Source organism: Euleptes europaea, chromosome 15, assembly GCF_029931775.1.
Source record: "Euleptes europaea isolate rEulEur1 chromosome 15, rEulEur1.hap1, whole genome shotgun sequence".
Taxonomy (NCBI): Eukaryota; Metazoa; Chordata; class Lepidosauria; order Squamata; family Sphaerodactylidae; genus Euleptes; species Euleptes europaea.
This window is the reverse complement of record NC_079326.1, coordinates 4631107-4775285: the sequence shown is the minus strand read 5'-3', so window position 1 is coordinate 4775285 and position 144179 is coordinate 4631107. Positions and strand designations below refer to the sequence as shown.

Genomic DNA, 144179 nt, shown 5'->3' with positions numbered 1-144179 from the left:
ACTGTACTGTCTAGCCTCAAGGTCGAACACACATACCAAGGCCTGGGAATGCTGCTCCTGGGAAAGTGTACTCTGTTTATGTGTGCTGATGCTGTATAATCTCCCGCCATTTACTGCCTTATATTATCGTTCAGCTAGTGAGACTCTCATAGCTGCCATAGTCCCCTGTATGCACTGTATTGCCTTTTTGACCAGTAAAAGCCATCTGCTTGGACTCTATATGACTCTGTGGTGATTTCTGGTTCGAAGGGTCAGGAGCTTACATTATGGCAGCTATCTCTCACCTTCTTCATTGTACTACTTGTCAGGCTGGAGCCCAGGGGGGTTCGCCTGCCACTTGGATGGGAGCTGCAAGGCTCTCCGAGTGACCTACTACCCTGGATTCCTATCGGAAGGATCCCACCCTGGTACAGGACATAGTCGCTGAACTCTTCAGGACTACCCTAGAGGTGTGCCGCTTGAGGGACCTGGTACAGGAACAGTGGCAATCTATAAAAGGGATTCTCTGGATGTTAACGTCGGAGGATACTGATACTCGTTTAGATCTTCAAGACTTGGATCAATTGCTGGACGATGCCCGGTTGGCAACTGAGGATTTACAAGTACTAACTGGACTTTTGGATAATCTTATTTCTCGAGAGACTCTTTCCTCTAGTTCTGCCATGGCAGGAGCCCCGCCAGAGGGTTTTTCCCTCATACCGGATGCGGCCAGCTGTCAGGCTGAAGCCAAGCGGGTCGCTATTCGCACCGCTCTTCTCCTTGTGGAATGTACAAAGGACACCCCGGTAACCACCTTGGCTCAAGCTTTGACCTCGACTTTTGGAGCCGATGCACCCGCACTGGCGGTTCGAATACAACCCTTGCTGGGCGGGGAACCCGACCCCATACTCTCACTCCTGGAAACAGAACTTTTACCGCGCATTACGGCGGAGGCTGCCCTAAGACTTGAGAACGCCAAAGTTCTTGCGGATAAGGAAGCCGCCGAAGCGGTTAAGGTCGCAAGAGAGAGAGAAGCTGCTGAAGCAGCCAAGGTGGCAACAGCAAGGGTTAGGGATCGGGCGAAAATGGATACGCGTCCCAAGGACACTGTACAAGGGCTATCAGGTCTGTCATTTTCCCCGGCGTTTGTCCCGTCGCGCGCGACCCAACGCGCACGCCGTCTGGCTGACCGACGTCGAGACTCAGGAGAGTCTGAAGACGAGGATCTATATGGAGACAGCTCTCAATGGGCCACGAGCTTCCGGACCAGTAAACCTCATCTTACTGGTGGCCCAAGTGAGGAGGTTCACCTCTTACGAGCCCAGAACCGGGAGCTCTCCGACCGTGTCGATCAACTCCAAGAGCTAATGGAACGTATGCTTCAGGATAACAGGCAATTACAACAAACCCTGATAGCCCAGGCACAGCCCGTTCCGATACCGGGTCAGGGGGTGCCCATCCAGCCACCCCAGCCACCCGCTAATGTGCCTGCTCCACCCCTGCCTCCCGGAGCTCCCGTTGTTCCTCCTCCCGGACCACCCGTGCATCCGGGACAGCCTGCGCCCGGCCCCTGGAAGCAACTCAAATTGAAGACTACGTACGATGGATCTCTCGAGACTCTGCCTTGTTTCTTGCATCAAGTGGACAGTTATATGCGAGAACAAGGACAGCTTTTCCCCACGGAGGATAGCCGGGTGCGTTATGTAGCTTCCCTTCTGACAGGTAAAGCAGCTGACTGGATGGTCCTCCAGTTCGACACCCGCTCTCGTGCTATCCGTTCCCTCAACAACTTCATGACTGCTCTGAGAAGGAGGTTTGAGGACCCCTTCCTGGGGGAAAGAGCCAAAACGGAACTCTTACAACTAAAACAAGGCTCTGCTACAGTTCGAGAATTTGCCGATGAATTTCAACGGCTAGCAAGTAAAATTGTAGGTTGGCCCGAAACCACCCTAATTCACCATTTCAGGGAAGCCTTGCACCCTGACGTTCTGAACTGGTCATATATGCGGGGTGATCCCGATACCCTTGAAGACTGGATTCTATTGGCCGAGGAAGTGGAAAGCCGCCGACGCTTTATTTCTCTAGTCCGTCAAAAGCACAAGGAAAAAGGCACCCAAAAGCCCCAATCCAAGGCACCACCAGGTTGGCCCGAAACCACCCTAATTCACCATTTCAGGGAAGCCTTGCACCCTGACGTTCTGAACTGGTCATATATGCGGGGTGATCCCGATACCCCTGAAGACTGGATTCTATTGGCCGAGGAAGTGGAAAGCCGCCGACGCTTTATTTCTCTAGTCCGTCAAAAGCACAAGGAAAAAGGCACCCAAAAGCCCCAATCCAAGGCACCACCGCCCGTTCCACGAAATCCTCCACGTCCACCCCAGGAACGTGAAGCCCGATTTCAGAGAGGTGCCTGTCTTAATTGCGGAGAAATGGGCCACTTTGCAGCTGTTTGCCCACACCGCCATGGATTATTTCGTCCCAGCACGATAACCCGAGCCAGAGGTCGTCCACCACGCAGAGGCACCGCGGCCACCCGCAGCGCAGCTCCGGGAAGACCCACACCCTCTGCACTCCATGCTGGAGACCCAGCCTCCCTGCCTACTACAAACGACCCCGCCGGGTCTCGGATTACAAGTGCCCCATTGGGGGACAACTTTCCCTCTTCGGATGAGGAAAATCCATGGAATTCTCCAGCCTTAAACCTGGAATCTCCCCTCGACTTGTCAAAAAACGGCTCCGGTCTGTGGTGAATGGAGCGTCTCCACAGACCTCTCCAGATCCTCCTGTTAAACCAAATGCTCCTACCAAAATCAAAGAAGTGGACTCCACCGTCTACGTGGATGCAGTTTTACAACACCTTAACGGTGGCCCCCAACTACCCGTCAAAGCACTCATCGACTCCGGTTGCTGTCGCACTCTCATAAGCGAAGCCACTTTTGCTGCACTCAGAGCCGAATCTGAGGCTTTACCCGCCCCTGTCCAATTTGCCCAAATGGACGGGAGCCATTTCCAGGGGGGTCCAGTTGATCACCGCACCATAGGGGTGGCAATGGGAATTGGCTCCCACTGGGAACAAATAGACTTCACTATAGCCCCTATCCGTTTTGAAGTGGTCTTGGGTATTAACTGGATTAAAGGACACAGTCCCAGTATTAACTGGGAAACAAACACTATCTCCTTCGCTAGTCCCATGTGCGACCAACACCGGCAAAACTTTGCGCTGTTATATCCGCCCGTCCCAGCTTTAACTTCCGAGGTCCCAGCACCTCCAATCCTACCTAACGTCTATCAGGACTTTGCGGATGTTTTCGACCTTAAAGAATGTGATGCCTTGCCCCCCCACCGGGTCTCGGACTGTGCAATTGAGGTGGTCAAGGACTGCACATTAACCAAAAGCAAGATTTACCCCATGAGCGCCTCCGAGCGTACTGTCCTCCGAGACTTCCTAGACAAAAACCTCGCCAGAGGGTTCATTCGTCCATCGAATGCCCCGAACTCGGCCCCTGCGTTTTTCGTCCGAAAGAAGGAGGGCGACCTTCGTCTGTGCATTGACTTCAGAAAGCTCAATGCAGTCACCCAAACCAACGCCTATCCTATCCCATTAATTTCTGATATTTTGGGACAATTACAGGAGGGCCGGATATTCTCCAAGTTAGACTTGGTGGAAGCTTACTACCGAGTCCGCATCCGAGAAGGAGATGAACACCTCACTGCCTTCTCTAGCTGTTTTGGGATGTATGAATTCCTCGTAATGCCGTTCGGATTAAAAGGGGCCCCGGGGGTCTTCATGCAACTTATCAACGAAATCCTTCATGATTTACTGTATCGCGGGGTAGTGGTTTATTTGGACGACATTCTTATTTATTCAAAAACCATAGAAGAGCATGTAATTCTGGTCCGAGAAGTTCTGCAGCGCCTGCGCAATCACCAACTCTTCGCAAAACTGGCTAAATGCGAGTTCCATCAAAACCAGCTCACATTTTTAGGATACATTATCTCCCACCAAGGTCTTCGCATGGACCCTGTCAAAGTCCAAGCCGTTCTCGATTGGACTCCCCCCACCAACCGCAAGCAAGTACAACAGTTTCTGGGGTTTGCGAACTTTTATCGAGGGTTCATCCCTAACTTCGCCCAAGTGGCTCTACCCATCACTGATCTCCTAAAAACCAAAGGAAAAGCAAGCGCGTCTACCTTGCCCTCTGCAAAAATCCTGTGGACTGATCAATGTCAAGCCGCGTTTGTAGCACTCAAACATCTCTTCACATCCGAACCCGTACTACAGCACCCAGACCCAAACCAAATGTTTATTGTGCAAGTCGATGCCTCCGATGTAGCTATGGGAGGGGCCCTCCTCCAGAAAGGTCCGGATGGTCTCCTTCACCCTTGCGCTTACTTTTCGAGAAAATTTGCGCACGCACAATTGAACTGGCCCATTTTGGAGAAAGAGGCAGCGGCCGTTCACCATGCACTGACTCTATGGAGACAATTCTTGGAGGGTTCCAAAATTCCCTTCGAGGTTTGGACCGATCACAAAAATCTAGCTGCCCTCACAGGGTCCCATAAACTGTCGGCGAAACAACAACGTTGGGCAGAATTCTTCGCTCAGTTTCGTTTCGTCCTAAAACATGTTCCTGGAAAACAAAACTGTGAGGGTCTCTGTCTTTGTGTCTCTGCTTTCCATCACCTGCGGTGTTATCAGTGAACTCGTAAAAGCAGTTCACACCTTCTGGTCTCAGGCGCCAGGCCTGATGGCCCATGTATCTTCCCCCCCCGCTGTTCTTCCTGCCAGTACTCCCTCAGGCCGGTGCGGCCTTGGAAGTGTGATAGCCGCACCAGACTTCCTGGGATCCGTCTGATGTTTTGTATTATGCCAAGCTTGTAACTTCCCATAACAATAAGTGTGAACCCCAGTGCCCCAGTGCCCTGGAGTCAATATATTCTGTAAACCCGTATAGCCCCTCACTTGCAACTTTCTACCTGTGCCTGTCTCATCTCCTGAAGGCTTCAATAAATCTATTGTTTCTGTATCAACGTCTGAGCAACTGATTTGGAGAAGCAAACTCAGAGAGGGGGATCTCTCACATTAAGTTGCAAGTCCTTGCCTCTCGGACTGCAGCTGTACCGCTTTGGACAGAATGTCAGCCGACGAGGACACCACCCCTAACCCCGATGCCCCCAAGGAACCGGACGAGCCGGAGAAGCCGGACCCGAAGGAGGAGGGAGCCAAGCCAAAGAAACCGAAGGGTCGCGCCCCCGACCAAGATCGGGACGGACGTCCCCGGGGGCTTACTTATTGGCTGGACTCTCCCAAGGGCTGGTCGCTCTCGCGGACTGCGGCGAAGGATCGCCGGTTGGCCTTCCCCAGCACGGGACTCGAAGGGGACCCGGCCCGCAAAGAGGCCCTCATGGAGGAAGAACGAAAGCAGTGGCAGGAAGACCGCCGGGCTATGCAGGAGCAGATGGAGATCATGCAACGCGTAATGGGTGAGATGGCCACGACCCTAGATGCGCTGAAGTTGCAACCTCCAGCCGGTGCTCCCCCAGACGGGGCGCCGGTAGTTCCGCCCGCAACCCCTGCCCCCCCGGCCCGTCGGGACCTGAAAGTCACGTATGACGGGTCGGGAGACCAGTTGACCTTTTTTATGGTCCAAGTAGACATTTTTATGCGGGAACAAGGCCGAACCTTCGTTTCTGAGGAGTCCCGGGTGCAGTACGTGGCTTCCTTACTGCAAGGGGAGGCGGCTGCCTGGATGGTGTTGCAGTATGAACTCCGCTCGCCGGTGCTGCGAACCCTGGACGAGTTCATGGTAGCACTCCGAAACCGTTTTGAGGACCCGACTCTGGGTGAGCGGGCTAAAGCCTCCCTGATGCAACTGCGCCAAGGGACTAAGTCGGTGGCGCAGTATGCAAGTGAGTTCCAGTCACTGGCTAGCCGAATTCTGGACTGGAGTGAAGCTACCTTGGTACAATGTTTCAGGGAGGGTCTCAACCCAGACCTCCAACATTGGGCCTTCATGCAAGGGAACCCCCCGGATGTGGAAGGTTGGGTTCGCCATGCTGCTGACATCGAGAATCGCAAACAACTCCTGAACTTGTCCAAGCAACGGCTTGGGCGAGACCCCAGGCCCCGAGGTGACCGTGGCCGGGAACTCCGGCAAGGGGGTGGCGGGGGTCTCTCGGCCGCGGAACGCCGCAAGCGGTTCGAGGCCGGCGTCTGCCTGATCTGCGGGGGAAAGGGTCACTTTGCATCGCAATGCCCCTCTCGCTCAGGCCGTCCGACCCCCCCCCGCCAAACCCAGGCCGAGCCGACGAAACCGGCCGCCGACAGCCAGCCTCGCCGCAGAAGTGGACCACTGAGCCGGCGCTCCGGCGCACCCTCCGCTCTCCACGCGCGCCCCCAGGATGGGACATCCGACTCTACGGTCCCATCGGGGTCCCGGATTACAAATACCGTCTTTGATTCGGACGGCTCCCCGGAAGCCACCACCCCGTCCCCCTCTTCCAGCGAGGAGGAAGAGTGGGAACAGCCGGCAAAAAACGCCGTCGGTCTGCTGTAGAGGGGGCTCCGCAGCAGACCGTCCCTATCGTTGTGCAAGGAGCTCCACCGATGGTAAGCGCCCAAGAGGACAATGTATTTGTGCGTGTTCATCTGTCCCTACCCAAAGGGGGTCCCCCGTTAGAGGTCCCCGCGTTGGTCGACTCGGGGTGTGCCCGCACCATGATAAATGAGGAAACTGCCAAGAAGTTGGGTGTCCGGCGCAAGCGGCTTCCGGGACCCCTCCGTTTTTCCCAAATGGACGGGAGTGACTTTAAACGGGGCCCTGTGACCCACAGAACTGCAGCCGTGATTATGTCCGTGGGGGAACATTGGGAACGGTTGTATTTCACCATCGCCCCTATTGTAACCCCTGTGGTGTTAGGGATGAACTGGTTAAGGGGACACAATCCCTCCATTGATTGGGTTAAACGGGTGCTTTCCTTCCCCGAAAACCCCTGTGGGTTGCATGACAAGGAACGGGTACTCAGAACTCCAGCCGCCGCACTGGTAGGGTCCCCCGCCCCAGTCTCTCCTCAATTACCCTCTGAGTACTCGCAGTTTACTGATGTTTTCGATGTTAGAGAGTGCGACGAACTGCCTCCCCACAGAGAAACGGACTGTGCCATCGAGATTGTAGGGGAAGGCAAACTGTCTAAGGGAAAGGTTTACCCCATGAGCCCTAGTGAAAAGACTGTATTGCGAGACTATCTGGATGTCAATCTGGCGAGGGGTTTCATACGCCCCTCCAAGGCTCCTTATTCAGCCCCAGCTTTCTTTGTAAAGAAAAAGACGGGAGATTTAAGACTGTGTATTGACTTTCGCAGACTGAACGCAGTCACCCAGTCTAATGCTTACCCCCTCCCTCTTATTCCTGACCTTCTAGCACAATTAAAGGAGGGCCGAATCTTCACCAAACTGGACTTGGTAGAAGCCTACCACCGCATTCGCATCAAAGAAGGAGACGAACCCAAAACGGCCTTTTCCAGTTGTTTTGGGATGTTTGAGTACCTGGTCATGCCGTTCGGACTTTCGGGGGCTCCGAGTGTCTTTATGCAATTAATTAATGAAGTTTTGCATGATTTACTGTTTCGGGGGGTGGTGGTATTTCTCGATGACATTCTTATTTACTCTGAGACCATGGAAGAACATGTGCGCCTAGTGCGAGAAGTGCTCCAGCGGCTGCGGGAGCACAAACTGTATGCTAAGGTGTCCAAGTGTGAATTCCACCAACCTTCTATTACATTTCTGGGGTATGTGATTTCCCACCAAGGGTTGGAAATGGACCCCGCCAAGGTCCAGGCGGTGCGGGACTGGGAAACCCCCACTACCCGCCGCCAACTTCAACAGTTTTTGGGGTTTGCCAACTTTTACCGGAATTTCATTCCCAACTTTGCCCAAGTTGCGCTTCCCCTCACTGCCCTGTTGCGTACCAAGGACAGGGGGGCTAGCGCCGCACTCCCCTCAGCCCGTCTGCAATGGTCTCCCCAGTGCCAGCAAGCTTTTGAACGTTTAAAGCTACTTTTTTCATCCGAACCCGTTTTGGCTCACCCGGATTGCACCAAGCCCTTCGTGGTGCAGGTGGATGCCTCGGATGTAGCCATGGGCGGGGCCCTATTGCAGAGGGATGAGGGGGGACGGTTGAGGCCATGCGCCTACTTCTCCAAGAAGTTTTCCCAGTCCGAAATCAACTGGGCCATTTGGGAGAAGGAGGCAGCAGCGGTCAAACATGCCCTTACCATATGGAGACACTTCTTAGAGGGGGCCGAGCTGCCGTTCGAAGTGTGCACAGATCACAAGAATCTTGAGGCTCTCAAGGGAGCTAGAAAACTCAATGCCAAACAAATTCGGTGGGCCCAATTTTTTGCAAAATTCCGGTTCACCCTCAAACATGTCCCTGGCAAAGAAAATGCCCTAGCTGATGCTTTGTCACGACTTCCCCAGTATCGCAACGATTTCGATCGCCCCGTCGACTCCCTGTTCACTCCCGAACAGCGAGGGGAAGTCCCTGGCTTGGCCGTCACCACCCGATCCCAAGCCCGCCAACCGGAGACCCCCCCTACGCTCAAAGGTATCCCGGAAGCATTCCAACAGCGACTCCGGGACGCCTCCTTACAGGAGGAGGAGCACCATCTCCTCCCCACTGGCTTGGAACGAACCAACACTTGGTGGGTGCAAGGGGGGAAACTATATGTCCCATCTTCCCTTCGCAAAGAAGTATTGGGACTTGTACATGGGGCCAGGCTAGCGGGTCATTTTGGTTTCATAAAAACGCTTCACCTGGTTCGAAGGCAATTCTGGTGGCCCGGTATGAGATCTGATGTAGAGTTGTATGTGCGCAGCTGCCCCACCTGCGCCACAGCCAAGAAACGGATGGGAAAACCCCCGGGGCTTCTCAAACCGCTTGAGAACCCCTCCCGTCCCTGGGAAGTCATCGCCATGGATTTTATCACCGACCTACCTCCAAGTCGGGGGAAAACGGTTCTCTGGGTTATCACAGACCTCTTTTCCAAACAGGTTCATTTCGTTCCATGTGCAGGTCTTCCTTCAGCCCAGGGCTTAGCTAAACTGTTCATCACGCACGTCCTCAGGCTACACTCGATCCCGAGGAAGGTCCTCTCCGACCGGGGGGTCCAGTTTGTTGCCAAATTCTGGCGGGCTTTCCTAAAGTTAATGGGAGTGGAGGAACAGGGCCTTTCTTCCGCCTATCACCCCCAAACGGATGGTCAAACGGAACGAGTAAATGCGGTAGTAGAATGTTATTTGCGTTGCTATGTAAATTTCCACCAGGACGACTGGGTCGACCTGCTGCCATTTGCCGAATATGCGTACAACAATGCGCCTCATTCCTCTACCGGCTTTAGTCCCTTCCAAGTTATATACGGGACGGATTTTGGCCCTTTCGGTTCTGCCCCCGTCTCGCCAGAGCTCCAGTCTACCCCTGATCTTCAGGAGTGGATTCAGGTGGTTAAATCCACCTGGCCATGGTTGCTCAAAAATCTGGAAAGGGCAAAAAGCAAGTACAAGGAACAAGCAGACAAACACCGGTCTCCGGGATGGGAACTCAAGGTGGGGGAGCAAGTCTATCTGTCCACCAAAAACCTCCGCTCTCTTCGCCCCTGCAAAAAACTGAGCGACCGTTATGTAGGACCTTTCCCCATTACCAGAGTAATCAACGAGGTTACCGTGGAACTGAGTCTCCCTAAGACTCTCAAGGGAGTTCATCCAGTCTTCCATATAAGCCTCCTCAAACCTTATGTAGCAGCTCCCCAGTTCCACCCCCCTCCCGCTCATGAGATTCCTACCGTAGTAGGAGGGGATACCCATTTGGAAATATCCAAGGTTTTAGATTCCAAATGGAAGAAAGGGAAACTGTTTTACTTTGTTCGCTGGAAAAACCTTGGCTCCGCTCATGACGAATGGGTGGCCGCACCCCACATGGCAGCTCCTCGCTTGGTCCGAGAATTCCACCTCGCTTATCCCGATAAGCCTCGTCCTCTCGGAGGGGGGCCTTAAGGGGGGCAGAATGTGAGGGTCTCTGTCTTTGTGTCTCTGCTTTCCATCACCTGCGGTGTTATCAGTGAACTCGTAAAAGCAGTTCACACCTTCTGGTCTCAGGCGCCAGGCCTGATGGCCCATGTATCTTCCCCCCCCGCTGTTCTTCCTGCCAGTACTCCCTCAGGCCGGTGCGGCCTTGGAAGTGTGATAGCCGCACCAGACTTCCTGGGATCCGTCTGATGTTTTGTATTATGCCAAGCTTGTAACTTCCCATAACAATAAGTGTGAACCCCAGTGCCCCAGTGCCCTGGAGTCAATATATTCTGTAAACCCGTATAGCCCCTCACTTGCAACTTTCTACCTGTGCCTGTCTCATCTCCTGAAGGCTTCAATAAATCTATTGTTTCTGTATCAACGTCTGAGCAACTGATTTGGAGAAGCAAACTCAGAGAGGGGGATCTCTCACAAAAACGTTCTCGCAGATGCCCTCTCCCGCTTGCCGCAGTACCCGGTAAAACTCGAGAGACCAACCGACTCTCTGTTCACCCCTACGCAAAGAGGAGCCCTGCCTGTACTAGCCGTGCAAACTCGATCTCAGCAACAACATCCCAGACCCAGCTCTCCAACTCCTCCAACCCAATCGACTACCCAACCGCCTCCGCAACAACAACGAACCGGCGATTCCACCCCTCCAACCCCACCGGCTGCCCTGCCGCCTGCAATCTCCGCACCACCGCAGGTAAGCACTACCCCCATCGCAAGTCCTAAAACCACTGTAGCGGGGGGGGGGTACCCGCCAAGGTTCCCATCTCCGAATCTTTTTTAAATACCCTTCGGGACCACTGCCTTTCAGAACGCTCTAATCACACCCTACCCCCTGGAGTAATAGAACAGGGGGGCTCTTGGTACAAGGACTCAAAATTATATGTACCCAAAGCACTCCGAAAAGACGTTTTACACTTAGCTCATGGAGCAAAAACAGCTGGACACTTTGGATTTCTAAAGACTCTCCACTTGTTGCGCAGACAGTTTTGGTGGGGGGGAATGCGTTCCGATGTTGACTCTTTTATTTGCAGCTGTCCTGTTTGCGCCACAGTGAAACGATCACAGGGTAAACCCCCGGGCTTACTGCAACCCCTGGAAACACCCAACAAACCCTGGGAAGTGATTGCTATGGACTTTATGACTGATCTCCCTCTCAGCGGGGGGAAAACTGTATTATGGGTTGTTACTGATTTGTTTTCCAAGCAAATCCATTTAGTTCCATGCGCAGGGATCCCCTCTGCTCAGAAACTGGCCCGCCTCTTCGTATCACATATCTTCAAATTACATTCGTTTCCGCGCAAAATAATCTGTGACCGCGGCAGTGGCTTTGTTTCCAAGTTTTGGAAAGCATTTCTCAAGTTGGTGGGGGTAGAACAAGGGTTGTCTACTGCATACCATCCCCAAACCGATGGACAAACTGAACGTGTCAATGCTGTACTTGAATGTTATTTACGCTGTTATGTTAACTACCACCAAGATAACTGGGTAGAACTATTACCTTTTGCTGAATATGCCTACAATAATGCTGTGCATCAATCTACAGGTTTTAGCCCATTCTTTGCAGTGTATGGACAGGATTTCGGTCCTGTTACTCCCAGAAATGATGTGGAGGGGGAGGGAGATCCTGATGTTGCTTCCTGGGCACACACCCTCCGTACCACCTGGCCTTGGCTCGTTAGCAATCTCGACCGAGCCAAGCGCAAATACAAAGCACAAGCTGATAAACATCGTTCCCCCGGGGGCGAGCTGCGAGTGGGTAAATTGGTCTATCTTTCCACCAAAAATCTACGTTCCACCCGTCCGTGCCTTAAGCTCAATGCTAAGTTCATTGGCCCATTCCCCATCACACGAGTCATAAATCCTGTCACAGTGGAACTAGCTCTCCCCAAAACCCTGAGGCGTGTACATCCCGCTTTCCACATTAGCCTCCTGAAGCCCCATATTGCCTCTCCGCAATGGCATCCCGATCCGCCTCCCGAACAGCCCATTATGGTGGGGGGGGAGGAGCACTTCGAGGTCTCCAAAATCCTTGACTCTCGTGTTCACCATGGAAACCTACAGTATTTAGTCCGTTGGAAACACTTCCCCCCTGCCTACGACGAATGGGTTCGCGCACGAGATGTCTCCGCCCCCAAACTCGTCGATACCTTTCATGCTGCCTACCCGGAAAGACCGTCCCCCTTACAGACTGGGAGGGGGCCTTAAGGGGAGCAGGATGTCAGGCTGCTATCTCGGTTTCAGTATTGTTTCTGTGTCTGTACTGTACTGTCTAGCCTCAAGGTCGACCACACATACCAAGGCCTGGGAATGCTGCTCCTGGGAAAGTGTACTCTGTTTATGTGTGCTGATGCTGTATAATCTCCCGCCATTTACTGCCTTATATTATCGTTCAGCTAGTGAGACTCTCATAGCTGCCATAGTCCCCTGTATGCACTGTATTGCCTTTTTGACCAGTAAAAGCCATCTGCTTGGACTCTATATGACTCTGTGGTGATTTCTGGTTCGAAGGGTCAGGAGCTTACAGTGCCACTGACTGTGCAATCGAAGTGGTGGGCGATGGCAAACTCTCGAAAGGGAAAATCTACCCCATGAGCCCTAAGGAAAAGGCGGTGTTGAGGGACTATTTGGACACGAATTTGGCAAGGGGGTTCATACATCCGTCCTCAGCGCCTCACTCGGCACCCGCCTTCTTTGTGAAGAAAAAGACGGGTGATTTGCGACTCTGTATAGATTTCCGCAGACTCAATGCGGTCACGCAGACTAATGCCTACCCCCTTCCTCTCATTCCAGATCTGCTCGCTCAATTGAAGAAAGGTTGGATTTTTACTAAGCTTGATTTAGTGGAAGCATATCATCGCATTAGGATCAGGGAAGGAGATGAACATAAGACTGCCTTCTCTAGTTGCTTTGGAATGTTTGAATATTTAATAATGCCGTTTGGATTGACGGGGGCTCCGAGTGTTTTCATGCAAATGATTAATGAGGTGTTACATGATTTATTATTCAAGGGAGTGATTGTTTATTTGGATGACATTTTAATATACACCAAAACCATGGTTGAGCATGTGGCTCTAGTGAAAGAAGTGTTACGTCGGTTGCGGGCCCACAAATTGTACGCCAAGGTTTCCAAATGTGACTTTCATCAGTCTTCCATAACGTTTCTGGGTTATATTGTGTCACAACAGGGACTTGCCATGGACCCAGAAAAGGTTCGAGCTGTGGTGGAGTGGGAAATCCCCACTACTCGCAAGCAATTGCAACAATTTCTCGGTTTTGCCAATTTCTGCCACAATTTTATTAGTGACTTTGCGCAAGTAGCCTTACCTCTCACCTCTCTGCTGCGAACGAAAGGAAAGGGGTCCGCAGCTACGCTGCCGTCCGCCAAGTTACTTTGGTCTCCTGAATGTCAACAAGCGTTTGAGATGCTAAAACGGTTGTTCACATCCGAACCAGTGTTGAAACACCCTGATTGCGAAAAACCTTTCATTGTTCAAGTAGACGCTTCAGATGTTGCCATGGGAGGGGCACTCTTACAAATGGGCACTCTTGCAACTGTGTGCATATTTTTCAAAGAAGTTCTCCCAAGCCAAACTAAATTGGGCTATTTGGGAAAAGGAGGCAGCGGCCGTGAAACATGCTCTCACTGTCTGGAGACACATTTTGGAAGGGGTTGACGTCCCGTTTGAGGTGTGGACCGATCACAAAAATTTGGAGGCGCTAAAGGGGTCTAGAAAATTGTCAGCCAAACAAATTTGTTGGGCAGAGTTCTTTGCCAAGTTTCGGTTCGTTTTAAAACATGTTCCAGGGAAAGACAATTGTCTGGCTGATGCATTGTCCCGACTCCCCCAATACAGCAGTCAAATCGACTGCCCCATAGATTCCTTGTTCACACTGGAACAACGGGGGGAGGTGCCGGGATTGGCCGTGATCACTTGATCTCAAAGCCTAGCAGTGGATTCAGACCTGGGAAGTGGACTCCCAGAGGCTTTCTGTGCGAGGGTGGCTGAAGCCACGCGCCAGGAAGAAGGGGACCAAAAGCTTCCTCAAGCTCTCACTCGCCGGGGGGAGTTGTGGTTTCATGGGGTGAAACTGTATGTTCCGGAAACTGTTCGGAGGGTGGTGTTGGAAATGGTTCATGGGGCAAAGACTGCAGGACATTTTGGGTTTGTCAAATCTTTACATTTGTTAAGGCGTCAATTTTGGTGGCCGGGCATGCGAGCTGATGTGGACCTTTTCATGCGCAGTTGCCCCACCTGCGCAACCTCTAAAAGACTTATGGGGAAGCCCCTGGGACTCCTCAAGCCCTTGGAAGTCCCGTCCATTCCCTGGGAAGTCGTTGCCATGGACTTTATTATGGATCTTCCCCCCAGCTGGGGGAAAACGGTGTTGTGGGTGGTGACAGATTTATTTTCTAAGCAAGTGCATTTTGTTCCTTGTATGGACTTACCGACGGCCCAAAAGCTGGCATGCATGTTCATTACACACGTGATGAAACATCACTCGTTCCCACGCAACATAATCTCCGACAGGGCCCCCCAGTTCGTGGCTAAGTTCTGGAAAGCTTTTTTAAAATTAATGGGGGTGGAGCAAGGTTTGTCTTCAGCTCACCATCCTCAGACGGATGGACAGACGGAACGTGTAAATTCTGTGTTGGAATGTTATTTGCACTGTTACATGAACTATCACCAGGATGATTGGGTGGATTTACTGCCTTTTGTGAATATGCTTACAATAATGCTCCTCATTCGTCTACGGGGTACCTTTCAGGTGGTGTATGGCAAGGATTTTGGACCTTTTGGGAACGTAGAACTATTCCAGGAGGAGGGAATAAAAAGCAAAGTGGGAGATTGGGTGCAAGTAGTCCAAAACACATGGCCTTGGCTCCAGGAGAATCTGGAGCGAGCCAAACGCAAATACAAAGAGCATGCAGATAAACATCGTTCCCTGGGGTGGGACCTTAAGGTGGGGGATCAAGTCTACCTGTCCACCAAGAATCTTCAGACTCTACGACCATGTAAAAAGCTCAGTGATAAGTATGGAGGTCCCTATCCCATTGCAAGGGTGATCAACAAAGTAACTGTAGAGCTGGCGCTTCCCAAAACCCTCAGGGGAATCCACCCGGTGTTTCATATCAGTCTTCTCAAGCCCTACGTGGCGGCTCCCCAATTCCACCCAGAACCTAAACCCGAGATACCAACAGTGGTGGGAGGGGAAGTGTATCTGGAAGTCTCTAAGATCCTTGATTCTAAACTGAAGAAGGGGAAATTGTTCTATTTGGTACGTTGGAAACATCTGGGACCAGAACATGATGAATGGGTAGCAGCCCCACATGTAGCAGCCCCCCGTCTGGTATGACAATTCCATGATGCTTACCCCCAAAAGCCTCAACCAGTCCCAGACTTGGGAGGGGGACTTAAGGGGGGCAGATTTCAGAGTCATAGTTCTTTCTGGTCCAGTTCCAGTGTCGTGTTTTCAAGAGTTGTGCATATTTCTGTACAAGGGTTTCTATTGGTTTTGCTGTTCAGCCTGCCAGGAGTCCAAGCAGGCTCTTGACATGAGTTAGGCCCATATCTGTGCAAGTCCTTCCTCCCCCCTCTGCTCTGGCCTTGAACTTCTAGTAGGCAACTTCTGTATTATGGCCTGCTCACTCCCTACTTCCTACCAGGCACTGTTATCTCATAATTCCCAGGCCTCGTGGACTTGCACCTGGGATGACTCAATGCTTAAAGTTATGCTTTGTAGTTTGGTTCGCAATTAGCAGCTTTGAACTTGTGGATTGCTTATGCTGTATCCTGCGGGTCCTGAATAAACATTTACCTGCTTTAGACCTGCCTGTCTGAGCGAGTGACTTTTTGGGATTGCCGAGGTTAGCTGGAGAACCTCACAGGTTGATTAGGAGCTGAGTTGAGGAAACAGAGAATTTGGTACTGGAAAAAGGAATTTATAGGGCCATCCTAAGCAGAGTGTCACCCTTCTGTATTGGCTAATGGTTTACAGAAAGCTGCCTTATTGTTAGGGTTGCCAGGTCCCTCTTCACCACCAGTGGGAGGTTTTTGAGGGTGGAGCCTGAGGAGGGCAGGGTTTGGGGAGGGGAGGGACTTCAATACCATAGAGTACAATTGCCAAAGCAGCCATTTTCTCCAGGTGAACTGATCTCAATCAGTTGGAGATCAGTTGTAATAGCAGGAGATCTCCATCTAGTACCTGGAGGTTACAATCCAAAAAAACACAGAGTCTGGTTTAAATATAAACCCCAATATACAAGGTAACAACTATATTGCTACAATCTCACATGTAGAAAAAACATGTAGAAAAAACACCAACAATAGTGAGACACTACTATTTCCTATAACAGGTAAGTATTGTGTAACATACAATATTTCAACAAAGTATTGATCTTAAATGTGTCTTAATTATGTCTTTTTGTTTTCTTTCAGATGTCAGGCAGAAGAGGAAGACATCTGACACCTTCAAAATTCCGTTGGTATTATTTCTTAATAGTCTAATTTTCATGAACTCCCTATGGGTAGTAACAGTTACATCTTATCTGCCTTTCACCGGCTAGTCAGATTTCATGAGGATTTAGGGGTCCCCTTCAGGATACCTGAAGGTGTCAGAGGAGGAACTGAAGAAGAACTGAAATGATCGTCTTCCTCTTCTGCCTGACATCTGAAAGAAAACAAAAGACATAATTAAGACATATTTAAGATTAATACTTTGTTGAAATATTGTATGTTACACAATACTTACCTAGAATCATAGAATCATACAGTTGGAAGGGACCACTAGGGTTATCAAGTCCAACCCCCTGCACTATCAGGAAATTCACAACTACCTCCCCCCTCCACACCCCTAGTGACCAGAAGATGCCCAAGATGCCCTCCCTCTCATCATCTGCCTAAGGTCACAGAATCAGCAATCCCGACAGATGGGCATCTAACCTCTTCTTAAAAGCCTCCAGGGAAGGAGAGCTCACCACCTCCCGAGGAATCCTGTTCCACTGAGGAACCGCTCTAACTGTTAGAAAATTCTTCCTAATGTCTGGACGGAAACTCTTTTGATTTAATTTCAACCCGTTGGTTCTGGTCCAATCTTCTTGAGCAACAGAAAACAACTCAGCACCATCCTCAATATGACAGCCCCTCAAGTACTTGAACATGGTTATCATATCCCCTCTCAGTCTTATATAGGAAATATATTTCCTGTTATAGGAAATAGTAGTCTGTCACTATTGTTGGTGTTTTTTCTACATGTTTTTTCTACATGTGAGGAGATTGTAGCAATATAGTTGTTACCTTGTATATTGGGGTTTATATTTAAACCAGGCTCTGTGTGTTTTTTTGGATTGTAACTTCATTGTACACAGAAGTGTCTATATTTGCTTAGTACCTGGAGGTTGGCAACTCTACTTACTGTCTAGGGTCAGGGGGTCCCACCCCCAGTGCAGGCCCTGCTGACAGCCACAGTGATCTCAGTGCCAAAATACCGCCTAGGAGCAGGCAAGGGAGAACTGGATGGACTGTAACACAGAGAGGCCTGTCCAGGATGCTCCACACAGTGCAACAGGAAGGTGTGCCTCTGGTGCTGAGCCACACCTGCCAGTGACCCCCGCCGATGGGGCAGGCAACATCCCCACCCCTTCTAGGCCCACAGGGGCCCAGGAAATATTATTTATCGGGGAAGCCAGGGCACAGATGGAGACCCAGCCCCTCCTGTTTCCCATACCCTACAGGGCTACATCCCCTCTCAGGGGCATTAAATGAGCCTGGGCCTGCCCTACCCCCAGGAACCTTTTTAGAAGGATTGGAGAGAGCAGCCAAGGAGAATGTACCAGGCAAGCCTCTCCCTCATGGTGAGAGGAGAGGTGTGAGGGGAGAGAGGGACCAGGGTGAGACAGAACCTCCACCCTCCTGCAATGACTGAGGCACCTCCTGAGGCCCACTGCAAAAGGATGCTGGAGGGTGTGGCAGCTCCAGGCTCCAACCCATGAGAGTCAAAGCCTGACACTTATATTGAGTCAGATCATTAGACCTTTATTGCCTCTTTACCTGGCAGTAGCTTTCCTACATCTTTCCCATCACCTCCTACCTAATCCTGTTTTTAAACTGGAGATGCTGAGTAGGGCTGTGCATATCGATAAACCTGAACTTAAAATAACCCCCCCCCCCAAAAAAAATGCCTCTTCGGCTTCTTTTGGGTTTAATTTATTCCTGAATATTAAAACTGAGAATAAAGCCGAAGCTGGATAGCTGATCGCCGAATCAGCCAAATAGATATTCGGCTTTTTTGGCTTTCCCCAAGCTTTTCCCTATGGGAATTTTTTGATGAGCTCTGGGAGAGGCATTTTTGGAGGCAGAGTTCCCACATTTTTAGAGTAGCTTCAAAGGACTCTCCTTACATAAACCCCAAAGTTTTGTGAAGATTGGGTCAGGGGGTCCAATTTTATGGGGTCCCAAAGTGGTTGCTTCCTCCTCCATAGAGAAGCATTGTAAACTTTACAATGCTTCTCTATGAGGAGGGGCCAGCCCCTTCAGGACCCCATAAAATTAGACCCCCTGTCCTAAACGTTACTAAACTTTGGGGCTCATGCAAAGAGAGTCCCTTGCAGCTACGCTGAGAATTTGGTGACTCTACCTTGAAAAATGCCCCTCCCCCAGGAGAATTTTAAAAGTACTTACTTTTCTCTGTCTGTAATGGCTCTTGGGTACAGATTCCATGCTGGCCACAATTAGACAGGGAATAGAGAATAAAACTGCTGCTATCATACTGCCCTTGTACAGATCTATGGTGAGACCACACTTGGAATACTGTGTACAGTTCTGATCACCACACCTAAAAACAGATATTGCAGAGCTTGAGAAGGTGCAGAAAAGAGCAACCAAAATGATCAGGGGGCTAGAGCAACTGCCCTATGAAGAGCAGTTAAAATGCTTAGGGCTGTTTAGCTTGGAAAGAAAGCAGTTAAGGGGAGACATGATAGAGGTCTATAAAATTATGTATGGTATGGAGAGAGTGGACAGGGAGAAGCTTTTCTCCCTCTCTCATAATACTAGAACACTGGGTCATCTGCTGAAACTGGAGGGTGAGAGATTCAAAACAGATAAAAGGAAGTATTTCTTCAGACAACACCTAGATAAAATTGTGGAACTCCCTACCCTAGGATGTGGCGATAGCTGCCAACTTGGAAGGCTTTAAGAGGGGAGTGGACATGTTCATGGAGGAGAGGGGTATTCATGGCTGCTAGTAAAAATGAATATTAGTCATGATGCATACCTATTCTCTCCAGGATCAGAGGAGCAGGCCTATTATATGAGGTGCTTTGGAACACAGGCAGGATAATGCTGCTGCAGTTGTCTTGTTTATGGGCTTCCTAGAGGCACCTGGTTGGCCAGTGTGTGAATAGACTGCTGGACTTGGTGGACCTTGGTTTGATCCAGCAAGGCCTTTCTTATGTTCTTACGTTTTTATGGATGCAGCCATTACAGACTGTGAAAAGTAAGTACTTTAAAAATTATTCCGGGGGTGGGGGGTTTGGAGGTAGCCAAATTTTAGGGTCGCTTCAAGGGATTCCCCTTGCATGAACCCCGAAGTTTTGTAAATTTTGGGACAGGAGGTCCAATTTTATAGGGTCTCAAAGGGGTCGACACCCTCTCCATAGAGAAGGAGTAGGGGCAACTTCTTTGGGACCCCATAAAATTGGACCCCCTGACCTAATCTTCACTAAACTTTGGGGTTCATGCAAGGAGAGTCCCTTGAAGCTTTCCCTTAAAATTTAGGAAGTCTACCTCAAAAAATTCCCATAGACTGAAATGGGCCTGAATTTTTTTGGTAAACCCGGAAATAAATCTAAATACCCCTTTACCGGCATGGGTATTCAGCTTATTTTGAGTTTACCAACAAAAACTGGGCCCAATAAACCCAAACCCAAAATTTACCCCCCCTTTTTTTTTGCACAACCCTAATGCTGAGGATTGAATTTGGGGTGCCTGCAAGGTAGATGCTGTGACATGGAGCCATGCTCCCTCCCTCCCTTGAAAGGGCTTAAAGGATAGTCAGGATTAGGAGCAGAGGCAGACCATTGCTCACAATTGCATTCATAAACTCTTGCTTAAATCCCCGGTATCTATAAAGGAACTTGGTATAGAACTGAGCAAGATTGTAATTGAAGAAGAAAATACTGGGCTAGACGGATCAATGGTTTGACTCATAAAGCAGTTTCATGTGATCATAAGGTGCATGTTGGAGAAATGTCCAGTGCATGCCTGCCATATGTTTTCTGCCCCTTTGCCCAATGTGTTTGTGATTCATGATGTCTCTTCTGGACCACTGAAGATGGTCACCACCCCTCCCTGTATATTTCCTTCACTAAAAAATTGATAAGTAAGTCAGCTATGGTCCTTTGTGAATCACTGAAAGCAACATGGCTTTAAAATAAATAAGCACAAAATAAATTTCACAATGTTGTGTTACAGGATAACAGACAGTAAAATCCCCCCTTTTATTATTTTAGAAAAAAACTTAATAATACCAAAGAATAATTTGTCTGCCCATCAAGAGCACTTGTTATGTCATTCTTGGCTTGGGAGCATGACAGGAAAGAGAAACAGTTTCATGGTAAATTAAGTTTTTACCTATTTGGTCAACTTTTCTCATTTTCCAGTGCAGCTTTTGCAGTGTTCTCCATCAACCCTCCCCACCCCAATGCCACCAGCAATCCAGAAAGTCAACCCAAGGTCTCGGTCTGGGATCTTTTCCTTTAACACATTGTAGTTTATCCTCAGCAGTCAACTAGGTGATTTCCACAAATCAACCTCCCCCAACATAAATTTGTACTAACCTTTTGGGCAGTTATCCATAGCAAAACCGTTGTGAATGCCATTATCTGGTGGGTAATGAGTGTAAAATCAGCACATATATGTAAAATCCCCAGAGTGGCAGATAGGTGAACAGGGTGTTTTATGCACTTATGGAAATTATGGGTTGGATCCTGCAGACTGTCAGTGGAAGCCATTGATGATCAACAGTCCTCCTTTTCTCTCAGCATCAGTTTCCAACCCTGGGAAACGTTATTCCCCAGGTTGAGGGATGTGTGTAGAGTAATATCTGCATGGGTCAGAAGGCTGCAGTGAGGAGGGGGAAAGGTGTGAAATTGTCTGCTGCTTTTTCTTTGAGCTGGTGGAAGAGGAAAGGAGTGATTTTGCCCTCTCCTCACTGCAACCCCCAAACTAAGCTTGCCAACTCTGGGTTGGGAAAAGCCTAGAGGTTTGGGGGTGAAGCCTGGGGAGGGTTTGGAGAGGGACCTCAGCAGGGTATAATGCCATAGAGTCCACCCTCTAAAGCAGCCATTTTCTCCAGGGGAACTGATCTATGTCATCTATGGAGATCAGTTTTTAATTCAGAGAGATCTCCAGGCCCCATCTGGAAGGTTGCAATCCTACCCCAAACCCACCTGGCTATTAGTCCTCACAGGCCCCACAACCCCATGAATAAATGTTCTTGAGGTTGGAAATTGCTGCTATGGGGAGAAAGGCTCCTCATAATTTCCTTGTGCTGCTTCCAATCCTGTATAACTCGACTGCTTTCCTCCTGCTCTTTTTCCTGAAAATTGTCTCCTCTGTCGGTACAACCATGACTCTGCGAATCTAACACTGTCAGCTTTGGTCAGCTGTAGGGAAATATGCCACAAGGAAGACAAATGAGAGCTCCAAGTGAGTTCAGTGCATTGCAGAAGTATCCAGTGAAGATATGGCATCAGAATGAAGTTAGCAAGTCAGGTACACCACATACTAGAAAAAGGACAATTTAGTCCAAGTTATCTTAATATGGTGACTGTCCATCATTGTTTTGGATAAGGCATAGAGAGGACCAATGTGAGGAGGAATACTGAACAAAAGACTGGAAGAGGGGAAAAAGAAAAAGAAAAAAGCAGCCAGTGCTCGAGCCTATCCAAGGCTTGTTTAAAGAAAAAACAATATTTCCCTCAGAGCTCTGAGAAATCTGCAAGAGGCTGTCTTCTGTTCATAACAGGCAGAAACAATGAATCCAACAGAAATGGACTGGGGATGATGGTGAATGGAGATGTTGAACCTATTAAGACAGATGCCTGGAGGAAAATAAGATGGAAGTTGAGGTATTTAAGGAGGTCAATACCGTTGCAATACCGTCAGCCTTTGTCATGTATGATTTAGGAACGTAAAAAGTTGACTGAGATCAAGCTCTGACACATTTCTATCAGCAACCATTTCAAACATCTTTCTTTGCCACCACTTCTTGTTTAGAGGTAACATTTCTTTTATGAGCAAGCTGTTGCCTGCAGTAAGAAAATATACCAATTAATTTGGTTTGATGGCACACAGAATTGGGCTGCAATACCGATGTCATAATATAGTGCAACTCTTCTGACATTTTGTCCCATACACTGAGTGCATGGAAAAAACCACTCCGGCTACACAATGGACCACTCAGGCCACCATGTTGCTACTTAGGCAGCTGTAATTTGCATTCAACAAGCCTAGACCAATTTTCAGTCATGTGGAAGGTACAAAATCCATAATCAACAGCCAAAGCAGGCAAATATACTGACTTTTCTTCTAATTTAAACCCCATTTTGAAGACCAGCGCTCTAGAAACACTGTTGGCTATCTGAGCTTCAAAAAAATATCTGTAATAATTGGCAAATACAATATTTTTGTGTTCTTGCAGGATGTCATGTGTTTTGGTAATAAAAAGTTTGCCTCCCATCATCAGTCTGCCTCCCTTTATGGCTTTAAATCCTTTTTAAATTGTGGTTAACAATCTTAAAATTGGAAAGCATTTATTTAGGATTTTGTCATAAGGCTGGAAAATATGCTGGTGATTCAATATAGGAAGGAATACCAAATTAGGAGGCAGCTGTACCAACAATACTGAGACTTTTTGCAGTGTTAGGGATTGTGCTTTCATTAGCTTTGTGCTTAGTTGAATATATATGGCTCAGTCAGTGACATGCTGTGCTTCAGGAATCAACAATGTTCCTTTCACCACTGATGGAATGCGAATGTGGTAGAAAAGATAGCTATGAATAAATGAGATGATGACAGACTTATTCACCACCCACGTGAACCAGAGCTGGCCTTAGCATGAAGCAACCACTGCATAGGACATAATTTTCCTGTCTCAATTATTCATCTTGATGTCAATAAAAATAATGTGCTCCAGTCCAGGGATGGTAGTGGGAGACTTTCAAATAAATTGATCACCTGCAGTGCTCATTTCCATCAAATTAGATAAGGCAAGAGAAGGAAGTCTCAAGAGAGCTCCTTGGAGCAGAAGGCCTTCAGAATGTTCCTTGGCTCCATCTTATTGGATGATCCTAAAGGTAAAGGTCCCCTGTGCAAGCACCGGGTCATTCCTGACCCATGGGGTGACATCACATCCTGATGTTTACTAGGCAGCCTTTGTTTACTGGGTGATTTGCCAGTGCCTTCCCCAGTCATCTTCCCTTTACCCCCAGCAAGCTGGGTACTCATTTCACCAACCTCGGAAGGATGGAAGGCTGAGTCATCCTTGAGCCAGCTACCTGAAACCAACTTCCATCGGGATCGAACTCAGATCATGAGCAGAGCTTGGACTGCAGTAATGCAGCTTACCACTCTGCGCCACAGGGCTCTTTGGATGATCCTATCCCTACCTTTTGGGTAGTTCCATCAAATGTGGGAAATGTACAGGACAAATAAACTATTTTCTCCCTTTCATAGACATGGCTCCATGGCAAATTAAAACCAGGAGAATTAAACAATGGTTGAGTGCATTCTAAATAGTTGTGATAGTTAAAAATGAAAAAAGCCTTTATTTTTAAAACAACACAGGAGAAAAATATTGAGGGCAAACATGAGGGACAGGAGACAGATCTTCAGTAAGGAACTTTTGGTATGGCTAAATCATATGTCTATTGTATTGATACACAATATGCTTCTCATGCTACAATAAAAAGGCAAAAATACACCATCTTTGTCACTTATTAAAATCCTGTATATTGGCTGAAAGAAGGGGGACATAAAGAGAGCCCTTCTGTGAGCCAAGAGAGGCCATAATAGTGCCATCATTGAACATGCTGAAAAGAAATTTGTACCCCCTCTCAGCCAGCAGCTTAAGTATCCATAAATTCAAAAGCATTTTGAGGAGGAACAGATCTGAAAACAAGAGCTTCCAGTGGCCCCAAGCATCCCAAAGCTCACATAGTTAGAGGCAGAGAGAAGGATTAACATACAGAATAGACTGTGAGGACTCAAATGCTCAGGAAACCTATGAGGTACAAATTTATGGTCTTGTTAAAATATTTCAAGGAAAGGCTTTTGGTTTCCTGACCATCCTTAACAAAGACTCACAGTTTGTTCAGGTTCTCTGCAAATACACTCCAGTGAATCATCTCAGTAAGACAAAAGGATTTTAAGTTTATGCAAGAGGGATCCTGTTAAATGGTCTCACTGGCACAAAAAAGGTGAGCACCAATGATGGAGACATGTTTATGTTGTAAGGAAAACATGCCCACAATTTTATAACAAAGCTTGTTTGTGTAGCCAAGAAAGACACTATGGTAGCCGCTACGTAGCATGCCTAGCTGCCCCGGGGGACAACATTTCAATGGACTGATGACAAAGTTCCTCCCTTCCTTCTGTTCATCATTAGCCATATCAAAGCAGGTCAGTATTTTGCTGAGGAACTAAAATTGTATTCTTGGGGGAGTGGGTATTAAGTGTTCATTGCCAGGAAGTAGTGTGTTTCACAACTGATTCTCACAATGCCCCATGAGGTAGTTAAGGATCACCATTCCTAAGGATAGGGAATTTGCTCAAGGCTACAAAGAGAGTGCATGTCCCAATGAGGACAATATTCATAGTCCATTCCTGCCTCTCCCTCCACTGCAAAGTGCTCTTCAGGCTTTAAGCTTTCAGTCTGTGAAAAGATTTTTTTTAAATTCATATTACATTGACACCTTGCTGAATCGTGTATATGATGATCTGCCAAAACTATGAATGCCTTTCCCTTCTTACTAAAAACCCCCCTCCTACATGGAAGGAGGAAACTGAAGGACTGCATAATGAATAGTTTTAAATGCTTATGGAAGGATAAAATCTTGTGACCAAGTGATAGCCACCCTCCAAGGGCTGCCTGTCTGAACCCTCCCCAGCATGATCTCCAATCCCAAGATTCTTTTCTTCTACTCCTGTATCATTTCCTCTGATAAGGACAAAGGCAGTTAGGAGAGCAAGTTAAAAGGAGGAACACTCAAGAGGAAAGGGTTAAAAAGCCCCCTCCCACAGCTGCATCTAATGTGTAGTTTGGCCCGTAGCCAGAGCAATATGGGATCCAGGTAGGCAGAAACATTTTTGAATCAGCCCTCTATGAGTAATTGTAGGCCTCATCATCTGCACCCTTTCACATACTTAGGAAAATGTTATTTGGTAGGTTGTAAGGCAATCAGCCATATACACAAGTGTTGGCCCAATTGACTGTATCTAGAGTAGGCCTTTCAGAAACGTAAGGGTGTAACTAAGTTGAATCTACCAAGTACAAATGTTTTGGGCTATGTACCACAAAGTGCCTTTTTGTGAGTTTAGATATCAAAAGGGATATTGCCAAGCACAAGAAATCCTAAATATGGGCTGTGTCCCATTTCCTTTGCTCAGTGATCCTCACTTTGAATAATAGCTCATCAAGATGGAAAATGAGTTTCCTCTGATCAAAAGCAAAACAGTAATGTAGGCAGCTCAGCTGCTGCTGTTGAACCATTTTCAACTTACAGACCAAACTAGTTGTGATGGTGGCTGATATCTGCGTTTAAACGCTGGAAACCTACAGCAATTGCATAGAACGGGAACCCATTTTTAACAGCAAAAGGGGCAGGTGGGCAAGGCAGGCTCCAACACTAGAAGTCAGGCTGTCTGAGAGACAAGAAGCCAGTGTAAAGTGCTACAGGTGGATGATTCTGCACCCCTCACTGGCATGTCCTTTCTACTATTAAAATTAGAACCCCACTCCTGTTTCTATGTAATTCTAACAGATCCATGCTTAAAGACATGAAGCTGTCACGGTTACATCTAGTTTGGCTCTAAGGGTTAGGCAAAAGACAACGTGGACCACAAAGCAGGCCAAAGCTGACCTGTTATGGTGCTGTTTTGTCCCACCATCTGGGAATTACTTCTTGATGGATTTAAACACGTAATCGTTTCCACTGACTTTGGGCTAAAAGTGTACTGCAAGATTTTCTACAGTTTTTTTTTGTTATTATGCATTGAGTATCGCAGATATAAAACTCAATTTTTCATCTTATGAATTCAGAGTTCATAATGTTCACACTCTTCACCTAATTTGAGACCTAATTTGAGACCAAGTGAAAGAAAATCACATGGTAAGGAAATGAGGACATGGGGTTACCGACTTCAAGGCGGGATCTGGAATTCTCCAGGAATTACAACCGAAAATCCTCAAGTGAAAACAGATCCCTATTTAGCTCTCTCCCCCCAACTCTGCTCACCCAGTCTTCAAATCTCCAAGAATTTCCCTAACCATAGCTAACAACTCTAAATGGAAGCATCATGCTGAAAATGAAGAATAGAGCAAAACATGTCTTGAAGAAGAAAAAAATGAAAAAGTAGTTACTTAGATTTCACATTTGGATAAAATTAATTTACAGAGCCCAGAGTTTTAGCATATTACACACCAAAACTCTTCCCTATTTAGTCTGCTACCATCTATTGTGAAAAAATCAACTGAGATAATGTTTCTGTAACAAAATATTAGGCACCCATCCTTCACTTGCCACCACCGGTACTTCCAATTCATTGCAGACATATGTGTATACATTTGATTTCCATGCAAAGTAGATGGGAAGCAAACACATGATTATTTATAGTGCCTGTGGGCAGTTTAGAGTTTTGAGAATGGAGAGTGGGCATCTCACAAATGGCCCATCACAGGGGTCAGTCACAAAATGTTGGGAGATTACAAGCAAAGAATCCTTGTACGATGGAGGCAGCTGTTTCTGAATGGGTATTCCTTGCAGACTTAAAGGAGCTAACTCTGGGGATCTTCTGAAGCATTCTCTGCTCCAGTGAGAAAAGCCAGTACTGGCTTTGAGGAAAAGATGTCCTGTTGAAGAACAAATGGGTGCTAGGAAACCCATTGACAGGTGGATCACCAATTTATTATCTACTGAACAGAAAGATGGGGTTCCTAAAATAACTGGCAATTTCTGCTAGGCAGATTTCCCCCCTCTACCATCAAGAAACAAAAACCAACATACCATGATCAAATCAAAACAAAACAGATATTTTCTGCAAACCTACTCTTTTGCACTTAGACAAGAAACTCTTGGCAAGGTTTTCTAGTAGTAGGCCACAATAGAACTTATTTGAGGGGAATCTTGTCTTTCTCTTTGGGAGCCATTTCATACCTTCTGGATGGTGTCCTATGGCAAATCCCAGTGAATCAGTTCTAATGTTTATATCCTATGATGTCATTCCCCTTGTGCTTCTCTCCAGCTGCTGTAAGAGGCTTTCCACTGTGGCACTCAATTATTCTGCTGCCAGCACTCCCACATATGAAAGTTCTCCTGAAAAAGCACGGATCTTGCAGCACAGCAGCAGAGGAAACCTTCTGTAATGGCTGGAGAGAAGCATCAGGGACATGATGATGTCACAGGATCCAAGTTTAAACATATTAGTAGGATGAAACTTCCTACTCATGTATAGAGTTGCCAACCTCCAGGTGGTGGCAAAAGACAGACACTTCTGTGTACTCAGTAGTTCAACCCAAATTCACACAGAAATTTTACTGCTGAGGATATAGAATCCTATTGAATATAATAAGGTTTCTGTGTGAATTTGGGTTAAACCTCCAGGTGGTGGCTGGAGATCTCCTGCATTACAACTGATTACAACCGATTTCCGGGTGACAGAGATAAGTTCTTCTGGAGAAAATGGCTGCTTTTACAATTGGACTCTATGGCATTGAAGTCCCTCTCCTCTCCAAACCCCACCCTCCTCAGGCTCTACCCCCAAAATCTCCAGGTATTTCCCAACCCAGACCTAGCAGCCCTACTCATGTAGGCCATGGCTGGCATTTAGTATAAAATATACCTGCCATCCCTGGGATGACTAGATATCTAGCACCTGATAGTATCCTGAAACAGCGCACTAAAGGAGCAAACAGTACGAAGGTGTTCCTGTATTGCTGTTGGCTGTGGGCAGACACATGGAACCGGCAGTGAGAAAAACAGCCTGCCCCCATGGTCCTTTTCTGCTAGCAAAAATGCACATGGTGGGAGAGAATGATGAAGCTTCTCCTTCCTCTGTACATACTTGGGAACTGATTCCCCTTCCACACGCTATTCTTAAGGTGAGTGCTCAGTCATACATTAAATGAGAGTTGGGTTGGGGTTAGGGTTGCCAACCTCCAAGTGGCATCTGGAGATCTCCCACTATTACAACTGATCTCCAGATGACCAAGATCAGTTCCCCTGGAGAAAATGGCTGCTTTGGAGGGTGGGCTCTGAGGCCCCTCCCTTCCCTAAACCCCGCCCTCCCCAGGCTCCATCCCCAAAATCTTCAGGTATTTCCCAACCCAGAGCTGGCAACCCTAGTTGGAGTTCCCCTACCCTATTCACATTTAACTTATAATGAGACACTGAGACAGTTTTGATGATATTGACTTTGAATAGGAGCCCCAAATATAGCCCCAAACTCTTAAATCAGCAAGGTAAAAAACAAACCAACAACAGGTTTATGTTTAAAAGCATCCTGACCCACCACAACCTCTCCCCCAAACTGCAGGAAATGTTGCAGCGAATGTTTAGCCTAAAGCCTGTGGGCCTATTAGCTATTGAGATAAAGACGGTGGAACAAAAAAATCGCCCCCTGAGCACGTTTTTCTTGTTTACCAGATGGCTACATCAACTTCCTTGGGAAGACCAGGCTCACATTAGAGAACCATGGCTTGTATTTTGAGACAGCTTCTTCTACATTCAGTTTTTTGGGCCACAAGCTCAGTAGCCATGGAACACCAATGATAATAATGAACTTTAACTTTAACTTATGCACATAAAAGTGTGCTGCTCATGTTTTTTTTTTTAATTCTCCTGTGCAACAGGGGCTGCCTGCCATAGCAAGATGAGCAGCGCTATGTTTTTCGAAGGCTAATGCTGAAGAGAGACTGAAGAGGGTCTAAAAGCCCTGACTAGAACTTGCACTGTGAAAGATTGTGAGAATCTCCCACTGCTACTTTGTGGTGGCCAGCAAGTTCACAACCCCTGGTGCTGTCTGTGTGCATTCTCACCCAGGCTGTGACTGCAGTTTACCAGGGCTGTCATTAATGTTAAGCATTAATATTAGCACATCTTCTGTGCAAGGCCATGGGCTGTAGTTAATCTCTCTAATTAGCCAATGGCCATGAGAGTCAGTTTCTTTTTTTCTGGGAGCAACTGCAAATCTAGGAGTTGAAATGGGAGAGACTTATCCTGGCATGATGAACAGGGAGAGGAGTTTGGTCAAGTGGAAAAGGCAGCAGGTAAATACATTTTGACTTTCTTGTATGGCAAGGTTTAAAATGTCCTCAGATAGCATTTAAAAAGCCCTTGCCAACATTGTTCCTAAGTCAACAAGTAAGCTGTGCTTTGAAAAACAAAGTATCTGAACAGCAGCTAGTACATCCTGGAAACATCCTTTTCGTGTACTTTTGAAAAGCCACAACAGTCCATGCTAGATTGAACATGTCTATCGGTTGATGTTTGGCTGGGATATTACTACACTTACATGAACACTGCCAAACAGTTCTTCCCCATGGGTGAGCTCTTGTGGAACTGATATGCATGGAGTCTATGAAAGCCAATGCCACAAAGAATATGTCAATAGTAGCATTCATAGGCTCCATATGAAATGTCACTGATTGGGGCGAAATGTAAGAATGCCTATTCCATATCACAGCAAGGCTCCATCTGGTCTAGTATTCTGTCTCAACCCCCATGGCCAACTTGAACTTTCTGACAATGTTCGTATCACTGCAAAACCCACTAAACTGGACCGGGACACTGAGCAATGAGGGAACCTGTCATGCTGAACTTTCCAGAAAAAAAAATTCTGTAATTCTCTTGAGATATTCTCACAAGCACTCATGGATATTTTCACAAGTTTTGCCTGATGAATTGTATGTAGATTGTTCTCCCAGTACCTGAAATGGGACTACATTTATGACCATTTTTTAACAAGTTAAAATCAAGTCAATTATTCAGTGAATTTGGGACTGAATTAGCCTTGTGAATGAGTTAGAATATGTCCAAATTGTGATTTATCATGTCCTGATTCAACCCAGTTTTCATAGTTGTACAAGATGTGGCGAGTCACAATCTTGGCACATGTCAAATCATTCATGAGTTTGCTTCAACAGACAAATATCTGTGAAAATGACAATTTGTGAGTTCGTAAAAAAACCCTGAAACTAATGCGAACTCACTGCACATTAGATTCTGAACGTGGCCAGGGATACTGCAGCTTTTCAGTGGCAACTATGGACATATGAGCACAGAAAGAAGGTACAGTGTAACTATCATAGTTACCCCTACAGAATCCTGGGAAGTGCATTTTGGTGAGGGTGCTAAAAATAGTTGGAGTTCTCAGAATTCCTTGTAGAACAGGAATGATGATTAAACTAAGTTAAGTCTGTGGCATGACTTGGGACTCCGTTCTCACTTAAAATTAAGCAAATACCTTGGCTTAATTATTGAATGCAAAAGACATTTTGGTATAACAACATGCCTTCCTGCAAAGCAAGGAGCTGTTAGACAGATATACAAATAAATAAATAAATATCATATGGATCACTGATACAGAGGGAAATGAACTGGCTTTGGAGAATAAGTTGGAGAGACCAAACAGGAAATTAAATCAGGCAGTTACATTTCCAAACCTCCACAAATAAAATACAGTGTTTATGAATGAGATAATTCAAGTCGCTGAAACCTGCAGTGAGGAAAGGCATAGAGATCACCAGCTAGTGGCTTGTGCTTTTAACGCTTGTACAGCTTCAATAAAGGTCACACACCGCTCCCAGTGGCACATATCCTGAAAACCTCTACATGGAAGTAAATCAGGAGCTTTTTGTGTGTTGTATGGTAGAAACTGGGCAGCGCCTTTACTTGTATAAAATAACTATAGCAATACGACTGCCATTTCAGCTTGAACACCCTGTGGCATATGGACACAGAATACTTTATGCATTCAAATACTTGAATCCCTGGTTAATACAGTTTGAAAAATACTCCCATCTTCCTTCCTTCCTTCCTTCCTTCCTTCCTTCCTTCCTTCCTTCCTTCCTTCCTTCCTTCCTTCCTTCCTTCCTTACCTACCTACCTACCTACCTACCTACCTTTTTTCAATGTGCGTGTGTTTGTTTAAAGTGTTACCCTTTTCTTGTCATAAGACCAGCTGAATGCCCCAATGCCCCCCTCAAGCCTCCGCCCCACTTCAGTTTGTTTAGTCTGTATTGCACTTGTTTGTTGTAATTTTTAGTGACCGTAAAACCTTCTCCTTTTGTCAGCATGTGTGTGTGGCTCTGCCTCCACCATCCTCGGCTGGCCAACGGCCTCTTGTGCCCCTTGTGCAGCTGCAGAGGGCCAGGGAGTGGGGAAGGCATACCATGCCCCCCAACTCTTGCATTCCTCTGCCAGTCTGTGTTGTGTTAAGGCCTCCTGAATTCCTTATCTCAGACTGTGGTGACTCTCATCACAAGCTCTCTGTTTGAGTTTGAGTGACTTCTCTGTTCATGAGGCCTCAGATGGCTGAGTATATGCAAGATGGTATAAGCACAGTGGTGGTCAGACAAGGTGCCCGTGGGGTGACTAGCTGCCCGGGCCGCGCTGTCGGCTGCAGCAGAGTTGCTAGCTGCACTATCAGTGGAGGATGAATGGTTATTCTGAGAGGAAGTTCGTTGGTTGGTCCTGGTCCCCATTTTTTGATCCTCCAGGTCCTTTGTTTTGTCATAATTCAGCACTTTCCACTGTTGATTGACTGCTTGCCATCGTTTAAAAATCCGGTAAACTGAGGGCCCTTCATGGATGATCAGACCTATAGGGTAAGGGAATGGTTGGGTAGGAAAGCGAGAGAGAAAGAAAGTTATAGCAAGCTACGCACCTATCACTCAACTTCATAGCATGCATACCTTTCTCATTTGTTTCACACTGAGATGTGGAAAGGACAGAGAGCTTTATATTTTATACCTGCCTTTATACCAAATAAGATCGCAAAGTGGAGCCTTCACAGCATGGGAATCACCTCACTGGAACAGACCTGAGTTCAGCATTCTACAGTAGTCAGCAAGGCACACTAGGAGCTCTCCAGTAAAGCAAAAAGATTTCCCCCATCATTTCTCCTGCTCGTCTGATATTCACAGGTATATTGGCTCATATTTGGGGTTGTGCTGTAATACAGGCTTCATTACTGTGGTCTCACTTTTAAGGTCTTCCTTCCTCCACAAAGCCTGCTGCCGGTGCCTGCTGCTGGCAATATGGGGTGTGTGTGTTAGATTTTCTGCTTTGGACTTGTGAGTTTACTGCTATAGTTGATCTATATTGCTGGCCTCCCTAACCCCCACTGCTGTATCCATATATCAATCTGGGATTTATTCCATCTGCTCGCCTAGTTGTAGTTTTATGTTTTACACTCTAGAGGCATCTTAGGTAAACTAGAATATGGTTATAGATTATTTTTATAGGGCTATTTTAAATGTTGTTTTAATGGTTTTATTGATTTAATGGAATATTTATATTCTTGTAAGTTGCTCTGAGCTCGGTCTTGGCAGGGGAGTACGGGGTACTAAGTTGAATAAATAAATAATGGTTTTAAAATGGGATCTGAAGCTTAGAATAAAGGCTTACATATATTTCAGTTTTATTCAGTGATCAATAAGCGAGTATGGTGCAGCAAGATGAACAAAACAATTTCACTTGACACATGTGTTGAACCCTCTGCAGGTCTAGTCTTTTCTGGCGATACAACCTCAGGGTAGGAAGATCAAAGGTCTCCTAGTCTTATACCAGGATCAGTGTTACTGAAAATAAGGCTGGTGGATTCTCCAAATGCAACTAATGCTCAGATCATTTCACAGTTATAACTGTCAGTGAACCTCATGTTACGGCATTTGATATTTGCTTATCTGACAAAAACAATCAAGATAGGCACTGAAACTCAGTCAAATTTCAAATTCTGAATCAACATTTTAAATAAAAATTGAGCTTTGCATAATTTAATTTTTTTTTTTAAAAAAGCAGTTACTTAATATCTATACTTAACTTCTTTCTCTTTAGGACAGCAACTATATACAATTTTATTATCTATCCAATACACAAAGTTGTTTGAAATACAGTTTCTTAGATACATATGGGAGCCATGAATGAGCTAAAACAAGCAATGGTATGTCCCCCAAATATATGGGAATTCCTTGATTTGTAGATGGGCTTTGTTGGTCTGACATTATGTTGATTTATTATTTTTACTATTCTGTGTCAAGAGCAGCCTTGAGCAGTTTCTCTGAAGAGGTGGCACATGGATACTCCAAACAAACAAACAAACAAACAAACAAACAAACAAACAAACAAACAAACAAACAAATGCAAATACTAGATTAAAGAACTGATCTGGTCATCAACTAACATGAACCAAGCTTAATAATACTTATAGCCCAATCCTAATGGGTGGGGGTGAGGGGAGGGGTTTGGAGCATGACCCCAGTGCTGATGTGACCCCAGTGCTGGCATTAGAGCCACTTGCGCCAGCTAAAATGGCACCACCAGCAGCACTGGGCACTTATGACAGCTTTGGGGAGCTGTGTGGCAGTGCGAGCCTTGGGCACTGGTTCAGCCTCATCAGCAGCATTTTCCTGGTGCAGAGGCTCATCAAAGGGGGCGGTCCCAGGGGCAGAACTGATGTTAGTCAGTTCCCAAAGCCCTTTTGGCCTGGGAACACCCCTTTTTGCAGAAGCCGAGTTACGCCTGCAAAAAGGCAGGTATAGCCCCATGGAACTCTATGCAGAGTTCTATGGTTTTCTTGGAAGAGGCGCTCAAGCTGTGCTGTCCCCAGGGTAAGACCCCCCCCCCATTAGGATTGCACTCTTAATGTCTGTATAATGCTTTCCAGCACTGATGCTGCAATACTCACAAATAAGGATCCTGAAATCAAATATATTTTGCTCATAATGACCCATTTTCTTTGGAGTTGAGGGTAGGGTTGCCAGCTCCCACTTCACCACCAGCAGGAGTTTTTTGGGGTGGGGTTTGGAGAGGGACTTCAATGCCATAGAGTCCAACTGCTAAAGCGGCCATTTTCTCCAGGTAAACTGATCTCTATTGGCTGGAGATCTGTTGTAATAGCAGGAGATCTCCAGCCATCACCTGGAGGCTTTCAAAACTACAAACAATAGTGCTGTATAACTAAGAGCATACAAGCTAAGAAAAACAGCACAGGCTCTGTATAAAGAAATACAATGATGTATTCAAAAGGTATGTAAACACACAGAAATTTTTTTCCCTACTAAACTGTACACACGGCACAATAAGAGTGAAACAAGTAGTTCGTAGAACTAAATATAAACATGAAAACTATCTATTAATGGCTGTACACAAAAAGAACGGGAGACCGCAATGAAAAGTCAACTCCGACAATCAGGTAAGTTGGTCATGAGCAGTAGAGATATGAAGATGAATCCAATTAATGGAGTAACAGTAGACATGCGCAGTAAAGATGTAGAAGGTAATTCCAATGTCTGGCAAAAAATGGTCATGCGCAATACAAAAAAGGACGTATAAGCTGGAATCAGCCTATCATTCATCCAAAAAAATAGCCATATTGATGTTATGATAGAGATCATGATTACCACTTGAACCTGTCGGTCATTCAGAAGACAGCACTGTCTGTATGATATTGAATGATTAGTGGCTGAAGAAGCACTCAAGCAAAACGTGATATTATCTAGAAATCGCGTTCTTGTGATCCTTACTACGGCATATACTATCATAACATCAATACAGCTATTTTTTTGGATGAATTTTCCAGACCTTGGAATTACCTTCTACATCTTTACTGTGCATGCCTACTGTTACTCCATTCATTGGATTCATCTTCATATCTCTACTGCGCATGACCAACTTACCTGATTGTTGGAGTTGACTTTTTCATTGTGGTCTCCCGTTCTTTTTGTGTACAGACGTTAATAGATGGTTTTTATGTTTATATTTAGTTCTATGACCTGCTTATTTCACTGTTATTGTGCCGTGTGTACAGTTTAATAGGAAAAAAAAATTCGGTGTGTTTACATACCTTTTGAATACATCATTGTATTTCTCTATACAGAGCCTGTGCTGTTTTTTTTAGCTTGTATCACCTGGAGACTGGCAACCCTAGTTGAGACTTTGTATGTTCACTTTGTTTATAATTTAAAATAAGTAGTATTTGGTGTGTGTTTTTGTGCTACTGGTAGTTTTCAGGTTAGTCAGGGTTGGTTAGCGTAGTTAGGCCTTAGGCACTCCCCAAGTAAAAGAACAACTCATCTCTTCTCCTGTGACCCTATCCTCCCATATCTGGGCTTTCCTGCCATACCTGGACTAATGCATAGAGCTAAGGGACTATGCAGGGAGCCTACACCACAGCCTGACCAAGCATGGAAGCAAACCAGGCACTACCCCGGACCAAGCTGTATGGAGCCAGCAGGACTTTGCATACATGGCAAGCAGCAATATGGACCCTGACAAGGAAGTAAACTGGAATCCATCTTGGATGTGGTTGCACAGCAAGAGGACAACACTGACCTCTGGACTCACCTGCTACCCCACCCTGAGCTCACCCTCCGAAGAACTGCTCATCCAGACAATGGACAGCACATTGGGACGTTTTGCATAACCATCAATGCGGCTGTCCTATCAAGTTCTACTTGACAACCCAAGCATGAGGACAATCGCATTCCCCTGTCACTCCCTGCATTCCTTCCCTGGGATAGCCTGGGGCCAGGCTAATCCCATGACCCAGATCCTCCTCCTTCTCCCTCACCCCCTCTAGTTACTGATAGCTGCTCAATATCACAATCACCCAATACCTGACAGCTATCAATCTCATCAACTCAGCACCCTGTCTTTCTCCCTGGAATTCCCCTCCACTTGAGGAGCAATCTCTGAGGAGGGAGTTCTATAAGCAGGGCACCATCAAATACAAGGCCTCATCTCTGGTTGCACCCCTCTTTAGCTCTGACAGCAAGAAGCTACTCCAGCAGATCAAGAGTCAGATGTGGACAGTTCAATTTATTTTCAGCCCTCAAGCTCATCACAGATATTAATGAGCAAGCTAATTCCAAAGGATGGCTTTTAAAAATCTGTTTATTTTTCTTCTAAATCATAAGTGTGTATGATCCCATGCAATTAATAATGTGATGCAGATGGATGGCCCAGTGCATCAACTAAGTACCTGTTTTCCTAGTTAAATCGAGCTTCAAAATATTTACTAGAAATTTACTAGAAACTTTGTTTTCCTTTGCGGTAGCCGGGATCTAAATTACTTATTGATTTCTCAGTACTGAGCTCAGGAAGCTGTAAAATTAAAAAGGAACCAAAGCAGAGGAGTGGGTGTGGAGAGGCAAATAATGCCGATGCATTTCTGATTGTAAAATATGAAGAGTGAGCCAAGGAGCCTACCAGTTTAACAGCAATTTGCAAGAAGCTCTAGGATTTCATCAAAATAAATCTGAGCTTGTTGGTATTAAGCAGACACGGGTATTCCTACGGTAGCCGCAGAAGCTCTTTTTAGGAAATCAAGTACTTACATTAATACTCAGGGCCCGTTCTCATTTTCAGTTTTGTTCTCAAGTATGTCTAACCTAAGTATATATGAAGCTATCTTGTGACAGAGAGACCCATTTAACCCAAAAATACTTATTCTGCTAGGCAGCATCATATTTGTTTTGCCCTCAAGTCACAGCTGACTTATGGCAACCCCATAGGGTTTTCAAAGCAAGAAATGTTCAGAGGTGGCTTGCCAATGCCTGTCTCTGCATAGTGACCCTGGTATTCTTTGGTGGTCTCCCATACAAATACTAAACAGGATTGACTCTGCTTAGCTTCTAAGATCTGATGAGATCGGGCCAACCTGGGCTATCCAGGTCTGATCTCATCAGATCTTGCAAGCTAAGCAGGGTTGGTATTTGGATGGGTCACCACCAAGGAAGACCTTCTGCAGAGGAAGACAATGGCAAACCACCTCTGCTTCTCACTTGCCTTGAAAAGATCCTTGCTGGGGTAGTCATAGGTCAGTTGCGACTTGAGGGCACACACTCAGGTATAATTCACAGAAAAATACATAGGAGGAACCATTGGGAAAGGACAGGGCAACACTTTCTGTGCATTTTACTAAGCAAGCAAATGATTCAAAAATAAAGAACTAACATGAGATTTTTGGTTATTGTATTCAGATGTCTGGACCCAAATACAATTTTTCACTATGGCTAGTAGCCACTGATGGACCTATCCTCTATGAATCTGTCCAATCCCCATTTACCCATTTTCAATGTTTTGATATCCAGATACCCCTCATTTATTATATTAACTATTTCTAATTTGGGCACAATCAGTGGCCTGTTGCCACTTATTACAGCTATTAACCTGTAACAACATATATTTGAAGAACAGGACCCCTGGGACAGTTGGCTAACATGCCCAGTCCAAAAGCTTAGTGATCCTACGCACATATGCTCAGATTGGTTAAAGTGGCTCTGGAGAGCTGATGTTCTTTCCTTACCTTTGGGAGAAAATATCCAATGCTTCTTATTTGCATATGAGGCCCAGGAAACAACAGGAAGATATAATTGCTCTTTAATTCCAGACTCTAAAAACTAGAGTTTGGGGAGAATGGATGAAGGTTTTCTCCCTTCAATGATTTTCCTGATTTCAGGCATTTCTTTTATGTTTACATAACAGTTTTATGAGTGCTGATTATATGAGTGAACCCATATCATACAATTAATTGTACAGTTTCTCTACTTAAAAGGTATATTGATCAGATGTTATCTAAGTTAATTGGGAATATTTTATTTTCACCAAACCTAACAAAATATTCCACTATAAATATAATTGTGATCATTTAATAAAGAGCAACCAGTTGCTCAGAATTGTATAAATACTTTAACATAAAATACAATTACACATTAAAGGATACACCTACACATAAAGTACAATCACACATTTAATGATATACCTACACAAAGGTAATATTCCACATCTAGCTGTTCTTTGTGGATCAACATAAAAGACGATCAATGTAAGAGGTGTTTCCATTTCCAGTCTCTAAAACAGTTACTTTCTCTTCCTTAGATGTATCAGGAATTCAAGGGACAGGAATATGTCCAGCCTTGACAATCAGTGACAATTACAATCCTCAGTGATAAATCTCGGGTGGTAACGATTAATAACGATTAACCCCATTCATCTATTAGCCATAAAAAACTCAAGATTCTTAGAAGTCTCTTTGCTATCTCTTTCTTTCTGTCTCTGTTGACCCTTCCTTGATAGTTATTCACCTATCAGCTTCTCGCTTTCCATTCTCCAGTTGACTCAAAAGGTAGAATGATTCAATCATCTGTAAACCATGACCCTATGGGAGTCTTCAGGAACTGTAACAAGTTGATACTGCTTTTCACCAAGTCTTTGGACTCCTTTCCCCTCATTATTTCCCCAGAGAGTCATCCCTTGACACCATGAAACTTTAAATAATCACATTTGGCTAGCAACTACCTCTATTCAGAATGCTGGGGTACAAATATTAGCCACTGCACATGCCCTCTGAACTCAACAGAGCAATTCCACTCAGAACAAAGGGGCTATAAAATCACGGTGACCTGCATGATTATTTTCTTCTTGTCCCCTTTTTGTTTTTGCATATCCAGTGGTGAGCCTCAGAACCTTAGTGTGAATCTTTAAACCTGTTTTGCGATCCAAACTGGACCTTCAGATTTCAGAATACACACAGAGGTGCTGGGATTAGGTTATTTCCTCCCCACACCAAACTTGTGCAGAAGTGAAATGCTGCTCTTGTGTGTGTGAGTCATTTTTCTCCTTCTCTGCCTATCCCCCCATCAAATATGTAAAGTATTATATACACGTGGGCGATGCATGAGACCGGAGACGGAGTTCCAACACAACTGCTTTATTAACAACTAGAAGTGATTTCAATGTTAACTGTGGAACTCTGACTGAAACCTCACAACACCCTGGCTTATATGCTCACCCAACCACCCAGAGCCACGCCCCTCAAGTCCGCAATTGGCTGGTAGTAGTCCATTGTCCAATGGGAGTTCAGGAGTAAAGCCAAGTCTGTGACTGGGTGGCTTTAGACCACTTTCCAATAGGAACACACAGGCGAGGAGCCTGGAGCAGACTTCAAGCTCAACATAACCCTTGCTCTCTGCTAAAGGATGAGATTAATTATGCCAAAGCTTATTCCGGGCCTGTATATTTTAAATAATGCACATAAGAGTCAGCAAGTAGTGCTAAAATAAAGCCAGCAATAGGCCTGACAGAAGAATATGAATTGTGAGTGTTGAAAGGCAGCTCCTCCATTAATGACCCTTCTCATCAAGCCAGAAAGATCAAGTACCGCATATCAGTTTTAATTGGCTATTGATTTCTTCTCCCATTACCTGTGGTTGTGCAAAGATGCTGTCAAATTCACTTCATGACTCAGGTTTCTCCTGATTACCAGCAGCTGGAGTTAAATGGAAATATCTGAGGGCCAGCGGTTCCTGGCTTGCAAGTGATGCCTATAAAAATTGTCAGCTGGTGGTAACGGAGGTGGCGAGGGGGGGGAGGAGCTGAATGGCCTTGCATCTTCCCAGCTTTTTGAATGGAAAATGGTTATTCTTCAAACAGCTAAATCCAGTCTGGGTCTCACAAAACAGGGTGTGTATTGTGGCAGGGGACAGTATGGAAACTGCCAAAATGCAAAGGATTGGTAAACCAAAGTTAGCCTGCTGTATGATGTTATGGAACAAGACCAGCAGTTATAACCCAAGCAAATCACAACAATTGTTCTATGCAAAATCAATGCTTATAATTCAAATCAAGTTGAAGGTTGTCATGATATTCATAGTCATATCATATAATAATGAAACAACAATTTCCAACAAAGGCTACAAATTCAGTTACAACTGTAACATAGACACTTGAGTAAAGTTCCTGTTTTTTTGGAAGGTATCACGTGATCGTGATGCTCTTTGGCGTCTGTAGCTTTGTGGTTCCGATGATGCCCCTTGTAGATTGGGTGTGTGGCTTTACAGGGGTCCGGTTATCGCCCTGTTTCGACCCTTTAGGTCTTCCTCAGCATGAACCACTACAATATATATCGCAATATTAAAATCTTACAATATTGCTATGTATTATAACATAGTCATTCAAAGTCTTATAGGCAAATTGGCATTAATTAAAGGAAAAACATTCTATTCATTAATCCTTATCTTAGTCTTTTTTAAAGAAGGATACACATATTACTGATAAATTAACACAAATCCATAATAGTCTATGAATTATAAATTGTCAAAGAGATCTACTTACACGCTAGCTGTTAATAACCTGCTCTCATGTTGGCCGGGGGACAAAGTCCTCCCTGAACCATTAGCACTTCCCGTGGATAAAGCTTACTTACTGATTGCATGCATCTGTGGAAATTTCCCTTAAAGCTATGGTGTGTCAATTGATAGTGCCAAGTCAAACATAACTGCTGAAATTATCTCTATTAAAGGTAACAGGTCATATCAGGTGCTGTATTATGCCCATGAGGATATAACGTGTTAAAGAGGTGGATGTATTTAGTCTCTTGGCGTCTTAGTAGCAGATCGACATCTGTCTGTCCCTTTCCATGGTTTGCAAACTCCCAGGTGTCAGGTGTTGCTTTGCACAGTTGCAAAGGTGTTGCTTACAAGGTTGTGTTGTTTTGCAGTCCTGTTGCAATGCTATGCAAACTTCTCAGCTGGGAGCTTTGTGTGTGGGCAGCAAGCTCTGCTCAGACATGCATATTAAGGGTGGGGGGACCCCTTTCGGGGCCCATATCTCAGCCCCCCCGACCCAATCTTTACAAAACTTGGGGGGTCTTTCAAGAAACGTCCTTTGAAGCTCCGCTGAAAGTTTGGGACCTCTACCCCCAAAAATGCCCCCCCAGAGCCGCGGAAAGGCGCGGTTGTGTTTTTAATGGCTTTATTCGGCCGAATTTTTCCCCCGAACTTTGAATTCCTGCCGAATTGCACGGACTCGAAGCAGGGGACTTCGGACTTCGGCATATCCTGAATCTAAATGGGCCGAATTCAGCCAAATCCGAACGATACCGAATTTTTAAAAATTCAACAGCCCTAGCTGCGCATCTCTTTTGACAGCTGTGGGGATAGACTTCCCTACTTTTTGCTCCAAGTGGACGGTTTCATGAGGGAGCAAGGGGCTACTTTCACTACCGAAGCAAGTTGGGTGCGGTATGTGGCCTCGCTACTGGAAGGAGAAGCGACGGCTTGGGTGGTGCAACAGTTTGATCTCCGCTCCCGTGCCCTCCGGACCCTGGATGACTTTATGGTCGTGCTGAGACGGCGCTTTGAGGATCCTTTCCAGAGTGAGCGGGCCAAGATGGCTATTCTGCAGTTGCGCCAGGGGACTAAACCAGTCATGCAATATGCAAATGATTTCCAGCTGCTAGCCAGCAAAATCATAGACTGGAGTGAAGCCACGCGAGTGCAATACTTGGGTGAAGGATTAAACTCTGAGATATTGTTCTGGGCCTTCATGCAAGGAGACCCTCCCGATTTGGAGGGATGGATTTTACTGGCAGTTGAAGTGGAGAACCGCCGGCAGTTGCTCAACTTGGCCAGACAGCGCAAGGCGCGAGACTCAGCCCATGGCCGGAGCAAGCAGCCCAGAGAGGGGGCTACTGGCCGTCAGGGAAGCCCGCCGCTCCGACTGCGGGAGAGGGGAGCCTGCCTCGTTTGTAGCAGACTGGGACATTTCGCGGCCACTTGTCCGTCCCGATCGGAGCGGCCGCCAGCCTTGCCTCGCCCGGTGACCGAGGAGGCGGTACGGGCTGGAGGCAAGGATCGTCGGAAGAGTGCAATGGGTGGTAAGCAGGGACCCACTGCCCTCAACCTTGCTCCGACTGCCCAAAAGGGTCAGCTTACAACATCACTCGATCCTACGGGATCGCAGATTACAAATGAGACTGGGTCGAGCCCGGACAACTAGTCAGCTTCTGAAGAGGAGGGAGCTTGGAGTCAACAAGCAAAAAACGAACCGGGTCTGCTGTAATCAGAGCTCCGCAGCAGACTGTTTCAGCCGAGAAGCCGAGAGCTCCACAGATGGTGAGCGAAATGGGGGAGACTGTATTTCTGGACGTTGTATTACAGAGTTATAAAGGGGGCCCCCAAATGAAAGTGGAGGCTTTAATAGACTCGGGGTGCTCACGAACCTTGATCAGTGAAGAGACTTTCAAGGCTTTAAAAGTGAAAGCCGTGCGCTTGCCCCAAGCCATCCACTTTGCACAGATGGATGGCAGTGAGTTTCGGGGAGGACACGTTGACCGCCATACGGGCCGAGTGGCCATGGGGGTGGGGTCGCACTGGGAACAAATTCATTTTACCATTGCTCCAGGTATCAGGTATCCAGTTGTACTAGGAGCAAATTGGCTGCAAGGGCACAACCCCACCATCGATTGGGCAGCCAGAACTATTACCTTCGCCCAGCCACAGTGCGACCGTCACCTTAAGGAGGTAGCTATCAAAACTAATGCCATGTGAGTAGGGATTAGGAGTCCCAGTACTCCCCAATTGCCAAAGGAATACGCCGCCTTCGCCGATGTTTCCGATGAAAGGGAGTGTGATGTACTACCCCCCCATCGTAAGACAGACTGTGCTATTGAACTGGTGGGGGAAGGCAAACTACCGAAGGGGAAGATTTACCCCATGAGTCCAAAAGAGAAGGCGGTACTGCGGGAATTTCTAGACAAGAATTTAGCCCGTGGGTTTATTCGACCCTCCACTACTCCATGTTCGGCTCCCGCCTTTTTCATGTGAAAGAAGATGGGGGACCTGCAGTTGTGCATAGACTTCCTCAGACTCAACGCGGTCACCCAGACTAATGCCTACCCCATTCCATTGATTCCAGATCTACTCAGCCAGCTGAAGGAAGGACACATATTTACAAAACTGGATTTGGTCGAAGCTTATTACCATGTTCGAATCCAAGAAGGAGATGAGGGGCTGACGCTGACATCCCAGTTGCTTTGGGATGTTTGAGTCTCTGGTGATGCCCTTTGGGCTCTCTGGTGCCCCTAGTGTCTTCATGCAAATGATTATTGAGGTGTTACATGACTTATTGTTTAAAGGGGTGATGGTGTATCTTGATGACATTTTGATTTACTCCAAGACGTATGAAGAGCATGTAAAACTGGTTAAGGAGGTCTTGCAGTGCCTCCATGACAATCAACTATTTGCTAAAGTATCCAAGTGTGAGTTTCACCAAAATAAACTGACTTTCTTGGGATATGTGATCTCCCATAAAGGTTTAGCAATGGACCCTGAGAAAGTGTGAGTTGTGGAATGGGAGCCACCCACTACTCGCAAACAACTACAACAGTTCATCGATTTTGCAAATTTTTACCGGGGTTTTCTCAACAATTTTGCACAGATTGCATTGCCCATAACCGACCTATTAGAAATGAAAGGGAAGGGGAGTTTGGCGACCCTGCCTTCTTCTTGATTGGCCTGGATGCCAGACTGCCAATGAACCTTTGAGACTCTGAAAAAATTGTTGACCTCTGAGCCTGTGCTCAAGCATCCTGATAGCAAAAAACCTTTTGTTGTTCAGGTTGACGCTTCAGATGTAGCAATGGGAGGGGCTGTGCTACAAATGGGAGATGCAGGGCAACTTCAACCTTGTGTGTATTTCTCTAAAAGGTTTTCTCAGTCGGAACTGAATTGGCCCGTTTGGGAAAAGGAAGCGGCTGCAGTCAAGCATGCCTTAACAGTGTGGAGACATTTCCTAGAGGGGCAGAAATTCCTTTCAAGGTGTGGACAGATCACAAAAACTTGGAGGCTTTGAAAGGGACACATAAGCTTACAGCCAAACAAGTGCATTGGGCTGAATTCTTCTCGAAGTTCCGTTTTGTGTTAAAACATGTTCCTGGCAAGCAGACTCTCCTGGCTGATGCTCTATCCTGACTCCCCCAATACCAGTGTAAGGTGGAGCGCCCAACTGACTCTCTCTTTACCCCAGAACAGAGGGGGATTGTGCCTAGTTTGGCCGTGCAGACTCGCTTGCAAGTGCAGCAGTCCCTTAACGTGAATGGGGCACCGGACTTGGCTAAAGAGCCTCCTCCCATGGATCAGCCAACTGGCCTCAACCGTGAGGGATTGCCGGTTTTCCCCAAAGTTGCACAAGCAGTGTTGCCCCTGGAGGGGCTGCCGGATCCTTTCAAAGCAGCCAGAGCCTGGCCTTGACAGGAAGCCAGCCTCTGGCCTGTAGATGCCAAACTCCCAACTTCAAAGGAAGCAAAGGCCTGACAGTGGCCTTAATCCAAGCCTATCAAGCAGAGGGCACCGCAAATACTCTCCCAGATAAGTTAACTCTAAAGGGGGGGGCTCTGTTTAAAGACAATAAACTGTATGTTCCTGCAACTCTGCCGAGGGAGGTGATGGATCGGGGCCATGGTTCCAAAGTAGCGGGGCACTTTGGTTTTGTCAAAACTCTGCATTTGCTTCGCCGGCAGTTTTGGTGGCTGGGGATAAGAACGGACCTGGACTCTTTTATTCGCAGCTGTCCCACATGCGCCACAGCGAAATGGGTGATGGGAAGACCACCTGGACTTTTAAAGCCTTTATTAACGCCTTCGGGGCCTTGGGAGGTTATTGCCATGGACTTCATTACCGATCTTCCCCCCAGCCGGGGGAAGTCAGTACTTTGGGTGGTCACGGATCTGTTTTCCAAACAAGTACACTTAGTTCCTTGTACGGGTCTGCCTTCAGCGCAGAAATTGGCTAAACTTTTTGTGTCACATGTCTTCAAATATCACTCGTTTCTGCACAAGGTGATTTCGGACCGCGGTAGTCAATTTGTGGCTATGTTTTGGAAAGAGTTCCTTAAGCTGGTGGGGGTGGAACAAGGACTATCTAGTGCGTACCACCCCCAAACCGATGGACAAACTGAACATGTCAATTCTGTGTTAGAATGCTATTTACGTTGCTATGTAAATTACCACCAAGACGATTGGGTAGATTACCTGCCTTTTGCAGAATATGCCTACAATAATGCAGTTCATCAGTCCACAGGTTTCACCCTGTTCCAAGTGGTCTATGGCAAGGACTTTGGGCCTTTTGGTAACATGGATTTCTCCGGGGAGGGGGGCTTCCCTGAGGTGGCGGACTAGGTAGATGTGATATGAAACACCTGGCCCTGGTTGCAAAAGGATCTTGAACGGGCCAAAAGCCAATATAAAACACAAGCAGACAAACACTGTTCCCCAGAATGGAACATTCAGGTGGGGGACCAAGTATACCTGTCCACAAAGAATCTGCGCTCCTTACGCCGTGTAAGAAGCTGAGTGAAAAATTTGTAGGACCTTTCCCAGTCTCTCGACGTATAAATGAAGTCACAGTAGAACTCAGTCTGCCAAAGTCCCTGAGAGGGATCCATCCAGTGTTTCATGTCAGTCTCTTAAAGAAACATGTCCCTGCTCCAGAATGGCATCCCGAATCGCCACTGGAGGACCCGGTGTTGGTGGAGGGGGAACAACATTTCGATGTGTCAAAAATATTAGATGCTCGCATTCGCAGGGGAGTGCTCTACTACTTGGTGCGCTGAAACATTTGAGCCCAAGTCATGATGAGTGGGTAGCCGAGTTGATTCGGTTGATTCCCCAATTGAGTTGATTCAGTTGAGCCCCCAGGTTGATTTGCCAATTCCACGAGGCCTATCGTGATAAACCTCAACTGACTACGAGTAACGGGGGGGGGGGCTTAGGAGGGCAGAATGTCAGGTCCTTTGCTACCTACTGGAATACAGGCTCAAGACATATGCAGGCCAGGGGCTGGCTTCCGTTCAAGGCCAGAGTCGGGCTGCTTCTCAAGGTCTGATTCTCATGCTCATTATTCCTGTGTACAGTTTCAGTTCCTCAGATTATCTCAAATGTATGATGTTATGGCTTCTCTCCCTGGGATTGACTATAATTTCACTGTTATGCTTTCCCTGCCTAGAACACTTTTAACCTGTACCTTGCATACCGAAAGTCATTAGCAGCCTTACCTGCCAACGGCCAACGCGAGAGCAGGTTATTAACAGCTAGCGTGTAAGTAGATCTCTTTGACAATTTATAATTCATAGACTATTATGGATTTGTGTTAATTTATAACAGTAATATGTGTATCCTTCTTTAAAAAAGACTAAGATAAGGATTAATGAATAGAATGTTTTTCCTTTAATTAATGCCAATTTGCCTATAAGACTTTGAATGACTATGTTATAATACATAGCAATATTGTAAGATTTTAATATTGCGATATATATTGTAGTGGTTCATGCTGAGGAAGACCTAAAGGGTCGAAACAGGGCGATAACCGGACCCCTGTAAAGCCACACCCCCAATCTACAAGGGGCATCATCAGAATCACAAAGCTACAGACACCAAAGAGCATCACAATCACGTTCCAAAAAAACAGGAACTTTACTCAAGCGTCTATGTTACAGTTGTAAGTGGACAGCTTTATGAGAGAACAGAGGGCTACTTTCATTTCGGAGGAGAGTCGGGTGTGATATGTAGCTTCGCTTCTAGGAGAAGCGGCGAGCTGGATAGTCCAGCAGTTTGATCTTTGTTCCCGTGCACTGTGCTCCCTTGATGACTTTATGGTGGCGCTTAGGCGGCGTTTTGAGGACCCATTCCAGAGTGAGCGAGCCAAGACGACTCTTCTTCAACTCCGCCAGGAAGCCAGGTCAGTGATGCAGTATGCGGGAGAATTTCAGATGCTTGCTAGCAAAGTGGTGGATTGGAGCGAGGCTACCCGGGTGCAGTATTTCCGGGAAGGGCTGAATTTGGAAATACTCCACTGGGCATTCATGCAAGGTGACCCTCCTGATTTGGAGGGATGGATTTTGTTAGCGGTAGAGGTTGAGAACCGCCAGCAGTTGCTGAACTTGTCTAAACAACGCAAAGCCCGAGATACGGGGCCACGGCTGCAGCGCCTAGACTCAAGTACGGGCTCCCGACCACCGGGGAAGGCGACAGCACCCCCGAAAGCACCGGAGAGGGCGAGACGTTTTCAGAGCGGGGCATGCCTGGTTTGTGGCGGGATGGGGCATTTCCTTTCCTTTCCTTTCCTTTTTCCTTTCCTTTCCTTTTATCCCTTAGAAGCTCCTTGATCAATTGATCTTGAGCAGCATATATCTAGTGTTGGAGGGATATAAGGACTGAAACAAATCTTGCCGCTGACAATGTAGCCTTGGGGTCCCTGTCGCTTAGTAAAAAAGGCATTATGTCAGTCACAAAGGCATTGGATTTGTATATTAAAAGGGGGGAAATATAGTGCGATCGAAGTTCCTCATAAAAGCGGCATTCCAAAAGGGCATGGGCTAATGTGTCAATAGAGCCAGAGGAGCAAGGGCAGATCCTGTCTGAGTATGGTATATTCAGAATTCTGCCCTGCATTACCATAGAAGGGTTAGCATTCAATCTAGCCAAGCAAAAAGCTCTACAGAGACGAGGAGTTGTCAGATAATATGTATAGGCAGGCAGACCATGTGGAGGGGGTATTCCGAAGAACTGGGATGAACAGACGCGACGAGCACGAAAAGTAGTGCTGTTATAATCGAGCTCTTTAATGCGCTTTTTAATTTTGGCAAAAGCTTCAGTTTTCCCAAGATCTGATAACATATCCTGCGAGAAGCCCAGCAACACCAGTTTCTCATCTAAGATTTTTTGCCATGAGGTCATGCTTCAGAGAAGCTAGGAACCCCTCAGTGCTAAAGCACAGTTTAAGGTGGAGTTTAAAGGCGGCCAACCACGCCCTAGCTTTAAGTGACATTTGGCCAAACTCGGAACGAAGAGTAACACCAGCAACACATCGAGGGGCATTTAGGAGTTTTCGTAAGAACTGAAGCAGTGGACGATCTATAGATTCATTGATGACTGTTATCCAGATGGCAACACCAAAGAGTATAATTGGGGTAATTTTCAGGTTAAAAACCTGAATAGCCCCTGGAATATATTTGCCACCTTTGGTGTGAAAAAAATTAACAATAGCACCAACCCCAGGTTTAATTTTGTTGGACACTGCTTTTTGATGGGCATTCCAATTTAGGTTATGGGAAAACAGAATGCCAAGGTAAACAAACTCCTTGACTTGGTCAACCTCAAAGCCATCTAATACCCAGCGAAAAAGAGGCATTTTTCTCCTCTTAGTGAAGATCATGATCTTAGATTTATGATGGTTTATTTTAAGACCTTCCCTAGAGCAGTACTCAGAAAAAGTTTGCAAAGATCTTTTCAAACCAATTCTTGTGCGGGACAGGAGAACTGCATCGTCAGCATAGAGTAGAATCAGGGTGGAATGGCTTGCAAGCTTTGGGGGGTGGCAAGACTCTGAGAAATTGGTTGCCATATCATTCAGGTATAGATTAAACAAGAGAGGAGCAAGGAGGCAACCTTGTCTAACTCCCTTGGCCAGTTCAAAAGGCTCGGTTAGTTCTCCTTGGTTGCCACAGCGAACCTGAGCTGTGAGGTCAGTATGAAATTGCTGAATAAGCCATAGTAACCTCCTATCCATAGTAGAATGTGATAGTTTCAACCATAGCCTCTCCCTCAGGATGGTATCAAAAGCTCCCTTAAGATCCATAAAACCTGCATAAAGGGTGCCATTTCGGGATGGGGCATTTCGCTGCTTTGTGCCCCTCTCATCCTGAGAGTTCCCCAGCCGCTCCACACCTGGCAAGAGGAGATGCAGCGCATTCTGGAGGCAAAGAGCGTCGGAAGAGCACGGCTCCCGAGAAACGAGGTACCACCGCTCTCAACCTTGCACCGACTGCTCAAGAGGGACAACGCACCCCTCCACTTGACCCACCGGGGTCACGGATTACAAATGTGCAGGGTCCAAGCCCAGACAGCTCGTCTGCCTCAGAGGGAGAGGAAGCTTGGAGTCGGCCGCTAAAAAATGTACCAGGTCTGCTGTAGTGGGGGCTCCACAGCAGACCTCTTCGTGTAATGAGCAGGAAGCTCTGCCAGTGATGGTAAGCGATCTGGGAGAGACTATATTTGTGGATGTGATATTACAAAACCTCAAGGGGGGACCTCAGTTGTCGGTGCAGGCTTTGATTGACTCTGGGTGTGCATGAACTTTGATTAGTGAAGAGACTTTCAAGGCTTTAAAAGTGAAAGCAGTGGACTTGCCACAAGCCATCCACTTTGAGCAAATTGATGGCAGTTACTTTGGGGGGGGGTGTTACCCAGTGTACGAGCCGAGTTATGTTAGGAGTTGGGAGACATTGGGAGCAGCTTCACCTTACTATAGTTCCGGGCATCAGGTACCAGGTGGTTCTAGGGGCAAATTGGTTGGAAGGACATAGTCCCACCATAGACTGGGCAGCCCGGACTATTGCTTTCGACTAGCCACAATGCAACAAACACCAGAGGGAGGTGGCCGATCGGAAATTTGCTGCTCTGGCAACACGGGAATGGGATCCCTTGCCCCCCCCCCAACTACCTGCAGAGTATGCCCAGCTCGCAGATGTGTTTGATATAAAAGAGTGTGATGTCTTGCCTCCCCACCAAAAGACAGACTGTGCTATTGAACTGGTGGGGGAGGGCAATCTGCCAAAGGGCAAAACTTACCACATGAGTCCCAAGGAGAAGTTGGTGTTGCGGGACTTTTTGGACCAAAATTTGGCCCGTGAGTTTATCCACCCCTCATCGGTGCCTTGCTCGGCTCCCTCCTTCTTCGTGCGAAAGAAAACAGGGGACCTGCGTCTGTGTATTGATTTCCGCCGGCTGAATGCTGTCACCCAAACTAATGCCTACCCCCTTCCGTTGATTCCAGATCTGCTCAGCCAGCTGAAAGAAGGGCACATCTTTACCAAACTGGATTTGGTTGAAGCTTATTACCGTGTACGCATAAGGGAGGGAGACGAATGGAAAACCTCCTTCTCCAGCTGCTTTGAAATGTTTGTATATCTGGTTATGCCGTTCGGATTAAGTGGGGCTCCTAGTGTCTTCATGCAAATGATTAATGAGGTATTACATGACCTATTGTTCAAAGGGGTCGTAGTGTACCTGGATGACATTTTGATTTACTCTAAAACATATGAAGAGCACGTAGAGCTAGTCAAAGAAGTGTTAAAATGCCTCCAGGACAATCAACGGTTTGCTAAGGTTTCCAAATGTGAGTTCCATCAGAAATCATTGACTTTTCTGGGATATGTCATCTCCCACAAGGGGCTAGCCATGGATCCGGGAAAGGTCAAGGCAGTGCTGGACTGGGAACCGCCAGCCATATGCAAACAGTTACAACAGTTCATCAGTTTCACTAATTTTTATAGGGGTTTTCTCCCCAACTTCGAGCAGATGGCACTGTCTATAACGGACCTTTTGAAAATGAAGGGGAAGGGACCTTCAGCAACTCTACTTTCCTCCCGGTTGGATTGGACGCCAGAGTGTCAAAGAGCTTTTGACACTCTGAAAAAACTGTTTACGTCAGAACCCATCCTTAAACACCCAGACTGTGAAAAACCTTTTGTGGTTCAGGTGGATGCCTCCGATGTAGCCATGGGGGGGGGGGCTACTCCAGATGGGGGAAACAGGACAACTCCAACCCTGTGCTTACTTCTCTAAGACGTTTTCACAATCAGAACTGAACTGGCCCATTTGGGAAAAGGAGGCAGCCGCTGTCAAAAATGCTCTCACTGCCTGGAGGCATTTTCTTGAAGGGGTTGAAGTCCCTTTTGAGGTTTGGACTGACCATAAAAACTTGGAGGCATTAAAAGGGACATATAAACTTACAGCCAAACAGGTGTATTGGGCTGAATTCTTCTCCATGTTCCATTTTGTGTTGAAACATGTACCTGGCAAGCAGAATCAGTTGGCAGATGTGCTTTCTAGATTTCCCCAATATCAAAGTAAGATAGACCGTCCCACGGTTTAGCTGTTCTCACCCATTCTCAAGCTCGGGAAGCTCCCCCCTTGGAAGGATTCCCAGGCACTTTCAAGATGGCTTTAATTCAATCCTGCCAAGCAGAGGACGCTGCCAAAAGCCTCCCTGACAGGATGATTCAGCGGGGGGGGGGGGGGGTTGGTTGGTTCAGAGATAATAAACTTTACGTTCCTGCGTAACTTAGGCGGGAGGTAATGGAGCGGGGCCATGGGTCCAAGGTAGCAGGGCATTTTGGTTTTGTAAAAACCCTGCACCTTTTACACAGACAGTTTTGGTGGCCAGGAATGAGAATGGATTTGGACTCCTACATTCGCAGTTGCCCTAACTGTGCCACAGCCAAAAGGGTGATGGGGAAGCCACCTGGCCTTTTGAAGCTGTTAGAAACACCTTTGGCTCCCTGGGAAGTCATTGCCATGGATTTCATTACGGATCTTCCTCCCAGCCGAGGAAAAACAGTATTTTGGGTGGTCACAGACCTGTTTTCTAAACAAGTGCACTTAGTCCCTTGCACTTAGTCCCAAGTGCACTTAGTCCTGTGACTTCCCTCAGCTCAGAAGCTGGCCCGTTTGTGTGAGAGATCCCCCTCTCTGAGTTTGCTTCTCCAAATCAGTTGCTCAGACGTTGATACAGAAACAATAGATTTATTGAAGCCTTCAGGAGATGAGACAGGCACAGGTAGAAAGTTGCAAGTGAGGGGCTATACGGGTTTACAGAATATATTGACTCCAGGGCACTGGGGCACTGGGGTTCACACTTATTGTTATGGGAAGTTACAAGCTTGGCATAATACAAAACATCAGACGGATCCCAGGAAGTCTGGTGCGGCTATCACACTTCCAAGGCCGCACCGGCCTGAGGGAGTACTGGCAGGAAGAACAGCGGGGGGGAAGATACATGGGCCATCAGGCCTGGCGCCTGAGACCAGAAGGTGTGAACTGCTTTTACGAGTTCACTGATAACACCGCAGGTGATGGAAAGCAGAGACACAAAGACAGAGACCCTCACATTCTGCCCCCCTTAAGGCCCCCCTCCGAGAGGACGAGGCTTATCGGGATAAGCGAGGTGGAATTCTCGGACCAAGCGAGGAGCTGCCATGTGGGGTGCGGCCACCCATTCGTCATGAGCGGAGCCAAGGTTTTTCCAGCGAACAAAGTAAAACAGTTTCCCTTTCTTCCATTTGGAATCTAAAACCTTGGATATTTCCAAATGGGTATCCCCTCCTACTACGGTAGGAATCTCATGAGCGGGAGGGGGGTGGAACTGGGGAGCTGCTACATAAGGTTTGAGGAGGCTTATATGGAAGACTGGATGAACTCCCTTGAGAGTCTTAGGGAGACTCAGTTCCACGGTAACCTCGTTGATTACTCTGGTAATGGGGAAAGGTCCTACATAACGGTCGCTCAGTTTTTTGCAGGGGCGAAGAGAGCGGAGGTTTTTGGTGGACAGATAGACTTGCTCCCCCACCTTGAGTTCCCATCCCGGAGACCGGTGTTTGTCTGCTTGTTCCTTGTACTTGCTTTTTGCCCTTTCCAGATTTTTGAGCAACCATGGCCAGGTGGATTTAACCACCTGAATCCACTCCTGAAGATCAGGGGTAGACTGGAGCTCTGGCGAGACGGGGGCAGAACCGAAAGGGCCAAAATCCGTCCCGTATATAACTTGGAAGGGACTAAAGCCGGTAGAGGAATGAGGCGCATTGTTGTACGCATATTCGGCAAATGGCAGCAGGTCGACCCAGTCGTCCTGGTGGAAATTTACATAGCAACGCAAATAACATTCTACTACCGCATTTACTCGTTCCGTTTGACCATCCGTTTGGGGGTGATAGGCGGAAGAAAGGCCCTGTTCCTCCACTCCCATTAACTTTAGGAAAGCCCGCCAGAATTTGGCAACAAACTGGACCCCCCGGTCGGAGAGGACCTTCCTCGGGATCGAGTGTAGCCTGAGGACGTGCGTGATGAACAGTTTAGCTAAACCCTGGGCTGAAGGAAGACCTGCACATGGAACGAAATGAACCTGTTTGGAAAAGAGGTCTGTGATAACCCAGAGAACCGTTTTCCCCCGACTTGGAGGTAGGTCGGTGATAAAATCCATGGCGATGACTTCCCAGGGACGGGAGGGGTTCTCAAGCGGTTTGAGAAGCCCCGGGGGTTTTCCCATCCGTTTCTTGGCTGTGGCGCAGGTGGGGCAGCTGCGCACATACAACTCTACATCAGATCTCATACCGGGCCACCAGAATTGCCTTCGAACCAGGTGAAGCGTTTTTATGAAACCAAAATGACCCGCTAGCCTGGCCCCATGTACAAGTCCCAATACTTCTTTGCGAAGGGAAGATGGGACATATAGTTTCCCCCCTTGCACCCACCAAGTGTTGGTTCGTTCCAAGCCAGTGGGGAGGAGATGGTGCTCCTCCTCCTGTAAGGAGGCGTCCCGGAGTCGCTGTTGGAACGCTTCCGGGATACCTTTGAGCGTAGGGGGGGTCTCCGGTTGGCGGGCTTGGGATCGGGTGGTGACGGCCAAGCCAGGGACTTCCCCTCGCTGTTCGGGAGTGAACAGGGAGTCGACGGGGCGATCGAAATCGTTGCGATACTGGGGAAGTCGTGACAAAGCATCAGCTAGGGCATTTTCTTTGCCAGGGACATGTTTGAGGGTGAACCGGAATTTTGCAAAAAATTGGGCCCACCGAATTTGTTTGGCATTGAGTTTTCTAGCTCCCTTGAGAGCCTCAAGATTCTTGTGATCAGTGCACACTTCGAACGGCAGCTCGGCCCCCTCCAAGAAGTGTCTCCATATGGTAAGGGCATGTTTGACCGCTGCTGCCTCCTTCTCCCAAATGGCCCAGTTGATTTCGGACTGGGAAAACTTCTTGGAGAAGTAGGCGCATGGCCTCAACCGTCCCCCCTCATCCCTCTGCAATAGGGCCCCGCCCATGGCTACATCCGAGGCATCCACCTGCACCACGAAGGGCTTGGTGCAATCCGGGTGAGCCAAAACGGGTTCGGATGAAAAAAGTAGCTTGAAACGTTCAAAAGCTTGCTGGCACTGGGGAGACCATTGCAGACGGGCTGAGGGGAGTGCGGCGCTAGCCCCCCTGTCCTTGGTACGCAACAGGGCAGTGAGGGGAAGCGCAACTTGGGCAAAGTTGGGAATGAAATTCCGGTAAAAGTTGGCAAACCCCAAAAACTGTTGAAGTTGGCGGCGGGTAGTGGGGGTTTCCCAGTCCCGCACCGCCTGGACCTTGGCGGGGTCCATTTCCAACCCTTGGTGGGAAATCACATACCCCAGAAATGTAATAGAAGGTTGGTGGAATTCACACTTGGACACCTTAGCATACAGTTTGTGCTCCCGCAGCCGCTGGAGCACTTCTCGCACTAGGCGCACATGTTCTTCCATGGTCTCAGAGTAAATAAGAATGTCATCGAGAAATACCACCACCCCCCGAAACAGTAAATCATGCAAAACTTCATTAATTAATTGCATAAAGACACTCGGAGCCCCCGAAAGTCCGAACGGCATGACCAGGTACTCAAACATCCCAAAACAACTGGAAAAGGCCGTTTTGGGTTCGTCTCCTTCTTTGATGCGAATGCGGTGGTAGGCTTCTACCAAGTCCAGTTTGGTGAAGATTCGGCCCTCCTTTAATTGTGCTAGAAGGTCAGGAATAAGAGGGAGGGGGTAAGCATTAGACTGGGTGACTGCGTTCAGTCTGCGAAAGTCAATACACAGTCTTAAATCTCCCGTCTTTTTCTTTACAAAGAAAGCTGGGGCTGAATAAGGAGCCTTGGAGGGGCGTATGAAACCCCTCGCCAGATTGACATCCAGATAGTCTCGCAATACAGTCTTTTCACTAGGGCTCATGGGGTAAACCTTTCCCTTAGACAGTTTGCCTTCCCCTACAATCTCGATGGCACAGTCCGTTTCTCTGTGGGGAGGCAGTTCGTCGCACTCTCTAACATCGAAAACATCAGTAAACTGCGAGTACTCAGAGGGTAATTGAGGAGAGACTGGGGCGGGGGACCCTACCAGTGCGGCGGCTGGAGTTCTGAGTACCCGTTCCTTGTCATGCAACCCACAGGGGTTTTCGGGGAAGGAAAGCACCCGTTTAACCCAATCAATGGAGGGATTGTGTCCCCTTAACCAGTTCATCCCTAACACCACAGGGGTTACAATAGGGGCGATGGTGAAATACAACCGTTCCCAATGTTCCCCCACGGACATAATCACGGCTGCAGTTCTGTGGGTCACAGGGCCCCGTTTAAAGTCACTCCCGTCCATTTGGGAAAAACGGAGGGGTCCCGGAAGCCGCTTGCGCCGGACACCCAACTTCTTGGCAGTTTCCTCATTTATCATGGTGCGGGCACACCCCGAGTCGACCAACGCGGGGACCTCTAACGGGGGACCCCCTTTGGGTAGGGACAGATGAACACGCACAAATACATTGTCCTCTTGGGCGCTTACCATCGGTGGAGCTCCTTGCACAACGATAGGGACGGTCTGCTGCGGAGCCCCCTCTACAGCAGACCGACGGCGTTTTTTGCCGGCTGTTCCCACTCTTCCTCCTCGCTGGAAGAGGGGGACGGGGTGGTGGCTTCCGGGGAGCCGTCCGAATCAAAGACGGTATTTGTAATCCGGGACCCCGATGGGACCGTAGAGTCGGATGCCCCATCCTGGGGGCGCGCGTGGAGAGCGGAGGGTGCGCCGGAGCGCCGGCTCAGTGGTCCACTTCTGCGGCGAGGCTGGCTGTCGGCGGCCGGTTTCGTCGGCTCGGCCTGGGTTTGGCGGGGGGGGGTCGGACGGCCTGAGCGAGAGGGGCATTGCGATGCAAAGTGACCCTTTCCCCCGCAGATCAGGCAGACGCCGGCCTCGAACCGCTTGCGGCGTTCCGCGGCCGAGAGACCCCCGCCACCCCCTTGCCGGAGTTCCCGGCCACGGTCACCTCGGGGCCTGGGGTCTCGCCCAAGCCGTTGCTTGGACAAGTTCAGGAGTTGTTTGCGATTCTCGATGTCAGCAGCATGGCGAACCCAACCTTCCACATCCGGGGGGTTCCCTTGCATGAAGGCCCAATGTTGGAGGTCTGGGTTGAGACCCTCCCTGAAACATTGTACCAAGGTAGCTTCACTCCAGTCCAGAATTCGGCTAGCCAGTGACTGGAACTCACTTGCATACTGCGCCACCGACTTAGTCCCTTGGCGCAGTTGCATCAGGGAGGCTTTAGCCCGCTCACCCAGAGTCGGGTCCTCAAAACGGTTTCGGAGTGCTACCATGAACTCGTCCAGGGTTCGCAGCACCGGCGAGCGGAGTTCATACTGCAACACCATCCAGGCAGCCGCCTCCCCTTGCAGTAAGGAAGCCACGTACTGCACCCGGGACTCCTCAGAAACGAAGGTTCGGCCTTGTTCCCGCATAAAAATGTCTACTTGGACCATAAAAAAGGTCAACTGGTCTCCCGACCCGTCATACGTGACTTTCAGGTCCCGACGGGCCGGGGGGGCAGGGGTTGCGGGCGGAACTACCGGCGCCCCGTCTGGGGGAGCACCGGCTGGAGGTTGCAACTTCAGCGCATCTAGGGTCGTGGCCATCTCACCCATTACGCGTTGCATGATCTCCATCTGCTCCTGCATAGCCCGGCGGTCTTCCTGCCACTGCTTTCGTTCTTCCTCCATGAGGGCCTCTTTGCGGGCCGGGTCCCCTTCGAGTCCCGTGCTGGGGAAGGCCAACCGGCGATCCTTCGCCGCAGTCCGCGAGAGCGACCAGCCCTTGGGAGAGTCCAGCCAATAAGTAAGCCCCCGGGGACGTTCGTCCCGATCTTGGTCGGGGGCGCGACCCTTCGGTTTCTTTGGCTTGGCTCCCTCCTCCTTCGGGTCCGGCTTCTCCGGCTCGTCCGGTTCCTTGGGGGCATCGGGGTTAGGGGTGGTGTCCTCGTCGGCTGACATTCTGTCCAAAGCGGTACAGCTGCAGTCCGAGAGGCAAGGACTTGCAACTTAATGTGAGAGATCCCCCTCTCTGAGTTTGCTTCTCCAAATCAGTTGCTCAGACGTTGATACAGAAACAATAGATTTATTGAAGCCTTCAGGAGATGAGACAGGCACAGGTAGAAAGTTGCAAGTGAGGGGCTATACGGGTTTACAGAATATATTGACTCCAGGGCACTGGGGCACTGGGGTTCACACTTATTGTTATGGGAAGTTACAAGCTTGGCATAATACAAAACATCAGACGGATCCCAGGAAGTCTGGTGCGGCTATCACACTTCCAAGGCCGCACCGGCCTGAGGGAGTACTGGCAGGAAGAACAGCGGGGGGGAAGATACATGGGCCATCAGGCCTGGCGCCTGAGACCAGAAGGTGTGAACTGCTTTTACGAGTTCACTGATAACACCGCAGGTGATGGAAAGCAGAGACACAAAGACAGAGACCCTCACAGTTTGTTTGTTTTGCATGTCTTTAAATATCACTCCTTCCTGTGCAAGGTGGTCTCCGACAGGGGGGGACAATTTGTGGCCATGTTTTGGAGGGCGTTCCTTCAACTGGTGGGGGTGGAACAGGGTCTTATCTAGTGCTTATCACCCTCAGACAAATGGTCAAACCGAACATGTTAATTCTGTATTGGAATGTTACTTGCATTGCTATGTAAATTATCACCAGGATGATTGGGTGGACCTCTTACCTTTTGCAGAGTATTCCTATAACAATGCCACCCATCAGTCCACAGGTTTCAGCCCATTCCAGGTGATCTATGGTAAGGACTTTGGACCTTTTGGAAATACAAATCTTTCTGGGGAGGGGGCTGATACAGAGGTGGCGGACTGGGTGAACGTGGTGCAAAACATTTGGCCTTGGTTACAAAAAAAATCTGGAGCAGGCCAAGCGCAAATACAAAGAGCAGGCAGACAAGCATCATTCTCTGGGCTGGGACATCAAGGTGGGAGACCAGGTGTACCTGTCCACAAAAAAACTCCGCTCGTTACGCCCATGTAAAAAACTCAGTGAGAAGTATGTAGGACCATTCCCAGTCACTCAACTTATAAATGAAGTTACAGTGGAACTCAGCCTACCAAAGATTCTGAGGGGCATTCACCCAGTGTTTCATGTCAGTTTGCTGAAAAAGTACATGCCTGCCCCGGAGTGGAATCCAGATCCCGAACCCGAGCCCCCAGTATTAGTGGGGGGAGAGGAACATTTTGAAATTTCCAAGATTCTAGATGCTCGGGTCCATGATAAAGTGCTCTACTATCTGGTACGCTGGAAACACTTAGGCCCAGGTTATGATGAAAGGGTGGCTGAAAACCATGTTGCCGTCCCTCGGTTGATTCGCCACTTCCATGAGGCTTACCCCCACAAACCTCGCCCGATTTCGGAGAAGGGAGGGGGCCTTAAGGAGGGCAGAATGTCAGGCCTTTGCTATTGTCAGGCATGATAAGGTTACCTAACTGTTGTCAGACCCTAACCTGAGGGCGAGCTCTCACCTTAAGCAGGCTCGGGCTGGCTCTGCTCCACGACCTTGGTTCCCAGCCTTTCATCCTATGTATGGTTTCGTTTCCACAGCTGCCTGTGGAGCTGCCTTCCTGTTATGTCTCCCTCACCTGGGAAACGCTATCTCAGACTTGTTAATCATGTTTACTTTCTCAAGCCTGCAATGCTTTTATACTGTACCTGAATCAAGGATTGGCATACTAGCCTTCTTCTGCTTTTAGCAGTCAGTCTCTTTGACCTGTCTATTTGCTCCTAATAAAGTCTTAACTGCTTCAGAGCCATCTGCCTGAATGAGTTTGATTAAGGGATGCTAGGGACAGGCACCTGATCTGACAGGTATGTGGGTGGAGGCAATGACAACACTGTGCTCACCATCTGTTAATCAGTCCTGTGCTGTACAGCGCCCCTCTCGGGCCAGAACTTCCCCTCATCTGCCTCTCTCCTTCATTAGCTGCTGACATGGAAAGTTGTTCAACAAGAGACGATTTCCACCTTTGCTGACCCTGAACGCCACTTGAATTTGCAAACGTCAAGCTTCCTTAATTGCAGCCTTCCCTGATACAGACAGCGAGATGTGACCACATCTCCACATTACCACTTAATTAATAGGCAGATGCTTGAAGAAATGTGTGCAGAGAAGTTCCAAACTTCCACTGTGTTCAGTGGTGCACATTTGAAAGAGATTTTGCCAGCCATATTTATATCACATACACAAACAGATTTCCTTTCAAGTGCATTTACTTTTCAAAAGTCCTTACTGGAACTATTGCTATCTTTAAAAAACTGTCTCTGCCACTCTGGGGGAGGGAGGAACAAACCACATGAAGGAGTCCTTCCTTCCTTCCTTCCTTCCTTCCTTCCTTCCTTCCTTCCTTCCTTCCTTCCTTCCTTCCTTCCTTCCTTCCTTCCTTCCTTCCTTCCTTCCTTCCTTCCTTCCTTCCTTCCTTCCTCACAATTGTCACCCAGATCTCATCCCTCATGATTGTTCTTCCACTGTAGGATGATCATATTTTTCTATTCCCAACCCACATTATTTTGTTGTTGGGAAAATTCCCTCCAGCCCAAGATGTTGCATTCTGTTGTGATTGTTGCATGGAGTGGAACTGTCCTGGACACATAATAGACAGCGCCTGTGGCATAAATGATTTTAAATAACATAGTTTTTTTCTGGCTAATTTGTCTCTGAGCAACCCCTTTATACCCAACAGGTCATCTGTCACAGATGACAAGGAAATTCCTGCCACAAGTTCTTGGAGCATTAAAATCAGAGCTAAAATTAACTCCAGATTTTCATTTTATGAACTGAATTTGAATGTTGACATCAAATATTGTTTAATTCAATCTGACTTCTACAGATGCCACAAACAGAGACCTGTTCACCCTACAGGTGCAAAATCTCAGAGATGGTGTCCTTATTTGCTGGAGTGGGGGAAACTGAATGACTTGTCTTAAAATTCCATCTTTGCCCATTTTGCTTCATTGCCAAGTGGGTTCACGCTTGTTTGCATTAAGTATATTTATACTTTATTGCTCTGCAACCTAGGAACTGTAGTTTGATCTAGTCAGTTCTGAGCACGAGCCAGCACGATGGATGATGCCAACTGATAAATGCCACTAACTGCAGGCATGAAGGAATCCCTTACACTCTGTGCAGTTGATTTTAAATGGTACATGAGCTGTCCATGCTGACCTTGGGGCATATGTAATCCAAGCAAGCCAATAAATAGTGAGCATTCATCAGCAGTGGCTACCTGGGCAGCAACCATGCTAATACCGCTACTGAGCAGTAGAAAGGCTGTTCATTTTGATTTGCGAGAAACTGTTAAGGCAATCATGTAAGATATTTTTTACTCAACCCATACAGTCCGTGGGCCATACTACATATTGGTATCAGGTAAAGTGGCAAAATTTCTTTATGTTTTTCTGAAAGGTGTTATGTCTATGTATTAGGTTTTGATGTGACAACCTGTTCTGATTGGTAGCTTAAGCTTTTTATGATATCACCAAGATGGCCAAAGCCATTTTTCCTACCGTTTCTAATTTAAGCTATAACTCATGAACCAAGTGGCCAATTTCAAATTTTAAAGCACTGTTGGAAAGCTAATAAATTCCTCTACATTATTGATTAATGTGACAGAAGGCATAAATCAAAGAAAAAGTCCATTCCCCCCACATTTTATAAGGTTTACTGCATATAGCACTTTACCTAATCCAGATAGTCACCTGAAGTATATTAGGTAATATAACTTATTTTTCGCCTTTCTAATGAGCCAGAGCATGAAGAAATTCCTGTTGATAAGCCACAGTTAAAAGGTAAAGGTCTCCTGTGCAAGCACCGGGTCATTCCTGACCCATGGGGTGACGTCACATCCCGACGTTTACTAGACAGACTTTGTTTGCGGGGTGGTTTGCCAGTGCCTTCCCCAGTCATCTTCCCTTTACCCCTAGCAAGCTGGATACTCATTTTACCGACCTTGGAAGGATGGAAGGCTGAGTCAACCTTGATCTACCTGAAACCAACTTCCGTTGGGATCAAACTCAGGCCATGAGCAGAGCTTGGACTGTAGTACTGCAGCTTACCACTCTGCGCCACGGGGCTCCTTAAGCCTCATTTTGGTACATGAAAATGGATCCATGTTTTATATAACTTTATCCTATGTAACAGGATGATAGGTAATTTGGTGCTACTCCTCAGAAACATTTGTGAGTTCAGCAACAGCAAAAGCAAAAACATATGATTTTATCACCCCCTGATTTGTGGGGTCCTTCAGGGGGTGGTCCTCTCCCCAATGCTTTTCAGTATCTCATAAAATTTATTGCGGTCTTTGACCAGTATAACAAAAATTATTACAAGGTTTAACAAAAGTTCCAGATTTAAAACAATGATTCAGTACAACAGAAGAATAACAGTCTACAGCTTTACAACAGTTTCAGTACTGTTCCCTGCGTCTTGCATATCACGAGGCAAAATTTGGCAGCTTGTCTGGATGCCCAGGGATTTTTATCAGACAGTAAGTTTTCCAATTTAATTTCATTGGATTCGCCCAGAAAGCCATCAAGCATAGGCTAAAGATATTTTAATCTGGCCTCCTTGTAATGTGGACATCTCAGAATAATATGCTCAGTTGTTTCCACCTCCCCCAATGAGCATGAATATAATCTTTCTGAGTATGGTATCTTTTTAAATCTCTCTTCCAACACAGCAGAAGAAAGTGCTGCGCATCTTGCCAGAGTAAATGCTCTTCTACTGTTGTTAGATTCTATTTTGGTTAGGTTGGCTGCTGGAGCCACCATGTATTTTATGCTCGGCAGGCATTTAAAATTTGGGACTCTGGAAAGGTCTGCTTGGTGCTCAATGTCTTGCTTTTCAGTATATATTTGTGCCCTCTCAACCAGTCAGTCAGGAGTTTGGGCCTGGGTTGCAATCAATATGCGGATGATACCCAGCTACATCTGTTGATGGACAGCCAGCCGGGTACTATCCCCAATACCCTGGCCAAGTGCCTGGGGGCCATGGTGAAGTGGTTAAAATAGAGCTGGCTGAAACTGCTCTGAGCAGTGGCGGGGGCAGGATAGAAATCAAATAAATAGAATGCACAATGCTGGCGAAAGGGAGGGTCCACCAATAACTTATTGCATAGACACCAAGATATCATTCTGCCATGTTTTGTAGAAGAATCTCATATGCTTTCTGGTATAAATGTCAAACTGTGAAGACCATAAAATGCTAGTGAATCCCAAATTTTCAGTTTATGAACCGATTTTTAATTTTGACATCAATTATTTTGAATTCATTTTTACTTTTACTTCATCTAAGCATTACATTTAAAAAACAGATAACAAACCAACATCTAAATTTCAATTTTTGTATTTTTTTGAAATATTCATAAGAAGCACAACATAGAACATGCAACAGCTTTGTAAATTCTAATGGTTCAGTATCATTCTCAGGAACAGCTACAATTTTTTACACCAAAGTACTGGAAAATATCCATATCAGGACTAACTTGAAAGGTTCTAAATATACCTGTTACTTGGGAAGATTTTTAGGTGGCCCCAATGATTTATCTTGGATCAGGCAATCTTCTTTGCTGAATATACCACATATAAAAACTCCTGATAGTAATCAAAGGAACTACCACCTTGCCCTCGCCTCCTTCCCTCCCTCTTTCTCTCGCCACTTCTCACACATACATCCCAACTCCCAGTTTTCTCACAAAAGATTTTAACAGGCTGCATCTTATGTTAACTTTGAGAGTCATTCACCCACCTATGCAGACAATGTCCATGAAGCCATACATTCCATAGCAGATCTGGAAGAGCAGGTCTTGGCGCTGCCATTTAGCAGAAGGACTGAAGGTTGACCAGATTAGCCATGAGATACTGGCAATAAGGAAGAGGGAACCCAAGATGGCTGCTGCTATTTGAACCTTCTCGATGACAGTCAGAGAAATGGCTTGCCACTGCAGTAAGAAAAGGGTAAGCAGAAAGAGAACAGTGGGCAGAAGGTACAGGTCAAAATGAAAAAGGAAGGATATGCAAGAATAATTCCTTGGACAATAGCACCAGTGGCCACAAATTAACATTCACAGCCTTTAGTATAGACTTTTGTAATGGCAGAAAGCAGCTTTTCAAACAGCAAACTACACTGTTACACAGTGGACTCTGGAAGCAATGAACAATCCTGTATCAGACTGCACCTGGAAATTATGGTATATGTGATTTTCAAGTACTTCTGTTATTAGATCACCCAGTTTTGGTTTCCTGTTAAACTATAATTTGACTATAGGCAATATTTTCTATTATATGAGCTGCTCCAGAAGGGATGGTTTAATTAGTCTATTTTTGGTTTAAAGATAATGGACTGGATTAGATGGCCTATTGAACAGAGCTAAAAGTAAATTAAATGGGTAAACAAAAAAAATCTGAATTTTGAAACTCACACTGTGAGTTTTTATTTTAGGGGACAGCAAAACAATTTTTTTCAGAATTACAGTCTAGTTTTAAATCCCCACACTTCCATAATGTTCACTTGGTGACCTAGGGCCAGTCATATAATCTAATTTACAGAGTTGTTGTGAAGACAAAATGGAGGGGAGCCATGTACATTGCTCTGAATTTCTTGGACGTGGTAAAATGTAATACATTAATAATGAAAATCATAATTCATGGTTGCAGAGAAACTGGCTTTCCTAGAAAAGAGTACCCAGAAAACACATATCCTGTACTTTGAATAAACTGTGAAAATGAATTGCATATATTTATTTATGGTCCTGTATCAATTGCTGCTCCTGTGTTCTTCAGCCACAGCAAATAGCCAAACCAGTAACAATTTTAAAAGAAAAAGGTATGACAATTGCCACAGATTTCTACCTACTCTGCCTCTCCTGCACCAGTTGTCCCTGGATAGCACCTTTACTAAATATGCAATGAAACCTCCTATTGAGAAAACTCAATGTTATGCCCATAACCTTTCATTCTCTTCCATCTTAACCAGTAGGGTCATTGGATGGCTTATGTAGCCCCAATGCTGCAGCTCAGTGTTTTGAAGTGCTGCATTGGGAATACAGTGTGTTCATCCTCTATTTGTGTTAGATGGTACCTCTTCCTCTCCTTAGTTCCATACCCAATGGCATATATTGCATACAAATGTTTCAAGGAGAAAACTACAAGGGAAATAAAATAAGCCCATACATTCATCTGTACATATGGCCTCTATCTCAATAATGCAGTTTCATAACCACTGATTCCTTTGTGGTACCCCACCTAATAGGCCTATGGGCTATGACACTGCCCCTTCCAAGGCTCTCTCCCAGTCAGAATAGAACTATGAACCTTTGGCCATGTTACTCAACTGGGTGGGAGACATACCTCAGGAGCAGGATGGATACTGGCATGCATACCTAAGGACCCACATTTAGGTCACATGCATACTGCTTAAGACAGCACAGAGTACTGATTACCTTTCCTTTTCCTTTTATCCCTTAGAAGCTCCTTGATCAATTGATCTTGAGCAGCATATATCTAGTGTTGGAGGGATATAAGGATTGAAACAAATCTTGCCACTGACAATATAGCCTTGGGGTCCCTATCGCTTAGTAAAAAAGGCATTATGTCAGTCACAGAGTACTGATTACCAGAGTATTTACCACCAGTCTAGATGTTTGAATGGTCTTGATCAGTACTCATCTTTTCACTTTGTCTCACCCACCGTATTTGTCATTCTCAATTTTATTCATTTTCATATCTCTTTGGTTAACTCTTTTTCTCAAAGGCTCATAGTTAGGGCTGTCAAGTTTTGCTTTCAAGAGCTCAGACACCCCAGATTAAGTTTTCAGCATGATCAATAAAACAGAAAAGCAAATGGGGCTAGACGGTGTGTGACTCTGCTATGGGAAATGAGATGCAACAGCAGACAAGGGTCCTGTCCCCTAAATAGAAGGAGGGCATTTCAGTAAATTCAGCTTTTCTTATCATGTAATGCAAAACAACAATTTACACCTCAAATCCCCTCTTCTACACAGTTATGAAAGGAACAGGATTGTGTCTGATCACCGTAGCTCAGTGAGCTTCAACCTTTCAAGATCCAGGACACACTGAACTACAAGCATGAGACAGGAATTCATTTATCATAGTCATGTGACAGGAAGAAAGTATCTCAGAATTATGACCTCATTGAGATCAAGGTCATGACCATGGGCAGCAAACCGAAACAGCTGGGGACAGGAAATAGTAAACAAGAACCAGGATGGACCTGGATAGCCCCAGGCTAGCCTGATCTCATCAGATCTCAGAAGCTAAGCCGGGTTGGCCTTGGCTGGTATTTGGATGGGAGACCTCCAAGGAATATCAGGGTGATGACATGGAGGCACACAATGGCAAACCACCTCTGAACATCTCTTGTCTTGAAGTGCCTGAGTTATAGTATTAAATCCCAATACCCATAACACAGGAAGAGGTTGATCATTCAAAGCAGTTTATTAAGCTTAATAATACATACTGGGTGGGAGCTTCCCAAATGCGCAGGACAGCTCGCACACCCGAACAAAGGATTGCCACAACATTTATAACCTCTGGTCAGGGGTGTTACAATAATACGTTAACAGAGAGGCAACGAAGCGGACGCGGCTATCTTCGATTGGGAAGAATTGTCTGTGCTCCCTCATATAACTATCCACATGATGTAAAAAACGGGGTAAGGTTTCCACAGAGCCGTTGTAAGTAACCTTCAGTTTTGGTGGTCTCCATGGCATTGGGGGCACAGGCGGGTATCCAGGGGCTGGGACTCCTGGTAAAGCAGGTGCGACAGGCACTCTCCCGGGCGCTGCGGGGCCAGGGGCTGCGGGACCTCCGCCTGGAACTACAGGTCCTCCACCAGGCGCGACGGGACCCCCGCCAGGAGCTGCGGGGCCTCCGTCAGGAGGAACCACCGGAGCAGCTGGTTGTTGCGGCAGCTGCTGCGGTATCATTGGAGCGGGGGTAACGGGCGCAATTTGAGCCTGTTGCAACTGGTCGTTGTCCCTGAGCACTAAGGTCAGTTGATCTTGCAAGCGTGCTACCTGTTCCATGAGATCCATATTTTGGGTACGTAGCAAAAATACCTCGTTGCCAGCGCCGCTAGTTCGGCGGGACTGGCTGACCCGTAAATCAGTGGCCCAAAGAGATTCCCCAGTATATAAGTCCTCCTCGTCGGAATTGTCTGGTCTCTCGGGCAAAGTCCCCGCCAACCTGCGGGTCTGTTGAAAGCTATGAGACAGGACGAAAGATGGGAAGAACGGGGGTAATTCATAGCCCCCGGGCTGTCGGGGACGCGCACCACTCCGTGCCCGTTCGAGGGCTAAGTGCTCCCTCTCCTCCTGCTCTGCCCGAGCCTTTGCTTCGGCATCAGCCGTCGCCCACGCTTGCTCCTCCGCTTTCTTGCGCTCAGCCAGGTCCAGGTCAGCTGCCAGTTTGGCGGTCAGCGCCGCGGTAACAAGTGGAAGGGCCTCCTGTTCCAAAATGTAAATGTTGGTGCTGTTAAATCCCGATTCTTCAGTCTCTCCTGAGATCAGACTGGGTCAAATCATCCTCCTCTCTATGCATAAGCCAAAGTGCGGGACAGAGGAGTTGGAGAGGTGACATTTTTTCAGTAAGCACTACAGCCAATTACAAAGCAGTGTTTCGAGGGACGAAGTTGGAAATCAGTTATGAGGTCCCCAGCCATAATTTAGCTGGAAAAAAGCATCCTTGCCCCTCCTCAACGAATGTGGACTGGGCCATGGCACTAAGGTAGGAAGGGTTAATTCCCCCTTCTGTGCCATTTTCTCAATAGAAAATTCTGCCCACCCCCCAGACTGCTTCAAACCCTCATAGGGGGAATTGATAAGAACAAAAACATACTTATAGGATTATTTTTCTCTCTACCAGGGTTTTTAATTAGCTGGGGAGGAAAACATTATGCAGGAAAAAACAACAACCAGAGTTGCCATGCCTCCCATTTTTCCTGGAAGTGATGTCATGCCACGCACACTGATGACAATTTAAAAAAATTATTCCGCCACCCAAAGGAGCAGTGGTGGGAAGGTCAAGTTGCTGGCAGGAGGGCAGGAGACCTGGAAACCCGGCTTCTACTCCTCCTTAAAACACACTCACAGCGGAATAGTTTAATCATTCCCATAAAAAATTGTATTTACAGAGTTTTTTTTAGCATATTTTTATAACTTACTAGGCCTGGGATAGTCCTTTGATAAAACTTCCAGGTTACCATGCAGATAGACCAATAGTTTATTATATTAGGTTTTGTTTAATATTAAGTGTATGGTCAGATTAGTTCCACCATGAAAAAATGTAGGAACATTGCCTTTCCCACGGAGCACTTCTAGCTATTCCAGCTGGAAAATGCTCATTAATGAGAGCAATTCAAGTTAAGTGGCCACTGTACTGAAGCGAGAAACCTTCCAAATAACTTGCCACATAAATGTACAAGGTATTCTGGAAATTAAGCTTTGCAGGAATGTACAAGGGTTCCTGGAAATCACTTATGGACTAACTTAAGTGGCCAGGATTTGTTGTGTTTTTTAGAAACATCTTTCTTGAGCTCACAGAAATTAGCCTGCTGTGTTTAGAGTTTCCTGGATCCCACAGCTATTGCATCAGTTCCACTTAAAACTGAGTGGGGTCTGCTCTGTCCCCAACCCCCCCCCCATGTCTCTGTGGAACACACAGGGCATTTACACATGGCCATTTATCCTTCTAAACTTCCCTGGCTTGTCACGAATATAATGAGGCTTCACGCACGGCCTGCGTGATCGACCCACCCAATACCGGAACTTGCCCGGGTCTGCAAAGTACTGGATTGCAGCGATATAAATTAAAGGATCGCTGCAACTGCGAGAGCTTCCCAGAACGTTTAGCATCTGGGTCGACTCTCTCTCTCTCTCCACCTGGCCCCGGCAGCTTCCACCCCCCCACCGGCTTCCCCTTCTCCCAGTCCGGTGGGGTGGAGGCGCGCAGAGCAGCCGCAGCAGCCTCCACTCCTGCCGGCTTCCCTTCAGCTTCCCCTCGCCTCTGCCCAGAGACATCGGGTGGAGGAGAGTGGCTGCGGCTCCTGTCGTGCATTCCTTTCGCCCCCATGCGTGCAGTTTTTTGGGGAAAGAGGTGCTAATGAGGGACAAATTAATCCGCAAACGGCCATGCGTAAATGGCCTAAGTTTCAGCTGTAGAATTTGTAAACACAAATTTTGCAAAAAGAGATTCTGCTAAAGATGCTTTAAAGTCCCCAGTGCCGGCAGTATGAAGAGGAATCAAAATGCTATTTATCATTTATCATTACTGGGGTGCTACCTGTTTAGCGTGGCACAACCTGCCACATTAACGTGGCTTCCAATTTGTTCCATGCTCAATTCAAGGTGCTGATATTGACCTTTAAAGCCCTGTATGGCTCTGGACTAACATATTTTAAGGACTATCTTCTTCCATAGGAACCTACCTGTTCACTCCAATCATCTCTGGAGGCGTTGCTTCAGTTGCCCCTGCCATCTAAGGCTAGACAGGTGCAACCCAAGAAAGGACTTTCACAGTTGTGGCACTAAACTTTGGAACTCCCTCCCCAGGGAGATTTGTCTGTCTCCCTCTGTCAGTTTGTTCCACCAGCAGGTAAAGACTTTTTTGTTTGGTTTGGCAGACCCTCAGTAACTGTTATTGCCCCTCCTCCCTGGTTCTGGTATTGTTTGTTCATGTGTTTTTATTGAATTATTCTATAATTTAAAATGTTGTTTTAACTGTTAAAATGTTTTTATGTGCACCACCTTGGAGATCCTGATCAGGTGGAAAGGCAACATAAAAATAAATAAATAAAATAATAAACCAAGCATACAACTCTGTTTCCAACTTTGTGTTAGCCTCATGACACTAATGCATGTGTGAACATCTGCAGGGGAGTGTTAAACATTGTCTAGCATTTCCCCCTTTTCACTTATACTGATTCTCCTCCACAATTTCCCCTCAAGGCCTTTTCCACTCATGGAGGAAGGCTTCAATTCTGCAATTCACTGTGCAGGGCACAAAACAATAAAAAGCTGCATACACATCCAATGATGAATGAGGGAAGGCATAAACATATGCCAAAACAACAGAAGAAAATACTTTGTAATAATCTCTAGTACCTTTACCTGCAGGGGGTTCTTTGTGCTTATGGCAATAACGTGATACTTGTAATAACACAGCTCACAGCTCCAACATCCCCTCTCACTAATCCATTTGATCAGACAGGGTTGGTGTGTACATTTCACTGACCCATCACACCGACATGGACTCAGCAACTCACCCTGGAAAGAAAGAGAGAAAGGGGGGGGGGGAATTATGATCCAAACCTTGTTTTCTTGCTGCTTCAAACAAGATGGCACATAGGGACTGGAGCTGCATTTTGTCTAAAGGCAGAAACAGGTAGCCATTTATCATATTGTCCCAACTGGGGTCAAAGTGTTCTATTATATATAAGGCAAAAGATATTGTTGGGAAAAATTACCAGTGAGTTTGCAGCTGATAACACATGGATGGGATGGAGAGTCCATAGAATCATGATTGGAAGGGACTGAAAACTGTATGAGCCACAATAAGAGAGCAGGTGGGCGGCATTATGATGTCAGCAAACAAAATAGCACCAGATAACTAAAAGAGTAAGACAAAAGTATACATACAAAAATTGTGTGTCTAAAATTATGACTGATCTCCAGGTGAGCAGCATCAGTTCACTTGGAGGAAATGGCATCTTTGGAGGGTGGAGTCAATGACATAACATCTTTGTTGAGCTCAGTCCCCTCTGCCCTCCTTAGGCTCCACCCCTAAATCTCCAAGAATTTCCTACCTGATGATGGTAACCCTACTAATATGTAGAACCTGAAGCAAACCCTTAAAATTGTTTTTTTAAAAGGCAGGTGGGCTCATGCAAGGAGAGGCACACACTCACTGTGACACATCTCTCCAAAACATCCTCCCAAATGTTCTTCCCCAAAGTGTTCAATGTGGACAAAGATAAATGCAACACTTAATCCATAACTCCAGCCAAAGCTGCTTGGCATTCAAGTTTGATCATCAGCAAGAAACACCATTAATATTCACTGCACTGTTACAAGTTACAGCCTGGTTATAATGAGAAATAGTGAATTCTGTCCATTCCTTGTCATGCAAACTCAGAAGCTCCATGTTGAATGGTTCTGATATCTGGCAGTATATGCAGCAATCAGTGCAGCAAATAAACCTGGGTAGAAGGAGAGTCTTGCTGTGCAGAGGAAGGCACTGGCAAACCACCTCTGAATGTCACTTGCCTTGAAAACCCCAAAAGGGGTCGCCATAAGTCTGCTGCGACTTGACACACACTTCGACTTTTGGGCACCACAATTTAAGAAAGATGTAGACAAGCTGGAACATGTCCAGAGGAGGGCAACAAAGATGGTGAGGGGTCTGGAGACCAAGTCCTATGAGGAAAGGTTGAAGGAGCTGGGTATGTTTAGCCAGAAGAGGACAAGACTGCGCGGGGATTTGATAACCATGTTCAAGTACTTGAAGGGCTGTCATATTGAGGATGGTGCCGAGTTGTTTTCTGTTGCCCAAGAAGGTTGGACCAGAACCAACGGGTTGAAATTAAATCAAAAGAGTTTCCGCCTAGACATTAGGAAGATTTTTCTAACAGAGCGGTTCTTCAGTGGAACAGGCTTCCTCGGGAGGTGGTAAGCTCTCCTTCCCTGGAGGTTTTTAAGAAGAGGTTAGATGACCATCTGTCAGCAATGCTGATTCTGCGACCTTAGGCAGATGATGAGAGGGAGGGCATCTTGGCCATCTTCTGGTCACTAGGGGTGTGGAGGGGGGAGGTAGTTGTGAATTTCCTGCCTTGTGCAGGGGGTTGGACTTGATGGTCCTGGTGGTCCCTTCCAACTCTATGATTCTATGATGGCACTTTACACACACACACACACACACACACACACACAGAAGGAGTGTCTTCCCTCCCACCTTTACCATAGCCACATGGATTTGGCAGCATCTGTCTCATCATAGGATATAACTTTGGCATGGTGATAGGCCAGCGGGGATGATCTTGTAGCCTCAATCAGTTTATGCTTCTGACTAAAGTTAGCTTTCTTTGTGTTGAAATGGCTGCTAAGGGGCAAAGGAAGTCGTTTGGTCAGCATATAGGGTTGCCAAATCAACAGGAATTCCCCAAGGCACAGATGGCAGCGACCATATCTGACTCCATTGATTAAAAACATAATTCATGCTCACATTGTGGCTAATGTAACAACCTTTTGGAAGCAAAGCTGTGAGGTGTCATCTTAATTCTCAAGGCCATTTTTCTCTCCAGGGATCCTTTCAGTGGCAAAGTTCCCTTACATATGAAAAGACTAGGGGAGGCATGAAAGTGGGCCCTGGGATGACATGTGCCACAGTGCATCTTTCAAAATTAACCCCTCTCCATAACTAATCCCCCTTTCAGCAGCAAGAGGAAACTCTGTCACTGAAAGGATACTTGGGGGGATAATATTGGAAACCTAATTCTTTCCCCCTTTTAGGCAACAGGCTGAAGAGAAACTTAAGGCCACCAGCCTTGGCCTCAACAGCAGGGATAATTTGGGATGCAGAGACCAGCAAAATGGCATCATGCAACACCATGATGTCACTTCTACCTAGGAACCCGAAAGTGCTGTTGCTGCATCATATGACACTCTAGGATTTTCCCCAATCTCTTGGGAAAAACTACAGAGATTGTGAGCTTTCCTACAGTGTTGCACAGTGTGGAGACATCACTTTCAGGTTCTTAGCCAGAAGTAATTCACAGTGTCATGTGCTGATGTTTCCCCCATTTTGCACAGGGCTCTGCCTGGCTGAGCGCTGCTCTCTGCCTTGGCTTGAGCAGGCTTGTCCAGGTGCCACCACCTTCCCCATCTTGCCTCTCTTGTGGGGTTATAGCACACTGGGCTCTGTTCCCCCACCTCACCTCAGGGCAGCTGGGAGCCGCCTTTCTTGCCTTGCGTGGGGTGGGTCGGGCTTTTGTCAAAGGGCTAGCTGGCCCAGGCGTGGGTGAGAGGCCAACCAGATGCTCTTAATGGTCAATCCTGACCCTGCCTGTTGTCAGGAACAGGTTTTGAGAATGGTATGTTGTGGTTGGAAGCAGCTGCGGTTGTTCCCCATTCAAGGTCTCTTGCCTCATTCTCTGTTTAGGCTTCACACCGTGTGAAGCACCGAATGCCCCTTTTGATCTCCTTTGGTCTCCGGAGGGGGGAGGTGGTTGCCCTGACCATTTATCTCCGTTTAGCTACTTATGTTCTGTAACTGCTTATTGCCTGCATTAGAGTCCATTGGACTTCGAGGTAAGTTAGGCTAAAAGGCAACAGGCTGAGACAGCAGATAGGTGGGTTCAAATCCAATTGTCCCACCCTCTCCCACAAGCCATAAAGCAAAAGCTCATGAGCTGACCCGTTAGGGTTGCCAGGTCCCTCTTCTCCACCAGCAGGAGGTTTTTTGGGCGGAGAGGGGCTTCTATGCCACAGAGTCCAGTTGCAAAGCTTCTGTAACCTGTTGAATTTTCTGAATAAACCTGATTTACTGGACTTTGCATCTCATGGACTTTATTCGTGGAATGATCACAGGGTTAGAGCTTACACCTGTGAGGTAAGTTAGGCTGAGAAAGTGTAACTGGCCCAAAGTCACTCAGAGAGTCTCCAGGGCAGAATGGAGATTTGAGGTGTAGTCTGAAACTGTAACCACTACACCATACTGACTTTTGTGGGGTGGCTGCTGTTGAACATTAGCAAGTAGCCAGACCTAGGTGCCAGGTGACCAGGTGTCCTGCTGTAGCAGGAGACCTCCTGCCCAGTAGCCCTGTTTGTCTGCAGTTGCTCAGTAGAACAAGATAGGGGAGAATAGGCATCATGAAGATGTTGTGACATCATTTCCAGTGTGAACCCAGAAGCAACATCATTGTATTGGCAACAATGATCTAGGATCTCCCCAAAACTCTGTGGTATGGGTTTGTCCCAGAAGTGATGCCACAGCCTCAGTACAGTGCCTATTTGCATAATCATGCCTCTTAAACCTCCTGCCGAATGCCAGCACTTGGCTGGCAACCCTACCTAGGTGAGTCATGCAAGTTGTGTGGTATCAAGTCACCCAGTGTTTCTTGTTGGGCCTGGCCTCAATCAGTCCTCACTCAAAGACCAAAACAGCCCCAGAAAGGTCCCTGTACCCTCCCCCTGCCTTTTACTGACAGAAACAAAGCTTGCTGTGGTTACCTAGCAAAGACTGCTGAGAGCATCCCTTTCTTAAAGATACAGGTGCTCCATTTATCATTTTGGGGGTTTCAATCCCCCAATGTATTTTTTTCTTTTTCTTTTTTAGATTTCATTTGTTTTGCAAACCTGGGGTGTTTTTCAGGTTTGCAGAAAGATATGTCTTCTCTGTTCACAGGTTCAGTCTCCTGATTTAAGTATCCTCAAATTTGGCCAAATTGGCTATTCGAATACAGACAAGTGAGAACCTGAAAGGACTTGTGGAAGACATCTCATTCCTCCTCCCCCACAATTTCTTCTTTCCCTCCCCTGACAGCCCTCTCTCCTTTTCCTGCTTCATTCTCTCCTTCCTACCCAACAGCTAACCTACCTTTATCAGTCCCTGTGTCATACGCTGTCCCTCTCCCTGCATCAACTTCTGCCTAGGAAACCTATGATCCAGTTGTGTGGTGCCAGCCACTGGGCCAGGCCCACTTGCATGGTAGGGGAACACCACACTTTCCCCATATCCTCCTCCTGGCAACCCCCATTTCGTTGCCTCATTCTCTCCTTCTCAGCCATTCACCAACCTACCTTTTATCTGCCTCCTATCTTCAGCTATATTTATTATTTACTTCATTTATATGCCATTTTTCTCCACAATGGGAGCTAAAGCAGCTTACTTCATTCTCCTGTTCTCCTCATAACACACCCGGTGAGGGAGGTTAGGCTGAAAATATGTGACTGGCAGGCCATGGGGATGGTATGCGGTAGTCTGATTGTGCTGCTTCCAGGTGCTCTTGTGCTATTCTGTCCAAGGCCAGTCTATGCCCCGTGTTTAGTCTTCATAGATTCCCATACTGTGGGAATCGCCAAGTACTCCTTCCTGCCTCTGGGAGGGGTATTGCCTGGGTTACCAGTTATCTCCTTTTGCTCTTCCATATATGCTGTGTACCTTGCCTTTGCCCCTTACTAGTGTCCTTTAGAATTCTAACCAATAAAACTGCTTTCGTGGATTTACCATCTGCTGAAATCTGTTTATGGGTTTGCCACAGGGTTAGAGCTTACACTGGTCCAAAATCACCCATTGAGCTTCCAGAGCAAGATGGGGATTCCAACCTGGGTCTTGCAGTCCCTACTCTGAAGCTACGCCACACTGGCTTTAATCGGGTGGCTGCTGTTGAACAGTAGCAAGTAGACAGGCCTGAGTCATGCAAATCAGATTTGGCCAACTTCACTATTAGAATATAAAAGTGGAAACCCACAAGAAACATGTAGGGAAGGTGCATCCCATCCCCCCTTTGCTTCCTTCCCTCTCCCCCTTCTCTAACAATTTCTCCCTCTTTCTCCCCCTCCCCTTCTCTGCCAATCTTCCCCCTCTATATTTCTCCCCCTCCCCTTCTATGACAATCTCCCCCTTCCTTGGCTCCCTCCCCTTATCTGCCAACCTATCCCCTTTCTCTTTTGCCCCTCCCCCTCTTTCTTCCCCCTCCCCTTCTTGTTAATATTATCCCAAATCTCTCTTTCTCCTCCTTTCTTCCTTACCTTGATCTCCTTTTGCTGGTGGGGGCTCATGAGATGTGAGGGGGAATCCCATCCTCTCTCCCATTGCTGAGCCTGGCACAGCTCCAGGCCTCAGCAGCCACCTCTAGACCCAGCTGCAGCAGTTATGGGATCTGGGAAATGATCCAGGATTGGAGCAGCTCCCCCAATTGCCAAGCCAGGAGGCCTGGAGCTGTGCCTGGGAACTGTTCCGGACCCAGAATGGCTTCTGGACACTGCCACCACTGCCGCCAGTCTCAGAGCAGCTCCCAGACAATGCCAGCAAGAGGTTCTCAGACTCAGTCAGCACCATGGCTGGTGTCAGAGCAGCTCCTGGATACCCTCACTGCTGGCTCGGCAGAAGGAAGGTAAACTTGTTGTCTGAGCAAAATATTTTATTTTGGGGGAAATTTTAACCTCCAATGTATATATTTTTAAAGATTTCAAATTTTTTTGCAAATCTGGGGGGGGGTCGCCCAAGTTTTCAGGAAAACCTGATTAGTGCCAGTGTGGCCTCGATCCACAGATTTAGATAGCCACAGGTGGGGACTACACCTCGCTATTAGATATATAGATAATAATACTTATATATAATTAAACCAAATGAAGCGGGAGAAGAGTGACTAATGTGTGTAAGAGGAGCTGAGAAAATAGAATAAGGCTTGATGAGGATTGTTACTGTTTTGTTGTCCTACGTAATCTCTTTTCTGTTTCCTATCCCTGTGTCATATTGTATGCTAAACAATATATCAATAGCACATACTATTTGCTTATTTTCATTTTAAAATCATTCCTTATCTGCTACAGTATCGTCCTCCTCGCTCATTAATTTGAACTAGAAAAGACAAACAGATTCCTGGGCACCATAACTAACATCTCTATCATACTTACAAACAGTGGCAGCTGGTGCTACAAAATGTTTGGATCCTGTGAGTCCAAGTGCCCTGATAAGCCACCCTTACCAACAGAAAATGTCAGGTCAAGAATGAACTATTGGCCTTCATGGGCCAAGAAAAAATGCTTTGTTCAGATAAGATGCAGCCGGAATGAGAGGCTGAAAGATGGTCTCAGGCCCCTCTAGTCTCTTGCTCAGGGCATCCTCGAAGGGCACTCCCTGCACCACCAGCTGCTGCACCCGTTTCTTCACCTGCCCAAAGGAGTCATTCCAACACTTCAGAGAAGAGGGTCCTGTCCTGCTCCCGTGGCCGAGGGTGAATACCCGTTGGCCCACATCCTCCCAGAACTTGTGGTGGCTCGCCTGTGATGGCATGCGTCTATCTGGGGGGAGGGCGACTGACGGATTGTCAGCCACTATTTCGAAGAGAAGCTGCTTCTCATTGTCTGCCTAGTTGGGCTGGCGCGAGGTAGTGCAGGAACGCTCAGCGCGCTCCACCATGTTCCTTGGGTGCTGTGGAAGACAGGGCCGCTATCGAGATGCTGTGCCAAGAGGTCGGCCCCGCCCTGCAGGGGACACTGGTGGGGCCTCAGCCCATTCCCATCCTCCAGAAAGTTCTGCTGTCCGAGATTTCTGGCCAGTGGCAGCTTCCGGGGGATGATAGCCAAGGTCCTCAAGGTCTCACCCTCCTCGGCATGCGGATGCTTCCACGCCTTCCTGGATGCCATGCTTGGCAACCTTCACCATCACGTCCAGTTTCCCACTGAGGAGGTGCAGCTGGCCCCCATTCACGCCAGCTTCCAGGCCATCGCCAACTTTCCCAACATCATCGGTGCAGTCGACTGCACCCACGTAGCTCTGCTGACCCTATTAAAGTTTTAACTTTTAATGTTGTAAGGAAGATCTTCGTCAAAAGTTTATACATCTCCTTTAACTTTATTATGTACCTTTTTATGCCAAATAAAGGTGTGATTTCATTTGATTTGAGCTCTGCTGACCCCCCACAAAGACCCACACTTCTACAGGAACCGCCACTTCTACAGCATCAACGTTCAGGCCTCCTTTGACCACAGAGGTCCCTTCACCGACCTGGTCGCCAAACCCCCGGGCTCTGTGCACGACGCCCAGATCTTTGACACCTTGGGCCTGTGTTTCCTCCTGGAGACCTGGCCGGAGGGCAAAGGGGGGCTTCTTGGTTGAGACAGCAAGGTAGACTTCCCCTGACTATGGAAGATCCACTGATTTAGCAATTGGTAATAATCTCTTTTCCTTTCTGTAAATGTATTGAAATGTATTAGGACAGCAAGGGAATAGCTTGTTGCTGGGCAGGATATCTCTGTGTGTGTATGCCTGTGTGCTAAGGAATTGGGGCAAGAGTCATGGAGGGTTACAGTAAACCATAACAAGAACTGGGTGAAGCTGTTATTCTACTGTTACTCTACTGCCGCCTCGATGTCTAGAGTGTTATCAGCTCTACCCTGAATGTTGATGGGTTGTCCTATCTTGAATTTGGATAAATATCCCTCCCTCAGTACGATCGGGGCTCAGAGATTTCTGCCCATTAGGGCCTCTGAGTCAGCAGCTGCAAATAAACTGTTTTCTTGAATTAACGATCTCAGGTCTCTCTCCCCCCCCCCCATGAACCCTTGTTTGCCACATCATTTCTGGTGCCGTGAGTCGTGAAGGGGGGAGAGATGGGGTGTTGCCCCCCTCTTACCCACCCGGCTCGGGGTGCTGGACCAGGGTGCCTTTGAGTCCTTTCTGCCGGCACGACCTTTTTGGTTGAGAGAGTTATGCAGAGACACCCTGGCCTCACTCACCCTGGTAGGGTGTCGTTGGAGCCCAACAGGATCGCAAGAACCAGCCCAGCACCTCCGGAGGAAATCACAGAAGGCAGGTGAGAATCAGGAAAGGGGTTTTAGTTCAGTTCTGGTGCCCTCTGCAATCAGAGGAAGAAAAGTCTGATCAACTTTTATGGTCCTGCCCTATTACAGCCATCAGGTTTGGCTGGAAACCGCAGAGACCTCTGTCAGGAAAAGGTTTGGAAATGGTGGGTGGCATGTGAGAGTGAGTGAGTGGTTTTGTGTTTGATTGAAGGGATGGATTGATTGTGTGAGAGACTGTTGTGGAACACTTTTGCATACATTTGTACACATTTTGGGAGGAATGGGTCGAAAGAAAGCTCTGTAGTGACATCTCAGTGGGTGCCACACAACTTTCCAAAAGTCTATCAGAATGTGGCCCTTCGTATATTTTGTGAACTGGACTGTGTTGCATATAGGGTTGGCTGGTCCGAGGGTAGTGTGTCATAGTTATTTCAACTGATTGTTCTCAGTTTCTCAGTCACAGACTGAGGGCATACCAATAACTGTCTTGTGTGATTTGCATTGTACAATAGTGGTGTAAAGCAATTGGTAAATGTCAGAAGCGTTGAGCTTGGTATTTACTGGGGAAGGGTTTTTCCGTTTGAATCAGGTCCCGTATATTGATGGGTAGAGTGACTCTGTTACAAGAAAGTTGCCAAAATCTGCTTTTCGGGCTCATGAGAATTAGTGCCGTGTCATGGTTTTATGACCCACTCCTCCAAGGCGGCCGGAGGAAAAGCAAGTCCCACGCCGTGTTGCCCCTGCTGCCCCTATATCCAGGCGGCGTCTGTATGCCTCCCCAACGCCGCATCAGCCCTGTCCGTGCAGCTAGTTCCGGCTCCCCACGCTGTGCCAATGCTGTCTGTGCCTCTGCTAAAGTCTGTTTTCCGGGCTCATCAGAATAAAAAGCCCTTGCCTACCCATTTAACATATGGGAGAGGAAGAATGTCTATTAAGCCTGTACCCAGCCGGCATGTCATTCAGGAATTTTGTTAGATCAACCGTGCCCAAGAAGGCTGCTCCAATGCTCCGGTTTTAAAAAGTCAATTCCCAAAAGCCCCAGCAAGAAGAAGCAGTTTCTTCCACTCAAGGGAAGAAAGAAAGCCTCAGAACTGTAGCTGAAAAAACCTCCCCCACTTCTCCGCCAGCCCAAGAAGCCAGCACCGTGTTTGCATACCAGAGAATGGGGAGGGGGGAGGCTGGAGGAAGAGACAGACAGAGAGAGAGAGAAGTAGAAAATGCCAAGTCTCAGTTCGTACACAAGCATCCTGAAAGCAGCAAATCTCTGCTTCTCCAAAGCAGCCGCCAAAATGCATACTGTAATCAGCAGTCCCACAGCCTGTAACTTTTCCGGGACATGCTCACTATATGATCACAGGCATCTGGGAAAGTGAAACGTAGGAACTTGAGAAAAAACTCTGCCTGAGAGACATTACTCCTCCGGCTCCCACATGTACCAGGAGCAGCCTAGCCGACCAGACATTTCTGGAAAAGCAGACCTCCCTTCAGTCCTCCCAAGCAGCCTCCTCAGACCCCCCCTCCGAGCCTCCGTGTGAAAGCAGGATCAGTCTCACCGGCCCAAGCTCGCCACAGATTCTTCCCATGATAGCAGCGTCTCCAGTCTGGGGGGGGGGGGGGCTACAAGAAGCCGCTCTTTTCCCTGCAGCTGAAGCCCAGGTTGGAGCTTTGTTCCCCGTGTCGCTGTTTGAATGGGAGCTCCGGGTATTCCAGTGCAAAAAGAAAAGGGTTTGAGCAGCCCTCCTCCATCTAGAGGGACAATCCCAAAACGTACAGGCAAATGCTGGGCAATGGGCAGACCAGATGTTCCCAGATAGGATCCATGGCAGGAAATCCAGAAGAAGAAAGGCAGGAGCAGGGGAGGGGCTTCCTGTGGACACTGACTGCCTCTCCGTAATTAGCTGGCAGAGTCACGGTTTGGGATAGTGCGCTTACTACAAGGAAGAATGCCTGTCAACCAGCTGGCCCCCTCAAGTCAGGAGCTGAGAAAAGGAATGGGGCAGCCCAGATAAACTGATCCCTCTGTCTTAAGATTGAAGCTGACCCTAAGGGAAATAAACTTCCCACTGAAGATCTGCATTACTCCCCAGCTGTGCATACTCCAGCTCCAACAGTCCCTGCTGCTTCTGGGCTAAAGTTCCACAGTCCAGTATTTCTCAGCTCAGTGCATCCATGCTTTCTGCAGCTGACAGGCACTAACCCTTGCCTGGCTTCTAGCTTCTGTAATTACCTGCCCGGTGGCCTCCCCAGTAACCACAGCGCAAAGGAATCCAGGCAGCCTGATACTGAGAAGTCAGCTTTGCCTGGAGCTTAAAATGACTGAGGCTGCCCCTGGCTGCATGAACTTTAAGAAAAGTACACCCCACCCTGATAGACTGAGTGCCTACCAATGTTCCAGAGTTAACTGTACTCAGGATGCCCTGAATAAAAGCCATCCCGGCTGCAGCCGGACCCCTATGAAATTTCCCGAAGCAGCCAACCGCTCCATTCCAGACATTGCATCCAGCCCTGCAGCGGCCCAGCTCTTCTAAGTCTCAACAGGTCCCCTCCGACTGCAGTTCCAAAGTTACTTTTCATCAGCTAGAGTGCCCAGCGCCCAGATGTGGGGAAATTCTGATGCAGCAAGGACAGTGGGTCAAGAACTTAGCAATGCACGTTCAAGCCCAGCCAGTGCCAGAGAGTTTGCCCTGCATCTAGTTCAACTGTTTTCAGATACACAAGTAAAGTACTGCAGGACTTCTTCCCGGATGCAGGTTTCCTCAATTTGTGACTCTGATAGCCCCAGGAGGTGAAAACTCTGCTCAGGGACCTCCAGAGGTCATGACATTGCTTTTTGTCTCAGAACTTTGATTGCCACTCTCTCTGACATGGACAGCAACACGGTTGCATTAAAGAAGGGGGGGCTCTGACTTTACATACTTTTCTGACTATCGGTAAAGGGAAAAAAAACCCTTCTGGTCCAGCTTGGAATATTTCACCAGCTGCAATTGCTTCCAAAACCTAGGGCACAGCCTATATATATCATCCAGAAATACCTGAACTGTCTCTTGCTATATGCCAATCTGCTTGAAATAAGTATGAAAACCAGGCTCTTGCATTCAGGACAGAATGTTATTTGTTATATGGAACTGAGTAGAACACTGACAGAAAGCTCAGATTCAAGAGAAGCATCTGGAATTTCAGATGACAAGGGGAGGAAGGTTGCAGTCTGTCCCATACCCTGAACACAGGAGAATTCAAGAGTTGTTAGGAAACAGCTGGAGTCTGTTGTATGTGGATCCTGGATTTTACCCTTCCAGCTAAACCCAGCCGCTTGTGGTGAAGAGAAAGTCTTTTTAAAAAAAAAAAAAATTGGACATGTTGTTATTGCCCTGATGGATGTTAAAAAGAAGTTATGGACTTTGACAATTATTGAAAGAACTGTTGTGTGAAAAATCTACTCCTCTCCCTTGTGACCTGCAAAGTTTTCCCCAGCTGCCTGTTTTACAGATGGAAAGTAAATGCTGTTGTGATTTTGCAAGCGACAGGTTGAAGCACAGAAAAGCTGCCAACATTTGCACTGACCCCACGGATCCGAGAGGGAAGATTCTAACCTACTGTATTGAAATCCTGGTCAAGTTTCAATAAGGGAAAATACTGGACATTGCACCTCAGACAGCTGAGAATGCAGGGAAAGGGGGGACGGAGTAAAACACCAGCCCTGCTAAGGACCCATCCAGACTCATCTGGTGCCTGACAACAGGAGGAGGCGCCTAAAAGAACCAGCTTACCCTGCTTGGAACAAGACAGATCCAACTGTTGCACAAAGACTGTATGCAGCAGCCCCCAGGTATTCCAAAGTGATTTGAAACAGAGCCTGAAGTATTTCAAAATGGACTGTCTGTGTTTTTCTTGAAGCCGCCCACGGAAGGAAAGCAGCCTCTATTGGCTGCCTCAGCCCAGGTGGTGTGTCTGCAGTGTGTAACCTGAGTTGAGTTTAAACAGTTCAGCAAAGGACCTCGGAAGCTAGTCTAAACTCTGGAAAGCTGCTGTGTAGAGATTGACTTTGATTAAAAAAAGCAGTGGCTGCCGGCTTCTTTACAAAATGCAACTTGTACTGAAATGAAAAAGTCTGTCAAAAATACTGCTGGAATGGATCCAGACTTTAGTTCCAGCTATGTCTACATCACATCACTGGCCCTCTTTTGCTCCCTTCCATTGGGGTCTGTCTCTCTTTGAACTGATATATGTCTGGACACCCCCGTTACCCAGGGCCAAAAAGGGGGGATTTACAGCTTTAACCCCTACCGTTGACCAGGAGAAGCCTGAGCCCCCCTCCATCATTCAGCCCCGCTTCAACGGCTTCCAAAGGAAATTAATCAGCTTGGCTCTCCCTTTGGAAATGCTCCTGTGATGTCACAAGCTCCAGTGCCCAGGCGTTGGCATCCTCCTGATACAGACAGAGGAAGGGAAACAGAATAAAGGGAGGGAGACTGCCGCAACTATCCAAAGGTGAAGAAAGTGAAAAAGGGGGGCCAGCCAGGAAAATCAGTGCCAGGAACAAGGGACAAGAGGGCTGAAGACAACTTTCCTAGCATCAAAGCCAGTTCTTGGAAGGTCCAGCCAGACAAAGGGGTCTTGACAGCTGCCTTCCATCCACCAATTCTGAAATGTGCAATACAGATGATCCTGGCCTTACCGGGTATGCAGTCCTGGCAACCTTTCATCTAGTTGAGCTGTTTCCAGATGCACAAAGATTGCAGACACACACACACCCCTGCTTGGTAGCGGGCTTCCCCATTTTTCACTATAGCCTGCCAGTTTTGGGGATGGGGTCTGCCACCATCTATGCCTTCCTTGCCCCTGGTGTGAACCTAGTTTTCATGACTTTGGTTGGAGGTTTGGGAAAATGAAACCTCTGCTTGCGGACAGTCTAGATGACCTTTGGGTACTGCTGTTTTTTGGGTCAGAACTTTGCTTGCAGTTTGTTCTGGTCTGTGCAGCACCTGGGATGTGCTTGAAAAAGGAGGAAAACACCCTTTTGAGGCTTGAGGAGGCTTGGAAAGTTAATGAGGTTTGGCAAGAACTTTGCAGAAATTGCCACCCCACAAGCAACGAGAAACATCTTTTGGGTTTTTGGTCTGTTCTCCTGATGGCCGGAAGCAAGCAAAGAAGATTTTTGAGTGTTTGGGAAAAGTGACAATGGTTGCTTATTAGGTTCTGAGATATTCATTAGTCTGTCAACAGCTCTCTTGAGCATAACAGCGTCACTGTTTCCTGTGTGTCAGAAAACAAGTGAAGGGGGGAGGAATGTCCTCTATGAAGTCCCTCTATGTCAACAGTTTTTCCGTGCAATAACTGACTTAATTGTCTTTTGAGTTTTCCAGGTTTTGCTTCCAGCCACTCCTGCCTTTAAATACTTTTGCTATGAACATTGCCTTTGGACATTGCTTTTCTATTGGTTCTGGTAGGTTATCCGGGCTATGTAACCGTGGTCTTGGTATTTTCTTTCCTGACGTTTTGCCAGCAACTGTGGCAGGCATCTTCAGGGTAGTAACACTGAAGGACAGTGCTTTTCTACTTTTTCAGCTAAGCTCTACAGACATTAAGTGCACTCTGTTTTTCCAGGCCACTATAGACTTACAGGCCTGTGTAGGCTCTTGATATTTTTGTCTTTTACAGTCTGGTTCCAGATATTTCAGCGTACCCTATTTTTCCTGATACCAGATGAAGTTTTTTTCAGCAAATGACTGTATCTATATGTTAACATTGTTCCTGTGGCTTAGACTGGGAGTCATTCGAGAGGGGCCTCCTGCCTCCTGCCTGAGACTGTGGATTTGTCTCCCCCGCCCTGCAGTAGCAAAGGGGGGGGCGGCTTCAGTATGTTTCTGTTTGTGTCTCAGACTCATTTGTTTTACAGCTCCTGTGGAAAGACTCTGGAGATTTTTAGTTCTGATTCTGTGGCAGTCATGCCTATTCTAGACAGCCTGAGTTCTCTGGTGTTTCTCTTTGTAATGATCTCAACTGTATGACTATTGTGAAAGGTTGTGTATGTTTCCATTCAAAGTTGACAAAGGACTTTTGATTTTTGGGATGCTTTATTTGAAGAAAGGATAAAGGGATGTTGGTGTTGTTTTATAAAATGTACCAGTGCGGGATTGATGTTGCTGCTATGTATCATGCATTATGCAATGTCTTAGAAGTCTATGTGTTTTTCCATTAATGTATCTTGTTCAAATGTGTTCCTGCTTCTTCCAACTGTCCTTCCTAAGTTTTGGATTTTTCAATAAAGCTGTTTTAGGGACCTCCAGGAATTTCCTGGAATTATTGCCCATAGAAAAAGGTATTTCACCTGTGGCCCTATCAACTGCCTGTGTACATAAGCAGGTGCAAGAATCTCACCTTTAGCCGTGAGAATGTTTTTTTCTCTGTCTTTCCTCTTGTCTTCAACTGACAGAGTATGCATTAGCACCTACACACTGACATTCTTTAAGTTATAATGTTGTTAAATTGTTTGTTGGATTTCAGTAGCAAGAACTGACGTATTTTGAGATGGGATGTATTTTATTGAGTTCAATTGTTAAGACTGTATATAATGACCTGAATTAATTGTGCCAAGGATGGGAATTAGGAAGTTGGTCAGAATGAGAATTGGGAAGTCGATTGAGTGGTGGAGTGAGTGGTTCACTGAGATAAGAGGGTTCTGGAATGTGTATTTTGTGATAGAAAGTATGATGAAATGGAATACAGGAATGATTGACAAGCCATACGTATGTCTTGTATCATAAGGGGGGAATGAGACAGCAAGGTAGACTTCCCCTGACTATGGAAGATCCACTGATTTAGCAATTGGTAATAATCTCTTTTCCTTTCTATAAATGTATTGAAATGTATTAGGACAGCAAGGGAATAGCTTGTTGCTGGGCAGGATATCTCTGTGTGTGTATGCCTGCGTGCTAAGGAATTGGGGCAAGAGTCATGGAGGGTTACAGTAAACCATAACAAGAACTGGGTGAAACTGTTATTCTACTGTTACTCTACTGCCGCCTCGATGTCTAGAGTGTTATCAGCTCTACCCTGAATGTTGATGGGTTGTCATATCTTGAATTTGGATAAATATCCCTTCCTCAGTATGATCGGGGCTCAGAGATTTCTGCCCATTAGGGCCTCTGAGTCAGCAGCTGCAAATAAACTTTTCTTGAAATAACGATCTCAGGTCTCTCTCTCCCCCAACGAACCCTTGTTTGCCACATCATGGTGAATGGGTGAAAGGGTCGCCACCGTTGTACAACTAGGGTGGCAAGGGGAGGGCCGTGCTCATGCTCTCATCTCTCCCCCCTCCTATTGCAGGCAACTGTGGATACCCCTTGAAGCCCTATCTCATGACACTGTACCTGATGGATGACCCACCAGACCATGCGCACTTCAACCGCTCTCACCGCTAGATGCACATGCTCATCGAGAGGGCCTTTGGCCAACTCAAGATGCGTTTTGGCTGCCTCCACAATACGGGGGGCCATCGGGCGATGCAGCCGGAGTGGGTGGTGAAGCTGTTTGGCATGTGTGCCATGCTCCACAACATCGCCATCCACCAGGGCCTTCCTGTCCTCCTGTCCGACCCCACCGAGGTGCCCTGGGAGGCGATGGCCGAGGACCCTGAGGAGGAGGTGGGTGATGCTGGCCATGACCTCCCCGGCCACGTAGCCAGGGAGCAGGTTCAAGTGGCTTTGTGGTGGGAGGTGGAGGAGGCAAGGGCTTACCAGGGGCTGCCACCCAGCAATGATGGGCAGGTCTGACAGGGGAGGAACGGCCACCATGCAGCAAGGAGGCTGGCCTCCCTCAGAGGACACAGCCAGCCTGTCGACCCATATCCTCAGCAGCATGGCCCATGTGGCGCTGACGGGGTGGAGGATAATCACGGCTGAAGGTGCTGCATCGAATAAAACCTGTGTCTGGTGTCCACTGCTTTGGGAGATTGTCCATCTCAATGGATGATGGGGGCCTTATGGGCGCCGCCACCTGCGAGCAGGGGGGGCATTGGTGTCGACGCGCTGTCAGCAGGGAGAAGGTGAGGAGGAGCAGGAGAGACCATGAGTGGAGGTGTAGGGCCCAAGGCATCCCCTCAAGAGACCCTACTCGGCTCACTGGCCACTTTCCAAGAAGAGTGGCCCAGATTGGAATGGGGCACCCCTTCAGGGTGGGGAGAGGGCATGTGTCGCCAAGATGCGACAACACATCAATCACTGCCAGGGGTCGGGGTGCATGGGCAAGTGCACCCCGGGAGGGGGATGAGTAAGGAGCAAAGGAGACTGGTCACCACACCTCCTATGCGAGGATAGCCATCCTCAGCCCTAGAGGGCCCATTACCCCTGATTAGTCCCCACTGCAAAAGACTCTGGTGAGTCACCCCCACCCGAAGCCCCGCCCCAGAGAGGTCAGCTGGAAGAGCTATAATGCCAAGCCCCCCCCCCAGGGGAGTTGGAGCGAGAGAAATGCAAAGTCCCTGCAGAGAGGGGAGTTGGAGCAAGAAAAACGCAAAGTCCCAACCCCCCCCCCCCCGCCACAGACCGGCAGCATGCCAGCCCATGCGAGGCTTACCTGTCAAGTGAGCGCCGGCTGCAAAGTGCCGCTTATGAGGGAGATTTCTGCCTCTGAGGCCTCTCCTCTGATTGGCCGGCCTTCTAGCTGGGTTCCAGAGGCACCAGGCTGAGATGGGCGGTGTTTGGGCGAGGCAAAGAGACAAGGGTCTGAAGTGTTAACATGGTGGTCAATGGGCTGTGCCAGGTCAAGACCTAGATGGTGGAATGCTCCTGGGAATGCCCCTGCAGCCGCTGCCGCCTGCTTCTGCTCTACTCGGGCACTGGCACAGCCCTTGCGCTGGCGCAGTCACTCCATCCCCCTCCGCCACCTAGTGCTGCTGAAGTAACTCACCTGACGCCAATGCCCAGGCCGTTAGCGCCGGCATAAGTTCCTTTTATGCCAGCATGAGGCCCCTCAGCCCTCCTAAGCACTTTCACCACCCAAGCTCAGGAATGGGCTGTTAGATAGCAGATCCCCTTGTTTCCCTGTCCACTTTCTGGAACAGGAAGTTGTCAGCAAGACAAGTCAGGAATTTATTGGACCTTGCATTTTTAGCAGAGTTGGACTTCCAACAGATATCCGGGTAATTAAAATCTCCCATGACCACCGTGTCTTGTCTCTTTGAGAACTTTTAAATCTGGTCTAGGAGTGTCTCGTCCAAGTCATCTGACTGGTTTGGTGGTTGATAGCAGACCCCCACCATAATATCACTGTTATTTCTTATTCCTTTTATTTTTACCCATAGATTCTCGACTGGACTTCCATGCTCAGATTCATGTATTTCTTCACAAGGATACACATCTTTGACATATAATGCTACTCCCCCTTCCTTATCTGTCTATCCCTTTTAAACAAGTTGTACCCCTCAATCTTAATATTCCAATCATGAGTGACATCCCACCAAGTTTCAGTAATGCCTATTAAGTCAAAATCCCCTTCCTGTATTAGGGCTTCGAGTTCTTCCTGCTTGTTTCCCATACTCTGCGCATTAGTGTACAGACATTGGAATCCGTGGTTTATGAGCCCCAAGGTTTTTGTTTCTGTACTTATCCGTGAGTTTATGTTTCCTTGCATACATTCCACTCCCTGCAAATCTTTATTGTTCTCATCTCCAGTTATTGTCAGCATCCTAGTCTTTAAGTTTTTGTCTCGATCCCCCATAGGATTTAGTTTAAAGCCCTCCTGATCAGGTTTGTGAGGCTTTCACCAAACACATTTTTTCCTATCCTTGTGAGGTGCAAACCATCCCCCGATAGAAGAGCTTCTTCTCGAAAGTGTAAGCCTTGGTCCAGAAATCCAAACCTTTCTTGATGACACCATCTACACAGCTGGCTTAACACTGGCTCTGGGGAGCCATGTGTCAGTGCCATGCTCAGGTGCCAGTGCAGCATCACTGGCAGCATTTTTCTGGCGCAGATGCTTGTGCCAGCATCAAAGGAGGTATTCCTGGGGACACCCCTTTTTGCAGACGCCGAGTTATGCCTGTAAAAAGGCAGGCATAGCCCCATGAAATCTATGGAGAGCTCCACAGGGGTTTCTTCAAAATTGCTTGTTCAGCTCACTGCGCTCAGCAGCAAGCCACTCTGGCGTGGCACGGTTGCACCAGCCCTGGCCGCTCCTTAACCACCACCCCTGCTAGGACTGGGCTGCCCATGCTTCAAAGCACTTTATCAAATAGTTTGCATCTAACGTGAGCCACAATAGAAAAAAATGAAAAGATCTAGGTAAATGTAGAGGAAGAACCAAAATTGTGTTGGCTTTGTTTCTGCAGTTGCTGAAATCTTGCACAGTATCAACTTTCCTTGATTGCTTTTTTCCATCCAATTTGGCAGCCAGACAGGCAAAGCACTGGCTATGAATACCCTGTGGCCAACTGTGGGACAATGGGAAGCAACTGAGAGCTGAACAAATCCCCAGGAGGAATGACCACCCTGCATTAAGATCCCCCATCTCTGGCAAATTAGCAAATGTTCTTATTAATAGGATAATTCTGAGTGTTATTCTGTTTATATTTGTATCATTTGGATAATCCAAAGCATTATTAAGTTCCATGAGTAACTATCTCCTATAGAAATGACCTGAACGTAAACGTGTCTGTGGGTTTTTTTATTGTGTGTTTGTGTATTTAAATGGTGTTCTTTTGGTAATTTGTTTCTTATAAACTGATGAAAACTGCTGACTTTATTCACAAAGCAGGGCAGGCATGCACAATAGTGACCACAAATGTGGGGTATTATTAATGAAATCTCTAAACTTGTGTTCAAGCTTGGTTAGGTTACCTAGGTAACTTTTACTTTCTGTGAGAAGGATTCACTAACTAATCTGATTGCACAGCCTGGTGCCAAGTTTAAAGATACCACCAAGCAATTAGTCAAGAAAAGTACAGTAGTAAATGTCACATTCCCGTACTGGGTCTGTGTGTTCTCACATGTGTTGCATGTTGGCCTGCGTATGAAATCATCTTTCCTCTTCTTGCCATCACCCCGTTATGAAACTCAGCCTCTTAGTAACAACACCTTGGGGTAGTAACCAGCACCTTGGAGTATGCTGTACCCCATGGGTGCATGTCCTTAGCGTGTATGAGCAGTTTTACCATGTGGGTGGGATTTCAGACACAGTTTGCTTTCTTAAACAGAAAAGAAGCTTAATTACTATTAAACTAGAGCAAGTACAGTTAAAGTAGGAGAATACAGATTCTAAGGAAATGAAAGGAAAACACATATCTAACTGAGTTACATTACATTCTCACCTTTCTAGCCCATTAATAGGCTTCCCCCCATTTTTACACCTGAGCTGCAGAGCATGGAAGGGGGGTTTCAGGCTGCCGGGGGCCTGGTGGAAGATTGCCAGGCCCCAGCAACTCTGCTGCAGAGGGCAAGGGCAAGGTGGGGGAAGTGGTGAGACATGTGAGGAACATCATCCACACCCCTCCCACTCCATTTGCTGCTGCTTCCACAGTGGGGGTGCTTTTTCATGCCTCTATACAGAAGCAGCTGTGGACTTGAATCCAATGTCATGCTGCCACTTGTACAGCTCTCCGTTGATCATGGAGACTGTCCTCCTCTGGGGCTAGGCACCTTTGGCTCATGGAAAGGCACCGGTCTTGCATGAGCAGAAGTACCTAGAGTCAGAGGAAAGTGTTCCACAGTGGAGGACCACCTCTGCAATAGGAAACAATGTTGCACAAGCAGAAGCAAGGCATGAGTTCCAAATCATGCTTCATGGTTTTCATTGGTCAATAATATACATGGTTGTATTAATTCTTGCCAAACCATGGATGATTTTTCTATGTTTTTCTATGCAGAAGATTCCTGTGCCTCATCCAAAGCTCTCTGGGGCTTGTGTACATGTGATCCCCTGTATGAGTTGAGATACTAATATATTTCAGTGTCAAAAGACACTTTATGCACACATTGGGATGCATCCCATAACACTTTTGACCTGTCTTGTTGAAAGCTCCATAGGCTTGTGACCTAGATACCATCTTCTCCAAAAGGAAAATACACAGTTCATTTTGTTGGGTGTATATACTGTATGTGTATCCATCTCTTGGGCACATACCTTAATGGGCTGAGGGGGTTTGTGTGTATCAGCAAAGCTGAGAGCAATACTGTGAGGAGTTTAGACTCTGTCAAGAGGCTAAACTCCTAGCAGAGTCACTCAAGGCAGAATGGTCATAGCGGAGACACCAAACTAATATGCATCCACTCCCTTCATGAATCAACAGCCACATCAGCAGAAGAGAATGGTTCCAATGGGGATGGGGGCAGAGGAATCCTTGAAGGGTAGCTATTGGACAGCAGCAGGCAGAGGATCTATCACAAAAAATGTCAGTTAACCCTAGTTAGTACTGTGAAGAAGAAGGAAATGGTAAACCACTTTTGATCATCTCATACCTTGAAGATCCTACGATGAGACAATCCAAAATGAAAAAAGATATAGTGCTGGAAGACAGCCTCCCCCCCACCCCGGTCAGATAGCACTCAGTCAGCTACTGGGGTAGAGCAAAGGAGAAGTACACGTAGCACTATTCTTAATGACACAACTGGATTAAACCCAAAAGGACATTCAGCTGTTGACGTGAATGGATAGAAAAGGAAAGTCCAAAACTGTTGTACACATATAAAAGGAGCATGGGACTTGAGAAATATGAGGCAAGGTAAGCTCAAAATCATAAAACGATACATGGGACATTAAAACATTGCAATCCTGGCAGTGAGTGAACTAAAGTGGACTCTCTGTGTTAGGACATTTTCAGTCAGAAAATTACAAAGTGTTTTACTTGGGAAATGACAAACAGAAGAAATTGAGTTGATCTAAAAGTGAGGTGAGATGTAGTACAAGCAATCAGGGGCTACAGTACAAAGTCTGACCAAATAATATTTATCATGATTCAATTCAATTTCAATTTATTATGGTCATTGACCAGCAAAGCAAACATTCAAGAAATTAACATTGATTAAAAAAGTAGAATCTAACAATATTCCTATTCGTAAGATATTCAAAAGAATTAAGATTTGATTAGAAAGTATAAAAATATAACAATATCTTGTCGAAGGCTTTCACGGTCAGAGTTCATTGGTTCTTGTGGGTTATCCGGGCTGTGTAACCGTGGTCTTGGTATTTTCTTTCCTGACGTTTCGCCAGCAGCTGTGCAGGCATCTTCAGAGGAGTAACACTGAAGGACTGTCCTTCAGTGTTACTCCTCTGAAGATGCCTGCCACAGCTGCTGGCGAAACGTCAGGAAAGAAAATACCAAGACCACGGTTACACAGCCCGGATAACCCACAAGAACCAATAACAATATCTATACGTATAAACATCGATTAGAATAAAATACGGACAATAAAATTAAATATTTACATTAATAGTACCCATTCAGTTACCCATTCCATTTCACTTATCAGAGTTAGACCAAGTACTTCTGAGCTTAATACCTAGCCTTGCATAGTTGGCGACTTTGTGGGTTGTCTCACTATTCTTGTCTAAAAGTATTATCTTTATTTGTGTGGATCTTTGGCTAGCTGGAAGGCCAGCCAAAATGGGTAGTATCAGTTCTTGCCGAATTTGATTGTAAATCCCACAATCAAATATCACATGATCTGTTGTTTCTACACTCTCATTCTGGCATATCCTTAGATATGTTGCAAAAGTTTAAATTTAATTCCGTGGCTAAATGGGAAATAGAATCATAGAATCATAGAGTTGGAAGGGACCACCAGGGTCATCTAGTCCAACCCCCTGCACAATGCAGGAATTTCACAACTCCCTCCCCCACACACACCCAGTGACCCCTACTCCATGCCCAGAAGATGGCCAATATACGATCCATATAAGCACTTGGTAACAGGCAATACTATCATTGACTTTCAAGAAGTCTATCAAATAAGCAATGGAAATATTAAATGGTTTGAATATTTCCAATTTAGGAGCTTCCAGGGTTTCAGTCCTGCTATCCACATACCTCATCCATTCACTCCTAAAGTTGTCTTCTTTTGGGAGATGTAGGAACCCTCTCTGAATATTTGGAGCTGCAAATAAGACCTTCATTCTCAGTTTGAAAGCGGCAGCCCAAGCCCTGGACTCAAATGAGCGCTGTACAAGCTCCACCCTAAGGGCAGTTCCTGCCACGCAGTTGGGGCACCCCTGCCAGCTTCCGTAAGAACTGTATGAGTGTACTATCCAAGTTTTCAGTGACTCCAGTTATCCACACGCCTGCCCCAAACAAAACCTGGGGGGCCTTTTGGCATTAAAGGCCTCCAAGGCTGCAGGTATATATTGCCCACCTTTAGAGTGGAAAAACCTTAAGAGTGCATTTGCACTTATCTTAGCCACTTCAGTTACTAGGCGGGCATGGGGTTTCCACTTTAGATTATAGCTGAACATAAGCCCTAGATATTTAAAACTGCACTTGCTCAATTTTCCCTCCCTTGAGTTTCCAAGTTTTCTGCCCCATTCTAGATCCAGAAAAAACCATCACTTTAGATTATCGTAATTTACCGATAGACCTTCCCTGAAGCAATAGTCAGTAAACACGTTTAGAGCTCTGCGGAGTCCAATTTTGGTTCTTGACAGTAAGACTGTGTCGTCTGCATAAAGCAGAACCAAGATTTCATAGCCGGCCAATATAGGTGCATGGAGCGATGGTTTTTGTAAATATGCTGGCACATAGACTCCCAACAGGAAAGTGTGGGTCCAGCGAGCAACAAACCTCAGGTAAAACTCCCATGCATAAATGACCAGAGAGAGATATTTATCCAGACCATTTTTTCTTGGTTGATTTACAAGCCTATCAGGTGTTGAGCTAATGGAAACCAAAAGCCATGACATCAGTAGACAGTAATCCTAATAATACTGATGGCACTCGGTATTCTTTTTTGCAAGGCATCTGCCCTTGCCATGCTAACACTAGTGTTACTACTTTTCAGTGCAAGCTGAAAAGTAATGGAACCACAATATATCACTGCTGAATTATCTTGGTGAGAAGGTAAAAATCTTGACATTCCACATTGTTCTTAGTCCTCTTGAGATAAAGATATCAAAATGTATAGACAAGACAGTTGCAGAACGGGTCTACGCATAATCTTACTCAAGCCTACTCAATAGGGTTTAATCGCATGAAAATATTTCTCCAGGCGCACTGTTAGAAACCTTAATGCATCCATTTGAACCCACAGCTTTCTTTTATGAATAAGTGCCACATTTAGATCAGTGAACAATATACTCTGCTAGAGAATGGATCTGTTATGTACTAGATGGCAGAAGAGAAAACAGTTATTCAAAATAGCTCTCCTTGAAACAAAAGCCAGCTTGTTTTCTGGCTGTTAAATTATTTTCTTCACCCCAGCTCCCTAATTAGGAGAGGAGGAGCTTTAAATATATTTTCCTTGACATATTAAACAAGCTAATTGGCCTGTAATAGCTAGGATATTTATGAAGAAGAGAATAAGAGAATAAGCTTAACGAAGAAGAGAATAAGCCTGATATTTTTTACTTGAGATGTACTACTGAGGGTACCTTCAGTGGGTTGGATCCAGGGCACGAATCGCATGGGGACCACATAAAGATTGCCAGTCTTCCTAGCTTTCCCCTCACGCAGCAGCTCTTTTGGACCCCAGGAATACTGGACCTGCAGAGAGTAATAGCCACACAAGTTGTGATGCTGCAGTTAGAAGGGGATGGGAACAGAACTGATCCTTTCTTCCTCTTCCGTCAGTGGAGCTCCACTCATAGAAGAGGCGGGGGAGCAATTTTTTATTCCCTCCCCATTGCAGCTATTACTTCCTGGCCTTTTATGCATGGCTGTTTCCCTCGCCATCACCCCTCCTACGACTTCAAGTCTATGTTTTGATTATGCATGCCGTTTACAACTGTCAGAGGTCACCTCACTAGTATCCATTTTTACTAGTAGCCATGAATAGCCCTCTCCTCCATGAACATGTCCACTCTCCCCCATGCATTTCCCCACGTTTTGCCCGTGTTTTCAAATTTGAGATGAAACAGGTCTCTGAAAATGTGGGCAAAACATGAGGAAATGGAGGGAGAGCAAGGTGACCTCTGATGGTCGGAAACGGCATGCATAATCAACACAAAGACCCAAAGTTGCTGGAGGGGTGACTGCAAGGGAAACAGCCATGCATAAAAGGACCCTGGAAAGAACTGCTGAAGGAAAGCTGGGAAGATCAATGACCATCCGAACGTTCCACTGCCAGATTGTGAGATCCAAGCCAGTGTCAGCCCATGAACTAACCTTGAGATCAGTTCTTGCAACAATTGCTCAAGCGTGTATTATTGACTGAGCGGGTACAAAAAGGACTAATAAAGTCATTTATGGGGTGCATCCGTGCCAGTGTAAACAGCGCAAACAGCAAGGGATTCCATGCTTTTATACAAGTTGGCCAGTTCCATGACATAAATGACCATGACCCAGGGTGTATACGCTAATTAGATGGCTTAGTTCTTGGAGTGGGCAAGAGCAGCCACAAGCTGGAGTGATCAAGCGGGCTACTCACCAAGTGCAGAACTGATTAACGTGGAGCTACGCTTGAGATAATCTCTACCAGGTAATGCCAGAGTGATCTGATCAGTAGCTCAGCTCATGTACAATTGACAGAATTTGAATAAATTATGGTTGTTTGGAGAACATGTTTGCCACAAAGTTCTCAGCATGCCAATTTATAACTGATACAGATAATTAAATTCTCAAGTTAAATGACCTATCCAGGCTCAAGCTAGGCATGATATAGAATATCTGTGATTAGAGGTTTTTTTGTTTGTTTATTTTTTAAAGGTAAAAGTAACTGTGTTGGGCATATGTGTGTATGATGATGCTGCAGTTCAAAGGAGTCTGCTTAAATATTTGCCCATGTACTGCTTTCACAATTTAAATGCTCTCACAGGAGTTGTTATTTGTGCCACAGACAGGAGGAGGTTTACAGGTACCTTTTAGGCCTTAGTCAGCCTGAGACTATGGAGAATAGATAATCCTGAAATAGATCGACCAATGGAATTACTTGGTATAGGGCGGCTTCATATATTAATACATCCATAAACAATCCTCTGAAATGTTTCAGAGAATTCATACTGAATTATGAGTTTTTTTAGTCCATTGAAAGCAAAAAAAAAAAATTAACACCTTTTAGCCAGCTGCTGCAATGCTTGCAGGTGATCAGCTTGCTATAGCAAGGAGCACCAGTTAGTGTTCTTCAGTTAGCACAGTCCCTGAAAGTGAAAGCTACTTTTGTCCCTGCCAACCCACAGGAACAAGAAACAAAGGAGTGTTTTTTTTAAAAAAAAAATCTGAAGAAACATTTCAAAAGAAAAAAGTCACCTAAGGGCCCTGCAAAATTGCCAGTGACCTTAGATAACTCTTCTCAATGAAGCTTTAAATACTGGTGGTTAATGTGTGGCCATTTTGTCCTGCAATACTCCTGCAAATGTAGCGAATCTCCACAGGCAAAACACGGTAACCAGAAAAAAATGCACATGAAAAATGCCCACATGAAAATAGCTCACAGAGAAAAGCGCACAAGAAAAAAGCCCACACGGAAAAAAGCCCACACGGAAAAAAGCCCACACGGAAAAAAGCCCACACGGAAAGGAGCCCACACGGAAAGGAGCCCACATGGGGAAAAGCCCACACATAATAATACTCACATTTGAATACTTAATATTATTTATTTATTTTGTTTTTAAAAAATTACAACCATGTCATTATTTAATGCTGACAACACATTTCCCATCACATTGCGAGGAGTAGCACTTACTGCTCCCATGTGCTGCCTCATTTTTGCTTCTGGCAATGTTTGCGGCTGCTTTTTGAGGACAGGAATCATGACAATGCTCTGTTGGTTCTTGAACTATGTTGCCATCTTTTGTTTTTATAATTGAATGGCACTTTATAGAGCGATTCTGTCTGCATCTTCAAGTCACCACCCCATTGATAGTGCGAAAGGCGAGATACTCAACCCCCAAGTAAATCATAACTTTATTGTTCTTCTGGCTTCTTGAAAACAGCAATAAAATAGTTGTGTAATAGTGCCCCTATTTATGGCTCCCCCCCACTCCAAATTTATCCTTGCACCGGCAGCCTATCTCCATTACTTAGAGATAAACAAATATAGGAGGGCTCTTACCTTGGCTAGGTGAGCAGCCTTACCCTCTGCTATGTTAGAGGGGAAATTCAAGAAGATACCCAGGGCAGAGAGACTATGCCCCTGTAAATCCCGGGACTTAGAAACCGCTGAACATGTTCTCCTGAATTGTAACTTTTACACAATATCCCGTTCTAAGTTTACTGAGCCCCTCATACTGAGAATGGGACCTGACAGGGAAAGAGAAAAGATAGAAAAGCTCCTACAAGGAGATAATCCCTCAATCACCTCTCAGGTAGCAAAATTTTGTACGGCTGCAATGAAAATTTGTTGCTACAGAGTAGTTTCTTAGTCCAAATGGCAGATGTAACTTGTATGTTATATTAGTACTTTTTTTTAAAAAGTGATTTAAGACTTGGACTGTAAACCTTTGTCGGTAAGACCATTTTATTCCATGTATCTTGTTTTATCTGGCCAAGGGTTGCAAATAAACAATCTAATCTAGTTGTGTAATAATTGTGCAAGTCAGTAGTGTGCCTGTGCAACTCAGACTTGAGGCAAATGCTGAAGTAGGCCTCTGGCACACCTCCCTGCCATTCCCCTGCCCCCCATCTGGTCCTCATCTGGAGGCCTGGTCTACCACCATAAAAACCTCTTGGTAGACCTAGAGGCCAGGCCTACCCAGGGGCCCATAGAAGCCAATGGGTAGACCTGGCTTCCGAGGGGGGGAGAAACCGTCCCCTTCCAGAGGCCAGATCTACCCATTGGCTTCTATGGGCCTCCCGAGGCCAGATCTACCGCCAAGAAAGCCAATGGGTAGACCTGGCCTCTGGAGGGGGACAGTTCCCCCCCCTCTCGGAGGCCAGGTCTACCTACTGCAACCACTGGGTAGACCTGGCCTCCGGAGGCTCATAGTAGCCAGTAAATAGACCTGGCCTCAGTGGGGGGTGGGGGTGGGGAGTCAGTCCGATCAAGAGACATTTATGTTGTATCCGTGAGTATTTTTCCGTGTGGGCTTTCTTCTGTGTGGGCTTTTTTCCATGTGGGCTTTTTTCCGTGTGGGCTTTCTTCTGTGTGGGCTTTTTTATGTGTGGACTTTTTTCCATGTGGGATTTTTTCTTGTGTGCATTTATGACCGTGGGTTTTTTTCTGTGAGCAATTTTCATGTGGGCTTTTTTCATAGAACTGCAAAACGTGTGCTTGTCTCCCACCCGCTTAATCACCCCCCACTTTCCGGTACTTCCCCAGGTTTTCCAATCCCTGCTTTTTCCTGATTTAAATTTAAGAATCGCAGCAGTTGTGATTGCTTCATGGTGCATTTCAGCGCTTGGGTCGGCTCTCTCTCCCCCTCTCTCCACACTCCTGCTCCCCCCCCTCGTTGCTCCTTGCTGTGGCTGCCCAGCAGTGGCAGCAACAGCGGCAGCAACACCAGGAGGCCGACCACTTGGCTGATCCCCAACTTACTCTCTCACACACGGCCGGCCTTCTTCCTTCCTCCATTTTCTCCTTCCATCGCTCAGTTCCGAGCTGCACTGCCGGTCTTTTACTGAAGACGAGCGTCTGTCCCATCATCCTGCCCTCACACTGGCACTGCAACAAGATGCTCCCTGTTGCCTGTAAGCCCCGCCGGTGACTCACATCAGGGACAAGGGGGGGGGGAACGAGCCTGGCTGCCCCTGAGGCGCCCCCCTTCCAGGGCCACTTGAAGGGGTTTTTTAAAAAGCTGGCTGCAACTGCTCCTGTCTCCTTTGGGAGCTCGTAGGGTGCATTCTCGTCACTGGAAGAAGCTCCCATGCATTCAGATTTTCCATTGTGGGATAGAAAAGTGTGAGACAATCACAAGACAAAAACGGCCATACGTAATGGCCACTGACACTCTGCCAGTATTTCCAGATCAGTATTCCCAGCTCACCCTTTAGGGGGGGTAAAGTTTTTCTTATTTTTCACAACTCAGCTTGCTTGCACAACCCAGTATGATAAGAGCCCCATTTCTTTCTGCAGCAATGGCCTGGGCATAGAACCAGGGGCATGAGCTAGCTTGGAAGTTATGTGGAACAGGTTTGCCCTTTCCCAAGTTCAGGTATGGCCTTGCCACTGGGCATACCAAGGCAATTACTTCAGAGAAGAACGAAATGTTCAGGTGAGCATGTGGGCAGGGACTTTCAAACAAAGGATCTCCCGTGTCTATTCTCTGGTAGGATAGACTATACCATGTTGTTGCTTGCAAATTTAATAAGTTTAGGATCTCCTTCTCACTCATTGTACCTGTGTGGGTGACTCTCCCTCTTTGGTTGTTGGTTTGGTACTAGGGTTGCCAACCTCCAGGTGGTATTCAAAATACACAGATGCAGGCTAATAATTCACTTATAGTTATACATTTATGCCCGAAACTATGGGGCGTCTTTATTATTGTTTTTTCAAGCAAGAAATTTTTGCCTTGTTGCATATATAACTCTGTATATTTAGTTCTTTTGGTTGAGAAGGCACTATGAAGCAATAGTGCAACCTTATAAGAAATATAACAGTAAAAAAAGTAAAATGAAAGTGAATTATTAGCCTGCGTCTGTGTATTTTGAATACTACCAATTTACAGTTGAATTTACTATTTTTGAAACCTCCAGGTGGTGGCTGGAGGTCTCCTGCTGTTGCAACTGATCTCCAGGCAACAAAGTTTAGTTCCCCTGGAGAAAATGACTTCTTTGAAAGGTGGACTGTATTATAACCCATTGAAGTCCCTCTCTCCCTCCCCTCCCCAAACCCCACCCTCCTCAGGCTCCACTTCCAAAATCTCCACTTATTTCCCAACTTGGAGCTATTTGGTACATATTCTCCCCATGTTGTTCATCCTGATGCTCTATTTACACACCACATAATTGATACATGGCCCCTCAGAGGGTGTGTCACTTTAGTTGTATGTACCCATGGCACCTTTCCAGAATCAAAAACAGGAGGATGCTTTGGCACATATTCACACCATTGATGGAGCAACCACAGTGGCAGCACCACCCATACTGGTAATGGGGTTTGGTCTTGCCAGTGAAATGGAACAGTTGCCCTCACAAGGGTACAGAAGTGAAATTAGACTTAAGTTAGTATACAGGCCAGTTGATCAGATACTCTGTAAACTGGCAGGTGCACCAGCATAATACATGGAGACTTATTATTGAAAGAATGCCTGTGACCATGTTACCCATTGCTCCTATGTGGCACCTCTTGCCACGTAGAAAGAAATGTCCAGTTTTGCATGTGTAGATCCATTTTGATTCAAACCCTCCCAGAGCAATGACTCATCTGCTGAGATACACAAAAAATGAATGCACCCCCCCCTCTCTCTCACACACACACAGCTTTAACCTTGAGGAGTCAGTGTCATGGGAATATGCTTGACTGAATTTGGGGTGTGTGTGAGAGAGAGAAAGAGTGAGTGAATGAGAAAGACAGAAAGATTTCTACCCTCATTCTGTGGGTGGTTAATCACCTTTGTGCATATTGAGATTTGGAAGCCAAGTGCAAAAAGAAATCTCATTATTAAAGGAATGTAATTCTTCTTCCCATGTCCCTGTGACTCTAAAGTATTTGAGCAAATCTTTAGAAACATTAAACCACTCAAGGGCAGGTCAGATCATCACTTTTAATGATATTACTATTTAATAAGAACATAAGAACATAAGAAAGGCCCTGCTGGATCAGACCAAGGCCCATCAAGTCCAGCAGTCTGTTCACACAGTGGCCAACCAGGTGCCTCTAGGAAGCCACTAACAAGACGAGTGCAGCAGCACCATCCTGCCTGTGTTCCACAGCACCCAAGATAATAAGCATGCTCCTCTGATACTAGAGAGAATAGGCATGCAGCATGACTAGTATCCATTCTAACTAACAGCCATGAATACCCCTCTCCTCCATGAATATGTCCACTCCCCTCTTAAAGCCCTCCAAGCTGGCAGCCATCACCACATCCTGGGGCAGGGAGTTCCACAATTTGACTATGCGTTGTGTGAAAAAACACTTCCTTTTATCTGTTTTGAATCTCTCACCCTCCAGCTTTAGCAGATGACCCCGTGTTCTAGTATTATGGGAGAGGGAGAAAAATTTCTCCCTGTCCACTCTCTCCAAACCATGCATAATTTTATAGACCTCTATCATATCTCCCCTTAGCCGCCTTCTTTCCAAGCTAAACAACCCTAAGCGTCTTAACTGCTCCCCATAGGACAGTTGCTCTAGTCCCCTAATCATTTTGGTTGCTCTTTTCTGCACCTTCTCAAGTTCTGTAATATCCATTTTTAGGTGTGGTGACCAGAACTATACACAGTATTCTAAGTGTGGTCTCACCATAGATTTGTACAAGCGCAGTATGATATCAGCAGTTTTATTCTCTATTCCTCGTCTAATTATGGCCAGCATGGAATTTGCCTTTTTTACAGCAGCCGCACACTGGGTTGACATCTTCATTGAGCTATCCACTAGCACCCCAAGATCCCTTTCTTGGTCTGTTGCTGCCAGCACAGATCCCATCAGTGTATATGTGAAGTTGGGATTTTTTGTCCCAATATGCATCACTTTACACTTACACTGAATCTCATTTGCCATTTTAATGCCCATTCTTCCAGTATGCAGAGATCCTCTGGAGCTCTTCACAGTCCGATTTTGTTTTAACCACCCTAAATAATTTGGTGTCATGTGCAAACTTGGCTACTTTACTGTTTAACCCCAACTCCAGGTCATTAATGAACAGGTTGAAAAGCACCGGTCCCAACACAGATCCCTGAGGCACCCCACTGCTCACATCCCGCCATTGGGAGAAGTGACCATTGATTCCTACTCTCTGCTTCCTATTTTTCATCAAGTTTCTACACTTTCTCTGTGTTATAGTCAGCTCTGCTGGAGTTCTTATCCAAGGCTGAAACTGGTTGGCAATTTGATCTTGAGCAAAGCACTTAAAGTCACTGAGAAGCTGTTCAAAAATAGGCTAAAAACCAGTAAGAATCCTCTGCTTGAAGTCGTGAGTTAATAGTCACATTATTCACAGTTATTCTAGGACATTAGACCATGGCACTACCCCTGTTTATAATTTTTCATTTAGTTTCTTCCTGTAGTTTTCAATTTGCAAGTATGGTGCAGGGTGGAACTACAATAAAACATCGGCCATTGTGGAAAACATACATGGGCCATTTATGCATTGTCAATTTTGATGCTCGCTCATAGCTTTTTTTTAAAATTCAACTTTAAAAATGCCTATTCAAGGACGCAAAAGGAGAAATTCCACCCCCCGCCTGCTCCTTTGTTCCTGTTTGCATAGCCATTAGCATGTGCATAGCTAACCAGCCACTGTTATTTTGCATGGTTCCTTCTGGGGGATTCTTCACGACAAACACCAAAGGCCGCGTTAAATGGGCTCTTTAGTAATGTGAAGCAGGTATGCGCCGGCTTCACAGTCACTTCCAGAATGACGATTCAGCGTGAAAAATTCAAAAAAATATGTGGGGCAATTCAGCCTGGAACCCGCTGCTAATTACCATGCATAAATGGCCATGATGTTACAGTATAAGTACCCAGAATCAATCCTCCTCAGCCTGGAAACACATGCTAATCTGAGGCCTTTTGAACGCATGAAGCTGCCTTATGCCGAATTAGACCACTGGTGTCCCAAGGACAGTATTGTTTGTTCTGTCATAAGTGGCTCTCCAGATCTCAAGCAGAGGTCTTTCATATCACCCATGATCGGATTGACCTTGGGACCTTATGCAAAAAAAGGAGGTGTGTCCCAAGCACTAGAAGCATTCCAAAGCGCTTTCGGACGAGGAATGCCCTCTTTTGACAGCACAAAGTTATGCCAGGTATTAACCTGGAGCAGCCCACAGCACCCACCACCGGGGGTTAAGGGAGCCGAGGGATACTGTGGTCAGTGCACTCCCAGGCTGCCCATGGTCCAGCACCGCCCCTCAGACCACAATGAGGATGCTGTGCGCTCAGTGATTTGACGTCCCTGGTGGGCCAGGAGACTCTGGCCCTGGAATCTCCCGGGTCCACCCTTGCCACACATGCCATCACAGTTGTGTGCGCTACACCCTTGAGGGGCGATGCTCACACCTGTTCTTGGTCATTTCAGATATCCTTCCATGGTGGACCCCGCCTACCACACCTCCCATCAACCCCGAGTCACCTGTTCTTTTGAGTGAAACAGCATCTCCCCAGACCCAGAGAGGTGGAAACAACAGCACATTGGATGATTGCTAGTTGGGCAGCGATGTTGTCCACCAGGGCAGAATGGCCCCCAGTCAATGCATCCCCGGAACCAGGGGGGGCTCACCCAGTGAAGAGGTTTCGCCACCACTTGCCCAGCAGCCATCTGGGGCCTGTGCGCAAACCCTGGCTGCCGATGAGTCCAGGCAGTGGTACTGCCCTGCAGAGGCGGATCTACTGTGAAACTAATGAAGCTGAAGCTTCAGGGCCCCTAATCCCGGAGGGGCCCCCTGAAGCAACTTTTTTTTAATAAGTGAATTTCTCAACAAAATCGATGGAGTTTTTTAAGTGATAGAATCATAAGCCAATGGGTTGAAGTACTTAATACTGACATTAGAATATGCTCTAATACCCATTTCATATGGCCTCAAAATGTCCCTGTAACTGGTCAAATTTCAAAATTTTCTCGGGGGCTTGCAGTACTTGAACCCCAGCTGTAAGGGCTCACTGAATTCGCCGGGATCTATTCACAGCCTACATTTGGGTAGCTGGATTGTCAGATCCTTTGTTGGTGCATGGCTTAATAGTTCTGTAGTTTTATTTCATCACTGTATGGGCCATTTTCAAGGACTCCAACCCACCACCCTGTTCTCCACCATTTGAGCCTCAAGGTCCTTGCAAGGGCAACAAGGCCCTTTGGACCTTGTTGGATGTTGCCCTATTGTTGCTGGTTGCGAAGGGGCCACTGCAACCCTGACCCTGAGGGCTGATGATTGGGGTCCACTGAGCAGCCCTTGAAGGCCTAGGAGAAGTGGTGCGAGGGACCAGCCCAGCAGCATGGCGGTTGGTCTAGGCCACCCCAACTATGCAGGAAACCCTCAAGGGCCAGGAGGACTCATAATAAAAATATTTACCACATTGGCTGCTGTCATTGTTAACCTCTTGATGGGTGGGGGGAAGTCTGTCAAGGAGGCGTTCCAAAGGGCCACACAAGGTCGGGGACAGCACTTGTTGTAGTGGATGCGGCCGGGACCCCAGGTGGGTGGGTCCTGTCCATATGGAGGAACCTCAAGGCCTATCGGCTCGGCTGGGAATGGCCCCAAGGCTGCCGCTCTTAAGCCATGCACCAAAGACTGGGACAGCTGGAAGGGCAAGGGCGGGAAGGAGGTGGCCCACACCCTGTGTGGCTGCACCCAGTAGGCCCAAACTCCTACGTACAGCCAGACCACCCCCTTACTTGCATCTCAGGGTGGCCAGCGCCTGGCTCGGCGAGACAGACTGCCAGGGCAACTCAATGTTGGGGGGACAACCCAGTGGTCCTCAGCCCACTCCTCCTCATCAATCCAATCCCTCTCCCACTGTCTAGTCTGGGCTCACCCTGGCTGTGAGGCCTGTGCTGCCCATCCCGCTTAGCCACCTACTCGTCATGACCCGGACCCAAATGTTTCCAACGAACCAGATAATAGAGCACCCCCCTTCAGATATGGGAATCGAGGATCTTTGATGCTTCGAAATGTTCTCCCCCACACCAGCACCAGGACTTCGGGAGGGGCTTCGGGATGTCACTCCGGAGAGGGTACATGTTTCTTTAAAAGACTGACATGGAAAACCAGATGAATTCCCCTCAGGGACTTAGGAAGACTGAGTTCCACTGTGACCTCGTTTATGAGCCGTGAGATTGGGAAGGGTCCCACGTACTTTTCATTCAGTTTTTTGCATGGCCGTAAGGAACGCGGTTTTTTTGTGGACAGACAGACCTGGTCCCCCACCTCAAAGTTCCAACCTGGGGAACGATGCTTATCTGCCTGTGCTTTGTACTTGTTTTTGGATTTAAAAAATACCTCATGCTTATATAACAGAGTTTAAAGAAAAACGCAAGCACTGATGGCTACTTAACATAACAACATACACTTTATCTGTATTTACAATTCATTCCAGTTATACCCACTGAATTCCATTCATAAAGCAGAATACAATTAAGTCCCGAAGCTGTAAGAACGAAACGCCACCGGGTAAATCAACCCCGATGTGTGCTGGCCTGAAGCGTCACAGGCAGGCTGGAGAAGCCGGGCTCTGATTCTGCATCAGTAAGGCAAAATAAGTTGCAAGCCGATTCTTGGCTGAAATTATATTTTGTTTAGAAGATCCTTCCGGATTTGTTTAATAGGCAGGGCTATCTGGAACAAAACCCTTTACACCTTTAGGATATATTTCCTTTTGAGATTTGTATTTGGCCCGAGATAGGGTTCCGGTAAAATTCCTATTTTGCTGAAGCTTTGTCCATCGGGCTGTCAGAAGACATGAGATGAACATTTATCTCTGGATAATAATAATAGTAATGAGACTTAATTTTGTATAATGGCATATGGCTAATTAAACATTGTACATATAATTAAACAACAAGGAGTAAAATACATACCAATTGCCAGTGAATAGTATCACCTTGCAGTCACTTGGAAGGCTTGTAGCATTCTCAATCATAGGCATGTGTGTAGAACATTCATCATGCTTATTGGGAACAGGTGCAGGATACATTAAAGGTACATGGCAATATATCAGTAATTGAGCTTGCAGTTCTATTACCCAATGCACAGAAAATAAGGATTTTTAGAGAATAAATTTACACAGGACAATTATAAGACTTTATACAAGTTTTCACAGGAAACAAGAATAATCAGAGGCTGTATTCAATCCATTAGGAGACATTGTATTAAAAATTGTATTCTGCTTTATGAATGGAATTCAGTGTATATAACTGGAATGAAATGTAAATACAGATAAAGTGTTATGTTAAGTAGCCATCAGTGCTTGCGTTTTTCTTTGTACTTGTTTTTGGCATGTTTAAGATTCTTTTGTAGCCACGGCCAGGTGTCTTGTACCACTTTCTCCCAGTCCGCCACCTCTGTGGACCCCTCATCCCCTGAGAGATCCACGTTACCAAAGGGTCCAAATTCTTTACCATATACCACTTGAAACGGGCTGAAACCTGTGGACTGGTGTGCAGCATTGTTGTAGGCATACTCAGCAAAAGGCAGTAAATCTACCCAATCGTCCTGGTGGTAATTTACATAGCAATGCAAATAACATTCTAACACAGAATTGACACATTGTAAGCTCCAGCCCTGTGGCAAACCCAAAAACAGATTTCAGCAGACGGCAAATACATGAAAGCAGTTTTATTAGTTAGAATCGACAGGTTTCAGAAGCCATATTCAAAAGGACACTAGTAAGGGGCAAAGGCAAGGTGCACAGCATATATGGAAAAGCAAAAGGAGATAACTGGTAACCTAGGCAACCCCCCTCCCAGAGGCAGGAAGGAGCACTTGGCGATTCCCACAGTATGGGAATCTATGAAGACTAAACATGGGGCACAGACTGGCCTTGGACAGAACAGCACAACAGCACCTGGGAGCAGCACAATCGCACTACCGCATACCATCCTTATGGCTTGCTCCTGACATTCTGCCCCCCTTAAGACCCCCCTCACCCTCCCACTGTGGGTTTGTGAGGGTAGGATGCATGAAATTCTTGTACTAAGCGGGGGGCGGAGACATCACAGGCGTGCACCCATTCATCCTGGGCAGGACTAAAATGTTTCCACGGAACAGGTACTGAAGGGCACCGTAGCAAATGCGAGAATCCAGTATTTTAGCTACTTCAAAATGCTCCCCCCCCCCACCATTTCAGGCACTTCCAGTTGTGGTTCAGGATGCCATTTTTGGGAAGGAACAAACGGTTTTAAAAGACTGACATGGAACACAGGATGGATTCTCCAGAGGGACTTGGGCAAGGAGAGTTCCACAGCCACTGGATTAATAATCCGGAAAATGGGGAACGGACCCACATACTTGGCACTGAGTTTATCACACAGGCGGGTGGATCATAGGTTCTTGGTGGAAAAATAGACAAGATCCCCCACTTTGCATTCCATACTGGGGGAGCGATGTTTGTCAGCCTGAACCTTGTAACGCCGTTTGGCCCGCTCTAGATTTTTAACTAGCCATGGCCAGGTTGTTTGAATAGAACGTACCCATCTGGCCACATCCGCTCCCCACTCCTCCTCAGAAATATCAATATGACCTGCGGGGCCAAACTCTTTACCATAGACAACCTGGAAAGGGCTGAATCCTGTGGATTGGTGAACCCAATTATTATAAGCATATTCAGCAAAAGGCAACAGGTCTACCCAATCATCTTGATAGTAATTAACGTAACAGCGTAAATAGCATTCCAACACCGCATTTACCCTTTCAGTCTGACCATCCGTTTGGGGATGGAAGGCACTAGACAGTCCTTGATCTACTCCGACCAACCTGAGAAAAGCTTTCCAGAATTTGGCCACAAAAGTTGACCCCCTGTCTGTCACTATCTTACACGGAAAGGAATGGGGACAGAAGACATGTGACACAAAGAGGCAGGCCAATTTCGGGGCGGAAGGGATACCTGCGCAGGGTACAAGATGCACAGTAATCACCCAAAGAACTGTCTTTCCCCCACTAGGAAGTAGGTCCGTCATGAAGTCCATTGCAATCACTTCCCACGGTTTCGAGGGAGTCTCTAATGGTTGTAAAAGTCCGGGCGGTTTGCCCTGTGATCGTTTTGCTGCTGCACATATGGGGCAGCTGCGGATGAAGGAGTCCACATCTGATCGCATGCCCGCCCACCAAAACTGTCTCCGTAGCAAATGCAATGTTTTAAGGAATCCGAAATGTCCGGCAGTCTTGGCGCCATGAACCAAACCCAAAACCTCCCCCCGCAACACTGCCGGAACATACAATTTGGAATCTTTGTACCAAAACTCTCCGCGTTTAAGTAAAGTAGCTGGGAGGGTTTGCGAGGACAGTTCCGCTTGATAACTGTGAAGGAGAATCTCCTTAAAGGAATCAGACAGTCCTTCCACCCTCTCCGGAGAGGAGTCAGCGTGCCGCTGGACTGGGGACGGAGCCGATACAGGTGCAGGGAGCGACTGAACGGGGTGCTCGGGTCCCCGCACCTCGGGAACCGTGGCTGTCAGCCGCTCAGGGGGAGGAGGAAGAGAGGTGGGCGATGCTGTCAGCTCAGCTGGGCATGGGGCTTCCCCCCCATCGAAAGCGGTGGCAGTGGGGATCGGGTCTGAGAACAGGTTTGTACAGCCAAAGTGGGCAACAGACCTCGTTGGGCAGGGGTGAAGAGCGACTCTGTGGGCCGATCAACCATGGTTGGATATTGGGGAAGTCTGGAGAAAGCGTCAGCCAGAAGGTTTTGCTTCCCTGGTACATATTTTAGGACGAATCGAAACTGGGCAAAGAAGTCCGCCCAGTGCACGTGCTTCGCGGACAGCTTGCGAGCCCCCGTTAGGGCCTCTAGTTTTTTGTGATCGGACCACACTTCAAAGGGCACCTTGGAACCTTCTAAAAACTACCTCCACACTGTCAGGGCATGCTTCACCGCAGTGGCTTCCTTTTCCCAAATGGCCCAATTGAGTTAGGATGGAGTGAGCTTTTTAGAAAAATAAGCGCACGGATGCAGGTGCCCATCCTCCCCCCGCTGCAGGAGTGCACCCCCCATTGCTACTTCGGAAGTGTCTACATGCACTATGAATGGTTGATTGCAGTCCGGGTGCTGCAAAACAGGTCCGGATGTAAAAAGCTGCTTAAGACTATCGAAGGCGGCTTGACAATGGGGGGTCTACTCCACCCAGGCATTGGGTAAGGTGGCTGTATTCCCCTTTCCCTTACTCTTAAGGAGGTTCGTGATGGGTAGCGCAATCTGAGCTAAATGTGGGAGGAACGCCCTGTAAAAATTTGCTAACCTGAGGAATCTTTGGGCCTGTTTACAAGTAGAGGGTGGTTCCCAATAGAGCACTGCTTGCACCTTTTCAGGATCCATAGTCAGTCCCTGGTGTGAGATAATATATCCTAGGAAAGTCAATTGCTTCTTATGGAACTCGCACTTAGACACTTTAGCATTAGCTGATTGTCTCTGAGACGTTGCAACACCTCTCGAACCAAGGCAACGTGCTCATCCATGGTTTTAGAGTAAATGAGAATATCATCTAAATAGACCACCACTCCTTTGAACAGTAGATCATGGAGGATCTCATTAATGAGTTGCATGAAGACCCCCGGGGCCCCTTTTAATCCAAAAGGCATCACCATAAATTCGAACTTTACAAAGTAACTAGAAAAGGCAGTCAGAGATTCATCCCCCTCCCGGATTCTGACTCTGTAATAAGCCTCAACTAAGTCCAATTTGGTGAAAATGTGTCCCTCTTTCAACTGTCCCAAGAGATCGGAAATGAGGGGGATGGGATAAGCATTTGTTTGAGTAACAGCATTGAGTTTTCAAAAGTCAATACACAAACGTAAATCTCCTGTTTTCTTACGTACGAAGAAAGCCGGCGGTGGAGAGTCGGATGAAACCGCGAGCCAAGTTCTTGTCTAAGAATTCGTGGAGAACCGCCCATTCTGTAGGACTCATTGGGTAGATCTTACTCTTTGGCAGTTTTCCATCCCCCACCACTTCAATAGCACAGTCCGTCCGGCGGTGGGGGGGTAACACATCACACTCATGCACATTAAATACATCTGCAAAGTCCTGATGGTCGAGTGGCAATTGGGTCGGACTGGAGGTGTCCGAGACCAGGGCAGGAGTTGGTTTGATTGTGGTTTTAACGGCCACTTCGTATCGGTGCAATTCACATAGCGGGTTATTGAACATTAAGGTCTCAGCTTCCCAGTCTATGGTGGGACTGTGCCCTTTGAGCCAATTCGCTCCCAACACCACAGCATATCGAACATTGGGCACAATAGTGAAGTTGATTTGTTCCCAATGGTGGCCAATTCCCATTGCCACTCTGTGAGTGCGACGATCGACTGCCCCCCCCCCCGGAATCACTGCCATCCATTTGAGCAAAGTGAACAGGTGCCGGTAAAGGGACTGACTTCACTTGGAGCGCCTTAAAGGTGGTTTCGTTAATTAACGAGCGGGCACACCCTGATTCTATTAAGGCTTTAACTTGTAATTGAGGACCTTTTCTATAATGTCGTAATATCACATCTACATACACAGTCTCTTCTACTTCACTCACCATGACAGGAGCCTCGGGTTTCGCAGGAACACCTGCGGAGGTCTGTGGTATCGCTCCCTCTACCGCAGACCTAGTCCGTTTTTTGGCTGGTCGAGAGGAGACTCCAAGTTAAGGGCTGGGGAGTTCCAGTGGTTGCTCTCCTCTGAAGATGCGGGGCCACTCTCCCCAGGAGTAGTAATTGTAATCCTGGACCCCGACGGGTCCGCTGGCGAAAGGTCCATCGTCACTTCTCCGGCGTGTAGAGCTGGGGGCGCTTTTCGTCTTGGAGGGATGCTCCGCTCGGCTGCGGTGCCTCTCCCCCAGGCGCGTCCTCTCCCGTGAGGAGTCCAATCTGGCTGGGGAGTGGGACTTGGCAGCCCCGGACGTGACAGACAAGTGGCAGCAAAGTGACCCATGGCACTGCAAACGAGACAGGCTCCCCTTTGAAACCACAATGCTCGGTCTGGTGGAGGTAGAGCCGGCTTCCGCGGGGCCTGAGAAGCGGCAGGTTTGGGAGGGTTTTTCTGGCTTCCCCCCTCCCTGGCCTGCTGTTGGGCAAGAGAAATAAACTGGCGGCGGCTTTCCACTTCTTCCACCAGTAAAATCCACTCTTCCAAGGTGGCTGGGTCTCGCTGCATGTATGCCCAGTTTAGAATCTCAGGATGCAATGCTGCTCTGAAGTAATGCACCCGGGAGGCTTCAGTCCAGTCCACTATTTTATTAGCGAGTCTTTGGAACTCATCCGCAAACTCTCAGACTCAGGAGACTCCTTGACGGAGTTGTAGGAGGGCCGCTTTGGCCTTCTCCCCTTGAAACGGATGCTCAAAACGTCTTCTCAATGCTCGCATGAATTCATTAAGCGACCGTATGGAGTGAGCCCGGGTATCAAACTGGAGGACCATCCATTCTGTAGCCTTTCCAGCCAGAAGTGAGGAAACGAACCTTACTCGGCTGTCTTCTGTGGGAAAGGTATGCCCTTGTTCTCTCATGTAACTGTCTACTTGGTGAAGAAAACAGGGCAACACATCCGCGGAGCCATCAAATGTCACACGCAATCGGGGTTGCTTCCACTGCACCACTGGACCCACTGGTGGAGGTGCCAGAGTCTGTCCTGGAGCCGGCTGCGCTGGAGGCTGCTGGCCGGGAGGTTGTTGTCCCGGCTGCCCCGGCGGCGCTTGTACTGGAGGTTTCTGTGGTGCTGGCTGTGCCGGGGGCTGCTGGCTGGGGGAATGCTGGCCTGGGACCGGTGCCTGTGCAGGTGCCACTTGAGCTCGTTGCAGGTGACCGTATTCACGCATCAACACATCCATTTGGTCCTGCATATGAGCCATACGATCCAAAAGCTCTCAGTTTTGAAACCTTAAGGCATGGATCTCCTCCTCAGCCCCCCCCCCGGTCCATCGGGCTTGGCTGGATCGGTAGTTTGTATTCCACTCGCCCTCCTCTGCATACAAGTCCTCCTCCTCATATTCTGGGATGTCAGGAGTAAAGGTGAGCCGCTGCCTGCGCGCTACGTCCCGGGGCAAGGCAGGTTCCGGGGAGCCCAAAGACAACGAGGGGAGAGTGTAAGCCCTTGGCCCACAGAACCAGAAATCACCACAAAGTCATATAGAGTCCAAACAGATGGCTTTTACTGGTCAAATAGGCATACAGTGCAAACGAATAAAATGACAGCTATGAGAGACTCACTAGCTGGGAGATAATATAAGGCAGAAAAGGCGGGAGATTACAAGCATAGGCTGAATACAGTTTCCCAGGAGCTGAGTTCCCAGGCCTAGGTATGCGACCTTGGGGGCCAGACAATACAGCGCAGAGACAGAGGCAATAACGAAACCGAGATAGCAGCCAGTTCCACCGTGACAGGGTTTATGACCCGGGTGATGGGGAAAGGGCCAATGAATTTAGCACTGAGCTTATGGCACGGACGGGTGGAACGGAGATTTTTGGTGGAAAGGTAAACCAAAGCACCCACTTGCAGATCACCCCCGGGGGAGCGATGTTTGTCAGCTTGCGCTTTGTATTTACGCTTGGCTCGGTCGAGGTTGCTAACGAGCCAGGGCCAAGTGGTACGGAGGGCGTGTGCCCAGGAGGCAATGTTGGGGTTCCCCTCCCCCTCTACATCATCTGCAGGAGCAATAGGACTGAAATCTTGTCCATATACAGCAAAAATGGGCTAAAACCTGTGGATTGATGCATGGCATTATTGTAGGCATATTCTGCTAAAGGTAACAGTTCCACCCAGTCATCCTGGTGGTAGTTAACATAACAGCGTAAATAACATTCAAGTACAGCATTGACACGTTCAGTTTGACCATCAGTTTGAGGATGGTATGCACTAGACAACCCTTGTTCCACTCCCACCAACTTGAGGAAAGCTTTCCAAAACTTAGAAACGAAACCACTTCCGCGGTCACAAATTATCTTACGCGGAAACGAATGTAAACGAAAGATATGCGTCACGAAGAGGCGGGCCAGTTTCTGAGCAGAGGGGATCCCTGCGCATGGAATCAAATGTATTTGTTTAGAAAACAAATCAGTAACAACCCACAACACAGTCTTACCCCCACTGAGAGGGAGATCAGTCATAAAGTCCATAGCAATCACTTCCCAAGGTTTGCTGGGCGTTTCAAGAGGTTGTAGCAGTCCCGGGGGTTTGCCCTGCGATCGTTTCGCAGCGGCACAAACGGGACAGCTGCGGATGAAGGAGTCAATGTCGGAACGCATTCCCCCCCACCAGAACTGTCTGCGCAATAAGTGAAGGGTTTTCAGAAACCCAAAGTGCCCAGCTGTTTTGGCTCCATGAGCTAAATGTAAAACGTCCTTCCGGAGAGCTTTGGGTACATACAATTTCGAGTCCTTGTACCAGGACCCTCCCTGTTCCAAAACACCAGGGGGTAGGGTATGAGCGGAGCGTTCTAAAAGGCACTGGTCCCGAAGGACATTTAAAAAGGACTCGGAGATGGGGATTTTGGAGGGGGCCCCCCCGTCGGCCATGGAGATCTTAGAAACAGTTATGGGGCTAGTGCTTACGTGCGGCGGCGCGCAGACTGCAGGCGGCTGGGCGGCCGGAGGGGTAGGAAGGGCGGGAACGCCGGTCTGTTGCGGTGGCGGCTGGGCAGCCGGTTGGGCTGGCGGAGCTTGTAAGTTGGGTGAGGCGTGCTGATGCTGGGATCGAGTTTGCACAGCCAGCATAGGTAGGGCCCCACGTTGCATAGGGGTGAACAGAGAGTTGGTGGGTCTCTCGAGTTTTACCGGATATTGTGGTAAACGGGAGAGGGCATCCGCGAGAACGTTCTGCTTCCCAGGGACGTGCTTCAGGGTGAAACGGAACTGAGCAAAGAACTCCGCCCACCGTTGTTGTTTCGCCGATAGCTTATGGGACCCCGTGAGGGCAGCTAGATTTTTGTGATCGGTCCAAACCTCAAAGGGGACTTTAGACCCTTCCAAGAATTGTCGCCATAGAGTCAGTGCATGATGAACTGCTGAGGCCTCTTTCTCCCAGATGGGCCAGTTTAATTGAGCGTGCGCAAATTTTTTTGAAAAGTAAGCGCAAGGGTGAAGAAGACCATCCGGTCCTTGCTGGAGGAGAGCCCCTCCCATGGCTACATCAGAAGCATCGACTTGCACAATGAACATTTGATTTGGGTCTGGGTGCCGTAGCACCGGCTCCGAAGTGAAGAGGCGTTTGAGGGCCAGAAAAGCGGCTTGGCATTGCTCAGTCCATAGGATTTTTGCGGAGGGCAAGGCAGCCGAGCTTACTTTTCCCTTAGTTTTCAGTAGGTCCGTAATGGGTAGAGCCACCTGGGCGAAGTTAGGGATGAATCCCCGATAGAAGTTTGCAAATCCCAGAAATTGTTGTACTTGCTTACGGTTGGTGGGGGGAGTCCAATCGAGGACGGCTTGGACTTTGGCGGGGTCCATGCGAAGACCTTGGTGGGAGATGATGTATCCCAAAAACGTGAGTTTGCTTTGATGAAATTCGCACTTAGCTAGTTTTGCGAAAAGTTGATGGTCACGCAGGCGTTGCAGAACTTCCCGGACCAGAGCCACATGCTCGTTCATAGTTTTCGAATAAATGAGAATGTCATCTAAATAGACCACCACCCCACGATATAGAAGGTCATGTAGGATTTCATTGATGAGTTGCATGAAGACCCCCGGGGCCCCTTTTAATCCGAACGGCATCACTAGGAATTCATACATTCCGAAACAGCTAGAGAAGGCAGTGAGGTGCTCATCCCCTTCGCGGATACGGACTCGGTAGTAGGCTTCCACCAAGTCTAATTTAGAGAACACACGGCCTTCCTGTAATTGTCCCAAAATATCCGATATTAATGGGATAGGATAGGCGTTGGTCTGGGTAACCGCATTGAGCTTTCTGAAGTCAATGCACAGGCGAAGGTCGCCTTCTTTTTTCCGGACGAAAAACGCGGGGGCCGAGTTTGGGGCATTCGAAGGGCGAATGAACCCTCTGGCGAGGTTTTTGTCCAAAAAGTCCCGGAGGACAGTGCGCTCGGAAGCGCTCATAGGGTAAATCTTACTCTTGGTTAATGTGCAGTCCTTTACCACTTCAATCGCACAGTCTGAGGCCCGGTGGGGGGGTAAGGCATCACATTCCCTAAGGTCAAAGACATCTTCAAAGTCCCGGTATACAGCAGGTAGAACCGGTGGTGCTGGGGCAGTAGAGGTTAATGCTGGAACGGGCGGATATAGCAGAGCAAAGTTCTGCCGATGCTGGTCGCAGGTGGGACTAGCGAAGGAGATAGTGTTTGTTTCCCAATCAATACTGGGACTATGTCCTTTAATCCAGTTAATTCCCAAGACCACTTCAAATCGGATAGGGGCTATAGTGAAGTCTATTTGTTCCCAGTGGGAACCAATTCCCATTGCCACCCCTATGGTGCGGTGATCAACTGGACCCCCCTGGAAATGGCTTCCGTCCATTTGGGCAAATTGGACGGGGGCGGGTAAAGCCTCAGAGTCGGCTCTGAGTGCAGCAAAAGTGGCTTCGCTTATGAGAGTGCGACAGCAACCGGAGTCAATTAGTGCTTTGACGGGGAGTTGTGGACCACCGTTAAGGTGTTGTAAAACTGCATCCACGTAGACGGTGGAGTCCACTTCCTTGATTTTGGTAGGAGCATTCGGTTTGATAGGAAGATCCTGAGAGGTCTGTGGAGACGCTCCATTCACCACAGACCGGAGCCGTTTTTTGACAAGTCGAGGGGAGATTCCAGGTTTAAGGCTGGAGAAATCCAAGGATTTTCCTCATCCGAAGAGGGAAAGTTGTCCCCCAATGGGGCACTTGTAATCCGAGACCCGGCGGGGTCGTTGGTAGTAGGCAGGGAGGCTGGGTCCCCGGCATGGAGTGCAGAGGGTGTGGGTCTTCCCGGAGCTGCGCTGCGGGTGGCCGCGGTGCCTCTGCGTGGTGGACGACCTCGGGCGCGGGTTGTCGTGCTGGGACGAAATAATTCCTGGCGGCGCGGGCAAACGGCTGCAAAGTGGCCCATTTCTCCGCAAGTAAGACAGGCACCCCTCTGAAATCGGGCTTCACGTTCCTGGGGGGGACGTGGGGGATTTCGTGGGACGAGCAGTGGTGCCTTGGGTTGAGGCTTTTGGGTGCCTTTTTCCTTGTGCTTTTGACGAACGAGAGAAATAAAGCGTCGGCGGCTTTCCACTTCCTCGGCTAATAGGATCCAGTCTTCGAGGGTATCGGGATCGCCCCGCATGTAAGACCAGTTCAGAATGTCAGGATGCAAGGCTTCCCTGAAATGATGGATCAGGGTGGTCTCGGGCCAACCTACAATTTTACTTGCCAGTCGTTGAAATTCATCGGCAAATTCTCGAACTGTAGCAGAGCCTTGTTTTAATTGTAAGAGTTCCGTTTTGGCTCTTTCCCCCAGGAAGGGGTCCTCAAACCTCCTTCTCAGGGCAGTCATGAAGTTGTTGAGGGAACGAATAGCACAAGAGCGGGTGTCAAACTGGAGGACCATCCAGTCAGCCGCTTTACCTGTCAGAAGGGAAGCTACGTAACGCACCCGGCTATCTTCCGTGGGGAAAAGTTGTCCTTGTTCTCGCATATAACTGTCCACTTGATGCAAGAAACAAGGCAAAGTCTCGAGAGATCCGTCATACGTAGTCCTCAATTTGAGTTGCTTCCAAGGGCCGGGCGCAGGTTGGCCCGGTTGCACGGGTGGTCCGGGCGGGGGAACAACAGGAGCTCCAGGAGGCAAGGGTGGAGCAGGCACATTAGCGGGTGGTTGCACGGGTGGTCCGGGCGGAGGAATAACCGGAGCTCCAGGAGGCAAGGGTGGAGCAGGCACATTAGCGGGTGGCTGTACGGGTACCCCCTGACCCGGTATCGGAACGGGCTGTCTCTGAGCTATCAGGGTTTGTTGTAATTGCCTGTTCTCCTGAAGCATACGTTCCATTAGTTCCTGGAGTTGATCAACACGGTCGGAGAGCTCCCGATTCTGGGCTCGTAAGAGATGAACCTCCTCACTTGGGCCACCAGTAAGATGAGGTTTACTGGTCCGGAAGCTTGTGGCCCATTGAGAGCTATCCCCATATAGATCCTCGTCTTCAGACTCTCCTGAGTCTCGACGTTGGTCAGCCAAACGGCGTGCGCGTTGGGTCGCGCGCGACGGGACAAACGCCGGGGAAAAAGACAGATCTGATAGCCCTTGTACATTGTCTTTGGGGCGCGTGTCCACGTTCGCCCGATCCCTAATCCTTGCTGCAGCCGCCCTGGCTGCTTCCGCAGCTTCTCTCTCTCTTGCGACCTTAGCCGCTTCGGCGGCTTGCTGATCCGCAAGAACTTTGGCGTTCTCAAGTCTTAGGGCAGTCTCTGCCGTAATGCGCGGCAAAAGTTCTGTCTCCAGGAGTGAGAGTATGGGGTCGGGTTCCCCGCCCAGCAGAGGTTGTACTCGAACCGCCAGTGCGGGTGCCTCGGCTCCAAAAGTCGAGGTCAAAACTTGAGCCAAGGTGGCTACCGGGGTGTCCTTTGTACATTCCACAAGGAGAAGAGCGGTGCTAATAGCGACTCGCTTGGCCTCAGCCTGACAGCTGGCTGCATCCGGGATCAGGGAAAAACCCTCCGGCGGGGCTCCCGCCATGGTAGAAAGAGTTTCTCGAGAAATAAGATTATCCAAAAGTCCAGTTAATATTTGTAAATCCTCAGTTGCCAACCGGGCATCGTCCAGTAATTGATCCAAGTCTTGAAGATCTAAGCGAGTATCAGTATCCTCCGACGTTAACATCCAGAGAGTTCCTGTAAGAGATTGCCACTGTTCCTGTACCAGTCCCCTCAAGCGGCAAACCTCTCGGGTCGTCCGGAAAAGTTCAGCGATTAAGTCTTGTAACAGAGTAGGATCCTCAGAGAAGGGCTCCAGGGTAATAGATCACCTGGAGAGCTGCACAGCTCCCATCCAAGTGGCAGGCGAACCCCCCTGGGCTCCAGCCTGGCTAGTAGAATGGTGAAAAGATAGCTGTCATAATGTAAGCCCTTGGCCCACAGAACCAGAAATCACCACAAAGTCATATAGAGTCCAAACAGATGGCTTTTACTGGTCAAATAGGCATACAGTGCAAACGAATAAAATGACAGCTATGAGAGACTCACTAGCTGGGAGATAATATAAGGCAGAAAAGGCGGGAGATTACAAGCATAGGCTGAATACAGTTTCCCAGGAGCTGAGTTCCCAGGCCTAGGTATGCGACCTTGGGGGCCAGACAATACAGCGCAGAGACAGAGGCAATAACGAAACCGAGATAGCAGCCTGACATAGAGATCAATTCGATCCCCTGCAAACTTTCAACCGCGCTCCCGTTCGTGCCGTCGCCCGCGCCCCAGCGGCGGCTGCATCTGCCAACAGTTGCTCCTCCGTCTGCCTCTGGTCAGCGAGCGAGCGGTCCGCCTCAAGTTTGGCGGTGGCGGCAGCCGTCACAATTGGTATGGCCACCTGTTCCAAGAGTATTTGGATTTCCTTGTGCTGGCCCAGCAGCGGTTGGACCTGTTGAGCCAGCCTCGCATAGGCAGGACTGAATTCAGGAGTTAGTATCTTCTCGATGTTGGCTGCCGTCGCCATGGCCGGCATGAAATCCACAAGAACCAGGACTGTCCTGGCAGCAGCGTTCTGTGCTTCCCAGCGGCATAGGGTGGGATCCAGAACAGTTTGTGGAACCTCTCCCACCAGAGCCCCCACCATTGGGAAACAGAACTTGGGTCCCTGGATCAGGGCTGCAGACTCCTGTTGCGTCCCACGGAGCGTAAGCTCAGCCAACAACCGGGTTAGGAAGTAAAGTCCTCTTGTGCTAACCGGGCCTCCTCCAACAAAGGGCATCACCAGGTACTCAAACATCCCAAAACAGCTGGAAAAAGCTATCAGCTTCTCGTCAGCTTCCTGGATTCGAACACGGTAATAAGCATCGACCAAATCCAGTTTAGTAAATATACGGCCCTTTTTTAGTTGGCTGAGCAGATCAGGAATCAGTGGAATGGGGTAGGCATTAGTCTGGGTGACCGCATTGAGTCTATGGAAGTCTATGCATAAGCGAAGGTCACCCATCTTTTTCTGCACAAAAAAGGCTGGAGCAGAACAAGGAGCAGTGAAGGGCCGAATGAAACCACGGGCTAAATTCTTATCCAAAAAGTCCCAGAGCACCGACTTTTCTTTCGGACTCATGGGATAAATCTTTCCCTTCGGTAGTTTGCCTTCCCTCACCAGTTCAATAGCACAGTCTGTCTTACAATGGGGAGGAAGAACATCACATTCCTTCTCATTAAACAATTCTGCAAAGGCTGCGTACTCTCTAGGTAACTGGGGGGTACTGGGAATCCCAACCCCCACTGACAAAGCACTGGCTTTGACTGCTACTTCCCTGCAATGGTGGTCGCATTGTGGATGATTGAAAGTAATGGTTCTGGCTGCCCAATCTACGGTAGGACTGTGTCTTTGTAACCAGTTTTCTCCCAGCCCAACTGGATATTGAACGTCCGGAGCAATGGTAAAAAGAATTTGCTCCCAATGGGCCCCCACTCCCATGGCTACTCAGCCGGTGCGCTTGTCTACGGGACCCCCCCCCCGAAAGTCACTGCCATCCATCTGAGCAAATTGTATGGGATGGGGTAAGCACACGGCTTTCACTTTTAAAGCCTTGAAAGTATCTTCGTTGATTAAGGTTCATGCACATCCCAAGTCTATCAAAGCTTTCACTGTCATTTGGGGGCCCCCTCTAAAATCCTGTAACACAACATCCAGAAACACAGTTTCCGCCATGTCGCTCACCATCTGCGGCACTCTTGGCTTCTCAACTGAAGCGGTCTGCTGTGGAGCTCCGACTACAGCAGACCCGGTACGTTTTTTGCCTGGCAATTGCCTTCGGATGCTGGTGAGTTGTTGGGGCTCAACCCGGTCCCATTTGTAATCCGTGATCCTGTTGGATCAAGTGGTGCTGGGTCCTGGCCAGTCAGGACTAGGTTGAGTGTGGAGGGTCCCCAAAGTCCCATCCTCCTCTGAAGTTGACAAGCTGTCCAAGCTCTGCATGGTTGGATTTGTAATCAGCGATCCCGTTGGATCGAGTGGTGCTGTGCCCTGCTCCTCTCTGCCGGGTAGGGCGAGGTTGAGTGCGGAGGGCCCTCGCCTTCCGAGCAAGGAACTCTTGCAATGCTCTTTGCTGTCGGGTTGAGCCTCCTCCTCCTTGGTCGAGCACGGAGAGGCCAGAGGTCCCTCAGGGCGAGAAGAGCAAGCAGCAGCAAAGTGTCCCAAACCGCCACACACCAGACATGCTCCACTCCGGAGACGTTTCGCTCGCTTTGTTGTCAAGTCAACTGTTCTCTTTGGCGGTCGTGGCCCCAAACCTAGCACCTTGCACTCCCTTGATAAGTTCAAGAGTTGCTGGCGATTCTCCACTTCTACCGCCAGTAAAAGCCACCCCTCCAGATCAGGAGGGTCACCTTGCATAAAGGCCCAGCGAAGAATTTTCTAATTTAGTCCTTCTCGGAAATACTGCACATGAGTGGCTTCGCTCCAATCCACCACTATACTAGCAAGCAATCGAAATTCACTCGCATACTGCATCACCGTCTTGGTTCCCTGGCGAAGCTGAAGGAGAGCTGTCTTGGCCCTCTCACTCTGCAAAGGGTCCTCGAAGCACCATCTAAGCGCCAACATGAAACCATCCAGGGAGCACAGCACGTGGGAACGAAGGTCGAACTGCTGGACCACCCAGCTCGCCGCTTCTCCCTCCAGCAGCAAAGCCATGTAACGCACACGACTCTCCTCCGAAATGAAGGTAGCCCCCTGCTCCCTCATGAAGCCGTTTACTTGTAGTAAAAAGTAGGGAAGCCTTTCTCCTGAACCGTCAAATGAGACTCGCGGAGCTGATGGTGGAGGGTAGGGGGCGGGTTGTCCCGGCGCAGCGGGTTGGCCGGGCTTGGCGGGTGCCTGTGGAGCACCGGCCCCCTGTGGCATGGCAGGAGCAGGGGCAATGGTGAGAGCGGGTTGCCAGGGCTGTGGCAGTGCCAACTGCATCTGACGGAGGTTGGCTGCCTTCTGGAAAAGTCCCTCTATCTGGCCCCGCCACCCCACTACTTGTCTCACGAACTCTTGCTTCGGATGGGACAGGTGCTGGCATTCCTCATTACCATCCATCCCCTGGAACAAAGGTCTCCAGGGATCTTCCCACTGTCATTGCGTAGCCCCCCAGGAAGGCTGCCTCGTCTGGGGAACACGCTTCTCTGGCTGTGCATAAAAGTCCTCTAGTCTCGAGGTACCTAGGGGGGGGTGTACATCCGCATCTGGCCCCCAGGATGTCTCTCGTGGGACACTCAACCCCCTGCCGGCTCCTCCGGCATCCCCCTGGGTTCGGTGCTCGAGCTCCAGCACGGCGAGCCGCTCCTTGGCAGCGGTCCACTCAGCCTCCTCATGAGCACCTTACACGGCTGCCATCCTGGCGAGCCATTCCACGTCCGCCTGGGCGAGTTGTGCCTCCTCCAAAAGAAGGGCGAGCCACTTGGCCTCTTCCCGGGCACGCTGCGCGGCTCCCGGTCTGGTGAGAAGCTCAGCGTCCCCCTGGGTGACTCGGGCATCCATCATCTGGGCACGTTGCTACCAGCCCTGCGAGCCACTCAGCTTCATCCTGGGCGAGCCGTACCTCCCTCAGGAAGTAGAAATAGAAAGAACAGCACTACAAAAAAGCCCAATTAAAGGCAATAAAACATCACAACAGTGAATGCTCTTGAAAAAAAAAATATTATGAGGACAAGCCTCAGAATGACAACCGCAGTTGCAAAAGGGACAAGGGTCCAAAAAGGGGAGAAACGCTTTGTGTTAAAGTGTTACAACAGGCATAAATGCTCACATACACAATTCAAAAGATTCCATTCATAATAATTATTATACAAAAAGCAACGGAGCAAAGAAGATATGCGCAATGGACTTCCGGTAAATTCCCATTTCATGAAGAATTTTCTCAAGCGTTAACTTCTTCCGATTGCTTATGAAGTCTAAAAGGTAAAATATATGAATGTATAGATAAATTTACAAGACTTTTTTCAATGCTGTGAAACAGCTAGTACAACTTATTAATATCAATATACATACATAAAATTAAAGAATAATATAATAACATACCAATTGGAAGTTAAGGGAATGTACCCTCCAAATATGTATGGATGGCTAGTTAAGACGTCTCACATAAAAAGCGCTCTGCGCCATTTTAAATCATGCTGCTCAGAGTAACTCGTAAGCTCAAGTACCGTAAATATGCTGAACAAGGCGCATAGTAGACCGACAAGAAACTAGATAAATCCATATAAGAGTTGAGACCGTTTGGAATCAGAGTTAAACAAAAATATAAAACATGATTCCTGTTGGGATAAAATACGATCCATATTCTGGTTCTGGAAAGGTTTGCCAAAATACTGCATATAACAAAAAATTGCAGTTCAAAATCTTGATGTCTCTTTTCTAAGTAATGTGTGGTAAGGGGCACCTCCATGTTACGATTCCTAATTCTCGACCTCTGTTCCCCGGTCCTGAGTTTAATTGCTCTCTTGGTTTTGCCGACATAAAGACCACCGCAGGGACAACGAATTAAATAAATAACATTTTTACTATTACAGTTACTGAAGTGTCTGAGTCTAAATGTAAAGCCAGTTCTCCTGACCTTAAATTCTCTGACGGGTAGCGCCTGCGCACAGGTGGTACAGTCGCTGCACTGAAAATGGCCGACGGACTGAAAATTTGCTTGAGGTATATTACAATCCGATTTTATTGATCTATCTCTCAATGAACTTGTCCTTCTTAACCCGAATCCAGGGGGAACATCACAGCCGGGAATATCTTTGACAATGCGCCAATGCTTTTTTAATGATATTCTGGATATCTTTGGGCCTGGTGTTAAATTGCAAAGCAGAGGTAATGGATGATATTTTGGTATTTTTATTATTATTACGTTCCATTGCTAGTAAGTCAGATCTGGCTAATGTGTCAACACTTGATTTAGAATCACGTATGACAGAAGCTGGGAAGCCCCTATTCATTAAGTTGTTGCTTAAGGAATTTGCCGCGGCTTGGAAATCATTATCAAAGGTGGCATTTCGTTTAATGTGTATGAACTGTCCATATGGCAAGTTCTTTTTAAGATGTTCCGGGTGGAAGGACTGGAAATGTAATAATGCACCATTGTCAGTGTGTCAGGCTGTTATCTCGGTTTCTCTGTTGCCTCTGTTCCTTTGCTGAACTGTCCAGACTTCAAGGACAGCTTCACATACCAAAGCCTGGGAACGCTACTCCTGGGAAAGTGTGCTCTGTTTATGCTTTGTGTGTTCTATAATCACCCGCCTTTTTGAAGCCTTATATTGCCAACTAACGAGCCAGACCCTCATAGCTGTCATCTTATCCTATATGCACTGTATAACCTATTTGACCAGTAAAAGCCATCTGCTTGGATTCTGACTGTCTCTGTGGTGATTTCTGGTTCATTGGGTCAAGAGCTGACACAGTGGGCTTTTTAAAAAGTTTTATGGCTAAAATGGTGACTAGATGTAACAAAAACTGATATACCAAGAAAATAAACCATATTGGAATCTATGGTGCCTGTAAATTTGATATGTGGATTCCTGCAATTTATCCAGAAGTCAGAAGTCAGAAAATAAATGTTCGAGCTGAAAAAGAAGAAAAATATCATCAATAAAACGTTTGAACATCGTGATCTTGGAGGGAAAAGGGTTGTTATTAAAAATAAAGGAATTTTCAAACTGGGTCATGTAAATATTTGCTATTGTCAGTGCGCAAGCGCAACCCATGGCGACTCCTTGTTTTTGTAAATATAGCTGGTCCTGGAAACAGAACACATTATTTTCCAGGACAAGATCCAGAAGATCTAGCATGTAATGAGCTGGGGGGATTTTAGTGTTTCTAGATGTTAACAATGTTTCCACAATATTCCTGGCTTCATCTAGGGGTATACTTGTGTATAAAGATGTTACATCCAAGGTTACTAATGCTGTTGTATCTGGAATCAATTTGTCTTCAATTTCATTTATGAAATGTTTGGTGTCTAGAATATAGGAAGGCGTAAGAGTGCCAAACTTATGTAAATGATGTTCCAGAAACGTAGCTAAGGGTTCAGTGATGGAATTATTCCCGGCCACAATGGGGCGACCAGGAGGAGGGTAGAGACCTTTATGGATCTTTGGCAAAGTGTGAAACACTGGAATTTTGGGATATTTGTTAACTAGAAATTCGGCTTCATGTTTTGTAATATAATCTAAGGCAAGCCCCTCATTTACAACTGTTTTGATACTTAATGAAATTTGATTTATGGGGTCTTTAGATAGTTTTTTCTAGACCTTAACATCTGCCAGTTGTCTCAAATTTTCTTTTAAATAATCTTCATAATGACAATTGCCCCGCCCTTATCAGCCTCCTTAATAATGATATTTTTTATCATTGGCCAGATTTTCTATAATCTTATGTTCAGCCATAGAGAAATTCTCCTGGAAATGTCTCTTTCTCCGTTCCATATTTTGAATGTCTCTTAGCACTAAGTGCTGGAAGGAAGAAATAAGGTGGCTGCAAGTGGTGGGTATGAACGTGGATTTAGGTCTAAAGGGGGGGGGAGAGTCGTAGTATTATTGCCAAAAAATTCTCTTAATTTAAGTGAACGTGTGAGTTTAAATATATTGATTCTGGTCTGAAATGTGGAATATTTGGGGTGAGGCACAAAACCTAAACCGAGATTTAAGACTCTGTTCTCATCATGGGTCAATATTCGATTGGAAAGGTTCACAACTAAGTCAGTCTTTTCTGATTCCCCTTCCGCGGTAAAAAAATCCCTACCTTCCTGCCCCCTGTTCTTAGATCTTAGGGAATAGTCTCTAAAGGAAGAACTGCTTGAGAGACTGGAGGAATCACTTTCATTTTGAAACCTGCGGTTAGGTCTCCTACCGCCTCTAGCGTTGGAAGAATTATCATTGGTATCTACTTCAGCTGAGTTAAACCATGGATAGACAGTATTTTTAGAGTAATCTGAGGTGTCTCTTTCAAATTTCTTTTGTTTATAAATTTTAATATTATCACTAAAAGTTTTAAGATCTGAGTCCAATTTTTTAATTAAATTCGCTATTTGTCCTGAATTGGTTTCTTTATCTAGTTTCTCCTTAAATTTGTCAGTTTCAATTTTCAAATTGGTAATTTCTTGGTTTGCCTGTTCCACAATAAGCAACATTAAATCAAATGAACATTTGTTTTTTTCTTAAAGGTATCATTGTTCCTAAATAACGTAGGCGCCTTGTTCATACGTAACCCACGTGGGATCATTTTATGTTTCAGGTAATCGGCTATTGAGGCAGCATGCATTTCACAGAGTATAATTTTTTAAAGAAACATTTAACAACTGCTCAAAAGTATCACTTTTAGGTATCGTTGTATCCTGTAACGACGGTAAATTATTTAGAATTCTATCATGGTCTTCCGCAGTGTATGCAAAGGTTTCAGATCAATTAGCCATAAGGAGGCTGGCAGGGCGTGGCGGGTGCCTGTGGAGCACCGGCCCCCTGCGGCATGGCAGGAGCAGGGGCAATGGTAGGAGCAGATTGTCAGGGCCGGGGTGGTGCCAACTGCATCCAACGGAGGTCAGCCGCCTTCTGGAAAAGTCCCTCTATCCGGCCCCGCCACCCCACTACTTGTCTCACGAACTCTTGCTTTGGATGGGACAGGCGCTGGCATTCCTCATTACTGTCCATCCCCTGGAACGTAGGTCTCCAGGGATCCTCCCGGCTGTCATTGCGTAGCCCCCCAGGAAGGCTGCCTCGTCTGGGGAACACGCTTCTCCGGCTGTGTATAAAAGTCCTCTAATATCATTTTAAAGTAATCATAATAGAATCAATAATATTGATAAAACAGCTTCCATCTCTCTTGAAATAAATCGGAAGGTTTCATTTTTACTTGATTTGTAAGCTTGGCCATTAAAGCAAATTCATAAAGTTTATCCTTCCACTCTGTTACTTTTGGTATTGTTGAAAGTTTCCAGTTTCTAGCAAAGATAACTCTGGCAGCTGAAATTGCATACTGATAAAATTCTTTCTGTAAGTTGTCAATTTGAGGTGGAATCATGTTTAACATGTATTTTGGTTCTAACTCAAAATTAATTCTTAACTTCACTTGGAGTTTACAATTAATTATCTTCCAGTATTTTTGGCTTTTTTCACAAGTCCACCACACATGGAAAAAGGTACCTTCTGTATCAGGTGAAAGAAAAGCCATCTTGAGATCTTGACCGATGTCTCTTGATTCACCCCAGAGTCCCACAGCCACGGAAACTAGTCCGGATACAATCAACCCCTACTTCATGTTGGGAGGGGGGCTTGGATAGAGATCCGAGCCTCGGGGCCAAGCTAACAGCTCGACTGCTCCGCAAACAGGCAAGATAATTGAAGTGGAAAATTTATTGAAGGTTGTTTATCACTCACCCGACACTCAGCTTGTTTTTATGCCTTGCCGGTCTGCTGAATTTAGTTCTCTGGTTGTTTACTTCTCCTCTGCCAGTACTTAGCAAAGTCTCGCCATCTTGGTTCTTCTGTGTCTTGGCTCTCCGTCTCCTGCTGACTCTCTTTGCTGCTAGATCTCCCACCACGCCAAATGAAATGAAGCCAAAAGGAAAGTAGAGATTCGAGCTATATCTGGCTCTTTAGGGTGCCATGGCTTCAGTTTGTCTTTTAAAAAATCCAAGGGAAGAAGTGGGGGAGGAGGGTAACGGGTGAAGGCCGGCCAGCTTAGGATCCTACCCAATGCCTCTCAACTCAACCTGGAGTCCCATGACTGTGGGGGCTAGTCTGGCAACGATCGACCCCTGCTTCTTGCAGGGTAGAGGCTCAGATGAAGGTCCATACCTCCAGAGCCAAGCTGACAGCTTGACTCCCCTGCTGAAGGAGCAAACTGCACACAGCCAAGAAAAGACTTGGCTATGTGGCGGCCATGTCCACCCAGAAGTCATAAATGTATTTTTAAAATGAAAATAGAGATCTGCTAGGTTCTAGTTTCTGGTCCAGGTAGTAGATCCCAGACTAAATTCCATGGACATCATGAACACACACACACACAGCATTGACAGTCCCTGCAAGTCTCCACTAGAGGATTCAAATAATGGGTTCGTGGACCTCAGATTCCAACTTGCCTGAAGCCATCAGGAGATGGACTTCTGCATTTTGTGTACCACCTTTAATCACCATCCATATTAGTGTAAGCTAGAGGTGACAGAATAGTGCAATACAGAAACAATCAGAAGTCAGTACATGTTAACTTATTTTTGCATTCCTATCAGGTCCAGACTAATTAAAAACTGTTTTCAATTTGATCAGCTGTTCCCTTTAATAGTTGCCACATATGGGCTTATTGGACCTTATGCTGCCTTCTTGCTAGCCATGCCCTGACACTTAAATGTGCCACTGGTTATGAAGTATCCCATCTCACTAAAATAGATCAAATAAAAATACCTTCCTTTTGGGCAAATCTCAAATGAAGCTTAAGAAGAGAGATGCAGAGGCAGATCCAAACACAGAAATGTCATTTTAAAAATATATGGGCAACATATATATATTGAGGAGGGGCTGTGGCTCAGTGGGAGAGCATCTGCTTGACATGCAGAAGGTCCCAGGTTCAATCCTCAGCATCTCCAGTTAAAGGGACTAGGCAAGTAGGTGATGTGAGAGCCGCTGCCGGTCTGAGTAGACAATACTGACTTTGATGGACTGAGGGTCTGGTTCAGTATAAGGCAGCTTCGTGTGTTCATGTAACTTTCTTTTAAAGGGTCTGTGGCTCAGTGGTAGAGCCTCTGCTTGGCATGCAGAAGGTCCCAGGTTCAATCCCCGGCATCTCCAGTTAAAGGGACTAGGCAAGTAGGTGATGTGAAAGACCTCTGCCTGAGACCCTGGAGAGCCACTGCCGGTCATAGAATCATTCATAGAGTTGGAAGGGACCACCAGGGTCATCAAATCCAACCCCCTGCACAATGCAGGAAAGTCACAACTACCTCCCCCCCACACCTAGTGACCAGAAGATGGCCAAGATGCCCTCCCTCTCATCATCTGCCTAAGATCTCTGATCTGTGGTCAGAGTAGACAGTACTGACTTTGATGGACCAAGGGTCTGATTCAGTATAAGGCAGCTTCATGTGTTCATGTGTTCAACACATTTACAGGAGGAAGTCCCTGTTTCATGGTCCACAGACTTCCAGGTCTGAAGGAGAGGTTGACAGTCTTGCCTTTTTGACATAACAATAATAAAATAAAATAATAGTCTAAGCAAAGGCATAGGGCTAAAAAGAAAGTAAAATATACGCTCCGCGGAGCGTAGCTCAGTCACAATGCTGCTCCCAGTTCTACCAGAACTGGAACTCCCTTTTGACATAACAAGTACCAACAAGACAATGGCTGTTACCGCACCAACTGTTTACAGCATATTACCATTGTGTTCCATCTGTGAGTTTTGGATGCGTATTCATAATTCCTGATCGCACCGTACCTATTTTGTCATTGTATTGATAGCTCCCAAGACGTTTTATTTTCAGTTTGTACTTCCCAAGTTAGTGCAAAAGGTTAAGGGGAAGAGCACGGGGGAGCGCTGCGTCATGTACACATTATGGATGCTCCCCTGCCTCCCCCTTCCTTTTTTTGTTTTTACGCATGTGCACTAGTATTGGTGCGAAGGAGCGCTGTGATTGGCTGGGTTTCCTGGTTCCTCAGCTAGTTTTGTGTGTTGCTTGTATTCGTATGCCATTTTAAGAATCAAAGCATTTGCACAGCAAATAGAAAGACCCTAATCATAATGTCCATGCAGACACATTCCTTCCCCCCCAACACACACACAAGCAATCACAGAGCCATTCTAATCACATTGCTAATCACAGAGCCGCCGTCCTCTCGGGGGTTAGTCATGTGCTCCATCATTATTTTGCTAGTAAAAATACAATAAATTAAAAAAAAAATAGCAGAAGGAACGGGAGGGAGATGGGAATCCTGTTATGTGTGATTGTGTGCCGTGGGAGTCCAGAATGCTGAACTCGTCATCACCGCAGAGAAATGCCCAAAAAGGCAAGGAGCCATCGGTGCTGCCCTGCAAGACAGTGTTGTGCACGGAATCCATGGCAGCCACCAGCTTGTAGAAGGGGACGCAGTGCTTGTGCTGCCAATTAAAAGGGCCCTGGAGCCTCCTCCAACTGCTCTCTCTCTCTCTTGCTGGCCCCCTCTCTCCCTGCTGCTTTCTTTCCAGTTCACAGAAATGAGGAACTCGCTTTCCCCTGCCGCCCCCCAAGTCCCACAAGCATGTTACAAAATGCATTTCAAGGAAATAAGATATCAGGAAAAAGTTTAATCAGGACCCCGCACAAATCAACAGGGTTAGTCCACGTTCCTTTGGTAGACCAAAGGCAATTAAGAAAAAAATTCAAAGCAAAGAAAATGATTGGTGGATGGAGAGGGGAGGGGAGGTGAAAGGTAGAATGGGAGGATAAATGCTTTGCAGTGGGTATTGCCAACAGAGGGGCGAAGAAATGAATAACCTCTCCAACTTGTCCACACCTTTTCGATTGTTATATTTGAAACAGGGTAAGGAAATATATCATCATTTCTTGAAAGCACAGACATTTAATGCTTTGAAATCATTTCCAAGACCAAACAGAAAGTTTTTGGTGCAAACAAAGATAAAACATTTCATTAGACATTGAAAATAGTGTGGAAATGGCCAATCTGTGCACAGAAGGAAAGTTTATGTACTGCTGTCCTGGCAATCTTGCCATCTGCTGAAGTGAAGGAAGTTTTTTCTTCTTTTTTCTGACCTGCTTGGTTCCACTCCAGGTAGGATCCAGCCTACTGAACACCAAGGTTCACTTGTCAAAGCATCTTAATTTCTTTTCTGTCAAAGCTTTTTCTTTGCCAGCACAGCAGGCAATGCACTTTGAACAGATGATGTGAACCAAACAGAAGAAAATAATCAGCCGGCCTATTGCTCCACCATACTTCTCTAGGTGTTCATGAACCACCCCTGCTCCTGGATCTTACAGTGAGGGAAAAAAGTATTTGATCCCCTGCTAAATTTGCCCGTTTGCCCTCTGACGAAGAAATGACCGGTCCATAATTTTAATGGTAGGTTTATTGTAGCTGAGACAGAATAACAACAGGAAAAACCCCAGAAACCCAGAAGACAAAAGTCAGAGATTGATGTGCATTATAATGAGTGAAATAAGTATTTGATCCCCTATCAACCAGCCAGATTAGGGTTAGGGTTAGGGTTCTGCTGTCTACAGAAGCAATCAATCCATTAGATTCCAAACTAGCCACCATGACCAAGACCAAAGAGCTGTCCAAGGATGTCAGGGACAAGATTGTAGACCTGCACAAGGCTGGACTGGGCTACAAGACTATTGCCAAGCAGCTTGGTGAGAAGGTGACAACCCTAACCGTAACCCTGTCAACCTCCCTCGGTCTGGAGCTCCATGCAAGATCTCATCTCATGGAGCTGCAATGATCATGAGAACGGTGATGAAGCAGCCCAGAACTACACAGGGGGAACTTGTAAATTATCTCAGGGCAGCTGGGACCATAGTCACCATGAAAACAGTTGGTAACACACTACGCCGTGAAGGACTGAGATCTTGCAGAGCCCGCAAGGTCCCCTTGCTCAAGACAGCACATGTACAGGCCCGTCTGCAGTTTGCCAATGCACATCTGAATGACCCAGTGGAGAACTGGGTGAAAGTGTTGTGGTCAGATGAGACCAAAATTGAGCTCTTTGGCATCAACTTAACTCCCCGTGTTTAAAGGAGGAGGAATGCTGCCTACAACCCCAAGAACACCATCCCCACCGTCAAACATGGAGGGGGACATATTATGCTTTGGGGGTGTTTTTCTGCTAAGGGGACAGGACACCTTCACTGCATCAAAGGGACGATGGACGGGACCATGTATCATCAAATCTTGGGTGAGCATCTCCTTCCCTCAGCCAGGGCATTGAAAAGGGGTCGAGGATGGGTATTCCAGCATGACAATGACCCAAAACACACGGCCAAGGCAACAAAGGAGTGGCTCAAGAAGAAACACATTAAGGTCCTGGAGTGGCCTAGCCAGTCTCCAGACCTTAATCCCATTGAAAATCTGTGGAGGGAGAGACTTCCGGTAGTGCGCTGGTTCTAGCATTACGTTCCTTGGGAGATCTCCCAAGGGAATCCAAGAAATGCTTACATTGGAGTGCTTTTTTGCACACCAACCCGGTTCTAAACAGTGGACCGGGAAGTGGGAATACCCCTGCAGCCTGAAGAAAGCGGTGTGACTCCCACACTCTTCGAGGGAGCTTTTTTAAGTCCCCTGGAGCTGTGGATGCTGTCCCGCTGGCATTGAGGGGAGAAAGCATCGCCGTGAAGCCTCTTTGGCATTAGGCTTGGACCTCCTCTACCTACTACCGACTAATCAACTATATCGATTGCAAAAATACCTCATCCTCCGAAATCTAAGTAAATGACAAGAACTCTTTTGATCTTACCTTGAATGGAAGCTTGGAAAGGTTGATAAAACTGCCTGGAAAATCCGCGCTCTCCTCCCCATTATATAAATGACTTTGCCTTTTAAAAAAGCCATCAGATGAAGCGACAAGGTCCTTATCAATCGGATCTGTGGGTAGACTAAACAATTGGACTCCTTTGATTGATACAGCACCAACCAATCAGACAAAGTGACGTTTGAGGGGAAAGGAGAAATAAACCCCTCCTACCCCTTGGTCACGATTCTTTTCCGGTCTGTGGAAGTCTGTTTGCCACGTCTATAGGAAAAATTTATTGAAGTACCGGAAGATCTTTAGGCTTTGTGTTGCAAGACGACCAATCAGTGATTACCAGGAACTCCGGGATACAGAGAGACGGCAAGAACATACGTTGTAGGGCCGGATGTGTACCTCCCAAGTGTAGCAGCTAAAACCAATACAATTCATTTCAACAGAGATAAATGTAAAGTTCAGCATTTAGTTAGGAAAAATCAAATGCATAATTATATGATAGAGGAGACTTGTCTTAGCAGTAGTGTATGCGAAAAGGTTCTTGGGGTCTTAGTAGACCAAACACTGAACATGAGTCAGAAGTGTGATGCGGTAGCTAAAAAGGCAAATGGGATCTTGGGCTGTATCAACAGAAGTATAGTGTCCAGATGGTGTGAAGTGATGGTAACACTTTACTCTGCTCTGTTTAGCCTGAAGAGGAGATGGCTGAGAGGGGATATGATAACCATCTTCAAGTACTTGAAGGGCTGTTATTTAGAAGAGGGTGCTGAGTTGTTTTCTGTTGCCCCAGAAGATCGGACCAGAAGCAACAGGTTGAAATTAAATCAAAAGAGTTTCCATCTAGACATTAGGAAAAATTTTATAACCATTAGAGCGGTTTCTCAGTGGAACAGGCTTCTTCGGGAGGTGGTGAACGCTCCTTCTCTGGAGGTTTTTAAGAAGAGGTTAGATGGCCATTTGTCAGCAATGCTGATTCTATGACCTTAGGCAGATAATGAGAAGGAGGGCGTCTTGACCATCTTCTGGACATGGAGTGGGTGTCATTGGGGGTATAGGGGGAGGTAGTTGTGAGTTTCCTGCATTGTGCAGGGGGTTGGACTAGATGACCCTGGTGGTCCCTTCCAATTCTATGATTCTATGATTAGACCTCACCTAGAGTATTGTGTTCAGTTTTGGGCACCACAATTTAAGAAGGATGTAGACAAGTTGGAACGTGTCCAGAGGAGGGCAACAAAGATGGTCTGGAGACCAAGTCCTATGAGGAAAGGTTGTAGGAGCTGGGTATGTTTAGCCTGAAGAGGAGAAGACTGAGAGGGGCTATGGTAACCATCTTCAAGTACTTGAAGGGGTGTCATATAGAGGATGGTGCAGATTTGTTTTCTCTTGCCCCAGATGGTTGGACTAGAACCAAGGGGTTGAAATTAAATCAAAAGAGTTTCTGTTTAGACATCAGGAAGAATTTTCTAACAGAGCGGTTCCTCAGTGGGACAGGCTTCCTTGGAAGGTGGTAAGCAATAATTCCCTGGAGGTTTTTAAGTGGAGGCTAGATGGCCATCTGTCAGCAGTGCTGATTCTAATGAGAGAGAGGGCATCATGGCCATCTTCTGGGCATGGAGTAGGGGTCACCGGGGTGTGGGGGAGATGTGAATTTCCTGCATTGTGCAGGGGGTTGGACTAGATGACACTGGTGGTCCCTTCCAACTCTATGATTCTATCTTTATGTCCCTATTTGGGAGAAAGGTATTCTTATTCCCAAATGTATCTATTTGTTTACTCAGTTATTTATTATTTAATTCATTCATTTATACCTTGTCTTTCTCCCCAATGGGAACCCAAAGCAGCTTACATTGTTCACCTCTCCTTCCTTTTATCCTCACAACAACCCTGTGAAGTAAGTTAGGCTGAGAGAGTGTGACTGGCCCAAGCGAGCATCTCAAGAGAGGATCCATGGCACAAGTGGGGATTCAAACCTAGGACTCCCAGATACCAGTCCAACACCCACACTGGTTCTCAAAGTTTAAACTGAGAGAAGGGTGGGTAGATTAAGGATACCTGCAACACAATGCAGAGTAACTTTGCATAGGATCACACTACTAGCGAATTTGTGGCTGAAGTTGGAGGATATGAGAACAATGTGTCCCGTCCTAACCTCCTTGGAGAAAGGGTGGAATGAAAATGTGAGAGACAGGTAGACAGATGTAAACTAGAACTTTCCTGGCTCCGAGTGCCCATTCTCAGTCCCTGTGCAATAGCACAGGGGTCCCCAACCTTTTTTTGACCCTATGGGCACCTATAGAATTCTGATGAAGGGTGGTGGGTGCAACTACAAAATGTACCACAGGAGGCAGAACCAACCACAAAATCAGGAGTGAAATCAGGCATACGTGTAATACTAACTTTTCAACGTTTCAGTTACAAGTTATGTTTAACAGGATGCCTTTTAAAATGAACATGTTGTTTTCTTGCATACACACAGCTGACTTTCAGTAACACAGTGAATATCTTTGTGATGTGGTAGCAGCAGCTGCCGAAGCAACTTTTAAAAAATCTGCACAGCCAGTCAGATCTCCAACAGCTACTCAGAAGACCTGCTGGGCAAAAGCCCCACCTGGCCCTGCCCACTTTCTAAAAGCATTTGGTGGGCACCAGGAAATGTGCTGGCAGGCGCCCACTGAGCCCGCGGGCACCACTTTAGCGATCCCTGTTATAGAAGCTGCCAGCCATTCAGGGGAGTGGAAGCATAAAGTATTATTAGAGGTTTTTTTTTTTTTAAAAAGGTTTAAAATCATTTCAATATGGACAACTAAAACATCTTGTGCAACAATCTCTTTTATGTATTTATTTGTTTAAGGTATTTACATACACAGTGAGTCAAGAAGAGCATAAATAAAACGTTCCCACAAAGATTGATGAAACAAGGTATCAGAGATTCCAGCATGCTACTATTAACCCTTAAACTTAAGCTGTTTCTCCCAGCCACAGCAAAAAAGTTACAACTAAAAGATGTTCTTTCAGCAGAGAATTATAAACAGCGTTTGTAACTTTGGAAAGCTAAACGTTCATGTGTGTGTAAAGTGCCGTCAAGTCACAGCTGACTTATGGTGACCCCTTTTTGGGGTTTTCATGGCAAGAGACTAACAGAGGTGGTTTGCCACGGCCTTCCTCTGCACAGCAACCCTGGTATTTCTTGGTGGTCTCCCATCCAAATACTAACCAGGGCTGACCCTGCTTAGCTTCTGAGATCTGATGAGATCAGGCTAGCTTGGGCTATCCAGGTCATAAACGTTCATAATAGATCATAAAAGTCATAGGAATTTTACTCACTTTATCAAAGCTTTCCAACCTTTTAAGCAATAAATTTCACTTCCACTTAACGGCTAAGCAGAAATCCCAGGATATAAAAGAAACAGAAAGATAGTGAAAAGTAGCATTAGAGATAGGGTTGCCAAGTCCGTTAGCTCCACTGGTGGGAGCTTTCTGGAGGCGTGGCTGGCGCATGCGATGCACGAGCACCCTGCACGCCACGCCTACGTCACTTCCGGGTTTACTCGGAAGCAATGCGGATTGTCTAGCAATCTCTGCCAAAACTCTATGGTTTTCATAGAGTTTCAGTGGAGGTTGCTAGAGTATCCATGTCACTTCCAGGTAAACCTAGAAGTGACATGGGCGTGGCCTGTGGGCGCACTTGCAAGCATTGCCCGCTGACCCTCAGCTGGTCAGCAGGCAGCGGGGTGGATTGGCAGGATTTTGCCAACCACCACTGAGCACTTGGCAACCCTAATTAGAGATGGAGAACATTAGAAGAGCCCTGCTGGATCAGAGCAGTGGTCCATCTAGCCCAGTATTTTGTCTCTCACAGTGGCCAACCAGTTACTCTGGAGGTCCAAGAATAGGTAGGGTTGCCAGCCTCCAGGTTGTGGCTGGAGATCTCCAGCTATTACATCTGATCTCCAAGTAACAGAGCTCAGTTCACCTGCAGAAAATGGCTGCTTTGGAAGGTGGACTCTATGGCAGTGTACCTTAAACCCCACCCTCCTCAGGCTCCACCCCTAAAATCTCCAGGTATTTCCCAACCCAGAGCTGGCAACTCTAACAATAGGGCATAGAGGCTATCACGATCCGCGAGAGAGGGACTGCTTTCCAAAACATTCTATTGGAGTTTTAATTTTTCTCCTTTGTTCCTTTACTTATTCGACCTCAGTAGAAATGAGACACCAGAGGCTTTTTCAAGCTAACGACCAAGTATCAGATTTATTAAACATGGTACAAGGGATGGACTTGGAGGGAAAACGGTAGGTAGGGAAGGTATAGAACCAGAGCTAGTTAATAAGTTTTTCTACAGGGAAGTCATAGATCTTAGATGGCTTAGTTAGTAAAGCATTATAATTATTAAATTAATTTCCTAAATTCAATTCACAGAACTTCCTATAGATGTTCTTATTCCTATAGATGTTCTTATTCAGACTCTGCTGCCTATGGAGATTATACAATCTCTCTCCCCTCAGAGAACAAAGAAGTGTGGAGATTGTTCCTCAAATCTCTCTTCCAGTTCTCTCCATAGATCTACCCCACTTTTGTGGCAGTAATCCCTTAACAAAATCCCATATCTGGAATATCTCTTTCCCAGAGCCTATTCCCTTTCAGTGACCTGAGAAAGGGACCCTTTCCTCCAATCTCTGCCTGTCACTCCACAGGAGTCGTTTCACAACCGCTTAGGCAAATCTGAACCCTCAGGTTCCCAGAGTCAAAAGCAGCTACTGAACACAGAGAGATGACCCAAAACAGACTCCCTTTTTCAGAAAAGAGAAAGGGCAAAAATGCATGGTCGCTTTAGCCTCCTTTATTCCCTGTTTCAGCCAGGATTCAGCCAGGATCAAATGCATGTGTTTTCACCGAACATGCGTTCAATCCTGGCTGAATCCTGGCTGAAACACGGAATGAAGGGACCATGTGTTTTCGCCCAAAGTGAACTCCTTAGCTCTGCCCACTCCCTGACAGTTTTTTTTTCTGAGCTTCTTTCAAAGATTAACTCTTTGTTCATCACAGAGGCCAAGGCCTTCCCCTAATGTTCCCTCCTGGCATTGGTATTCAGAGGTTTACTGCCTCTGAATGTGGAGGTTCTCTTTAGTTGCCATGGATAGTAGCCGCTGATAGACCTGTCCTAATAAATCTCTAATATTCTTTTAAAGCCATCTCTGCCTGTGGCTATCAGTATATCCTCTGGCTGTGAATTCCACATTTTTATCACTCACTGCCTTTTCAGCTCAAAGTGCTTCTTTCCCCTTGTGACACACTTGAGTTTTTCACTAAAATGATCAGCTTATCCATAAAAGCCACAAATACACATGGCACAACCCAAGATGCAAGCAAGCTGGTGACCTGAAGATTCTTGTGCTTCAAACCATCATAAAACATCAAGTGAAAATCCTTACAGACATTTTAGTTTGTTTGTTAGCTGCTAAAGAAAACCTTATTGAGGACAGGAGGCTGAAGTTGGTTCCCAGTTCCCAGTTCGTTCCTTATTCCCAGTTTCTTATTCACATTTCCTAGTTCCTGAATGATATTGAGGACAATTTAAAAGCTCTGCACCCCAAAATAAGGATTCGACCACCACATATCACACACACCTCCACATTCAGAAGACTGTGCCCTCTGAGAGGGAATATTCTGGGTCCTGGTCCAAAGTCTGGTTCTTGTGCCGATTGCTCTCAAGTGGGGTGACCCCAGGACAAATGCACATACAGACACTGGGGCTCAGCTGCACCTCAAAACAATCTTTGAACCACCCCACATTACACATCCCCACACTCCAGAGAAGATCCCCTGAAAGAAGACATACAGTGTTGCCTGGTCCAAACACTGGTTCTGGCACCACTGGCTTTTTTTGGGGGGGGGGTCCCCCCCGAAACCTGTATTGCAAAGAAGATTTGAATAAGGAACTAGAACAGTTGTGTGCCTTCTGCACCCCAAAGTAAAGGTTGGACCACCTCATATCACCCCCCCCACACACACACACACATTCAGGAGACTGTGCCCTCTAAGGGGGCGCATGCAGGGTCCTGGTCCAAAGTCCATTTCTTGTGCCAGCTACTCCCAAGTGGGGTGCCCTCAGGACCAATGCACGTACAGACACTGGGGCTCAGCTGCACCCCAAAACAATCTTTGGACCACCCCACATTACACATCCCCACACTCCAGAGACTGTCCCCTGCAAGAAGACATACAGTGGTGCCCGGTCCAAACTCCGGTTCTAGCATCACCAGCTTCTATTTGGGTCCCCACCAAGAGGCCTTTATTTCAATGAAGATTTGAATAAGGAACTGGAACGACATGCCCTCTGAACCCCAAAATAAGGATTGGACCACCAGACAGCATGTGTACCCCCACATTCAGGGTACTTGCCCTGCAAGGGAACATAGGCTGATGCCTGGTCCAAAGTCCAGTTTTTATGCCAGCTGCTCCAAAGTGTGGTGCTCCCAGGACAAATGCACATACAGATTGTTTTGGGATGCAGCTGCGCCCCAGTGTCTGTAAGTGCATTAGTCCTGAGGGCACCCCACTTGGGAGCAGCTGGCACAAGAACTGGACTTTGGACCAGGACCCAGTATGAGCTCTCTTGGAGGGCACAGTTCTCTGAATGTGGGGGTGTATGATACGTGGTGGTCCAACCTTTACTTTGGGGTGCAGAAGGCCCATAACTGTTCCAGTTCCTTATTCAAATCTTCTTTGCAATACAGGTTTCTAGGGGAGGACCAAAAAGAAGCCAGTGGTGCCAGAACTGGTGTTTGGACCGGGCACAACCAACTTGTGATAAAGCTTATAGGTAACACTGCTTAGAAGATTTCCAAGTTGTTTATGATCCCATAGAAGACAAAAGAGAAGTAGGTAGGTATGTTCTGTATGAACTTACTACTAAAATGTTATATATTTCATGAGGATATATTAAATGTATTTGTGTGTTTATTCAATACATTTCCTGCTAAGCGTGAATCTTAATATAAGAATAAATACAAATCTGCTCTGAAACTTTGTGCTAGATAAATTTAACTGTCACTACTATGATGAGTGTTTTACTCTGAGCCTGCATATTCATAGTAAATAATATTTTAATGTGTCCCTTTTCTCATCAAATTCAAAATGGTTTGCAGTAAAATACACATTGTCAATGAAATACAGTATCAATACAATATCATTAAAACAATACCAGTATTTGATAAGCAAGAACAGAGTTAAAACTCTGAAAAATGTTTCACATTCTCTTAAGGCAGGCAGGTTTTGTTGGCTTTCTAGAGATCAACATGATTGGGCATCAGAGGCTTCCTTGTGGAGGGAATTCCATAAAACAAGGGCATTGGAAGAAAATGCCCTTGGATCTGTATTGGAGCTGATCGGCTGTCCCTCTAGGCTCATATAGTCAGAGTTGCTCCCTAAAGTATGCAGGACATACAGGGCCATCCTAAGCAGAGTTGCATGCTTCTAATCCCATGGAATGCTTAGGGTAGCACCAACCTACTAGTAAGGGCACTGAAGATTAACAGAGCCATCTAAGCAGAGCTACACCTTTCTAAGGTCATTGACTTCAATTGACTTTTTTCCCCCTTTCTGTCAAGTCACAGCCAACGTATGGTGACTCCTGGTGGGGTTTTGAAGGCAAGAGACGTTCAGAGGTGGTTTGCCACAGCCTGTCTCTGCATTGTGACCCTGGTATTGGTGGTCTCCCATCCAAATACTGGCCAGAGCCGACCCTATTTAGCTTCCGAGATCTGATGAGATCAGGCTAACCTAAGCTATCAATGGGCTTAGAAGAGTATAACTTTATTTAGGATTGTGCTGTAAACCCAGTTGTAAAATGTGAGTTATACAAATATGTTGTCCTATTCTGTCCTGCTAAGAGGCTAGCCCTATATTCTGCACCAGATGAAGCTTCCAAACACTCTTCAAAGGCAGCCTCACATAAGCCCCATACAAGCATATCCCTTCTTTCTCCTGATAAGGCTACAGCAATTGAATCAAATAGAGATGGTAAAATTTAAGTTAACGGTTGTTACTTATATACTGAACAGCAACTTGAGTCCAATGAACTAGTCACATACGAAGAGTTAGCATTGGCTATCATTATCACTTCCATCTTATCGGGATGTAGTTTCAGCTTGTTTGCTCTCATCCACCCAACCACAACTGCCAAGCCTCGGTTAAGAACTCATGGATCTGCCGCTAATGCAAAATAGAGCTGGCTGTCACTAGCAAGTTGATAATACTGCACTCCCAAACCCAGAACAATCTTTCTTAGTAGATTGCTGTAGATATTGAACACTAGAGAGGAGGGAGAAGATACACCTTTGCAAATCTTCTAATGAGATCAGGAAACAGTTTTGAACCCCTGGTTCTGGTACACTCCATCAGCTAGGGATAGTCCATTAGGTCCTAGTGCTAAATGTTGTTCAGGCACCATGACTTCCTGCAAGAAACTTGAAAAAAGTGCCAAACTCTTTTTGAAAATTTTGAATGACTGCCAGTCTTGACAAACTGTAGAACCTGGCAGAATCCATTCTGGCTTAAAGTCAATGGGAAACATCTTTTCTGCCCAATCCTAAATGTGCTAGGAAATAAGAGCTGGTCCATTTTACTCTTAATAAGTGGTGCTGTTGAAAGCAGCATTTCTATGGCAAAGTTACACACTGGCTGCTGCCATACCCTGGTCATGTGAACCAGGGCTATCATGTTGTCAACTTTTTTCCATGCTGCATAACTGCAAGAAGAGGAGGACACTCAGCTTTTTTCCATGCTGCATAACTGCAAGAAGAGGAGGACACCACAATGACTGCTGCATCATGGTACAGCTGAAGGGTGGACAAACCATTGCAGGGATGCCATTTTAAGTGGCAGGCTTGTGGCTAACAATTTCCTGAATGGCCATTCCAAGCAGCTGTGTGAATACTATGCACCATTGGTGCATGGATGTTTCCCAATCACTCATCACCTTCTGTCTTCCAAGAAGTAACAGAGCAGAGAAAGCTCACATTGTTAGTCCTGCGTACGGCTTTGTGAAATGACATCACAAAGAAGCACTTGACATGTGTATGTGGGTGGGTGAGTGAGTGAGTGAGTGAAACCATCTTCCTTCCAAGGAAATGTTCGACATTTTCGGATTTTGATTCTAACACAAGCAAAATGTTAATAGACATATTGGTTCCACAGAATAATGTTATGTGTGATCCTTTCTATATATTTTTCTCATACATTTGCTGGAGGTGCAATTTTAAAGAGTAGGCAAGTGGAAAAGAGAGGTTTTAAAATATTTCTTTCCCACAGAAAATTGCTTCTCCAAGCTGACTTTACCTCTGCTGAGAAGGAAAAGAAAAGATGCACTAAGCTTGAAGCCCTAAGAATACTTCCCTGGGAGTAAGCCCCACTGAATAAAATAGGATTTATTCTGAGTAGACCTGCTTAGGATTGTTCCTTAAAAGAAGGGGGGTCAGCAGGAAAATAGCTTGAAGGGGAAGAGTTTAAAAAGCCTCCCTGTCAGTCTAACTCCCCACCATTCCATTCCTGTCTTGACCTTGAAATCATAGCTTAAGTGGCTACATACTTTAAAGAAAATGTTTCAAAATCATGATGTGATCCATGAACAGTAAGTGATTACTATTTTTTGGACCAGCTAGTCTTTAAAGTACTGTGTTGTCAAACTGCTTGTTCTGAGTGATTTTATACATTATTTAACTGGCTGTCAGTGCGATTCTAAGCATGTATACTCAGAAGTAAATCCCATTGACATGAATGGAACATTATTTAGTGTTCTTTTGATAGTAGCCTTAGTGTGATACTCTTTAGAACAAAGGGTCAGAATGTGTGGAACAGAAACTAAGATAACTGCATTGCAAATAGTTTGGCATTTCTCTTGTAATAGAAAAAGGAAGAAAGCAAACAACTAACAGTGTGTTGCACTTAGATCACATTTGCAGAGGTCCGGGTTTCCCCAGTGACAAAAGGACAGATGGTCAAGAACAAGCCTTATGTTTAAAAGTACTGATATTTGGGGTCTTAAAAAGTATTTAATTGCCTTAAATTTCCAGTGCTCTCTAAAGCAGAGTTTGCCAGGAGGCTGAAGTTGGATCCCAGTTCGTCCCCTATTCCCAGTTCCTTATTCACATTTCCTAGTTACTGAATAATATTGAGGACAATTTAAAAGCTCTGCACCCCAAAATAAGGATTCTACCACCACATACACACCCCCACATTCAGGGGGCTGTGCCCTCCAAGAGGGCACATGCTAGGTCCTGGTCCAAAGTCCGGTTCTTGTGCTGGTTGCTCCCAAGTAGGGTGCCCCCAGGATAAATGCACATCCAGAAACTGGGGCCCTAAAACAATCTTTGGACCAACCCACATTACATATCCCCACACTCCAGAGACTGCCTGGTCCAAACACCGGTTCTAGCATCAGCAGCTTCTTTTCGGGTCCCCCCCAAGAAACCTGTATTGCAAAGTACATTCACTGTAACTTGTGGACAGGGCTTGTGAGCCAGCTGAAACATAAACATTTAGGCTTAACTGGAATGTCAGTGGTATTAGCACAAGGGGTCGCCATAAGTCGGCTGGGCCCTGGAGCTCCCGAGGGCCACTGAAAATGTCCTTGGGGGCCGCATACGGCACCCGGGCCAGACGTTCCCCATCCCTGCTTTAAGCCCTCCAAGAGAGATGGTATGGTACCAGTAAGAAATTAAAGTTACTCAAACCATTGCTGCTCCTTCAAATCTAACCACACAGCGGAGTCCAAAACGTGTCACCATACCTTTAAACATAGTGTGGCCATTTGTGTATAGTTCCAAAACAGTCTCGGCATAAGGGTGTTTGTTTCTCCTCTTTCAGCAGTTACACTGTATTTTTAAAATTTACATTCTTGTTATTTTTATAATGCTTTCTGTATAAAGGGGGCTTTACAATTCTCAGCTTGTTCAGCATTTTAATCAGATGTGATGAGGCACACACAGTCACACGTCCCTTAAATTTTCAGTAGGGTCTTTATTGATAGAAATCTGAGACTCAAAGATAGTGACACTCAAAGCCAGCTGATAATATAATGTTTGAGAACAAAGGCAAATCCAGGACCCTTTTTTTCAAGTCCAGGGGGCTACCCTACCTTTACAGAATTAAACTTTATATATTGACAATACATCACAACATCACTTTCCTTTGTAACGCCACTAAAGTTGTCCCAACCACTCAGAAATGGGAGACAATCCACACAAAAGGCAATAGCCACAAAACCACAAAGTTTGAGGAATATCTACACTCCATTAATTTCAAAGGGCCAAGGGTACCCAACTGTGTTCGTACAACCCAGTGGGAACCTTTCCTGTACTGTCCACAAAATGAAATTGCATGGAAGTTACACAAACTGGAGCTACACAAGAGAAACAACCCATTAGGCTCAATCCAGTTTATCTGACTGTAATGTAGAACCCAATATCAACAATGAAAGTTTCAGAACTCTAGTTGTACAACATCAGCTACTCACTATTTCCATATATTAAGAAATTGTTATGTGGTCATGTTTTCTAAATACATTTCCTGGAAAAGTGGTTTCATCTCACTGTTTTCAGTGTCTCAGCTGGTTATTTCTTTCCTTTGCTTTGATCTGTATTCCTTAAACATTTGTTAAAGGGCCAGTGCAACAGTGAGCAGAGATACAGATCTTTGATTAGGGTGTTTGTACTTCTCTCAGCATTTGAAAAATCATTAGCCATGTTGAGATAGTGTTGTTGCTATCATTGCTGGGCATCAGAAATTACCCAGTCAGTTACGGAACACAACATTTTAAAAATAAAACTCTCTTTTGATCACTCACAATATTTCCAGCATAAGAAATGACAAGGCATTTGAAAGTTTTATGTTAATTTGAAATCTGGGAGAAGCTGCATGGTCCACCCTTTGACTCCAAGCTACAAACCACCTGTTCCACAAAAGCAATATGCCTGCTGTTTCAGAAAAAAAAAAACCCAAACACCCTGAAACAGTAATAAGAAGGCAATAATAAAGATGTTTAACTCTGGGAGTACTTCCCAGTGAGCACAGTAGGATGCACATTTCTATGTCCAAGTGTTAATTTGAGTTTTGGTATTTTTTATGGCATCAGCGCACAAAGATCATTCATATATATGAACACCAATCAAACAGGATATTAGCAGAACCGTATGTACTCCTAGAGCCAAATACAGCTGACAAAAAGTTCCTGCATCTCAATTCAATTGCACTTCCTCTTTCTTACAGCATACTTGTTACAGATAAGTGTAGTCATTCATTTGGAGCAGCACATGTGGATCTTGCTCTCTTTACCTGTGGTTTGTGTATTTGTGTTTTACCTCTTTGTATGCTATGCTAGGGAAGGAGAATTAGTCCTGTGCTCTTTTGATGCTTTTTTTGTGGGGGTGGGGGGTGGGGAGATCATCCTAAGTCTCTCTGGTTTCTTGGTGAGTTCTGTCAGCATTTGTGAGTGCTCTGGGCCCACTGGATTTATAGTACCTATGATGGGGCTGCTTCTTTCTATCTAAGTTTCCAGGTGGGAACACTTCACACCCTAAATTCTTCTCTCTTCACTCTGCTTCAGTCTCCCCAACAAGCAAAAATAAATGGAGCATCCTTTGGGGGGGGGGGAAGTGTGTGAGTGTAGAACTTCAGATCAAAAGGTTTACTCACCTGCTCAGGACCCTGAAAGCAGATCCTGCAGAGAGGGGTCCTCATCCCACTGTCCAAACTGCTCCCCAGGGAATACCTATCCTCTACTTTCGCTTTGCAGAAGTCATTGGAGGAGGTGTTGCTCATCATAGACATGGGTTCCTCTCCCCCGGGACTCCCCCACTCTTCTTCCAGAGGGCTTGTTGTCCCCACTCCTCCACCACCATCGCCTACGGTAGTCGTCGCTCTCCAAGGTCCCCTTCGCCCCCCATGCAGCGCAGTCAACGTGTTGTTGTTAGAAGCCTGCAAGCTCAAGGCTGGGTCTCCACTGTTCATGAGAGGGAGAGGTGGTGGCGATGGGAGAGAGGGAGCAGGGGGTCTCCGCAGGAGGAAGACCTTCAGGTCATTGAACAACATGCGACAACGGCACTTGAGGAGACCCTGGTGGTGCAACATCTGTCTGGGGATCAGCAATCCGTAGTAACAGTACCATAAAATGATTGCACTAGTTGGTATTAACATGAGCCTTCCCTTCCAGATAGGGTTGGGAAGGAAAAAAGGGCCGGTGGAGGAAGCTTAAGAGCACGAGGGCTGGATTGGTTAATTTCAATTTTCCTTCCCTGGCTCCCCACCCAACCTCACCTGAACATATATATGTGTGTGTGTGTATATTAGATCTAGTTTAATAACAAAAATGGAACTTGCAGGAAGATCTTCAGGATATTTCACAGCAGCCCCGTTTGTTTTTAAAAAAAATTAACATCATGAGGCTATCTTTAAAAAAAAAAAAAGTACTGAACTTCTCACCTTCTCCCTTTCACAGCTTTGTTTTTTTAATGAACAATTTTTCTTTGTAAAATGTTTAAAATTAAATATCAAACAAAACGATCCTTCTACTCCCCAATGTGCTGGGATGGTTTAGCGAAACAAGAGAATGGAAACTGATAGCAATTTGTAACTCCAAAAAAGGAGGGGGGGAGAAGAGGAATTTCAAGTCACTAAAAAGTGTGGAGAGAAAAATATAGTTCTTTCAACAGTATTTGGCATGTCAAGTATTACTCCTTATTACTATTTTTTAGAGTGAACATTTTAAAAATGTGCTTTTGACAGAACAACAGCAGAGTATGTAATTATTAAAATGCAAAATTACTTCTTGTTGTTATTGTCATCATCATTATTAACAGTAATATTAAAATTTACTCCATTGACCAAAAAGATGCACATATTGTTGTGGGGAGAGGATAAAACACCCCCTTAATGTTAAGTCCTC

The 144179-nt window shown here is 46.8% G+C and overlaps 1 protein-coding gene across 1 annotated transcript; it reads right to left on the bottom strand.

Annotated features, from left to right (window-relative positions):
- Positions 1-31777: 31777 nt before the first annotated feature.
- On the bottom strand, positions 31778-143492 carry MARCHF4 (membrane associated ring-CH-type finger 4). Its single transcript, XM_056861537.1, has 4 exons — positions 142931-143492; positions 69402-69557; positions 63023-63215; positions 31778-32157 (listed from the first exon to the last, which is right to left on the bottom strand). The coding sequence occupies exons 1-4, from the start codon at positions 143429-143431 to the stop codon at positions 31796-31798; spliced, it is 1212 nt and encodes a 403-aa protein (XP_056717515.1). The 5' UTR covers positions 143432-143492; the 3' UTR covers positions 31778-31795.
- Between the last annotated feature and the right edge of the window lie 687 nt (positions 143493-144179).

Coding starts and splice junctions, on each gene's coding strand:
- MARCHF4 (XM_056861537.1), bottom strand. CDS start 143,431: ATGTTAATACCAACTAGTGCAATCATTTTATGGTACTGTTACTACGGA. Junction 69,558..142,930: donor GCTTTCAGGGTCCTGAGCAG/GTGAGTAAACCT, acceptor CTTTCTTTCCAG/GGTGAGTTGCTGAGTCCATG. Junction 63,216..69,401: donor GCACAAAGAACCCCCTGCAG/GTAAAGGTACTA, acceptor TTCTTACTGCAG/TGGCAAGCCATTTCTCTGAC.